The following is a 117,521-nucleotide window of genomic DNA, read 5'->3' on the forward strand; positions in this document are numbered from 1 at the left end:
AACTTATTGTTTGAAGTTCCTCAAGAAGCTATCTAGTATGAGAAATATGACCAAATCAATGTAAAAATCCTAAAATATGCGGCCATTTTGGATTTATGCAAATTAGGCATGTTTCCACCACTTGGATTTTTTTGGACTTTTAATTAGTATGTCATTTTAGGGACCTTATAGAAATGCACTGTGGTGAAAAAAAATCTGTTGCAATTTGTTTGAGGACAAACCTTATATTGCCTGGACTATTGCTCTTTGTGTTACTTTTACCTAGTTACATGTATGTAGAGAGACCTTTTTTTTTTTTAATAGCGAGAGCCAGTTCAGTGAAGATACTAGGGGCCAGTTTTTCGGAACAATTTCAATGTTGCGATCGAGCGTGTAAGTAATTGTGCTTTCGAGGGGAAGTTTTCAATCATCGAGAAGTTATCGCGAGAGGAGCACTATTGTTTTTGATGGCCAATTTTCCAGCTAGAGAGGGGTAGTTTTCCATCTCGAGTTAATGCGAGAGGGGTATGCCTACTTGTGTTTTTGAGGGGCAGTTTTGCATTGCAAGATCGCGAGAGACAATTTTATTTGTAGTGCGATCCTTATGCTTTCATGGGTACGTGTTTTCATCTCGGAGGGGCACATTCGATAAACGGGGGCACTTTTGTTGGCCTGGGAAAATCGGGGGGGGGGGGGGGGGGGCAGGTGCCCCTCTGCTCCCCGGTTCCGCCGCCTCGGCTGCGCTGCGGCCGGCTACGCCACTGTCCGAGCGGTTGCGGCCGCGGGGGCGGGTGGTGTAGCCGCGGCAAAGGAGCGGGCACCAGCACGTGCGGGCGTCGGGTTGGCCCCGGGCTTTGCCCCCCGTGCACACATCCCATCCAATTAGGCTACGTTAGTGTAACAGTCTTTAAAAAATATCGCGGCGCATGCATGATTATTAAAGTTTACAACTTTTTTTGTCAACGATAAACTCGGTAAGGCCGGCTTCCATAGCAACATTAACAGCAATTCAGCTCCGGCTAGTCTGGTTCAAATTCTGCGCACGTTAATATCGGTGATACGGCAGGATGCCATGCAAACAGCATTGACCGGCTGGCTGGGACTGGGGAACCTTCGCATGGTTGGTACAGTATCGCGATCGTTAATGAAAGGGAATATACAACATTTGCTTTTGCGGTAATTTTCAGAAATGGATGGGTTTGGGGGGTAAAGCATTTTATAGCAAATATTGTCACACTGACTTGTTTGAAATTTTGTGTTCGTAGATGCTGGAAAAACCAAGAAAAACAATCGTGTTCCTGTAGTCTGGTTTCCTGACCCCACATATTATGTGGGGTCAGGAAACCAGACTACAGGAACATGATTGTTTTACATACGATGAAACGGAGCAATTTATAGACGTCAGGGAATTGTAAGCAGTAAGGTCAGGAAACCAGTCTAGCTGGCTTGTAACATCCCCTTGTTGTAGTTGTACTTGTTCCCGTTCATCCTACTAGTACTAGTACTAGCCTGGTGTCAAGTTAGCTGGAGTTACCCAGCCCTAAATTTTATCATTGGGTTGTCATAAGGGCTGGAGGAAGTTGTTCACCAAAACCAGCAGCATTGGCAGGTCCAAAAAGTTATAGTACTAAACCGCCATGTTTAACGGTCTAACGTTACCTACTCCACGGCTCCAGCGACCTAGCTGTAGCTTGAGAAACTCTAGACCCGTGAACATGGCTTGTATACAACACCACGTTCACGGGTCTAGAGAAACTCTAGCTCCAAAACGACTTGTGAACACAAGAAACATGATCTGATGTGATTGGAACGCAGCATATGGCATTATGATTAGGCCAAAAAAAAATAATAGTTCTGCTTCCGGTTTCCCTACCTACCCTATTCTGACAGCCCCTACCCTAATTTTTTTATTGGAAAAATGAGGGGAAAAAACACCCAAAACCATCAATTTCTACCTTTTACCCTTGACTGCATATGATCCTACACAAAAAAGAAAAAAAGAAAAAAAGAAAGAAAAAAGCTGGCTTTCTTTTGGTAGGCCTTAATGTAGTTTGCCAGAGTAATCAAAGATGACCGCCGGCAAACTATATATATAGGTCTTTCCTTAAGCCAATCAAAGAAAGCTTCCTTGAAAACAATGTTTACTAAAAGAAAACTAGTGCTGGCCAAATGTCCACTGCCTGCCATAAATATGAAAGCCCCCTTTAAGTTCTAGAAGTATTGCTACATCCTAACGTTAGTTATAATTTGAAAGAAAAATTGCCAAATCTAGAACTTTTACTATTCAAAGGTTCTGGAAGCTCGCCTCCAGTGGAAATGGGATGAAGTGAATGACTTGCCCATTCTGCATTAACCCTTACCTTCCCAAATCCTCCAGAATCCGCTTTGCAAAATGGAGGATTTTCCAGGATTGAGGCTATATGGCAAAGATGTGTTGCATTTCGGAGGATACACTGTGTCGAGGTCTTGGGCCGGACCTTGTGTTGTTTATGCTCAGCCATGCATACATTTAGGTCTATACATGTATTATACTTGTAATCCTCCGCACTGCTCCAGGATGTCACTGGCTCTGCCTCACCATATTGGCAGTGATTACTGGAGGATTTTGCAGCTAGGATTGAGGCAGTATGCACTTTTTACATGGCGGCAGTAGGAGGATTTTGCAGGATTGAGGTTACATCCTACTCCTAGCAAATATGCCAAGGAAGTTAGACAAGACACTGGTTTTTTGTTTACTTGGCCTAATGTTGATTTGATTGTTCTGTAATTTTTTTTTGCAGGTAATCTGGTGACTTCACTATGGCAGGAGATAACTCATCAACGGCCACAGAAACTGCAACACATGAAGACGTTCTGAATGCAATAGCTGTAGCCAAAGCATTAGGAGCAATCACACTGGATATAAGCAGGAAAGGCTTGACACATATACCACATCAAGTCTTTCTTCTGGAACATTTGGAGGTACATTCAAGAAACCAAGTTAGATCAATCCAAACACCAACTATCATGTGTGCATGCAATGAAGCCAAATCATTTTTCTAATGAAATCTTACATGTGTGTATTTTGCTAACTGTATGAGTTATGTTGATTTTCTTTCTAATAGTATGTTTATTTGGAGGGTAATGCCATCAGCTATGTGCCCAGTGAGCTATTTGTCATGCTAGCTAACATGAAGTGGTTGGATTTGAGGAACAATCAAGTACAGGAATTACCTGCATCAATTGGGGAACACAGGTTAGTGTCCAATTGTGTTTGAATTCTTCAGTCAAAGCTCAAAGCCACGTGTATATTGAGCCTGGACAAGCACATGATCATGATGATGGTTGGTATCATTTTTTGGTCGATGCTTCACAGGAACACGAATGCCAAGTGAATTTTAAGTCACAAAATTATTTGCAAAAAATATCAAATATTGTAATATGCTAAATTTTGGTGAATTCATATTTTAAAGATTTTAATTTTTGTTGCCAACATAATGTGAAGAAACATAGGCTGATGACGTTTTGAAGAGTGACATAAGTTGAACTGTCTCAGGTATTTATGAATGAATGTTTAATGGGATCCGTTGTAATTATTGCTAGGTGTTTGAAGACACTTCTCCTTGAAGGAAATCAACTACGAGAGCTCCCTTGTGAACTTGGTAAGTATTTAACATGTTGAAGAACTACAGTGGATTTGGGGGTTGGTTGAGAGATCATCTTGGGTAATAGAGTAGTTCAGTGATACATGTTACATGGGGCAGGCATATTGTACGTGACTTATTAATCAACAAAGTGACTTATTAATACATCAAGCTGTTGCACTTATTGTTACACTGGGGTGGGAAGATTTAGAGGTACTACTGACTAACCAAGTAAAACCTGAGAAAAATCTGGCGCTTGAGTAAAACCCAGGGTGTTATGAATCCTCATAGGTGCAGATATCCTTGCTGATGTCCCTCATCACAATTTGTTAAGAGTAGTTAACAATTGTATCAGCTGTTCTTGGTGTTGATTTCTATGTGTAGGTTTTGTGAAGACGCTTTGTGGATTGAACCTTCAGAAGAATCCCCTTGAATTTCCCCCGCCCAAGGTTCTTGAGAGAGGAGTCAAGGAGATACAGCGTTATCTAAGAGATGCACACGGTGTCAGAGATCGCCGCCTCACTGCAGCTGGTAATGGCATCCTCTCATGAATATTCATTAGTTTCTATATGAATTACTCCACGTGTGTAACTGTGTTGTATCCTGTGTGTTTTGGACCAGCTTATTTCACCGAAAGGTGTTTTGTAACAATTTTGGTCACCAAAAAATACACCAAAAAAGGCATTTGATTAGACTGAAAGGACACCAAGACCAGATGCAAATTTGAGCTTTCTTAAGCTACAGTGCACTCTCTATGCTTGATTAAAGATGGCAATTCTTTGAAAATGAGAAGTCAATCTAGTGTGACCTTTTTTTGACCCTTTAAGTTTCATCAGCATTAGGTACTTGAAAATGCAAATCATTGAAGTGTTATTTGCTGAATAATATCCAATACACGATATGTAATCCAAGTTATTAAAAAAACGGCCTTAATACAGACAATAATTTCAGTATTGTTTGTTCTTCACTTTTAACCGTAACCCCCCCAACTCCATCAAAATCCATCCCCCCATTTTGGTGGATTTCGGGGGACTTGGTCCTGCAGGCCTGGTTTGACTAAATATTGATGGAGTACAATGGACTTGGGCCTAATGGCCTGAAGCAGTGCTAGGGGTATGCGATTGATTTTGCCTAGCTTCCTGTACTGCTTTTGTGATAAAAGCCATGTGTAGCAAGTCCATGAATGTCAACCAGTGCGTCAGTGGTAGATTCCATTATGTCATGTACAGTTTTGTATTAGACGCACAGTGATTGATGGATTTTGATGGATTTGGTCCAGTTCCTAGTAAAAGACGCTAGGGAGTTATGGTTAACTGACAAAAAAAAACAATCGTTTTTTTTTTTAAGTCAACAGATGGACGTATTTGACATTTTTGGATCCAGCACGGTGCTGGTATAGTAGGAGAGATAGTTAAAAATCAGTTGTATATATCAAAGCAAGGCCCAAAAAAATAATAGTTCTGCTTCCGGTTTCCTTTCCTACCCTATTCTGACAGCCCCTACCCTAATTTTGTTATTGGAAAAATGAGGAAAAAACACCCAAAACCATCAATTTCTACCTTTTACCCTTGACTACATGCAGACGCCTCCATATGATCGTACACAAAAAAAATTGGCATAATGTTTGTTTCCCCTACCTACCTACCCTATTTTCAAATGCCATGTAATTGGAAGCAGAAGTATTTTTTTGTTGGCCCAATCAGTCCATCGGAGTTCAATCATGTTTACTTTTTCACGACTTTGTATGACACAAGGAATCTAAATATAACTCGGACAAAGTTGGGATTAATATTAATTGAAGTCAATTGGCAAATAGGCGACAAGATGTGAAGACAGTACTGCAGTGAAACATGTCAACATCAGGTATAACAATACAAACCCACTGTTCAATACTCATCTTACAATATTCATGTATAAATATACTTGTAGATCTGCAGCTTGAGGATCTGCATCTGAGTGATTCGGTGAGGAACTCATCTGAGAGTGATGATGATTACCATGGCAACCTGAGTAATGAGGATGCAGTCAGCAGACAGAGTAGGAAGCTGAAGTCAGCCAGTCATCACTCTATGCAGTCAGCCGGTAGCAATGAGGACTTGGAATTCCCAAGACCAACGTCGGTGTCTTTACATCGTCACATGACATATGAGGAATACAGACAGCTTCAATATGAAAAGTTTAAAAGAGCAGGGGCACTTGGTGTGCTAGGCAGAGAGAAGTAAGTCAGCTCTATCTCTCTATTGATTTGCATGTTTCAGTATATTGTCTGGTGGACATTGCATCCTGCATTACAATTGTTACATTGCAACCCATAATGTAACATTTATTCTGACCAGAAATATAACAGAAATAGTCACATAACGTCGATAGGCCAGTTCGGTATTTCAATGACCCGAGGTCATTTGGGATAACATCGCTGACGTGATGTTACGCGATGTTACGCGCACGCCCATTCTGCTGGTAATTTACACGCAAGCGTCGTGTGCCGCATTCATATGCGCCTTCGAAACGTTTGATTATCCCGAATGACCCGTGACCCATATCATTGTGCACATATGCGCGGTTGAAATACCCAACTGGCTTATTGAAATGTAATAATGACAGCCGATTTAACTAATCAGACCTGAATATGATAATGTATGACCCATAATCAAATAATCCAAAACCAACCTGTATTGTAATAAAAAATCGGTCCATAAGGCCAAAAAAAAAAAGTCTCCGGTTTCTGGTATGCGCGCGCGTCGCCGTAGCCATGCGCGTTGGCAAAATGAAAAAGTTTTTTTTTCAATGAAAGATGATGTCTCAAAACCGCCAAACTCACTGGTTTGACTGGAATTCTGCTGCTGCGCAATTTCAACGTGTTTTTAGATGGGGTTATGATCGAGAATAAGCTTTATGTGGCCTCTCTGGACTCCCATATATTTGCACTAAGTTTAGTCGGGCACCATTTGCAGTCATCAGCCGACATTTGAAGCAAAAAAGTCGGGTAAAAAAAAAAAAAGTCGGGTAAAAAAAAAAAAAAGCCGCGTCGCCGCACCACTTTTTGGACAAGCTCCATACCAGAAACCAGAGACTTTTTTTTTTGGCCTAATGTAAGAACTATGAATTTGCCTGTATTTAAGAGTAGTTTTGAACAATTTGGGATTTTTAATTTGAAGAATCTTAAAAATTTCAACCATTGGGTGCTAGTTCTTTGCATTTGTTTGGAGTGTTTTTGCACAGTGAAAACATAATGCCCCAATGTCCCCAAAATTGACAGCTATGGTTGTATAAAAAGTAATTGGCAAAATTAGTCAAAGTAGACGAAATTTGTTTCATAGTCAGGTAACTGCCTAGCATGCATTGGTTCCTATGAACTAATCTGCATTGCACTAACCAGACTGATATATGTGCATTGAAGCCAGCTTGAGGTGTGTGCTTGTGGTCCACAGCGATGTGCATGAGTAGACCACTTGTGCAGTCATTGGTACTGAATTACAATAACAAAATAACCCCCCAAAAAACCTCCAAAATTGAAAACAATTTAATGAAAATGGCTGTAAGAATCTCCAATTCTCATTCCGCATTCCCGAGCGAGAAAGGGGGGGGGGGGTGTCACCCACCGAAGAGTAACTTTCATCTGCGGCTTAAAAATGTATGTTATTTCTTAAATGTAAGTACATTTTTTTGTACCATGCACTGTGTTATTGTGTGGACGCTTCATCTTGAACTAGAGAGTTGTTAGCATGCACATGCATATCTAACTGCAGTCTGTACATGTTCACCATGAGGACGCAGACCCAGACCAATACACTCCTGACTATATATCAGGTGTTCAGGTACAAATATATGTACTGAGCATCAATCAAGTGGTTACATAGGCTTAGTTCACATGAATTCAGAGGGCAGAAATAGAAGCTATGATACTGAAGGGTAATGTAATGGTAAAACATAATGATTGATTTAACATACATGTACTGATCATGAATGCATACGACAGCAGTGCAAAGGATATATCATTGAGGTTTGCTGATGTAGGCATGACAAGCAGGGTAGCTGCTGGTAGCAGAATGTGAGTATACATGCAGTGCATTCTACATTATTGCTCAGATTGTGCACAACACTCACTTGTTGCACCAATGCCATGAGCAAGGATCCTTTGCAGTCATACTAGAGCCTCATTGACATGTGTTACATACATCAGCTGCATTTTGTGTGACAGCTGCAATGAGTTTGTCATGTTATCACATGTACGTAGTTCACTAGTCATAGGTATGCACATAGAGGGCTTATACTGAGCTTCTGTCATTTGCTAGAGTCTTGGGTGCGTGTGTTCAGCTCAGCCGGGTCAACACGGGTCAGCCCCGTGGCGTTCGATTAGCTCTGACATCATACTCCAGGCTCACTCGGGTCAGCCACCACAGACCCTGCTCATGGAGCAGAGTCACTGGTGGAAATACCTCACACGCATGCTTTGTTCATTCCCTAGAAACGGACAAATATGGCAGCCAGACAGCGAAAATATGAAGTGGACTCAAAAATAAACTTCATTGCAGTCTAAAGGTTATTATTTATTGAGTTCATTGCGACCTTAAAGGGTATCCTTCCCGCCCATAGAGCTATATTAAATTACTTGAGCGCTAAGTCTTCATTCTTGCGCGCGGAGACGCTTTGAAGCAGCTCTGGGCGCGGAGACAGTTTGAATTTTATGTGCGTAGAACACAATCAAAATAGATTTATTGAATTTTAAAAGTGTTCTCTAAATGCAATGCGCAAGTAGATTATAAGCAAACAACTGAAGCGCGTCATGACGGTTCGAAAAACGTCACGGCGAAAAGTATCTGCAGCGGAGAGATGCGCATACGTTGCGCTGTTTGCGTAGAGCAAAATGAAATGCTCATTTGCTGATCGTGAGTTTCGGTTTTGGGCGTATCGGTTTCGATGACGCACCGGTATGGAATACAACGCAGATATGCAAATAGCCGTACAAAAGCCGTACAAAAATTTGAGTTTTCGATAGGTTTGTGCACAAACATGGATGCGCCCATCAGGCATTACTTTGTACATCGAGTTTGCGCTCTAGTAATTTAATTTAGCTCTATGTAATCCTTCCAGCCCAACTTTGTTATTTTTTTCAATTGACAGAGAAGCAGTAGATAGACCACAAACTAATTACCCAGTGTGAACCAGGTGTTTTGTCACTTTGTCAGTGCAGTGGCTACGGCTGTTGCTACGGGCGTCACGTGAGGATTGTGATGGCCCGCGGTTGAGCGTTCAATTAGCCCAGCTGTCGTGGCTAACCCATCTGCCTTTACCCGAGTCGTTCCGGGTGAGCTAAACGAACGCACCCATAGAGACATAGAAAATGACACAGCACACATTGTGGGCACAAAAGCATACTGACATATTGAAACTCTCGTTGTGCATGTAGATTGACTACATGTATTATTGGATTTCAAACCCAGGGGATTTTTAACATAATTGAAATTTGGTACATTGGTTTGAAATCATGGTAAGTAAAATTGAGATCATACCAATAGACTGGTCCACTCAGCCCCGCTCACTGGGCACGTGGGGAAACAACATGTGCTGCTCCCAATGCCACACTACGTGTTCCAGCAGTGCGCATCATATGCGCCCTCACGCATGTCAGACTTTTGTGCACACTTGTTGGATATTTCATCAAGGCTGTGATTGATCAAAGCATCGGGGGGGGGGGGGGGGGAGTTTGGTGGATCGGTCTTTTGTGGTCCAACAGTAACAATCAATGTGATATATTTAGTCTCCATTGTCTTGTGATGAGTTGATTGTCATATATGACAGAAAAAGTTTGAAACAGTTGCAGCAAGTTAATGACATGAGCTGTAGGTTTCTCCGATACGCACAATTGTCTGTGATATTTTGCTGAAATTAAAGCGTGCTGTAGCTTATTATAGTTGCACACAAGGCTTGGCTTTGTACAAATAAATTGTACCTAATATGCCTTTTCACATTTGATTGTAGAATGTACCTAAATCTTTATCAGCATACATATATGTTGGTGATTTGTTCATGGATGGTGGTGTGGAGTGCAGACAATTTGAATGATTACAATATTTAATAGCCACTTTATGATGTATCTGACACCTGCTGCAGTCACTTTTCACAAATTGCCGCAGTGCACACCATGATAAAATGACCACTGCACTCTTACACACTTAACTGTAAAGTACATGGAAAACTATTTATAACTTGATACATGTTGCTTACATCAAGGGAGATTTATTTAAGCAATACTAAATATAACCCTAGCACATTCACACACAATGAGGCCACAAACAAATGTCCAGAATATGAAATTCAAGAACATGTGAAGTGGCATGTGATCATAGCTGTAAAGATTGATCAAGCAATACGTTTTTAATGTGATGATTGAACTACCATTTTTCAGACGTAAGAAGAAGAAGAGAAAGAAGATCAGGACGCCACCATTGATAGACCCGATAGAGTCTCGTATGGCTGAAGAGAAGCGACTGGCTAAACTAAGAGAGCTTCAACAAAAACAAGCTCTCGTTGAACAACGACGAAAGTAAGAAAACTGGATCACTACATGTGTGTTACCAAGTATGTCAGAGCACAACACAGTTGGTTAGACAGATCATAAGGTTCCTTTTGAGTGATCTACAGACTAGAATGTGGGCAAATGGCTTCCATCTGTGTGTCTGTCAGTCTGTTTATCTAGCTTTTTGCTAGTGTTTTTCATTGACATGGTAACCCATCAAAGAATTTTAGAAGAGGTTGATATAAAAAAAGCCTTTAGGCCAAAAAAAAAAAATACTTGATCTCCAGTCAGACCAAAGTTCCAAAATTGATGTGGCAGTGTTATTTTTTTTTTTTGTTCATGCTTGGATTTTACAGCCGTCACACATGACACAATACCGAATGGTCTAAGAGTTGTCACTCCACAAACAACGGACACGGAAATAAGTGGCAGACTTCATGTATTTAGACACGCTTTAATTCACAATCACAATTTCTCAAATGGTATGTCATCGTGTTGATAGGTGTGTGTAGTTGACTGGCCGCCATTGTTGTTGATCAGCTGGTAGCAACTTCGTACCCATGGTGTACTATCATTCATTCAACATGAACCTCATACTGGTCTATCACTGGGTACGAGCTGCCCATGAATATTTGAGGCAGTGCGGCAATAGAAGACGCTGTTGTAGCTAGCGCAGAAATTTTGCGAATAAAAACCTATGTTGACGCGCACGATAAAAATTGACGCGCCTGCTAACCAGAGACAGACTATTTTTGGGGGGGGGGGCCTAAGTTTTGCAACAGTTATTTATTTGTGGAATAATCAAGACATGCAATGTTTGTTTGGAAATTCTTGCTGAAAACTTTTAATAGGTATTGTATTTTTATTTTAGTTTGAAATAATAAATTTGTTTGTTCTTTTGGCTTCTTAAACATTTCTCACGTACGTGTAATGGCTGAATTGGTTGTGTAATTGCCTGTGTATATTCATTGTAACATTATTGCAGAGATCAGCAATTACTAGAAGATTGGCGAAGTGAAACGAAAGAGATGCAGCGTAAACATTACATACGAGCCATTAAGAATGCCCAGCAAGGTGAGATATACATAATGTAGGATTATACATGATGTATCCCCAATTGGTCTGTTGTTTTCCTATAAATAAATGTAGCTTGGCAAATGCCTTGGCTAATGATAGATGCTTGAATGTGAGTTCCTCTATACAGGCCGTATTATCCAATAGTCACAGTAGGCCTAGGGCCTAGGCCCCATGTACGTACAAAAATGTGCGTGTAAAGTCTAAAGCACGGGGGGGGGGGGTATCAAATCGTTTGTTCCCTCCCCCCCCCACATCCCTGAATAACAAAATTGTAGACTACATTTGATTCTTTAGCTCAGAATAGCTGATTCAATGTCTCCAATTTCAAAAATGATTTTCAAATGATGATCTTTGCCAAAAAAACAAATAGTTCTGATCGAGGTAGACATGTAGGGCCCCCCCCCCCACTTATGAAAAGCGGTTGATGCCCTTGGTGCCAACAGGCTTTTAGAGCTAGGGCCTATAGATACCAGTTTGGCATGGCTTGATTTGTACAGTACTTGGTACATACTTTAATGGCATCTACAAGAAATGGGTGCCAGCAGGGTGGAGTAGGGCCTACAGGACATTTGATCCGACTCTACCTCTATATATGTGAACTGTTGGGTTCTGTTTACTTAAAACAACCAGTGAAGACTTTCAAATTTGTGAAGAACATTGTTAGTCCAGTCTTGCTGTATGCCCAATCATACATGTGACAAAGTTGTCATGTGCATGTGTGCTTATTGGGCCTATTGACACTAATGCCTGATTCCTATCTTATCTTGACAGGCATGCCGTGGAAGTACAAGGGTAAATACTAGGGACCATAGGAAACGATTCAATAGGAAACCATTCAAGAGTCAAATGTGGCTTGGAAATGTTGTAGAATACATCACTATAAAGTGTGATTATTTCATTGGCACACTATGCATCATGTGTGCCTGCTGAAATGATCACATCAAATGATGATGCAACATACTACGAGCCACATGTCTGCAGAACTCCTATTGATTTGTATTGTCCCTACTTCCTTGCGTTCTAGTACATGATGTATTTGTTGATGTGGACATGTTCTTATCTTGATTTTGTGTTTCAAAGGTTTACAGAAATAGGAAAAAGGAAAGTGCAACAAGGAATACACGAGAAATGATGATTTCAGAGTACATGTACATTGTGTTTCTGTAATTTTTCAAGACCGTGGACGAGGTAAAAAACCTGTCCCTGTGCCTTGCCCAGTCCAACCCTCCTGTCTCATTGTGACATCATTGGCAAATAGCTTGCCTGCAATCAACCATTTGTACTTTGTTTTCTATTTCTATTTCTGTAACCCTTCACGACTGAGTCAAGTTGTTTTGTTACATGTATTTCAAGTTTGATTTGAAATGACAATATGGACTCTATGCACAAGTGTGATCAAGTGTCTACCATTATCTCTGTCGGTGTCACCATTGAGGCCTTGATGTATACATGGTCTCATGCATTCCTGTCACTGGGAGATGCTATGGGTTTTCACATTTAGATACAAATTTGTCTTGTGCATACTCCATAAACCCAGGGTTCGACTTTAGAGGTGGGCTACTAGCGGGCTGCTAGCCAAATGCTAGTCAAAACAGCGGCGGGCTAGTCAAACTATTCCTTAAGTAGCCCGGCTGGCGAGTCAAAAATTATTGGGCTACAGCAAAGGTGAAAGGACAGGAAGAAGAAAAATAATTTTAATTCAGAAAACAAACCTGTATCAATATGTGTCTAATTTTAAAAACTGTTTAGGGTTAAATTATCAGATCTGTTTATTAAAGACACTGACAAGATTGCCTCAGGATACACGTTTTACATGTATGCACATTGTTGTTAATGAGACACTCCATAAATGAAAAAAACATGCGGGCTAGTGAAAAATGCCCACAGGCTAGTTAAGAGTCTGTTTCAGTAGCCTGGCTGGCTTGTGAAAAAATAAGTTAAGGTCGAATCCTGATAAACCATGCAAACACACTGTGTCTTGAGGCTACAGTGCCATGCACTTAATTCTGCACAGAGGCCATGGTTCTTATAATAATACATTTGTTCAGTCTCACTACATGTAAATTCATATTTTACTAACAAAGGGGTGCATGTGTTTGTATAAATTGTGACTTTTGAATCATTGTCGCTTATGGAAGCCATGTACTGCAAGTCATTGGCATTGTCCATTGATGTCCTGGTTCTGTTGCACTCATTGGAATCCACCTGTCTCACATATTTATAACAATGCCAAATGTCACCATTGTCTGTTGCACTGAGTTCAGACTTAGCTAACCTGTGTTTGTAGCTGACATTTATGGAGGTGTTCAATCAAGTTTGCATGCTGCCAGGGATTGTTGGTTGATTGCTTGTATTGGTTCTATAGTGCTAGTCGTTGGATTTTGTTTATCTTTGACTCGCTACTTGACCTTTTTCTTTGTGAGTCAAGCTCACTGTGGATGTGGATAGGATTTATTTAGCTTTAACCCTAACAGAACTGAACACATCAAACACCAACGGCATGTTTGGTTGGAATCTGTCAGGATGGGTACAGTACCCCTAAACTGACAGTCTTTTACATTGGGTTGGCACACCTCCAGAATCAAAGACAGAAGTATGTGTGCGCAGTTTCCCATATGGTGTTTGAATTTGCCAGGATGGGTATGGTTCCTAGTAAATCATGCTAGGGAGTTAGGGTTCATGGGGGATTGTGTCTTTGCTTGGAACAGCTGTCATACAGATCATTGTGGGCATTATTGAATGACATCTCACATCTGGTAAGCACTCACAGGCAGCAACCAAGAGCTATACATCAAGGCACATTGTAATGTAATAGAGTGGCAGATCCAGGATTTGCTTCAAAAGGGGAGAGGCCGGGATAAGGCAGTGCAGTCAATGCATACAAAGAACAAACGCCTGAAGCAGTGAATGAGGTCTGCAAATCAACTGATGACATTATTCAGAGAACTTGAAAAATGGAGGAATATTGAAAGATTTTGTATATTGTCAACATACATATAATTAACATTGGACACTAGGTTGGGGGATCCCCTTGGATCCACTATTGTGATACTGGTGAAAGATGTTTTCAAAACAGCTGCCAGTATTAAACTGTTGCGTTAGTAGTGTGGAGCATGTAGAGTTTTATATGACAATGGCAATTATAGTTTTAAATTGTGAGTAATTCATGTTGATTGATTTTCAGATTTTACTGACCCATTGAAGACGCCGTATGATACAGACCCTAACTACATGAAGATCCTAAACAAAGAAGAAAGGATCAAGGTATTGTCTTAACATGCATTAACAATCTGAAGGCTGATTCATACTGTGTGAACAAAATGCAATGATAAAGGTTGCTGATTAAGGTTGCTGTAAGAATCGCCAGAGTTGCGGAAATGGCAACTTTTGACTTGTGTCACTACGTCACAAATCCACATTCGCATTCACTTTCTCACGGAGTATAAAGCCTTCAGTCATTTTAAATAGAGAATTAGACAAGACAACCATAAGCAAATGACATCATTGTGTTAATAGTTCATTTGCTTATGTAAATTATTACCCGAGTTTTTCTGTTGTTGACTTACAGCAAGAGGTCAAGAATAAACACGAGGCCATGAAGCAGAGAAACGACCCTGAAGCTGCACAAAAACTAGACAAGGCCAGGTAAGGGAGTCAGTCTTAGCAATCAAACTGATCAGTTGTCATTGGCAGTCTTAGAAAGACCCACTATATGTAAACACTACTTACCAAATAGTCATCACATGGTAGAAAACAGCCTGGACACTGATATCAGTACTATAATCGATTTCCAGATGTGTTGAAATTACACTCTAAACCAAAGAGTGACACCATACATGTACATCCAAAAGTAGCTGGACATGTAAGATGTCTGATTCAATGTCATTCCAGAGCGGAGAGAGATCGGCAGCTAATGGATCGAATCAAACGTCATAATCTGAAGGTGCAAGAGAGGAAACAACAACCTCGTGGCAACCCCCGTGAGGCAATGGAAGCTGCCCAGAATGATCTTAAGATGGTAGGTCTTTGGGTTTACGTTCTATTGACTGAAACTCATCGCAACTTGTGAGCTATATGTCAGACCACATCTTGCTGTTTTGCAGTACTTGGGCTCATTTGGAATAATTCCATTTCATAAATTTAGCTTCTAATTATTTGAAGAGTGTCTATCTTGAAATGTATTATTTACCCAAATGTGTGGTCATCACTCTGTAAGGAATAAATGTGCCAAACAATTCAGATTGGAGATGAGTGTTGAGAGATGAGTGTTCATGTGTGTTGGATTCTGTCTCTACCTATGACAGGTTCAACCAAATTAAGTGAGCTTTAAGGGTTGCAAAGGCATTTTTAAACGGGACTTGCACAAGTTAACTCGATGAAACTTGGCAGATGACATAGTTTTATAGTTTGATTTATTCACTGATTTGTCTCAAGAAATATACACAAATTGATACAAATATCATTGAGTCATCTAAGCATTTTGTAATATCCGTATGTGTGTGTATTATGCTTTTATATGTTGTTGGTACGCAAATGATGAGGGCAGTTCATTCATTATTACCAACAGCACACATTGTGTGCTCTTGTGTGTGCATAATGTGGCTAGCTATCAGTGGCATACATTGTGTGTCAGATACATTGTTACATGATGTAGTATCCTCACTTGACCCTCTCAACAATTCTTTGGTCATTGTGACTAGGATATGAGAATGTTATTGAAGCTCAAGTCTTTCTTTTCTCATAGCTTCCCAAGCCTGCTCAATTTTCCCAACTGAAGCTCTTTTGAGCTTTCATCTTTTTGACATCATATTGTGTACATAGTAAGTTTTTTGCAATGCTCTGCTTCAGTGGCACAAGTCGATGCACTTTTTGAATAATAGTTTTATGTTGTGAATATATATAGGTGGCACTAACGGATTTGAGTGTGCAGTCATAACATGTATTAACCTTTCACATTGTGGTGTTGGTCTCAGATATGCTTATTACTATCACCAACATACAAAATCAATGCCAATCTTTTAATACCTCAATTTGTTTGTCTGCACTGCACTATGATACTGTGGCACTAGTATTTAATGTTGGAATGAGCGTACTGCTATTATGGTCAAGTTGCAGTGTCAAGTTGCAAAGTGTTTGGTATTTGGGAACTTGATTCTGTTCATATAGCAGTATGGTTTGAAAGGATGAATGCACAGCTTTCATGGCATATGTATGTGGATAATCCCGCAGCTTTGACAAGAAGTGTTTGTGCTGTGAAGGGGGTAAAACATAACCCACGAAGAGTCTTTATGCCCATTAGGTTCACCATGCAGTTTCGTGAATACAAGGCTACACTATCAGCCACTTCCCCATGCACGCATGTCTTACAGAGTAGAAATTGATTTTAAATTTTACAATGTGTGTACAGACTATCAGGGGTCCACATGCATTATTACTTTATTAAAGGCATCTCTTTTTTATTGCATCCACACACTAAAATTGGGACCAATTATTTATTCAGATTAGATAGAGATGTTCATTATCTAACTTCATGTCGTGGGTTGTAGGTCTATAACATGAACCTTTCTGAAATGTGTCATCATATACACTTGTCATGTTTGCTTTGATTTGTGTGTTTTGATGCATTGATTGTCGCTGGTTTGTTCCAGGCTAGTGACCTTCAGCGGGAGATCAACCATAGACGTTTGGAATTGGAGTATAGATTCCGTGCCTTCACTGGTGACGCTTCACCTATTCCTTGATTGCAGCTCACTGCATCAATCTATCAGAAGATTGTTCATATCAGTTTATGATTTTTAACCGTTAGTATTGTGAATTAGTATGTTTATTTATTGTGGATTTTACTGGAATATAGGTCTGTTTTATTGTGTGAACTGAAGCTGCTTGTTTAGTAGTTTGGTTGGTTACTGACAATAGTACATGTACTTCCTTTCAAATATACCCTATTGGATTGACTTTGACTTCAGCTGTGTTCCACTTGACTGTTTTGTTCTGTCATCTCACTGTCATCTCACTTTTCCCTGACATATTTTCCACTGACATGTTTTCCACTTGTATGTTTAACTTGTATGTTTTAAAAATACCACCCCCCCAATAAATTACCAAATTAAAAACAAAAATGGAAATTGCAGTGCTTGGAATGGTCTATATCAGGCCACTGGTGCATGCTTCAACATTTGAGCAATACCTTGATTTTCAACAAATATTGAATGAAACATTGAATGAAAAAACAATCATTTTAGCTGCCAAGGCTTCAACACTTGAAAAAAGAAATGCCTTGCTGAATGGTGACATGTTCATTTGCCTTGCTGGTGATGATGATGCAGTGTACTGCATAGGTTTTACAGTGTGGACATGCTCCTATTGGGAGTAAACAGAGCCCCTATCAAACTACTCTTGACAGTATGGAAGATCGTCTGTGACTGCTTAGCTTGTTATAGTTGTACAAGTACTAAGCTTAATCCTGTGCAGCACAGGGCGGTCATTAGCGACTGCTGAAGAAACATTAAATTGTTCATCTAATCCAAATAATCTGTGCACCAAAGGGTTGACAGGGATATTAATTCTCTGGCCATTCATTTTAAAGTGAATTTTGTCACGAACTTTCACCAAAGTCCCACCAGAAGAATCGCTTTCAATACAGTTTCAGAATTGATTATACTACTACTGTAAATAGTTGGTCAAATGTTGACCATGCAGGATTTGCATTTTGTTATCGTTAGAGTACATTTATTACTTTGCTAAAATGAGTTCATACGGTGTATTTGAAGGACGTGGAAAGTTTGTAACATGTTTATGGTGTAAATACAATACAAGAATGTGTGTTACTAGTCATGATGATTGGCAGTGTGTCGGTTCTGAATAGCAAAGCAGGCACAAGTGAATCTAACATTGTGAAATATTCCAATGATACATTTCTGTACATTGCAGTCTCAGAGATTTTAAATGCAGAAAAAATTAATAAATGAACAGCTAAAAAAACCTGATTATAGTTTCCAAGAAGTGTAAGTTTACTTAATGTGTGTTGCAGTGTGTGTACTGCTTTAGACTTATGCAGGAGCATAGTTGCTTGTCTAATCATTGGATGACATCTTAACAAGTTCGCGCCGGGATTATTTTGACAAGAACGGAACGAGGCACAGGATTACTTTGCACTGGACCTCATAAAAGGTGGGTTGAAGCCATCACCCTCAGCACACTCATATTTACGGCCTCACTCCTTGCATGTTCTTGTCATCCGTTCAGGTCTCAGAAAGCATTGAATATTCAGTATCGAAAAGCGATTAAAAGATGAAAGTTTATAAAAAATAATCTTTAAATATCAGTCATTTCAATGTTTTCAATCAGTATTGGGCTAGTGCTCAAGAATGTACCACAATCCTTTAATTCACTGCTGAATAACCTGATTACAGAGTGGAACTTTTTTTAGCCCCCCCCCCCAACCCCCAAAACCTGGGGGGGGGGGGGGGGGAGAAGACAATCCACATGCACATTGATTTGAAATGATTAGACTTTTCAACTGTTTATTTTGTGTAGATAAAGCTGTGGAAATAGACAACTCTTTTTTCTCTCATGTAACACTTCATTATAAAATCAAACGATCAACTTGAGTATTGCAGTTGCACCAGCAGCCATCTTGGAGGTTATGTTATGTCAATTCATTCACACTGAATGCAAAGAGGTCTAGTCATGTGTCTCCCTGTTGAACAAAAGCACACACCTCCAACATGGCTGCAGCGCAAATGGTCTATACAGGCAAAGGACCATGGGGCTGACTACTTCTACAGACCTTTCAGCAGAAACCATGCTGACATCCGATCCATTGAATTACATTTTCTAATTTGGACAGAAAGTAAAATCAAAAAAGATACACGTAAAATCCATTGAAGATGTATTGATACCCAAAACATTAGGAATACATTACAGAGGCCTTCTGGAAGTAAGTAAATGACATAAAAATATGTTGTTGAAGAGCAAAATCCAATATTAAATGACATTTCCTGATTCTCTGACCCTTGTAGAATGGTTAAAAGGAGAAATTGAATGGAAAAAAAGTACATGTACATGTAGCTAAAGGCTGGATCCAACTTGACATACAGTCAAGAGTTACCAAATTTATAGGAAGACTGCTAACTGCTGGCAGCATTGTAGTGAGCATTGCCTATGTACATGTATGAGCATCCTGCTCACACTGAAGTCTTACTATTAACAACTTGAATTCACAAATCAAATTGCTCATTAGGTTCAACAGCAGCCCCTGAACTACGGAGTTAAATCTAACAGTGCAATGAGTGTTTTACATTAATTCGCTAGGTATTTGAAATATACCTATCTGAATGCTACCTTATGTGGATACTGAAGCCAGTGGTAAGACCATGCACAGCACACATCACACATGTCATGAACGGTATCGGTTTAAACCATAAAGCAAACTCAAGACTGTATGTCTGATCTGCCAGGGATTATGTACCTCCACCTTGGTTCATGTACATCCTTGAAGATACCCTAACCAATCAAGACTTTTCAATTTAAAGGTACAGTACTGTACATTTCAATTGAAAACTCTTCAGTGATAAGGGTATATTCAAGGTGTTTCATGAATGATGAGAATTAGCCAAATACTGACATATCAAGCATTATAATACCCCAGATCATCCAAGTTTACTTCCAATCATTTTCAAATTGAAACAATATGAGTAAAGAGCCTGAAAGTTCACCCCTGGTGGTACGTTTCTGGAACCCTTGAATATATAGGAAAATTCTAAAAATTGCAATTATTTTTCTTACATTGATTTCTTAAGAAAATCACCCTCGAACAAGGCCTTTGTAAGATTTTTACTAGCACCTCAATTTATGAAAATTTAAAAAAATCAAATGACGTGAAAGAGAAATATCATGCCAAAAATTGACTTCTCACCTCCGAAATCTAAAATACATGTGGACTATGGAACTTGGTGAACTCGTACAAAGATAAAAATTTATGTAATAACTTTGTGGCGGTCATTGGGTGAAAACTGAAACCTAAATCGGAGACTAAAATGTCTTTTTAGAATATACAATTTTGTTTAATAATGTGAAAACGAACGTGAATGAACAAGGACACCTACAAACGAAAATGCCGGATGTGAAAGGTCGTATGCAAAATTTGTCGTTACCCATCTCCGCCTGCCTGAGCGAACAATGGAATAAATATGGCTAGTTGTACTTCCCCATGAAGTAGTCAGTATTTGTTAACATCTGCAACAGTTGTCAGAAATTTGGATTTATCACTCAAAACCAAGAATGCCTGAGACACATTTGTTTCTAACAAATGTCTGATGCACGAACATTAAGAGTTTACGTTTTAGACATGATTAAGAGAATGAGTCACTCATGTCCCAAACACACATGCCCATTGTTCGCAGACATTTTGCATGCAACAATTTGAAGCATTTCAGGCAGTCTTAATTTGATAGCGCATGAAATACAGCCACCCTGTCACTGCAGCACCATATGTGGGAAATTAAACATTACAATTAAACGTTTGATACCAACATCTTTTCAAACATCATGCAACCCAGTGATAACCTGGTTTTCTTGCCTAACAATAAGAATGCACACTAAAGGGTTTGTGCGATACAGGTATCTTGGGTCAATGAGCCAGTACTGCCAAGCACTAGCTGACTGTAGAGATGATTCTAGGAACAAGATCAGAGCCTTCCTCCAATCCTAGTTACATGTAGTGCCATGATTGACATCAATGTAATGTACTCAATCAACCAGCATCATGACACGTTCAGTTCACAGACCTTGATCATCATGTTTACAATGTCTACCCGTGACACTCTTACTATCAGCTACGTATCCTGGTAATATCTCTTCTTTAATGCCCGATACTTCCTGAGCATGTAAAGTGCTTCAAGTTCCTTGATGACATATTCTCCTCTTGCAATCAGTTCCTGTATTTTCTTTGGGTCTGTGACATCTTTGTTTCTCATGAAGGCAGCATGACACCTGTCTCTGAAGTATTGCTCTCCTTTAGGATAATCACGACCAAGGAAGATAAGCTGTTGGAATCAGAAATAAGCAGAGAATAAATGCAAGGTGAAACCCTGCATCAGATAGACACAAACATTGAATGACTCAAGATACTGGCAGGCACAATGTGCCCATCTGCTATATTTTAATAAATTCATGGCATTTATATATATGAATAACATGAGTTTTTACATGAAATTTGGTGACTTGTCTTGATGTTTATTGCAGGTCAGTTTGGTCCCATACCAAATTTTGTCCATGGTTCCCATAACAAACTCTAAAATGTTGACAACCATACATGTAAATAAATCATGAGCATGTTTTCTGTAGCCTAAATCTATCAAATATTCTCTTCATACAAATGAACATGGTCATCTAACTAATGTGATGCATTCTATGCATGGCCATCATTGACATAACAGCGATTTTTTTGCTTCTGACTTCTTGCATGATTTTCTTAAATTGGGGGTAAATCTAAAGTTTAGGAATAACAAGTATTCAACTTTAACCACTTCACGTTTGATGACAAGTATACATGCAAAGGTTTTGCGGTATTCCGAACGGATGACGGATAAACACCCAACGAGCGAGGCCGGAAATATCTGTCAGCGACCCGCTCCCAGCGAGCGAGGCCGGAAATATCAGGGTGTTCAACCTGCAGAAGACCGCCTGAACCCGTCTGGCATCGAGGTACGTGAAAACAATCCCGCACCTGGGTCTGGTCAATGTCGAAATAATCCGGGCGCAAACTGGTTAAGAGGCACCAAGACTCGCTCATGTCAAGTAATGGCTACATGTAAGTCTTCCACAGTCCTGCCAAACACTTACAAAACTGCAGCCTGGTGAATTTTGGAGGATGTGGAATGGTTAGGTTTGAGTAAACATATGTACTTACATTTTTATACAATGTTTTCACTATATGCCGTGTATTGTTGCACATGATGATTCACAGCCAACTTCCAATGAATGACTACAAGGAATTGCAGCTGCACAGGTAAAATGAAATAAAAACAGCACACATATACATCAGTGGGAAACATATTTAACTCTACAATTGTAAGAAGGAACAAGCTTTTAAGTTGGATAGCACTCTTTTGAGAAAACAGTGAAAACTCTGGATAACTATTCATAAGATGGAATTTGCGTCGGGGCGATGCATATTCAATATTAGGTTTTGCCCTTCACTGATGTATATAAACACTGTATACTCGATGTGTTACTGGATAAGTTTTCTGACAGCACGTTTTCCTAAAAAGGACAACAACAAATAATTCAAGTATTCTGCTTTATTATAACATTTCCAAGGGATTTTTGAGAATTTACGTCTCTAACTGTGATTATCGAGACTGATTTCTGCCCTGGTCCCTATATGATTGTCCCTTAGTAACAACAATAGCATGACCTCATTTTCTTTCCTCATGAATAAATGTAACTTTCCCATGAAAACCGCCAATCACAGCCCACTGACGGCAAAATAGGGTGAGGAGGTATATTGCCGGTGACGGCAAAATATCCACTATCTATTTTCTAACAAAATTGGAAAAGTTTCTCAGTCCCAGATTCAAGTCTTTTCAAGTTCGACATTTTTGCAAAGAATAATTAACTGACCTTCATTCAGATAAATATTATACATATTGGCTATCATTACGGCAGCCATAACGTGATTTTAATCTGCTATCATTGCAGCATTGCAAAAATGTTACGAATGTATACAATATTTATAACTACCAGAGCGCTTTGGTAGCTGGATTGGTTAAACGCTTGACTACCATGCTGAAGGTCCCGGGATCAAATCCACTCTATGCCAAACTTTGTTTTCTCTTTTAATAGGCTTATATTATTTATTTTTATGTTTTTAATTAAGTTCCACCTTTTATCGGTCATTGTAGGTGGGCGCAGACATCCAGGATTTTACATTGGCTTATCTTAGCCCGAGTAACTTGGGCCCAACTTATCGCCTTTTTAACATTTGGATATGGTCTGATGAAAGTAGGGCCCAAGTTGAATGCCAGACATGGCTTTTCAAATAATTAACGACCTAGACCTGTAAACGTGCATAGCAATGCCCTGTTCACATCTCTGAATTTTCAAAATTTCTGACGTTCGTGTTGATGTGGGCTCCCATTTTTCCCCATGAATTTCTTTGGAATGACAGATCCTATGCCACTTGACGTTCTTGGATAAACTCTTATGTAAGTACTGAACATATCTTGATGGACCATCTGGACCAAAAGCACCAAGCCCGTTGGATATAAATGGTTGAATTCATGGACTTTACCCACTCCAGCAGAAAGGCCTGGCACACAATAAACCGACTGACTGGCCGAGGAAAAGCACCGACACTAACCTATCATCCGACTTCACACCATCTGAAGTCCGACACGCCATCCGCCAGCAAAAAGGGGGTAAAGCTCCGGGTCCAGACCTCGTCGATCCTGATTTCATCATGCACTCTGGAAAAGCCACACTTGCATGGCTTCTTATGCATGCGGCGACATAGAGTCCCTAAGATCTGGTGAACAGCGATGGTAATTGCCATCCCGAAGCCGAACAAGCCAACCGATGGCGTCAAGAGTTACAGACTGTTATCCCTGCTGTGCGTTCCATATAAAATCTTGGAGCACATGATCGGCAACCGCCTGGAGCCTGTTATCAAGCCTCAATTACCACCAGAGCAGGCAGGTTTCAGGAGGGGTAGGTCAACAGTGGACCAAGTAACCCTTTTGACGCAAGACATCGAAAATGATTTCCAGACCAACTCGAAGTCGGGCGCAGTTTTCCTTGATCTCACAACCGCCTACGATACCGTGTGGCATCGAGGTCTGGCATACAAGCTGCTGAGGACTGTTCTTGACAAGCACATGGTCCCGTTCATCATGGAGCTGATTTCCAACAGGAGCTTCGTTCCGTGGACCAACAATGGACAACAAAGTCGCTTGTGGCATTTGAGGGACGATGTTCCAGAGGGCTCAGTGCTAGCGTCGATGCTATTCAACATCTACCTACATGACATACCCCAGACCATCTCGAGTAAACATGCCTATGCCAACGGCCTTGCCATCCGATCGTCCAGCAAGAGATGGGAGACTGCAGAGAGCAATATCAACTGGGATGTACATGTAGCTACACTGTCATCCTACCTGAAGAAGTGGAGACTTCTGCTCAGCAGCACAAAGACTGTTTCGGCAGCATTCCACCTCAACAACAAGGAAGCTTCCCGAGAGCTGAACATCCAGCTCAATGGAACCCGCCTGCCCTTCGACCCATGCCCCACCTACCCTGGGAGTAAAGTTTGACCGGTCCCTAAGTGTCATTCCGCACTGCCCTCCTACCACGGCTAGTTGGCACATCCTGGGGCGCAAACACCAAAGTCCTGCGAACTACAGCACTAGCACTGGTGTATGCACCAGCTGAATACTGTGCTGCCACATGGTGCCGCAGTGCACACACTCAACTTGTCGATATGCCTATCAACAACTGCCTCTGCACTATCACGAGATGTCTACGACCAACACCAGTAGAACAGCTTCCAGTCCTTGCCGGTATTCAGCCAGCTACGATCAGACGCGAGGGAGCGGCATATTCTCTGTGTCCCAAAGCAGCCCTCTGTCCCGATCATCTCCTCCATCATGTCCATTGTATTGTTAACAGCAGTGGATATATTGGACCACAGAGGCTGAAATCATGCCATCCACTCAAGGTGGCAGCGCATGATGCCCTCCTGGATGGAAAAACGGGAAAACTGCCAAGTCTGCAGATCCACGCTTTTGTCAAAAACAGTTTCAGTACGATCTCCCCGTGTGAAGACTTATGCGGGAGTGCCTATATGCCATTTATGCAGCCGGCTGCGTGCGGAGTGTGCATGCACGCGCACGTGTATACTTCACACGACATGTTCGTACTGAGGATGTTTTCGACAAAAGCAAGATCTGCGGTTTATTTTCGGTAAACACGTTGCCCATGGACTAAACCCAGCATCTGCATAATTCCGAACACAAAGAATATTTAAACAAAATTTCAGCTTCCTCCATCAGATAAAATGTGAAAAAAAGTGTTATAATTTTTCTCCGCTATGGCAGCAGTTGTTCATACCCTGGACTCTGTCACGGTACACAATGGAGGAGTCCATCCTGGGCTAACACAACGTGTACATTGAATAGAGATGACTGCAAAGAATGTTACAACCTGAAGCCACTTTTTTCTTTATACATCAGGTGGAGTGTCATGGCCTAGGGGTTAAGAGCACCGGACTCATGCTCTGGTGTTTCAGAGGCAACAGTGGCGTGGGTTCGAGCCCGCCGGGTGGACACTTGTGCCCTTAAGCAAGGCACTTAACCATTATTGCTTTTGTCCTTCGGATGGGACGTAAGGCTGTAGGTCCCGTGTGTTGTGTAATGCAATGTATGTAAAAATTGTGCCGTTGTGCCTGCCATCACTGTCATCATCAATGCAAGCTTCAAGTGTGGTGTTGTCCCTACCTCTCTGCAGGTAGCAGATGTACGTCCTGTACCCAAGAAACCTGGATTAGACCGCAACTCTTTACAAAACTACAGGCCCATATCAAATGTACCTTTCCTCTCAAAGGTCGTGAAACGTGCCACGTTCTCTCAACTCACCAACCATCTTGATGACAACCAGTTACTCGATAACCACCAATCAGCCTATCGGAGTAACCACAGTGTAGAGACTGTTTTAGTGAGTCTGACAGATCACATCTTGCGAGAGATGGACCATGGTAGGGTGACTGCACTGTAGGGTGTCTTACTTGATGTGTCAGCTGCCTTCGACACCGTTAAGCATTCTGTCCTGATTCAGCGACTGGAGTCTTTTGGCGTCACATCACAGGCGCTTAACTGGTTCCTTTTTCATCTGCTTTTTGTGTGTGTGCCAAATAATATAAACCAAATTAAATCACACCCAATGAAGGATTTTAATACGTCACAGAAAGGTAATCATCAAGTTAAGGAAATTAGGAATGCAGTTCGAAAATGTCAAACACAATGCATGCAGTAACATTGATCTGTCAATCATTCTCCCCCATTCATAGCGCTGCGCACCAGCACCAAGAGATAAATTTTCGTTGTTGAACCAACGTGCGGTCCCCGGTTCACATGCTGGCCTTGAAGTTTGTGGGTTTTATATACGACATTGTTTAATTTTTCATACTTTTTTATAACTTTTTAATAATAAATATTAAATAAATATATTATGGAACCCGACATGTATTTCCAAGCTCTATCGATTAACCGAAAAAAATCAGAATGTGACTTTTTATACTTCATTTATTATGGAACCTTCATTTTCCTTGAAGTGTATGCCAAGATGTTTATTAATTATTTTTTTTAATAGAACGCTTTTTAATTTTTAATTATTTTTGGGTACTTGGAAATGGCACGTTTTGTTTATACTCCTGTCATTTAATAATAATATTTTTTACCCATTTAGGCAGTTAATTTCATTTAATTATATATTTAAATTCACTTACTTTGTTTTTTGGTAAAGCATATTACACATTTTGTTCAGTGAGGAAGTTATTTATTTGAAATAGGCCTTTCATTTCATGTAATTGTTTTTTTTAATTGCTTTTTATTACGAATCTGTTTAACTTTTATACTTTTTTGATTAACTTTCCCCCCCGTGGAACATCATTGTCGAACATACAGGCAGCTACCTGTAAGGCCTTGAAGGATAATCTTCCCAGAGCTCCAATACTCCTTTTTGATGATTGACATTTTATCTTTTTTTGTAGGGTATTTAATAAGTTTATCTTTTTTTAGTTCACATGCTGGTTTTTTTTACGAATCTGTGTAACTTTTCATACTTTTTTTATTAACCTTTTTTGTTTAATATGGAACCTTCGTTTTTTTTGCAGTGTATGCAATGGTGTTTATGTGTTTTTTTAAATTAAATACATGTACATGTAGAGATTAGAATAGACTTCGTTTTTATACCTTATTTATTTTATTTAATGACTTATAATGTTTACTCATACTTTCCAACTTTATTTTTCTATTTAGATCTGTTCTGAATTTATGTGGTTTGAATTAAAAATGAAATAAATTGCTGTTAAATTGAGCAAGATGGCGTGAACGATTTCAAATATGAAAATGAATAATTGGTTAAACTTTAATTTTAATTACTTTTGGTTAAAGTGCAATATGTTTCAATGGAAACATATAATAAAAATAAATAGTTAATTACACTTAAAAAAGCGCATTTCAAAATAGCATTTCAATGCGCTTTACAACGACAAACTGCTGCAATACAGATATTTTACCTGACAACTACAATGAAAATTTATACTTAACAGCATCACTGTATTACAGATGATAAGTGGACAAACTTTATAAAATTGTCGAATGACTGAAAACGCTGTCGAATGATTGTAAACGATGGGTCCGAGTTGGTCATGCATGGGTCCGAGTTGGTAGTGGGTCCGAGTTGGTTGTGGGTCCGAGTTGGTAGTGGGTCCGAGTTGGTAGTGGGTCCGAGTTGGGGTAATCCTTAGGACACCTCTATTTTTTACAAGTTCTGTTCAAAACTGACTTTTGCAGATGACTGTCCAGTACCAAAGTGACTTTTGCAGGCTAAAGCAGTCTTTTTTCTTCATATAAACTCATGTTAGTTGTAGTTTTGAAAGCACTTTCGAAGAAAATGTGACTTTCCTACCTTTTTTCGCAGTCAGACGTGCATGTTGTAGCTCTCACACGCGTGAAAGCCCTACATAATGAAAGCCCGATGCTGATTGGCTGCTAACAAAATTAATGGTAACAGGTCATCTCGTACCTTGGGCAACTCGTACCTTGGACAACTCGTACCTTCAACTTGACGTCATTATACCGAGTCGTACCTTGGACAACTCGTACCTTCGGCAAGTCGTACCTTCAGTTAAGACGACTCGTACCATCACGCGTAAGTCAAGTCGTATTGCAGTCAGGATAATGATCCGAGGCTGAATAAAGTGGACCGTAACTCATTGAAAGTGGACTGCTTATTAAAATAAAGGCGAATCTCTTATTGGTATGGGCTCTCTTTCCCCCCAAAAGAGGAATTTATTTAGCGCGAAGCCGGCCGCACTGTGTGCGTGGCATGCACAGGCCCACGCGGTCGTTTGCGGTCAACCTACGGTAGCCATCCGTGCAAAGTTACACGGTTCTTGCGCCGCGCTGAACGGTTAATATGGACGTCTGTGCACGGTGACATTTTTGATGCAGTCTGCCGTTACATTTAGAGACTTAGGCTACGTGCAAATATTATGGAACTGATGTTTTTATCCAAGATTCACGTCTTACCATCATTTTTGCGATGAATGACCATCATTGAGATGATATATATGAAGAAAAAAAGTGGCGTCAGGTTGCAACATTTTTCCTATTATTGATCCCTATAATCGCATGAACTACTTTTTCTTCATATATATTATCACCGCAAAAATGATAAGACGTGAATCTTGGACTGGCAAATATTTCCAATTTTGTTAGGAAATACTAATTTTCATCCCAAACTATGTGTTTACCGCAATTTTTTTTTTTTTACAGATGAACCTGCGGTTTTTTGATGAACCACTGCACTGCTCGAAAGACAATTGCTGCTAGTCCACCATTATTAATTGATTTCATTTTAACATTGTTGCAGTTTGCTGTTTTTCAACAGCATTTAGAGACTTAGGCCTACTTAAAAAATTTCAAAAAATTGTATTACGGAATCGATATACTTTCATCCCAAAACTATGTTTACTGCAATTTTTTTTTTCCCGATGATCTTGCGGATTTCTGATGAACCATTGCGCTGCTCAAGAGACGATTGCTTGACTGCAGTTCATCGTGAATCGATTTCATTTCAACAAGTCGGACTATGACGAAACATCTGGCCAAATCCCCGCCCCCAATTTGTAAATGTTTCGAATAAACTAGTTGATGAATAAACCAACTGTGATTTTTTTTTTTACATTTTCGTCTTTCAGACTTATAGCTAGGAAAGGACTGAATCATTTAAAAGTACTGACTGCTCTTGTATACTTTGGTTATTAGACTTAGCAAGAAAACGCAGAAATTACTTTATTTAGACAAATTAAATGTTTATATTTGCTTTCTAATATTTTGTCGGTTGGTTTTAATAGAGTTTAATAAAGCTCGCTCTGGAAACAGGAAGTTAAGGTGGTTAGGCTGTATTGCATAATTAAAGCACACCAAATCCGCATCTGAAGTTTCTCCACTGTAAAATTCAATAGATGAGCGACACTTCTATAGATGAGAAAGAAAAGAAAGAAAATGTAATGATTTAAATTTAGATAACAATTTAAATTCATACACTAAAAGAATAAACTAAAAGAATAAACTGTCGATGTCATCTGGTCCTTGCCAAATCCAGAACCTAAAAAGAAAAAAAAGGAAAGTATATTAAAATTTATTTCACAAGTTACCTTAGCTACCGAATCAAACGTTGAAAATGCACAAGGAATGTACAAGTACATGTACATTTTGTAATTCCATTAAAAACAGAATGGCAATGCCGCGCGCGACGCGCAGGCCGGCAGCTTCCGAGTCACCGGCATCGGTACCGCGCACGACCGACCGCTGCTCGCGCCCTCGGAGGCCGGCCCAGCAGTCAATTTCGTTGCCCTGCCATGTCTGCGGCAGGCCCAACGCGGAAAATCACGCTGCCTGGCAAAGCCATTAGATATTGAATGTGGTTCTGTGGGATAAAAATTAACTTTGACTTGAAAAGAATCGTATCGTTTCGGAGTCATGTCACGCACGTACTCTACTTTTTATTCTGATGGTACGAGTCGTTTTAATTGAAGGTACGAGTCGTCCAAGGTACGAATTGTCCAAGGTACAAGATGTCCAAGGTACGAGTTGTCCAAGGTACGAGTTGTCCAAGGTACGAGTTGCCCAAGGTACGAGTTGACTCGAAAGCAAATTAATTAGTCTGGTTCTCAGACCAAAAGATTCTGACTACTCCTGAATCTTTTGGTCTGGGAACCAGACTAAAAATAAATAAATTAGTCTGGTTCTCAGACCAAAAGATTCTGACTATTTCTGAATCTTTTGGTCTGAGAACCAGACTAAAAATAAATAAGATGTTTATTTTTTATCAGCCAATCAGCATCGAGCTTTCATCGCATGGAGCTTTCACGTTTGCCATCTTGGTTTTTGAGTCTGTTTTCTGGTTGTCATCGTCGTCTTTTAGTACCCCTGAATTTCCCTCATAAATCAAAGCCCTGCCCTCTTTCCACAAAATTAAACCTGCTGATATTCAAGAAGGTGTCATTGCCAGTTGTTCAGATGTGCCAAGAAGTATCAGAATGTCAATTTTGAGTGTCATTTAGTCAACTGTTTTGGTGAGTCTTTCCCTTCCTAATATAGGAACGGGGTCCTAAAAGTAAGGATTACCCGAGTTAGTAGTGGGTCCGAGTTGGCGTGGGTCCGAGTTGGTAGTGGGTCCGAGTTGACATGGGTCCGAGTTGGATTGGGTCCGACTTGGTTTGGGTCCGAGTTGGATCGAAACCAGTACAGGCAGTAGTAGCATGATCATTAGTCCGAGTAACTTGGACCCAACTTATCGCTTTTTTTAACATTTGGACATGGTCTGGCGCGATGGCGACCATGTCCAAATGTTAAAAAAGGCGATAAGCAGATAAGTTGGGTCCAAGTTACTCGGACTACATGATCATGTAGTCCGAGTAACTTGGACCCAACTTATCGCCTTTTTGCCAGACCATGTCCAAACGTTACAAAAGGCGATAAGTTGGGTCCAAGTAGGATGCAACATTCTTTCCCTACAATCTTTCTCGTAATCATTTTCAAATGTACTGCATGCAGTAGAGAATTTTTACCTTGATTTTTTTGGCCGATTTTCCATCAGGATAGACAGAAGTTACAAAGTTCATGGACTCCGTGTTTATCAATACAGCGCCACAGTACATCACATGTATGTCACGTGTAATGTTTACAGGGTGACCGTAAGGTCATGCCCAAATTCTGCTAAATGCACCTCAAAAAATCTGTCAGATTTATCAAAAATCTGCCAAATTCCCCAGAATTACTCGAAATACACTATAAACACTTGAAATCACATGCAGCTGTTGTAATATTGCCATAATTAAGGTTCAAATTAATTATAAACAATCTATATTCATATAAAGGTGTTGTGAAATTGCGTAAATTTCAGTCAAAACGAGGTTGTGTCCCGACGAAATCTGATTCCCAGTGAACGTCAGAGGTGGCAGCAAGTCATTTTTTGCAAGTCCAAGTCAAGTCACAAGTCATTGTTTGCAAGTCCAAGTCAAGTCACAAGTCATTAGGTCCAGTCACAAGTCAAGTCACAAGTCATTTGGTCTAAAAACAAGTCAAGTCACAAGTCATTTGGTCTAAAAACAAGTCAAGTCACAAGTATCTTTGTCCAAGAACACGTCAAGTTGCACATTATTAATAAGCTAAAAGAATTAACCTGGCGTCAACTTACGAGTTATTTTGAACATGCCTCCTTAATCCCCCTTTTTCAATGTATTGCAATTACTATTCTTGTAGTTTATCACATATCTGTCGGATATTAGCCCTTTGTATACTTTAATAAATTTACTTTACATTGTAGAAATAAATGTTGAGATGACCGTGAAAAAAAGACTTCCTCACTCGATTACATGTAGTATACTAACAATTTATTGTTCAATTTTCATGTATACTAAACGCCTACCAATGGGTTAGGCTATCCGGTATTTTACATGAAATTGACAAAGGCCTGCTTTCTTTTCATGAAAGGTTCCTTTCAAAGTTTGTTCAACCAATACATTAAGCAAGAGACAATTGGTCATTGAAAACTGTAGTTTGTTGTGACAGTCTTATTGAAAACTTTTGAAACTAGTGGGAACTATTCATTTTACTGGATTCAGTGGTCTATTTTCTGGAATGAAAAAGCTAATTAAAAGTATAATAGCTTAATTAAAGTGTATTGGGTCGCTCGAGTAGCGTCTGACTTGGGTTGGTAACAAGTCATTTTTTGCAATCCCATGTCAAGTCACAAGTCATTGTTTGCAAGTCCAAGTCAAGTCACAAGTCAAAGCTGGTATTTACAAGTCAAGTCACAAGTCACAAAAATAGCGACTCGAGTCCGACTCGAGTCCAAGTCACATGACTCGAGTCAGCAACTCTGGTGAACGTCAGCATATAGACAAGGCAACCTGTTCTATTTTTGCAAGGGTTTGTTTGAAAAGATTGAAGTTTTTTAAACAAATCTTCCCTTTTTTCAAATTTGCTATGTTTTTCTGTTAAATAACCATTTTTGCAGAATTCTGCCAGAAATCTGCCAGAAAAATCCATTCTGTCAAATTTTCTGTCAAACTCATTTTTGAACAAAAAATCTGTCAAAGTTAGCCGAAAATCGGCTAAAACGGTCATCGTGAATGTTTATTTGGTGCCGATTTTGCTTTGTGGAAACTGCTGAGGGCGCTATGTATGAAATATACACTGTCGTTTCGATTCACTGGTGAACACTCTCGTATGCTCGTAGTCGCCTGTGATATATCAACGCTCGTTTTGGTTGTGCAGTAAACCAGTGATGGATGTGTTGCTAATATACGGGAAGTTCTTATATCACAACCCGCAGTGCCTTAATTTGCATGGAGCCGTCAGATTTTGCTTCATAAGCCAAATTCAGATTTTTTGTGTGTGTGCGTGAATCTTGTGAATCGTAAATTCATTTGATTTGCTCACATTACAATTTTCCATTTAAAGTTAAATCCTGTAATTTCATTTTTTTTTTAATTAAGGAATTCCATAATATGAACATGATCAAGGCTCATGATGCATGGTTTCACAAAATAGCATTTTGATAAATGTTTTATTTATAACTGAATTATTAGTATTTATTTTCAAAACAAATAAAGCAGAACATAAGATAAAGGTTCAGCAGGTAATTAACATTTATACAAAAACCTTTTTTTTAATTCTTACTAGCTCTGCAGCCAGCTCTAGGCCGCGCATAGGGCCTATACTTTGTTGCTGGCCCTCAATTTATGCAAATGTAACCCAGGGCATGGCAGGGGTTGTTATTTACAAATGTGCAAAGCTATATATAGCGCGCAGTACACCAAAGACACACACAACCCGAAAGTATGGTAGGTCTTTTTGAACATAAATTTCATCCCCCATCTGATGTCCCCTCGCAAATGTTCGTTAATTATTGAAATATATGTCTTATATGCCATCTTATATAGGCATTAGTGGGCGGAAAGTAAATCAATTAGGTTTAAAGTTTAGTAGTTTTCTTCGCTAGTAAATCGTCGTTAGGGAGATGAAAAATCATGCGTAGCGTTAGCCGGGCCCCATAAATGTGGCCTATTTACTGGACTACCTCCGTAAACATAGGCCACACATCCACATGTACAATACGTGTCGCACTTTGCCAAATTTTGATTTTCACATTTAGGCTTAGTTTGTAGGTTATTTTGCTTTAGAAGCATACTCGACCTCTTCATACTAGGCTAATCAAAAAGTGCTGCCTTTTTCAGATGTCTTTTTTTCGTGAAATTTCCAGATTCATTTGCACACGTTTGCGTATCAAAATTTCAACATGAAATTTCACAAAAATTAGACATCTGAAAAAGGCAGCACTTTCTGATTAGCCTATAACTAGGCGAAGTAAAAAAACAACAAGTTTCTTTTCCCGGCCCGCTTCCTTTTTGGAGGCTGCCTGGATTTTTTTATTATTTTTTATTTTTGAAAAATGTAGTAAAAAAACACCGAAAAAGTCCACAAATTCATCGGAAAATAAATACCAATACCAATACAACTCTAAATGACACTGTGGGAAAAATTCCATACTGGGCCACGACTTTACCTGCCGCTAAACACATCAATTTTCACCTCACCTTGTGATTTCACCCAATGGGGAATCCAGGAAGCTGTGTTAATGCGAAAAAAAATTAGGCAAAATGTGTTTTTAGAGCCCATTTTGGATGCACACGTCGTACGGAATTAAGTTGAAGCGGCCTGTCAAAACTGATTGAACTGTGGCTGACAGACAGCGGTACGCATGACGCATGACATCGACAACCATGACGTCGCATGAGCCGGCCAATGATAGTGCAATACATCATTATGAATATTTATTTCTCATGAATATTTAGTTTATTTCAATGGCTACTTCAAATACGTCCAAAGATTGATTATTGCAACAGTGATCGTGCGCGGCCTAGCGGTTAATAGTCTCGTGTTTCAAGTAAGTAAGAGTCCGAGGTTCGAATCTCGATGAAGTAAGTCAAAGGATACAACTTTTGGCGCTTGAAAATTAATTGAAAAAGAGTTGCAGCCCAGTACCGAATTTTTTCCGACACTGTAAATATGTTCAGTTCTCTTGTCCTACTTGTCTTTCATTTTAAAAGTCTCTTTGAACAGTTGTCACAACCAACGGTTGCAGCAAATTTTAAAATGGCGGCCATCTTGAAAAAAAATAAAAAATAAAAGGCCCTGCTTCCTCCCTTTTTTCAAAAACCCTGGACGAGAAACTTTTTTTTTTTTTACTTCGCCTAAAGAGGGTGAGTATGCTTCTAAAGCAAAAAAAACCTACAAACTAAGCCTAAATGTGAAAATCAAAATTTGGCAAAGTGCGACACGTTTTTGTACATGTGGAGTGTGGCCTATGTTTACGGAGGTGGTCTAGTATTAGGCCACATTTATGGGGCTAGCGTGGCATTAGACCCGTGAACGTGGCTTGTAAACTACGCCACGCTCTTGTACATGTTCGAACCAAGCGAAATCGTCTTTCCGTGACAAAGACTGAACATTGCCTTACCGTGTGATAAGTACTCACATATCACAAGCTTTCTTGAACATGTTGAAATCTGCTTTTAGTTTTACGCCAAATCTAGCATTTAAACGATATTCGAGGTAAAATCTGGCAAGATCTCGACGTCCTGCAACCTCCTGCTGATGCATGTGATTTACCACGTGATAAATGCTGCAGATAATTTGGTACCGCACTGACGCTCCGGGCACTCCTGATGTCCGGATCATTTATCACGTGGTCTCGTTATTGGCCAATCAGACGCCACCTATCATATGCACCACATGAAGTAGACGGGTAGCTCGGGGGGCTCCGACAATTTTGCACGCTATCGCTAATGACCCTGGGTACTCGTCCAGGGTCATTTGTCAGGGTCACTTGTCAGGTTCAAATCTAATTTCTACACGTTCGTATGGGTCTTCATTGATGGCAGATTTTGTCGAAATGACACATCCTGAACACGCGTACAGGCAAATTTAGATTTCTAGGTGAGTACTCAACATCCATATGGAATTATGTATGGCGGATCGATTTCGTTAGGTTCGAAAATACACATCAGCGTGGCGTTGTATACAACGCCACGTTCACGGGTCTAGCGTGGCGTGACATGAAACGTGGTAGCCCCATAAATGTGGCCAATTTACTGGACTACCTCCGTAAATAAAGGCCACACTTCCACCATGTACAAAAACTTGTCGAACTTTGTCAAATTTTGATTTTCACATTAAGGCTTAGACCCGTGAACGTGGCGTTGTAACTTGTATACAACGCCACGCTGTTGTGTCATTTCGAACCTGGCGAAATCGATCCGCCAATGCGCCATACATAATTTCGTATGCATGTTGAGTACTCGCCTAGAAATCTAAATTTGCCTTCCCGCGTGTTCAGGATGTGTCATTTCGACGAAATTTGCCGTCAATGAAGACCCGTACGAACGTGTAGAAATTAGATTTTAACGTTAACTGGACAAGTACTTGAAGTACCCAGGGTCACTTGCGTGCCAAATTATTGGAGCCCTCCGAGCTACCTGTCTGCTTCATGTGGTGCATATGATAGGCGGCGTCTGATTGGCCAATCACGAGACCACGTGATAAACGCAGCTAATAATTTGGAATCGCACTTATGATCTGGACATAAATAATGCCCGGAGCGTCAGTGCGATACCAAATTATCCGCAGCATTTATCACGTAGTAAATCACATGCATCAGGAGGAGGTTGCAGGACGTCGAGATCTTGCCAGATTTTACCTCAAATTTCGTTTAAATGCTAGATTTGGCGTAAAAGCAGATTTCAACATGTTCAAGAAAGCTTGTGATATGTGAGTACTTATCACACGGTAAGGCAATGTTCAGTTTTTGTCACGGAAGGACGATTTCGCTTGGTTCGAAATGGTACAAGAGCGTGGCGTACGGTAGTTTACAAGCCACGTTCACGGGTCTAATTAAGTCTTAGTTTGCAGGGGTTTTTTGCTTTACAAGCATAGGCCTACTCACCCTCTTTATAGGCTAATCAGAAAGTGCTGCCTTTTTCAGATGTCTAATTTTCGTGAAATTTCATGTTGAAATTTTGGATGATACTCAAACATGTGCAAACGAATCTGGAAATTTCACGAAAAATAGACATCTGAAAAAGGCAGCACTTTCTGATTAGCCTATAAAGAGGGCGAGTATGCTTCTAAAGCAAAAAAAACCTACAAACTAAGCCTAAATGTGAAAATCAAAATTTGACAAAGTTCGACATGTTTTTGTACATGGTGGAAGTGTGGCCTTTATTTACGGAGGTAGTCCAGTAAATGGGCCACATTTATGGGGCTAGGCGTGTGGAGGTTCACTTCGGCTTCTTGCCAACTCGGCACCTACCAACTCGGTACCAGTACACTAAAACCAATAACGCTAGTCGCTAGCCCTTTTAGTGGGGTTTGTGTACATGGTGTAGTTGAGGACACCTCCGTTTTTATTATTCTTAACAAGATGTTGTCGCTCCCCCAAAGTCTGCAACCTCGGGAAACGTTCTCCTTATTATACTGACCCTAATTTGTTTTTATTTTAGAACAGTAAAATTGAAAGAAAAATGACTTTTAGACTGTTTTTCATGAAATGTATGTTATTACATGTACTATTATTAGGGCCTACTGAAAGTTGGCCCCACTAGTGTGGCAATGATATTGCTGCGCTGTACCTTATGCCATGTATGCCACCCAACCTACTGAGGAGAGTGTCATTTGCTGGCGCAGGAAGCTGCACTTATGGTTGCATTCTATGATGTCTCAGCTTTTGTCCTTCGGGTTGATTAGGTTATCTTATATCCAATTTTTTGAGAAATTTAGGCATCTTTCTGGAGCTGAGACATCATAGAATGCAACCGTATGGCTGTGTGGCATAAGGTACAGCGCAGCAATACCGTTGCTACACTAGTGGGCTAACTGATAGTTTGAGCACGGACCATGGTTTGGGGAGATCAAGTGTGGAGTTGGTCAGGTGCTGAGTTGGTCAGGTGCCGAGTTGGTCAGGTGCAGAGTTGGAAGTCACGAGCAGGAGACAAAAAAGTATATTTTCTTGTATTGCATGTTTTTACTTAGCCCCATAAATGTGGCCAATTAACTGAACTACTTCCATAAACGCTATGATAATCTGGAGTGACAAGGAAAACGTTGCTTTTTGCGATTTTCGCATTCCGACTTTGCTTCAAATTCCAACATGGCAAAGGTCACGTGCAGTGCATGCTGGTAGCGTGACCTCCAGGTCAGCATGTTGGCTGTCAGTCACGTGGCCTGCGGCCGACTCGGCTGTTGCTTGACTTTAGTAATCCTCGGTGTATAGTGCGCCCTCCTCTCATGCGTATTTTCAGACTTCATACATGTACCAGCATATGTACAAGTAACCATCATTTTTTGGATGGTTGTAACACTGTGGGCTTGGCATTGGAGCTTTGATAGACCAATTACTTGCATCTAGAATTCTACATTCTCAAACAAAAATCTCCCTAAAAAGTTGATCTGGTCGATCCATTACTATTTAAAATTTTGGAACAATGGTTTGGGACCATTGGACTGACAATTTTGTGAGAAATTACACACTTTTTACATTCTATCGTCAGTTTTTCGACATCACGAATGTTGCACACACACTAAATGCAAACCTTTGCAGTAGGCCTAACATTATTTCGTGGATCAGTTCCAGCATTTTTTACAGGAGGAGGGAATGATTTTTTTCAGCGCGCGCCATATTCGATGTCACCCGTTGTGCGCGCTGAAAAAGATAATCTGTCCTGTTTAGAAAATGCTGGAACCGACTGTGATATATAGGTTACTGCATGCAGGGGTCAGCAACGGATGGTGCTAAAGGCACACTGGTGTCTGTCAGTAGAAGTAGACCTAGACCTACGTGGTGACCAAAAAGAGAGAGAAGATTCTCCATTGCAATTTGCATGTACCTGTCACTAGTTCCATCAACGGGGCCCAGACAACCTTTGTATCCTGGACCCAATGCCACATGGCATACCTGTGGAAGAAGTTTTTTGTGCACTTGCAATGGGAAACACACGATTTTTGGTAGGCCTACCATGTATCGAAAAATTTCACACTTTACACGAAAACAAACCAGATTTTCATGAGAGTGTGGTGTCAAAGTGTTGTGTCAAATGTCTGCAAGACATCTGTGTATTTAGGTGCAGTAATGATAGTAAAAGATATATAGTCAGATTGCACCCTGCGATCCTTTTTAGGGTTCAATCAATACATGTGTGGTTCAATACATGTGTGGTTCATCTTATTTGACGATACAATTATTTACTCCTAGTTCTAGAAGTAAATTTAGTGTCTATTGACTGAGTGTGTCTGGTTGGTGTGTAAACTGAAGTATTACTGTTGTCAAACAATTCTATGTAGGCCTACCCGATAGTTTCTCAAACCTTTATCAGTGGAATGCTGTCTGTACTATTATGCTGTATTCTGTATTGACAAAGCTTAAAGAGGTTGTGGAATGCTCGAAGACATTTCCGTCATTTTTCGGGTATATGTAGCCTAAGGTGTGATGAAATAAAAACGACTATTGTGTCCGTCATGAAATGAGTACAAAAGGTACTTTTGAGAGCTGTTTTTCAGGTCCTATTTCGACCTGAACGTGCAATTTGTGTAAAAAGTCGTCGTTGGGGGCAGCAAACAAAACATAATAAATTGTGACGTAATAAACAGGACTCGTTTATACTACGCTGCATCGGGAGTCCTGTTTATTACGCGTCACGATTTACTATGTTTTGTTTGCTGCCCCCAACGACGACTTTTACACAAATTGCACGTTCAGGTCGAAACAGGACCTGAAAAACAGCTCTCAAAAGTACCTTTTGTACTCATTTCATGACGGACACAATAGTCGTTTTTATTTCATCACACCTTAGGCTACATATATACCCAAAAAATGACGGAAATGTCTATGAGCATTCCACAACCTCTTTAAAGTTGCTCTAGCCGTGCTCTTCTGCATATTCAATTTCTTTCTGCTAAAAAATGTTAATTTGTATGTTCTAACAAATGAAGAAAAAAAATCTTCTACATGTATTTTCCACCCTCTAAAAATACCTGTATATTGGGTTGCTATTGGGTTCTTTTGTGCCCATAACACACACTTGTTGGGCATTAGGTAATTTGAAATCTGTCAAGTAAATTCTTCCATTCAATAAACGTGCGCAGATTGCTTTGCTTGATGTCTCATTTTAAAAGTGAAACACATTTTTGTTTGCTAGAAAAATAGCAGTTTAAAAACCTAATCCATGTTTGGGGTGGTGAAACTCAAAATCAGCATGGGGGAGGGCATCTTGAGTACACAGAACTATTGTTCATGTACATGGAGCACAGAACGACTAGACTGGATAGATCATGCAAGCATCCCAGTTTGCAAAGAAAGGAAGTTTATGTGAGAGTTAGTTGTAAAGCCTAATGGCCACCTACTTTGGAAAACCATGCTGGACAGTAAAGGACATATGAATATTATGTGTACATTATTGTAAATAATGTCTACATTGAAATAATTAATATGGACATTAATATGGATAGCAACTGCATTTAGAAAATAAATACGATAATGGAGGGTTTGATTTTGTAGACAGTGTTCACATGAATTCATAAAAAGACACTTTGGTGGTTGTGTTGTCTTGATTGTCCACATTCCACAGTGATATGATATATGATGCCATGCCTGTTGGTTGTCAATAGGTGTTTCTTGCGTTTTTGTTTTTATATTGAACTGTACACAGTGACGTGAACATTTTTCAGTTGACTAATACTTCAAGTGATAAAGTGTCATGTTTTTTTCTCTCCAAAGTTTGCATACCCGTGACTACAACATTCTTTTTAATCAAAATATAACGTTCCATGTATCACAGTTAATGTCTTCCATGCATACATGTAAAGCGTTACATTTAGTGCTGTAGGCGTATCACTGTGGGCCAATGACTTTAAAAATTGAAGGCTTTTAAAAGCAAAATGGAGATATATTGACATAGATGAAATGGAACGTGATATTAAAGAGATTTCATATGTAGGGAATTGTACCAACAGTGTGCTTGTGTAATTATTATTATGAGCACAATTATTTAAACCTAACTCCCTAAGCTTTCTTGTCCAGAAGCAGCCTTATTTCTTCAAATCCTCCAATTGCAAATCGTTAAAAACTCTAAGCACCTGAATCCTTCGAAATCCTCCACTGGTTTTGCTGGCATATTATCACACAAGCTGATTTACCCGATCATAGATCGGGTAGGGCGTAGTGTTGGGGATGAAAATGTGGGGAATTAAATGTAAATGGGGATATAGTTAGGGAGACATGCAGTTATAGAAAAGCAATGTCTGTGGTGTGATCTGAGGCAATTTCTGACCACTAAAACCAAAGATCATCTTTTAAAGTTTTGCGTTTGGAGTAATTGAATCAGCTACATGTATTCTGAGCAATAGAATCATTATTGTAGGCTACAACATTTTTATTCGGGGAAGAAAAAGTGGGGGGGGGGGGGGAACACCCAAAAATGCCCCCCGCCTCAAAATGTGTGTGCGTGTGTGTGTGGGGGGGGGGGGGGGGGGGGGATGGGGGTGGGGGGGATGGGGGTGGGGGGGATGGGGGGGGGTCCCCCTGTCCCCCGTCGATTTACGCACATGATAATTATGTACCGTGGCAACTGTCTGTAAATGTTGCCGTTGGTCTGTTAAATTGGCTTTTTAGTGTGAGGCAGTCGAATTTGGAAAAAGTAGTGAAAAGGTTACTGTAGTACACAGGCGAAGGCTGGTTTAAATCATAATGCAATAAAACGTGAAGGTGTCATTTGAAATGAAAATGTTGAGTGTTACCATAAAATTACAAACGGTCTGAATCATGGAGGAAGGTCATAATTAAGTTTCAGTATTGGACTCTTCAACAAACGTGAACTTGAACTTCTAACAATTTGTGAGACCGTCTGCGAGGAAAAAGTCGGTAACTTTTATTGACGTTGGTACAACCATCTATATAAGAGCAGGTTTTACTCGGCCTCGGAGAAATGTTTGCTCCTGAAAGGATCCGAGACCGCGGCTTCACGTCCGTGGAAAAATGTGGGTGTCTTCCGCCGGGTCGGACACTTTTTCGTCGATTTTTTTTGTGACTGCGTTTAAGATCGCGAGTTTGAAGCAATGCATCGATCCTTCGTTGACCCCAAACAGGCCCCCGAAATTATAACACGACACTGAATTATACGTGGCGGGCAGCGAACTCACAACGCTCAGCCTCAGGGGTGGAAGCATGGAGCTGTAAACACATTATGGAAGCAACAGCACTCTATCACGCGACGTCACATGCTTGCGCTTCAAATAGCGAGCACCGTAGACCCAACCTCGTTTGCAGGGTGTGGAGCAGGCTGCAGTACGCGTTGCCATCGACAGTTTTGCATAGCCCGGAAATACTACGCAGTGTAGACTTTCGATTGGTTAGACCGCGCAAGGCATACTTAATGTGTAGTCCTTCTGAGTATTCGTTGCACTCGGCGCAGGGGCGGCAAGCGAAGCATATGAAAGAATAGGGGCACTTGGTGGCCACGCACCATGGAGAAAAAATATTTTACCAAGGTCACCCCATACCACAATTTGGTGAACGCTTTTGCAGAACGGCCGAGTAGAACACGTAAACGGAACCCCTACTTCGAAGCCGCTGACCTCGCACAGTCTTGACACGCAGAAAAGCCAGGACTGGGGGCGGCCAGGCAGTCAACGTGAAAGCACACACGACGGCAAATTCCTGCGCAAAATGCAGTCACGAAAAATAGACGAAAAGGATCGCCGGTCCGTACGGGAAAATCAGGACGACCCGAAGTGTCCGACCCGCCGGAAGACACCCTCCGCATTTTTCCACGGACGTGGAGCGATTTTGGCGTCGCGGGAGCCCGCAGTCTCGGATCCTTTCATGAGCAAACATCGTCTCGGAGGCCGAGTTTAACTCTCTCTTATATATATAGATAATCGGACTTTAATACTCTTTTTTATTACTCTGTGTAAAAATTTATTGAAATCCTCCATTGTTATTACCTGTATTGTGAATTGGCAATGCCAGTTAGGCCCTATATATGTACAGTCGACTCTCATTATAAAGAGCACTTTTATAAAGAGGTTCTGCTTATAAAGAGCAAATTCTGAGGTCCCATATCTCAGGTTCTCTTTGTGTTTCTTTGTTTCGCTGTCCTTTTACAACAACATTCCTGTTATGAAGAGGTAATTTGGCTAGTCCCATCGACCTTGTTATAACGAGAGTCGACTGTACATGTAATTGGAGTAAAGAGCTGTACAATAAACAGTAGTTATGTGCTGAATGCCTATAGTTGCAATTTATACATGCATAAAGCTTATAGTTCCATGCATAAAGCAAGTAACAGCCTGAATCCTCCAGAATCATGTTTTTGGCAAAACCAGCCAGAGACTCAATCCTCCCATTTCATCCGGCATCAGTTGGGGCCTGCTATGGATCCTCTATTATCCTCCAAAGACAAAATCCTATCATGTCCTCAATCCTGCAAAATCTTCTGATGCTTCAATTTTATCAAAGGCCCCCAATCCTTCAAAATCCTCCATTTAAATGCAAAGAGGATTTGGGAGGATATTGGATAAATGTTTTGTTTTATGACCAAATTGTTCAAAAGTCCTTGTCAACGGTTAGCAGGGCAAGAATTAGTAGGGGAAGGGATTGAATGGATGGGGGATAGGTTTGGTGTGGATACAGATAAGATAATTGCACAGACAGGGGAGAGTGAAACTACATGTAAGTAGGAGTGCCTAGAACTTAGAAGACATTGTAAACAGTCTGGAATTATATAGCCAGCTAAAAGATAATTTCATAGTGATGCGTGATACAGGTATTGTGTACCGGTAGTATCGAAAACGAAGACCGAAGACCCACTCGAAAACAAAGACTCACTCGAAAACGAAGAACATTTTCGAGTGGGTCTTTGGTCTTCGGTTTTCGTTTTAGGGGTCTTAATGTTTTCGATACTACAATTGTGTACCACCACTAGTGGTCAGTACAGCACCAGTATGCACATTGGAATAATACTGTGCATCATGTAATGTGCATACATACAGTACATGCACACTTTCACTGCCTATACCTTCATGGTAATGTGCAAGTACATACTGAACCATTAACATAGCATTAAGAGTAAGTGAAAGTGGTGTGGATATTCAGATCTCTAGTGTTAATACTGTTATGTAATTGTATTGTTAGTATTATGAAGCGTAAACTCTGCATTAGTGAGCAGGCAGTGTGGTAGCTTAGGAATGTTGGACAAGAACCCCTGCACTCATTTGCAAGGCTTGATATAATTGTGTACTAGAGCTGGGAAGGGGTGTTTGTGTAGGAATGGTCGAGCCATACATGTATGTAGGAATGGTCAATATTGCCAGGATAATGGGTCAGGTTTTAAGTTATTTCTGAAGATTACACCATGGAGAAATTTCTCCATGATTACACCTATCGTTGTTACCAGCATGGAGGTACTTTAGGTTTTATGTTTGGATGTGTTCACATGATTGTGATGATAATGAGTCATGTCTTGTGTCATTCTGTCAGCCTCCCAAGTCACCTGCAAAGAGTGCCAAGGGGAAGAAGGGCAAGTTAAGCAAAGCAGAGAAGGAACGACTCAAGAAAGAAGAGTTGGAGCTTAAAGCTAAAGAAGAAGGTGAGTCTTATCGGCCATGGATCTGGCCCTGCATCATGGGTTGATCCATACATGACATGAGTTTGTTAATAGCAATACTTCATTTCTACACATTTACACATGTACATTTATATGGTTACATTCCATGTTTTTTTTTTGGGGGGGGGGGGGTGGGGGTGGGGGAGGGTTGGCCTCTTTACGTGGTATTTTGTTATAATCACATTTCTTCAGTGATTATATCTTTTAAATTTGATGCCTGTATTTTATCCCAGTGTATACATACACATATATAAGGCAGTGGCTACTGAACAGGTACGGGTTCCTGATTGCGTGAGGCTAGGTAACCGGGAGACCTTGACGTCACGTGAGATCTCACAGGATCAACCACCCCGCGCTGAGTGCAGTGGCGTGCAGACAGACACAGAAATATGTCTGCTAGCCCTTAAAAAAACAACCTCCAAAGCCCACAAATCACAAAAAAAGTTAAATTTCATTTCATTTCCCTGACTTGCGTTTTTGGGGAGGGAAAAAAATTAACGTTTTGATCCCACAAGGAATCGAACCCATGACCTGATGATCCACTAGACCACAGAGGTGCTTCGATAGCTATTGAAAAATTAAACCTCATGGTTATTGTATGCGCATTATTGCTGCCTGTTACGTAGCCTCACGAAATCAGGGACCGGCAGCGGTTCAGTAGCCACTGCCTACATTGTAGGTAGAATGCACTCATGTCTTGAGATTGTGTATTGATGTTGCTTTAGTCATGACCTGCCATTTACATGCAGACCCATCAGTGTATCTGAATTCACACGGCTCTCACAATAACCATGAACAATTATCACATCCTGTCTTACTTCCATTGAGCAGTTGAAGAAGTCTAATAAGGAAATGCTGCCAATTTAGATTGCAGACTCCCAATTGTTTAACCTTGTCAATTACAGGTCACAGTTTGCCACACCAATTAATACAACATACAGTACATAATTCCTTGCATATTTTGCTGCTGTGATGGAGTATGTATATTAAAACGCTGCGCATGGGTATTTTGTTATCAGGTACCAATCCTACCACACTGCAGGAGTAATGTACAAAACACATGTGCTGATGTACACTTACAAGCAGTCTTGCACACGCACATAATAAAAGCTTGAGCCATTTTTTTCACCATGTAAATGTACAGTGTACATGTACATGTATGGTGCAAGTGTAGTGTACGGTGCAAGTGTAGTGTACGGTGCAAGTGTAGTGTATGTACATGTACATGTGTAAGTTTACATGTAGGCCTATGCATGCATGCTGGCATAACACAGTGTACAAGCATCCCGACAACAGACTTTAGTAAAGATGTTGACTGTAAAGTTGACACTTCCTCCAAAAAAAACAATGGAATTAATGGAATTTACCATTTTCAAAGGGAAATCAAGGTTTTTGAGAAATCCTATGGTGTGTGTACTACAGAGATCTATGAAACACTTGAAACTAAATTGTTTGTGTGAACAATTTTCAGCATACTGTACAGTTTTGGGCAGTTCTGTTAACTTCAATTCTGTAGCAAAATTGTTTGACATAAAACTAAGTTCTTTTGTTGTCAGTGAACATCCACAATTTAGAACACTCTTGATTTTAAAGAATTCCCTGCCTTTCAAATGTGAATGCTAAAAGTTACCAAGTGTGGATCTTGTTGCAAGACTCTTTGACTTGTCATTGGCAGACCACATGTTAGCTGTTAGTGTGAATCAGCATGATTGGCGATGTGATTCAGCTTTTTGCTCCTAGGCAAACTGGACTATGTGTTGTCACCCAGGAGAGTAGTACACTTTAGCAACTGCTGATACAAATCAGTCTTATTGTCATCAACTCACAATGCAATGAACACCTCGTGTGTATTTTATAACTCCATGGTGCAACCCGTGCCATGATTCAGCTGTTTAAGCAAACAATGAAAATCTGACTGTACCTGCTGGAATATTTCTCAGATTTTGTGACTTTTAAATTTTTGTTTTTTATTATGCTTTATTTTGTTTAATTCTGGGTGTCATGATAATGGGTTTATTGGCAATGTCATTGACAATGGATTTAAAGCTACATTCCATCATTTGCACCCATCTCAAAAGTAAGTGACGATATTACTGTTGAAAAGCATGTTTGGTTTAAAGATAGAAATGGGACTGAACTCCCTGTGAAATTATTTTTTTCTGGCAAGCTGTTGATTTGAAGAAAACAATGAAAGAAGGCAATTTCTAACGATGCGTCTGAAGACGCATTCTTGGAAATTTTTTTTTTAATTCAGCGAAGCACGTGCAAGCTTTGACACGACGCACATGCGCGCGTGGTTGTTATAATTTGTCAATTAAGTGCGCGACATCAATCGGCTGAATGAGAATGTGTCCCGGACGCTGAATACGGGCCCCATTAAAAAAACATGACTCAACAACTTTTGTTCTGAAATCAAGATCCTAGAATATTGTTTTCTCAGAATACACAGCATTCACTTTGCTTAAACTTCATCAGGTTAGTTGTCAAGCACTCTTCTTTAGATTTTGAGCACTTTTGTTGCTTCAAACGAACATAATGCACAAATTACAAATGATGGACTAGACCTTAAAATGAAATGAGACCACACAAACATCTGGTATTGCACATTGTAGATGAATTCTCTTCATGTTAACAACTTGATGAGTTGACTGAACCAATCAAGCAATAATGATGCAATCATCTTGAATGTTTAATTGTTTATAGAGGATGCTCGCCTTAAAGCTGAACAAGAAGAGAAGGAACGTTTGGAGAGGGAAAAACTTGAGAGAGAAGAACGTCTACGAATAGAAGCTGCTGTGAGTAGTTTCAATGACATTACAAAGTAATTACCACCATGGAATCAAACTAGCATCACATTCTCAGAGAGGATGTACATGTAGTGTGTTTCATCAAGCTCTACCATGTCAACATTCCTATCTCCTGAACATGGACATGTCTGATATCAGTCCAATTAATGGGAATTTTTTTTATCAGCTGAGCAAGGATGCTTCAATTTCCTGTGAAACTCTTTGATCTAACAGAATTATAGGTGCACCCATTACGCACTACAAAGAAACCCATGGCTTGACTTTAAGATGCCATAAATTTCTTCCTTCCTTGTACATGGTAAAAATTGCATGTTAATTCCCCCAAGACAAAGAGCCTGTGAGTTGCTGAGTAAACTGATGGGACAGGAAGACAGCATTAAGGCTTGCAGTAAGTGTATCCCATGCGACATACAAGTTAATTTGTGGAGGAAGGAAGCTATCTTAGATGGTTAGTAAGGAGTCGTATTGTGTATATAGATGCCTGCTTGCTGACTTATTGTGTCATTCGGTCCCTGAGTACACTGCAAGCAGGACCAAGTCAGTTGCATGGGTGAGTACTACATTGCATACTTACTGTACCAGTCCAAAGAGACAATACACTATGTGCAATAGTGAATGTGTCTATATACTGAAGGCATTTTGTTCAGATCAACAGTTGCTTGATAGCCTACATGTATGCCTCCTACCTGCGTTGTGTGTAGTTTGATGTAATAGTCCAGACTCTAATATCTGCCGTGTCATATTGTGATTCAGGAGAGCCAGCGTCATGCAACTGAAGTCAGTGAGTTGTTCTCCATCTTGGAAGGCAATGAGATTGCGCTTGCAAACATTCATGATGAAAGACGAGCTAAAGCTAAGGTAACATTCTGCAATTCATTTTTTCCATTTTTTGACTGCCATCAATTCATTTTTGCAAAGTTCTTTTAAGCTCTTTAATTTCTTTCAAAGAATGCAGAACACAACACCTTCAACTTCTTATGTTACCTCCACCTCGTTCCCTCATTCTCCTTCCTTTCAACCTTGTTCTTACAAGTATATTCACTTGTATTTGGATTGGATCCTGCAAGGACAAATAATTCATTTGTATTATTAGTACCTATTTAAATGTTGAATGATAAATCCCAATCCTGCTTACAATCAGCTTCTCTTTTTCCATTGTGTTTGTAATCATTTTCATTTTTAATGTAGTTGTGGTAAGTTTTAATGAAGGGTGTGATTATCATAACTGAAGAATATCAGCTCTAAAGCATATCAGACTGTTACAAGTCATGTTTCTGGAAGCTGCTTGAAGTTTCCATAGCTAGTGCCAACAGGTATTACATAGCTGTTAGGAACACCGTATTGGTTTCAGTGCGTACAACTTGTAGCTTGTCATGCTAACAGTCAAACTCAAGTTGGATAAAATGTTCTTAAGGCCAAAAAAAGAAATAAGTCGGTCTCTGGTCAGCGTGCGCGTTGATTTTAATCATGCGCGTCGATCTTTTTTTCCCCAAAATGTTCCACGGTAGCTCCAACAGCGCCCTCTATTTCCACACCTCCATTTTTTTTACCAAAGAGCACCAAGGAATGGGAAATTGCACCAAGGCAAATGATCGAATGCACCAAGGCAAATTATGGAGGGGACCAATGTACATGAGGACACCAAAAAAGCAAAATAGTACCCCACCTTGTCTGTACAATCCAAGCTTGAAAAATAAAAAAAAATCCAAAAAAAAAAAAAAAAAATCCGCGTGGCCGCGTCAATTCCGGAAATTTGGTCTGACCAGAGACCGAAACAAATCTCATTTCTTTTTTTAAGGTTTATTGTTTAGGAAGGCCAAATATGGTGGCAGACATGAATATAGTATACTGGAATTTGAACAAAATCATTTTTTTACGGTGGTACCACACTCACGCGCATGCTGCATGTGTTCTTAAAGCATGGTGCGCGCATTTGATAACCCTATTGGTGGAAGGTGCTCGAAGTGCGTGCCTACTACCTGAGCGCGACTCATGCAAGTCTGGTGCCATCGCAGAAAATGGCCGACGCCGAATTAGTCTATAGAGAAATGTTTTTGTCAAATATTCTGCAAAGCAGTGCAGGATGTAATAAGGCATTGTAATCAAGACTGTGTTGAGGGATGTGGGGGGGATTCAATGAGTAGCCATTCATCAGTGAGTGCACGGGTGACCATCTACATACAGCTATGTCATCTGGAATGTATTGTTACAATCTCATTTTCACTATGATGCAGTTTGTATGGTAGCTAGATTTAGGTTTTTTACTCAGGCAGTTTGTTTCTGTAACGCCAAACACATGAAAAACAACATGATGATGAGTTCATGTACATGATGTCAAGACCTTTTGGCATCATTCAACTTTCTATGAACAGTTTTTGTCCTTCATGTAGATCAACAGTTCCCATACTGTATTCACACCTTGTATCCTACATGTGTGCACCCATTTTTTGAAAGAAAAAATGTATAAAGTTCCATTGGTCCATTAATGTGACATTAAAACAGATCATATCCTGTGGACCAGTGCTACAACAATGCTATGGAAAGCCATTTGGCAAAACATCAAGTAAACTAGAAGGAAATGAACATAATGTGATTAGTGCTGTTGGATCATTGTTAACAAGTTTTTTTTATGGAAACAGTGGCGGATCTAACCTCCCTTTACCACACACAAAATGGATCCGCCCCTAGCAAATGAGCATTTATTCAATACAAACATTAAATAATCTCAGTGCTCTCTAATGCTGATGTATCCAGGTCGTTCAAGTTATTTTCCATAAAGACAAATAAAAGTGATGAAAACAAAAGTTAAAGCAGTGCTCACCGGGAATTATTCAGGCTGAATTTTTGGCCCCGCTGGGCCTTCATCCAGAATAATTCCCGGTGAGCACTGCTTAAACTTTTGAAGCAGTTCCGCTTCAATTTGTACGATTCCATAAAGACAATGTATGACCATATCCACACAGGGAATTTTTAGAGAACTATTTTTTTTTGGGGGGGGGGGGCCGGCTAGTCCATTAACTCTTAGCCCCAATGCCCTTTTGGCTAGGATGCATCCTCCATCTTTCAATATCCAACTGCCTCTGTGTAAAAATGGATGTAGCCTCACTGTCAAAGTCTCCCTTTTATTGCTTGGATTGATTCAGTGGAGGGGTGACCGCTGCCTTAATCCTTCTAAATCCTCTGACTCACTTTTAAGATGTAGCAGTGCGGATGATATCCAGAAGCAGTGCAGAGGATATCCTGTAAAATGTAGGCCTCAACTATGCACGGCTGAACATAAACAATGTAAGGCACAACTTAAGACATTGACACAAAGCATCATAAAAATCAATCCTCCTCAATCGTCCAAAATCACCAAGTAGATTTTGGAGGATTGAGGAGGATTAGGGGTAATGTCATTTCTCTGCCTAAATGTGTCTATGATTTGGATTTGTTACAGTGGGAGCGTTACATGCTGTGTGATGGCACACCAGACCCCACTATTGCTGCTGAAGTGAATACATACATCAATTTATCCTATGAAGCTACTGACACCAATGCCATTGAGTCAGTGATAGCTGACAGTAAGCAGACATTGGCTGTGAGTATCACAAACTAGTCAACATGTTGATTGTCTAGTCAAAAGTTCATAATATGTACTCATCAAGGTTTTTTTACGATGAACATTTCTAAATTCAAGAAGTTTGAATCTTTGTAGTCAGTGTCTGTTGATCCAAGGATTCTTATACAGAATACCTCAACTCACTGTTATTACAGTGAAGCAACAATCAGTCATGAGGTCCAAAGCGGTAGAAAGCTGATCTATGTATAAAACTGTAATTTACAATTTAAAAATGTATGCACTGAAACAAGTAAAGAGAAATAAATACAAAGATAGTTATTTCCCCTCCCCTTCCCTTTCCCTGAAAAAAAAATTGTTTCAGCTTTATAGATTAACATCTAAGTGCTCATAGACCAAAATGTGTAGATCAGTAGAATAGTCTGTGGGTACAAGTTCATAGTTCAAAATAGTTCAGTTGGCTGCTGAAGTCCTTGTTGTTCATGTACATGTTTTTTTTTTTTTGCTGGTAGTCAAAAGCTTTGGCTTACTTCCCATTGCTTTGTTTTCATTTGGATAGGACTGACTTGTTTTACACTTTTTAATTTGTTACACACCCTTTAGTTTGCCATTTTATTTTCTGTGATATATTTGTGGTTATTAAATTGACCAGCATTTTAAGTGAACAATGTTGGAGTTGCACAATTACATGTAGATAAGGCCAATAATAAAGTCTCCGGTTTCTGGTATGCGCACGCTTCACCGTAGCCGTGCGCGTCGGCAAAACTAAAAAGTTTTTTTTTCAATGTAAGATGATGTCTCAAAACCGCCAAACTCACTGGTTTGACTGGAATCCTGCTGCTGCACAATTTTAACATGTTTTTAGATGGGGTTACTATCGAGTATAAGCTTTGTGTGGCCTCTCTGGCCTCCCATATATTTTGCACTGCATTTAGTCGGGCACCATTTGCAGACGGTGTTGTAATTTTATAATTGTGCGTCTGGAAGCCAGACTGAGGGAGCGATGGTCGTGTACCTGGAACCTGTAAACCCTTTTTAATTAGCGCAATATGTAAGGGAGCAGCCTAATGACCAGCCTGGCAGCACATTCACGATGTCGCTGTATGGTCTGACATTACCATTTTCTCTGATTTTGTCTTGACTATCCAAATTTCCCGAAGAATGTTCTTGTCGGTCGAGATCGTAAGTGGGTGCAGAATTTTCAAGCCTTATGGCCTTACTGAGGTCACCTCATGCTCCAGGATATTGTTGAGAGTTTTAAGGAAATCGAAGCGTCATCTGCAACAACAAAAAATAAAGAGGGGAAAAAAAACCACACCATTTTTGGGGCCAGCTCCATACCAGAAACCGGAGTCACTTTTTTGGGGGGGAGGGCCTAACCTCAGGAAGTAATAATAATCGTTGGTTGCAACTTGGTGATATCTATGTGACCTTATGATTCATACCTTTTAGTTCTAAATCACCGTAAGCTTACTGCAAGCTTTTAACACAGGTGGCATCAATTGTGGCTTTATAATTGGCTGCCTGTTATTGGACATTGAGTAGAGATCCAAGCCACTTAAACCAAGGCATATGATTGGCTGAGGTCTTCAACTTGATGAATATGCAATAAGCATTCCCATCACGTATGTATAAGAAGCCACGTATCATACTACACATGTGTAGTTCACTTTCAATCAGTACTGTAGGCTGGTTCATTTCTTGTTTCCATTGCCAGCAGCTTTGATTTTGAACTTTCTAATCTGCTTTAGGTTAGATAGCAGTACATGATAGAGATGAATAATGATTTCCGTTAATCTAATATTGTGGCTACTCAGTTGACAAGTGAGTTGGAGTTTCTACTGGATGACACTCCTGAGAAGGAACTGAGTGAGTCTCAAGCTGCCAGATATAGGGAGACTATCAATGAGCTGCAGAATCTACTGAGCAGCAAGATAGATGCGGCTACTGTGCTGCTTCTCAAGGTCAGTTGCAAATGTACTAATTATAAGCAGCATTCGCAAGCTGAATAAAGCAAACACTAGACAACAGTATGCAATCATTGGTGTGAGGGACAAGGTCATTGCAGTCACGCACTTGCCTCCTTTTCAAAACTGCAGTTTATATTACCATGTTGGGTCTGTCGACACTTTGCATTGAACTGAGTGTTTTTAAACATTTTACCAAGACGATGGTAAAAACGAAATGGGTAAAATCTTACCACTGTCCGTACTTGGACTTTTGACTTGGGAAACCGCATTTGGCATAAACTTGTGTCTGCTCGATCAACCGTCCTACCGGTCTTTTCTTGATTGTCGTAATGTATGACATAATAGAATATTGCTAGCAAATTTTATCAGTGAATAACACCATGTTACGGAGAACACTAAAATGTTTAAATGTGTCATTAATGCATGTATCTACGGTGACTTTCATAAAAAAAATTAACACAAAATTGAGTGCAGTATGTGAAGATAATGATAAGCCTAAAAAATCATGCACAGTGCGTGCACAGTGCGTCTGTAAGGGAACGTCTCAAAAGTCGAAACATTTCCGTTCCGTATGGAACGTTCCTTTTAGCAATACTGTTTGTTCCCAGCGTGTTCCCAACTGGAACAGGCCGTTCCCAAGTAAGTGTGCACGCTCATGGACCAAGGTTCCCACGCTGGAACACCTGGTGTTCTTGGGCTGTTCCCAGTGGGAACAACGCATGTTTCCATATGGAACAGGCAAAGTTCCCCGGTGGAACGTTCCAAGTGTTCCGACTTTTGAGACGTTCCCTATGTGTGACCTGCACGCACTGTTGGGAGTACAGCTTTCCCTTGCCGTTTACTGATGCGCACTGTCTGCACTGGACTTTGCATCTCGGGAAAAGTAACCAGGTCACTTTTGCTGGGCAAAACTTAACCGATGAAAGTAACCGCTGGACTTGGGAAAAGTAACCAAGAGAGACTTTCTGGGCTCTTTGCACTGAGCTTAAATGGCAAAAGTACCCATTGTCTCAGTGAGCTTTACAAGAAAAGTCCAATGCAGACGCGGCTTGTTCATACAATGTACTTCAAACAAATTTAAGTGCAAAGCAAATTTGTTTGGGCAACGACAAACATCACAATTGTTGACATCATGAAATTCGCTTCTGCTTTCACTTGAAGTGTGATCAGTCTTTACCATGTTTACATTGAAAGTGCCAAAAAGCTCCAATATGTGCGTTGGTCATTAAAGGGTTGTATACAGCCACTTTGCTTTATTCCTAAGCTGTTAGTGTTTCTGCTCTACCAAACAAAAAGACAACTGTCTAGAAATGCAGTAGATCAAGAGTCGTCCTAGAGAAAAGAATGACAAACTTATAATGATGGTTACTTGCAAGGACAATCTAGAGACCTATGCTGCAATTGATGATTTGTTAACTTGAACTGCACACTCTCTAGAACAAATATTGAACAAGTACATCGTAGATTAGCCTCAAACAAAGACTGTAAGAAATGAATCAGGGAAGTATGCAGATTTCTCTGATGGTTCAGAAGTGAAACTGCATCGGGACACATTCAGCCATGGGAACTTTCCAATATCCGGCCATACGTTTTCTTCTGACAGGACCGGACATTGGTGATTTAACAATTTGGGTATTTTCTCACGCAGTAACCTTTAGAAAGTCAAAGTACTTTGGAAAAATCTGTCTTCACTTGAAACAAGTTGCTTAGTTTTGTTAAGGAAATTAGTGAATTATGTTGCATAGAGCCCAGCCCTATCTGTACCCGGAAGGGTGTCCCTATGGAGCCCACTAAAAGAGGTCACAAAGTACAGCAAGATGCGTAATCATGCATTAGGACATCAGGGCTCGTAGGATGGACAGATCACTGATGCTTGCTGTAGCACTAAGCCATCCATGTACATGTCATGATGGAACACTGTATGGGTACACGCAGTCATGCTGAGAGGATCTCAGCCCTTGCACTTCATCAAGTTAGTTCCATATTGGAATCAGTCAATAAGTATTCATAACTTAGACCACTACATCCATGCCTTTGGCTTCGTTGAGCTTCACCACTTTGCATTAGAATCTGTATACATGATCAGGCAAATTAGAGCTGTCTTGTTGGTCAGGCGGCCAATATTGCTCCTTCTTCCTTCCCTTCCCTAGTTAGTACTGGCATATGGACATTCGTGTGACATGGAACCAATGTTCAGATGCCCGTACTGTCTGGTGTTGGGTATGCTCACACTGCTAAGCTTTGCTTCACTTCTCTCAGTTCAAGCTCATCTGCTGGTCACTCTGTGCTGCTTGGGATTCACTGGTCTACACATCTTCTCTCCGGTGTTTGGGATCTTTTTAATGTATTGGAAGTGGCTTTGTATCTGCTCCTCATGCAATGTGTAGTGTTTTTGTACAGGGTTAAAAATAATTTTTGGGGTCTGATGTGTTATATTGAGCTTTTGTAATAGTTTAAGCAGAGGTTTATGGAATGCTCATTAAAACTGTGGATGGAGAAACCATTCAAACGCAATGGCTTGCTTTCATTGATTTATTGAAAAGCGCCATGAAAAAAACTTTTCAAAAAGGGTGGGAGGCAGTGAAGTAGTTTAAGATTTTAAAATTTTCACTGGTGTTTTAAAACATTATTGAATAATGATTTATGTAAAAAAAAACACAACGAGAATATAAATATTTGTAAATGAATAAAATGTGATATGACATAATATGCAAATGATTTTGTTGCAGGCTGCATCTAGTTTGGCTGATACTGAGTCAGGAAACCTTCAATTGGTGAAGGGCAGTCCTGACTTCACGGTCATGCTATGGGGAAATCTCACCAAGAATCCACGGTAGGATATCACAGGGCTTACAATTGCATTTATTTGTGTTTCAAATGGTTAAATGAAGAACGACTTTATGACACTTTACCAACAAACAGTTGTGATTTGAAAGTTTCCAAAGTCCCTGACCAAGTAATTAGATCTTGTGCTACATGTATTCAAGCTAATGTATCACCTAACTTATTCCTGTTTCTCGCACAAAGAAACGACTGCCCACATATTCACAATTTGTCTGTGTTTTTTGTCCCTATAGCTTTAAATCTTTTGAGTTTGAAGAAGAAAAGTTCATCTTTGAGTTGCCCAAGCAGTTAGCTCTGTCAGACATTGCTATCCGTGTCGTCCGCACACAATATGACCACTACTCACATCTGTGTAGAACCTTCCATGCAAAGAAAAAGAAGAAACCAGTCACTGTCATGGAGACAGTTGCCCAGGAGATGGAAGACAAAGAAGACAAACCAGAAGAAGCTGACAAGACTGAGGAGGAACAAGGGCAGATAAACTCGGAAGAAAAACAGGTCAGAATAATGGACAAGATGAGCTTTGTTTAGACATTGATACATTGTATCAGCTCAACTGCATCTCCTGATGTAAGCCTTTCATGCTGTACTGACACCTGGACTACATGTTTTGTCATTGATATCAGTAAATCGTTTGATTTTGATAGCTGTTGATATTTTGGTATGACAAGTGCCATGCGTAGTGCTTAATGGCCAATTTGCTGGCAATGTCAATGATAAAAATTGTTTACCTCAGCACAAATCTCTATGTCTGAAGGCAAACTTGTTTGAATAGAAGTGTACACTGTGTGATTGCATTGTACAGGAAGGAGATGTTGAGAAGGCAGAGGATGAAGATGGAGGCAATGTTGAAACAGATGAACAGAAACCACCAACACCATCCAAGACACCACAACAAACACAACCTGTACAAGCAGGTAGGTGCTTGAATTGACACTACTCTTGAAGTCTTGTCACAACCACGTGTGTAGACACGGTCCTACACTGGATGTGCGTGCATTTTGTTCCCTTAATGCAGCTGCTTGTGATCCCCGTCAAGCGCCGTCAAGCGCCGTCAAGCGCTAGTAAGCGCTGTCAAGCGCTGTCAAGGGCTGTCAAGCGCCGTTCAGCGCTGTCAAGCCCCGTCAAGCCCCGTCAAGCGCTATCAAGCCCTGTCAAGCGCTGTCAAGCTGCAGTGGCGATTATGGGCACTATAAAGAAGATGAATCAAATCTAGTCTTGGAAACTTTGGTGCTGTAATATCTCAAGCGCACACATTAGCTTGAATGCAGCGCATGTGAGATGTGCTTGGATTTCTTTGGTCTGAGTGCCAAAGTTCCCAAGGTGGCTTGATGGTGCTTGCCCGGGGATTGGGACCAGCTGCGTCAAGTGAACAAAGACCAAGATGTGTGAGACTATTGTCATGCCTGTGTTTTGCTATCAGATGCTGAGGAGGTGGAGGACGAAGATGAGGTAGAGGAAGAGTATGATCAAGAAGATGAGGATACCGTGGATCTACGAGCGTATCAAGTCCTAGGAGGAGTCATTCATCTAGATCTCTTGTCTTTGCCTCCACAACCCAAGCAAGTCAAGTCATGGGTTATGACTCAAGGTCAGAATTGGTATTTTTTTGCTAATGCGTGTCAATAAGCACATGTTGATGTGAGAACAATTATTTAGAATCCAAAATATGTTTCTTATGCTTTGTAGCACAAGGATGACATAATTATTTACATTACTCCTGAGATAGATGTTGAAGTGACTGACTTATGTGGGCATTGTTACATCTGAATTAGTGATGTTGACATATCTGTTAGATATAGCATGTCAGTGCAGTAATATTACTCCCACAGGGTCCACCATAAGGGTAGGGAGTAGCGGGTTCTCCTGGTATCACATCTACAACTTTTACAGCATAGATAGCTAACAAAAAGTGGGCATTGTTTGATAAAGTATCAACAAACTTGTGTGTTTTTCCAGTACCTGAAAGAACAAGTTATTGGTACTGTGTGAGGTATTAGTAATACTTTGGCAAATTGTTGCAGTGCAAGGCCATGACCGTGGGTTGCACTCATCAGCCTTGCGTTGTCACAATGCACAGGAAATCAAGATGCACTTTTAATCTCTCTCATGTCCAACAGGTGTCAGGATGACAAGTTGTAATCAAGTTGAACACTTTCCAACACGCACTAATTTAAGAACAATTGTGTCAATTTGTCAGTTTGCTGTTTTTTTTATTATTATGTATTGCACGCTTGAGGCCGGTGCTTTGGCATGATATACATGCACCTTCAGCAAAAGATCTTTGCTGAAATTCAAATCCTGGCCAAATACTTTGTATTTGTCTTTTTCAAGTCTCTTGTTGTAAGACTGTTGTTTTAACAAGAACATTGACAAAATTGGGAACCGCTAATATAGGGCTGGATAGTTCAGTTGGTAGAGCGCTGCTATGACAAATTGGGAGGTCACTGGTTCAAATCTCGCTCCAGTCAATTCCTTTGTTCAACTTTGTAATGATTGCTTTTGTTTTAGTGGTCAGAACGGTATTGAACAGTTCCACCTTTGTGACAGAAGGAAATGTCTAATGTAGTAAGCTACGCTTCATTGTTCCTGGATTTCTGCTGGAAATGAACTTAATGAATTGTGCACTGTGAGATGAATGCTGTGACTGATTGTAGAGTTGATATTTACGGAGTGTTAATCCCAAATAGAGTAGTTCCTGTGTGACATGATGCAATCTGACTGCAAAGGTCTCAGCATGACTTGGCAGGATCCTGCTTGATGGATGCTTGAGTGAGACTGTAACTGCAGTCCAGATAGTGCTAGCATCCCATGGGTGTTTATTGCGTGATATGGCATTGTGACAAACTCTCCTTGGTGGATGACAGTGTCATGAGAGTAATGTGGAGTCATTGTTGCAGCTGTTCTTGCCAATAGCTGCTCAATTATCAGGCCACTTAGCCACTTCCTCTGCAGTTGACTCATCTGCAGCCTTACTCTCTGAACGCTCATATTCCAAGGTTGTCTTGGCGTCCAATCAAGTGGCCTACAATTTAATACCTGGATCCTTTCATTTGACGGACAGGAAAAGTGAAATTTCATGGCCTTGGGTATTACTGGCATGTGATTGGCTAATTTGAATTCAATATCATGTGTAGCCAATTGTATTGGATGTTATTAAGGGCAACAATTCCTGTACATTATATGTTGATTTCTGTTCAGTGACTGTCATGCTGGTCTATCATGCTACATGTAGTCAAATGATTGGACATTTTGTGCGACCAATACGTCTGATTTGTGCGACTTGATTCAAGACGTCAATCTACAACTGATCAAATCTTGGCATGGGGAAAACACACACACAGCAATGATATTTGCAGTAGTGGGAGTGGGTGGATTCCACCCTAGCCTTTTTAGGTTAGCTTTGAAAAGCCTTACATTGTACCCTGGTATGTAGCATTTTCATTAACCCTAACCGAACTCAACCCATCAAAGTTCAACAGCAGGTTTTGCTTAAATCTGTTGGCATAGGTACAGTTCCCCTAAACTGATGGTCTTTTACACTGCGGTTGGCATACCTCCAGAAACTAAGTCCAACAGTGTGTGTACGATTTCCCATGTGGGTGTTGGAATTTGCCAGAATGGGTATGGTTCCTAGTAAATTAGGCTGGGGAGTTAGGGTTTAGTTTGTAATTGGTCAACATTGTTTATTTACTACTGTGAGTTTAATCGACGTAAAATCCATAGGTAATTGTGTTTCCAGAACCCTCCACAATTCACAACTGTGCAGGAAGTAAATGCTGAATTATTTGCGAGTAACTTTCAAGAGCCATGAAGTGTCCACCTTCCTCAATCCTAAAAACTATTGAGGTGGAGGATATTTTGTTGATATATTCTGGGCACAATATCATGAAGGTACTAAGCACATTTGCTAAGCGTGGAGTATATTTGTAGGTTGATGCTTACTTTGTGTTGCTGATTGACATTGACAGTATCTGGTAATGAGCTGAAGAGAGTAGCCTACCCAGCAGGAGATAACCGTCTGGGTCAGACTCTATCAGGTACCATGACTATGGGACAGACGTTGGATCCTAAGGCATTAGCTAGTGCTGCGGCAGCTACGGAAGCATTAGGTGCTCCACCTGTAGGCATCAGCTTCAGGTAAGTCTACAGTGCTATCATGTCACACTCACAGTCCTGTGAAGAGAATGAATAGATAGCAAGTGCATGCATGACTCTCTTTGCTTTGTGTCATGAGCCCTTCTGGTGTTTAGAATTCAGTTTTGTATTGAATACTGTAATTTCATTTGTCATGTGTCAAATTTATAAAAGCATATATGTTGACCTAGCACTAATACTTCATATGCTACTACTTTGTCAAAGAAGTGTATTACATGGATGAATCATCATGGAGGTTTAGCCTGTTTGATTTGAATATCCCCTTTGTGACAATACATTTTAACTCAACGTTTGCGTGCCATAATGATCATAAGTGTTCCTTGATTACGGTACTTTTCCCAATCCATCAAAATCCATTCCCCCATTTTGGGGATTTTGGTAGGCAAGCCATGAGTACCAAGTCCATCAAAATCCACCTATAGTAGTGCTGGTCTTGTGGTGGATTTCAGCGGATTTGGTTCTAAAGCATTATGTGAAGCAGGGTCAGTGATGGATTTTGGCAGACTTGGTCCAGTAGGGAGTTAGTTTTCAAGTTAGGAATTGTCGAGTGATGCAATGTTTGAGATGTTCTTTCCTTTTAGCTCATTCAGGTTGCGTGGCACCCTGGGCAAAACCTTGGCTGTGTCTAGATGTGGTGGTGTTGGTTTACGCATTCAAAGTATCAAGCAAAAATTACTACTTGTTTGAGTGAATATTGAGTATATTTGTTCAATCCTATCAGGTTACGTGATGATGTATTGTACAGTGAGGAGCCTCAGATGGCCTACTGGTGCCCTGACAGGAAGCAGTGGCGATTAGATGGATTCATTGATATCAAGTTCAATGAGGGTAAGATGTCCCAACCTATACTGGGTTCTTTCTTTGTATATATTCTGCAACTTCGTCCGACTGGATGAAATGGATTAAAACCTTACAAATGTGGAACTGCTGAAATGAAACATGACAAGTCAGTCACCCCAAACTTGTTTGACTTTTACTTTTGTTTGTTGACCTTTTGTTTTGTCCTTCATCTTGAGAGTGTTTTACGCTGTGAAGTCACAATCCAACAAAGCTGTAGAAAGTGCCAGATCTCATGAGTCGGCAGGATACTTGATTTTGGTTTGGGAAGAAAATTTTGCTTCCAGAGATTCAAATGTTACACATTTTCAGAAAGGCGCTGTGTGTCGATAAGTTGACATTTATTGAACTGTTACAAAATCAAATACTTATTCAGTGTTGGCCTTAAATTACACATGTTAGATTTTAAAAATCTGTTTACATTATTTTGGATGCATAAGAGAAAAGATAACTATCAGCAAGGTAGCACATTGACATGTTTCAATGCATTATCTCTGAGTTAACGCATGTAGCACTGTCAGTAGTTCTGACTTGGATTCAAGTCTGAATTGCATCATCACGTTTCATGACTCACACTCAACTGAAATCATAAGTATTGATGACTTGGGACGCATTCTTCTGTGAAAAGGATGATGTCATGGTGACTCACAAGTCACAATGGTATTTAAGCTAATAATGTCTGTTCCTACATACTTAAAGAAATTGAGATTTGCTAGATTTTGTTTCCAAGATTTGCTTGGTCTTAATTGCTATGCATATGATGCACCCTAATGTAAACATAATGAATCTCCTGTCCATAAAACCTTTGCACTCCCCAATTTCTTGCAAAACATTGTTCAACGATGAAAAATATGAAACGAGTATACAAGCAGTTATATCTATACATTTTATAAAACTTCTAAAGTTAAACATTTGTTAGTTTTGTTTATCATGTGATAACATGTGACAGTGATCCTCTTCACACTGAATCTTTTCTTGATCCTTTTGTGTGGATATTCCATGTGAATTGATTGGATTAGTTTGTGTTGTTTATGTGTGGTCATCACGTTTCTGTGATTCTGATTAGAAACACGGATTCTGTCCTTCAAGACCATCAACTTTGGGCCTCTAGCCTGTCTGCAGGATAAGCACATCAATATGCCATTCCAATCCTGGGAGCTACGTCCTGTAGCTGAGAACCATGCTAGATTTACTGTCATGGCAGCTATTATTGAAGCAGAGATTGAGATCAAGGTAGGATTCAATAGTACACACATCTTCAACAAATTAAACAAGAAGGATGTAAGGCCAAAAAAAAAAAATATTCGGTCTCTGGTCAGACCAAAGTTCTGAAATTGAAGCGGCCACGCGGCTTTTTTTTTTTTTTCTTCAAGCTTGGATTGTACAGACAAGGTGGGTACTATTTTGCTTTTTTGGTGTCCTCATGTACATTGGTGTCCTCCATAATTTGCCTTGGTGCTTTCGATCATTTGCCTTGGTGCAATTTCCCATTCCTGGGTGCTCTTTGGTAAAAAAAAATTGAGGAGGTGCGGAAATAGAGGGCGCTGTTGGAGCTACCGCGGAACATTTTGGGAAAAAAAAAGATTGACGCACATGATTAAAATCAACGCGCGCGCTTACCAGAGACCGACTTTTTTTTTTTTTTGGCCTAATATAGAGGATTTATGGCTGTCAGTAGGCTGGGAACATCATGTAGTTCTATATTGGAATGAAGTCACTGTGTCTGTACATTTCTAAGTTCTATTTAAAGTCAAAGAACTGTCATGCAGTATGCAGATCTACTTTTGGGGGTTTGAATTGTTAACACTTGTTTTCAAATTTTGTGACGCCTATTGCTGTGATTTCATGTGATGTACAGGGTGTATGCAAAAAAAGGAAACCTAGATATAAATGTAAATTATAAATAATACTGTATTATAATAAATATATTCAAATAAGTTAAGATCATGTGAAACACTGATGTGTCCTCTTTCCAATGATGCCTTGATTGTTCATCTGTGGCCATGGATGACTGAGCAATCATTATTCTGTCAATGGTTTTGACCCTTGACAGAATAACAATGAATGCTCAGTCATCCATGGCCACAGACGAACAATCAAGGCATCATCGGAAAGAGGACACGTTAGCGTTTCACATGATCTCTAACTTATTTGAAAATATTTATGAGATTATTTATAACTTACATTTACATCTTGGTTTTCTTTTTTTGATACACCCGGTATAGATGATCATGATTGCGTTAAGATAATGACATAAGTTATGAGATTGTGATGAGTAGTTGATGATGTGTCCATGCTGATTGTCCATGTGATTGCAGGGATCGCTGTGTTGCTTCCGACAGACACCTGACAGTGAGACCAAGCCAGAACTCAGTGACCTGAAGGAGAAATGGATGACACCGAAACAACTCATCCAGGTAATGTACAGCAATTCAATAGGCAACCGCTGTCATCAAAGATAAACTCACTCAACCTCATCACAATGTGGTTTTGATGGTTCATTGTTCACTTGTGTTATTTTGTTGATTACCAGTATTGTACCAAAAGCCAACATATCTGCTCCATCCTGAAATACCCTCTACCTTCTGAGGATATTGGAGTCATATTTTGGACAAAACTATTGTTGGCACTATTGATTGTCTTTATCAATAGATATAAATTGCCATCATGTGTCAGACTATAAATAAGACATCAACCATTTAGGTAAAGTTGCAACAGATTTGTGCACTTCGTGAGTTGAGTAATAACAAAGAAACATTTACCATATGGCCACAATCCTGCTAAACCCTCCGTTATTTCTTGAATGTGGTCCTTGGAGGGGTGACCACTGCCTCAATCCTGCAAAATTCTCCGGCAGACACTGTCAATATGTTGAGGCAGAGCCAGTGACATCCTGGAGCAATGGAGGATTTCAAGTGTAATCACGGCCTAAATTATGCACGGCTGAGCATAAACAACACAAGGTCCAGCATAACACTTTTGCCATATAGCCTTAATCCTGCAAAATCCTCCATTTTGCAAAGAGGATTTTGGAAGATTTGGGAATGTTAAGGTTCATTCCTGCACCAAGATGGTCGCAATTGCGTGATGCTTGTTACCTATAGTTCATACACTGTATATGTTTGTATTGTAGGCCATGAAGACTGCTGGTGTGAATCTGTTTCCTGAGAACGATTCTAAGAAGTATGTCAGCATTGTTGAGAAGGTAATAGTCACACAGTAGCAACTAGGCAAACAGCAAGTGACAAAGTGCTGTTCTATGCAGATAGTCTTTGTACAAATTTCTCTCTGTACTATGTTTCTGTTAGAGAGTTCTACTTTGATAAGAAAATGAGCAAGGAACCGTGAAGACATTCCACATGAAAGGAATTCAGAGGGGGAATGTACTTTGGTTTATTCTGTCAAAAAATAACTAGAATGTTGGCTTTCTGTCTGAATTTGCATGCGAGTGGGCAGGTGAAGGCTGTGTGATTTGATACTGAGTCAGCTATTCTTGATGGTTGTATGTTATAGAATACAGTGATTGAAGACGCTATCTACCAGCAGATGGCACTAGCTGCTTCTCATTTTGCATTTGCTTGGAGTAAGTGGAATTCAGATGCTGGAGCAGAGAAAGTCATCCTTCAAGGAACTCAGAAATTGCTGGATGAGGCTCCTCATGATGTAAGTGCTTATCTTTGACAACAACTTACAAACTCACATTCAAGGCGCAATGTTTTTGACCCTTTACTTCGTATAAATAGTGATCATTGAGCTAAGTACATCATTTGTATTGTCTAATCATACATGTGTATACCAATCATACTAAGGTCATGTTCCCATTTGATTATGCTAGTGCTGGGTCAGGTCCGACAATAATGCTCAGATGATCAAAGACCATACAGGGTATAAAAATGTCATGTCATATTAATACTATTTTTTTTGAGGGGGCTGTGATCCTACAATGGCTGGCTGATCAAATGGGAACATGCCCAAAGGTTGTAACTAGGAGCAAGTTGGGGTGAGAACTATAGTTCACCATAGTTCAGCTAAATTCGCTGCAATGAAGGATGGTTGGACTACTTTAGTCAACTATTTGGAACTTGAGCCTGGGGCACGGTTGCATTGCTGGTTACCAATAGCCGCAGGCATCGTAAAGCACAACGGGAAGCCAGGACTTTTGACCATCGTTTGACAATATGTATTCGCATGTTGCTATTATATTAGTGCGCAGACGTAAGTTAGGTCATAAATCAAGCACTAGTCAACTAATGGTCCTTGCCTCAACTTGCTCTATGATGCAAAAATAAATTATGGCTTATGCATAGCAAATGCTGATGACCTACTAATCAACCTTGTCTGACCACTAACCGCTAATTTCATGTTGCTTAATGTTGGTTAACCCTTGTGCTGAGGTAGAGTGGACATCCGTGTCATAGTGACTGTATCCTTGTACCAACAAACAGTATGCATACCTTCATGTAAGGTAGCCGCTAGATGTAGACTAAACAGCTCAATGTGCTGCCTGTTTCTCAATCTGCAGAATGTCACAGTAGGAAGAGTAACTGTGATTGGTAGCTGTGATCATTGTATCTAATGTTGTTGCTTGGACGTTGCTTTAATCCTTTAATGCTTGCTTTTTGTTACTGCAATAAAGAACGTTGAGGATGAAGAAAAGGTATAGAGCATGCTACATGTTACTTCAGGACAACTGCAAACCATCAAACACAAAAACATGAAAAAGTACACATGATTGTACACATGATTGATTTTTTACAGATTAATCATCCTATTTTTTGTTATGGTTTCAATTGATCAAACAACTGATTTGTTTTGTGCATATAGTGCTGATAGCAGAAGTCTCTAAAACCGAAACATTCTCTGACCTTTGATAGCATTGGTCATGGCATTCTTTTCATGTACATCTGTCTTTGTGTAGGTCCAGCTTCATTTTCAAAGAGTTTTGTGCATAAAACTTATGGTTTTTTTTTCTTAAATTATTTTTGGGTTCATGCTCTTGTGTTTGCATTTTTCAACAAGTGTGTTTTATTTTAACTGAAAGATGTACCCACTGACCAAAATAGGATCAATGAATGAAATAACCATATAATCTTCATGAAAATCAGTTGAGATGGCCAACTTGTGGTGTACATGTAGTTGATGGTTTGCAGTATCCTGATCTAGACACTACTGAATGTGATTGCACCTATCACCTTGTGAGCACAGTGTGGTATATATCAGCACATAGCATCTACATCTAGATACAGTCATACATCCAGGTTATCTCCGGGTTAAGTTCATCTTGGAGAAACATACGATAGTAGACTTCTCATTAGGGCTGACACTTTGACTCAATTTGTGTGCTTCATATAATTGGAGCATTGGGTAGTACCTGCAGTAGTGAGTGGTGACATGTCTTCCATGTTTAACCCTTTGCCTAAGCTAAGGCATATGGGTTGGCATAGGACTCATTGGAGACATCAGCCAATGTATTTGCTTGATTAGTGTTTTTTGTTGGTTAAATTGATTCTGTCTTCCAAAGTCTAATGAAAACATTGACTAAGAGATAGGAGAAATGTGGCATCAGTTGTCCACAGTTCTGAGTGTACTGAAGATCTGTGGTTGTCGGCCTTCTTGAATGAACTCAAACAGTACCCTCTAGTGCCCCAAGATAATTGCTACACTTGGATGTCATGTACAATAAATCCATGTTCCCTGAAAAATATTGTTATAATATTGATACCAAAGAAATGCATGACCGTGATTGTTCAATATGTATAAGCACATGCTGAATCTTTAGATGTGGAAAGTGTTGCAAATTTCCTATCATTTCAAGCATTGAAGGCTTGCAGTAAAGGCATCTGACTGTGACTGCTATACCAATCCTTCAAGCATTAACATTAGTACATGTCTGTCAGTCCTGCACACACCTGCAGATATCAGTGTAGCATTTGTCTATGACTCTCTTTGAGAACAGGAATCAGCCTAATTGCCAATAGTGTCATGAATTGATTTATCACCTTCAACACCTCAAAGCTTGATCGTGCGTGATAATCATATCCGAACACAGGCTCTGCTGGAATGCTAGGATTTCACTGTTTTTATAGTAAACATGAGTCAGATGTCTCTTAACTATCTTTTTAGAATTTGAAAAGAGAAGATGTCATTTCATTGACCTTGGTGGGCATATGTGAATGGTTAACATTGTTGCAGTTTCATCAGGTCTGGACAATCTCATTGCTGAAAATGCATAGAAAATGTGCACAGCTGAAGAAATTCACTGTCTAACTTACATCGTACATGCAGTTTATATTGGGCATAGATCTTACAAAGATTCATTGGACAAATATGATATGTCTTACTAAATTTTATAAGGAAAATTCATTGAAAAAAGTTACTGATTAGATCACATGATGTGTGGCTGTTACCTTTTCAGGGAGTAGTAGTGTTAGAATTTAGCCAGTTTGTGAGTGTCATTATGTACATGTATGTCATTGAAGTGACTGCAGCTGTGATTGTTGCTGGCCATGCTTTGCTGTGTCTGTATATATTAATGCTTTGCTTGTTATGTCTGCAATCTGCTAACTGTTCCTTTTTTACTTGTTGCTTTACATGGTTGTACCTGCAAATAGAAAAAGGTAGGATCACAGTAATCTGCTTAATGTCATACTAACACATTGTCCACTATCACATTCATCTGCTAGTCTCAGCCAGTCCGTGTTACATACTGGTATGTGTATTGGCTCATACACTCACAAAGACTCATGAACCACTCTGAGCACGCAGGCATTGCACATTCACGGAGGCCCCCTTCAATGGAGTCCAATTGTGTAAAGCAACACTAGCTGGCATAATACCTTCATCATTGAAGGGGGCCTCTATGCTGGGAAGGTCTATGTAGCTTGTAGAGTATTGGGTTGTGGTGTGTATGCACTGCCCTGCACCATTGATACGTGTACCTGTAGTCCTTAGGCTTGACTGATACTAGGTGCAACCCGTCATTGATTGCTTGATGCTGTATGTGATCTGAACCAACAAGCTGACCTTGCAACAGCTTGCTTGTAAAACGTGTGCATTTTTCGCTCATGAGCTCCTGGTCAATACTGAGTATGCAGCAGATGAAGGGCAAAACCTAATAAGAGTTCCACCTCCCTCACACAACTTCATCCAAATTCACTTCATTGTATTTCGTCTATGCACCTGTTCATATCATGTGTGCAATCTATAGCCAGTGGCAGCGTGTTTGCAGTGTTACATTATAAAGTAACAGCAATAGCAAAACAACGGTGTTTTTTTAAAAATAAGAAAACTGTTAATCATCCCAACATTTGGCAAACTGTTTTTGCAGGTCTTCCTTTCAAACTGTTAATGGCCACCAGTTTTTTTGTATGCTAACCTGTCAAGAGTTCTGTACGGTTCATGAAGCAGTGTTGTCATCTTGCTCCTCATGTGGGAGTGTACATGTACTATTAGTTATCCCAGGAGTGCGAGTGCAACACGGAATATTGTAGTGTGTCTGAGTCCCACAGCCTTCGGCCTCGTGGCATGTGGGACGCAGATGCACTACATTTTCCGTGTTCCACGAGCGCACGAGTGGGACAACAAAGTTATCTTCAAGCAAACTTGACGCACAGTACAGATTGAACACGCACGCTGTACACAAACTTTTCATTGGTTATCCTAGTACACGTGCGTGTTTTACGGAATGGCGCATGCATCTTAGGATAGCGCAATATGCAGAGTGCGGTATGGATTGTGGCCATGCGACATGGTTATATGTAGCACGGCTTGTTGCCATGGATCGACCAATCAGGATCGAGGATTCAAGGGTTCAGTTATTACATTCATTCAGTACATCTTATCTGGTTGCTGTGGGTCATCTCTCTAATATCTGTTCAAACAAACACGTGTGTGCATGGTTTCATGAGTGCATTACATTACTTTGACTACTTGTGAATATGAATTGAAAGGTAGAACTCAATAATTGGTAATGAGGTAGCAGTCAGGAAGCATCATGTCAGTGTGGCCTTGTGGTATACTCATTGCACTGCGTGCTGTCAATCTATCGTTGTCTACATGACCCGGAAAACAGACCAAAACGTGTGCTCATAGTCCTATGAATGTATGTCTGTCATTGTATTATTACTAAAAGGACTTTCGGTTCTCATACCCAAACCTTTATATGTTTAAATCTTGGGGTGAGTTGGCAAAGAATCTCATCTCCTTAAAAAACAAAAATTACACCACTCTGTAAATAATAAAAGTGTGTATTCATAAAGGGTACGTACATGTATCCACCAATATTGGTGCTCAAGGTGCTACATCATTATTACTTGGGGGATCCGTATTAAGCTCCATGCTGCCATTTTGGCGCAAAGCAGACAAAATAAAAAAAAATTCACTTGGAGAAGCTATTCCAGCATGTAGTCTAACCACGACACATGTACCTTTGTAGTCATGGTATGGAATCATTGATTGTAATGAATGCTGGTTATTGGTTTGTTTGATTCTAGGATGAATGGTCTTTACTGATGGTTAGTAAACAACGAACCATGAAGCTACGAATCACTGAATATGATGAGGAGTTCTCCGAGGACTATGCAGATGGAGCACAGGTAAAAATAACAATAAAGTCATGTGGTTTGTCTGTATTGTTTGTTTGTTAACATCTACGAGTAAATGAATGGATCTTTTTTGTAATTGGTTCAGGTGTCATTATGCACTATTTGAAACATGAGAAAGCAGAGTAATCATCAATCACCTGATAAAGCCCAGACACTCTGACTGGGTAGAAAGTGGGCCTTAGTGTTGTAGATTCTATTGCGACTTAACTACAGAGGGACAATTCCATGGTAACTCATGTTACTTTTAGATAGGGTCTTCAGTCGACTCAGTGCTGTTATTCCACAAAGTCAAAGCATTGAGGTTGGATTTTACTCACAGAAGACCTTTGATACTTAGTGACTAAACAACCAAAACATTGGGCTAACAAAATAAACTTCTTCTGTTTGTAAACTCAAGTTACAAGAAAGGACATGGCAGAAATTTAGATTTGAAAGTTTCCCTAAACTGTGGACTCATCAAAAATTTTTTTAGTGCCCTTACATCAGTTGAGTTTAAGTCATTTGCTACCATAACAATTATTAAAAACAATCATAAAATCTGTAGAGGGATATATTTGGGTAACTCGCGTTACGGTAACTCACGTTACAATTTGACCACCCATCTTTGGTACAAGTAAAAACATATAGGAAACTATTTAACAAAAAAGTCTTTTGGCATCATATCTGAACCTTTCTCTCTGTCTTAAAAATAAATAAACATTTTACAGCTTTCATTGTCTTCATACATTTCTTTTGTCCCCTCATTTGATGATAGTCCATGACTTGCCAAGTATGTCATGTGAAGGCTGATACTATGGATCATAATGTATTGTGGAAGCAAACAAACCTTGCCCCACTGATGGTGCGATCACAAATATTTACTTTGCAGAATATAATCAGGGTATTGAATGGCACTAAAGTTCAGATAGGATGATCGCTGTTTCTAAGTTAAAGGTAAAAAGTTATCAGGATTTGAATGCCATCACATTGCATAAACCGTGTTATCATGTGTTTGTCTTACAGTTCCATGCGGATCTGTATCACATGGTGTGTGAGTTATCTACAGAGGAGGGAATGGAGCGAATGCGCAGTACTGACTTCCGCTTTGTGGATGCTGTACATCAGTTACTCTCAGCTACCAGATTGTTAACTTACTCTTAATTTCTATTCATCATACCGACCTGACAAGATGTTAAAAAAGAACAAGAAAAATGACAGTTGGTGTTCTGAATCTGTGCATTTCTAAGTGAATTGACTTGAATTGCTTGGATATGTTACGTAGAACAGAAGGTTAACAGGAACATCTTTGTGTCATTTGCAAGTGATTCAGTTGTCTTTGACAGTTGATGATTACTGGGAGGCAGTTGTAGAGGTGATGGCAACATGTAACAGATCACTCAGTATTTTGTCCTCAAGCCATTTAACACTGTATTCATGACATTAAATGAGTGGTGCATATCCCTGGATGATTCAACAGGATGTTAGTCTCACCAAAAACAAGTTTTCCGAAATGTACTACTAGAATATAGTCTAGCATATGGAACAACTTGTTAGACATCTTAAAAAAAGCTAGACTGGCAATTTATATATACTTCTACGTTGTGTGATCCTGTTGCAAGATACTGCATCTGTGTCTTGTAAATATCGCATGTTCGGCGTGCGACCATCTCCTTACAATTTCATGTCTTTGATGAGTGTTCACATAAAATGGCGGTTACAAGACACAGTATTTTGCTAACAGAAATTCCAGGCAAAATGCATGTCTAGGTTTTTTTTGTAAAAGATATCTGTGGTATTATTATAACATGCCGTTGGGCATACCCATTGTGTATGTTGTCAGTATATACAGTCCAAACAGATTTGGATGTATATTTTGATATTCTTGAAGCAGGCATAATGCTTGACTAGCTATACTTAACACTGGTTGATCTTTTGTACCTTTTTTTGTTTGTTTTAACCATTTAATAAGAGTAATATACTAAGAGTAGTATCTTATTCGGTTGGATAACGTGGATGTGTTTGGAGTGACTTAAGTACAAACATTGGTTTGGGAAATGAGCAGCTTTGCAGTGTCACAAAAGTTGCACACTTTAATCGTCAAAAAAATCAGATTAACACTTGAAATTAGTTGAAACGAGTCGTCAAAGTGTGGAATAAATCTTTTTGCAAGAAAAAAAAGTAAAGAGAAGAGGTGGAACCAAGACTACCCTAGGTTGTTTTTCAATGTCTGAAGTATGGATTGTCCATAACGCCTTCAAGGCTTGTTACATCTTTGTTAGCACACTTGGACAAATGACCTATTTATAAAGACTGCACATGCACATAGTGGACTTCCAGATCATATTCCTTGTGTTAATACCAGGCTGATCAGGATATCACAGGAGCCAGTGGTCCGTGCCATAATTGACCTATTGCGGTAGAATCGCGTCAACGCTGGTGAAATATTGTCCAATTACACGATATACAAATGGACGCGGAATGCGAATCATCCGAGACAAACAAAACTTAGCGTACAAAAATTCCATAGGGTTGTCTAAGGGGCGTGGTTAACTTGCAAACGACGATAGGTCAGTACAGGTACCTGGGTATATGACTAAACATTAGTAAGTGGGTAAATAGTGGGCACATAGCAGACGTATTCTAAGCTCTGTTGTAAATTTGTAAGATTGTTTGTTATCAAATTGAATGATTTTGAAGGAATTTACATGTAATATCAAGGATAATTCAATTGGGTGTTGCCTTTCCAAGTAATTTAACTGTAAAGGGATCTGTAATTGTTTTTAAAAGGTGTCGTAGGTCGAGTCCTACCCAAGCCACAATCCCGGCCAAAATGGTTGGGACACTTCCTGAGCCTGCCACGGTCACCCGCTCCCCCGGTCAATGTTGTTCTCTCCAGCTGATGGAGCACACACCGCGCAATGAGAGACTAACATTGAACGGGGGTCGGGGGATTGGGGGCCCAGCGAGATTTGGCCAGGATTGCAGCTTCTGATGTCTTCATGCTGTTGAGTTTGGGTCATCTCTGAGCATGCAGAGTACACAAAACTTGCCGTGAAGGGTAAACTCCATATTAAAATTGAATCAGGTTTAAATCCAATAAATGTTTTTTTATTAAATGTTGAATACATTTGCAGTTCTCATTGCGTAATGAAGATTAAAGGGGTTTAAGATATAGATGTATGGAGTTTGTGATAAGATGATTGACTGGCCCCAGTGCCTTGGACTGCTTTGCACACATGTTGCATTTATCTCTGGCCCCAGTGCCTTGGACTGCTTTGCACACATGTTGCATTTATCTCTGGCCCCAGTGCCTTGGACTGCTTTGCACACATGTTGCATTTATCTCTGGCCCCAGTGCCTTGGACTGCTTTGCACACATGTTGCTTACATGATGTTTTGTCCAGTTTGATTGGGACATCCAGTACATTCCCATATGCCGTTGTGACAAGTAATTGCTTGCATGGATACAGTGCAGTGCAGTGCCGTGCAATCCTGAGGCATGCTCTGGTATAATTGTAACATTTGCAAAGTTTCAGAATTGAATAACATGCCGTTTTTATATTCTGCCATTTCAATAACCTTATGTTTAAACTGTGTGAAATGATGACATTTTAAATGTAGTTGCTTGTAAGATATTTATTTTTCTGAATGCTTTATAAGTCTATTGATGGGTACTTTTTAATCATTTGAGAGAATGTATTTACCTAGAAGCTAATGTGACTGTATATATAGATATATTGACTTGTGTTTGTTTGATACCTTGATTGATTTGCCGTCCAATTTTCATATCTATCACCTTGAATACAGAGTTCGAGTTATTTATATTTTGTTACAGCTGTGCATTTTTAATAAAGTTTGTTGAACTTTACATTTGCTTCCAGGGTTGGACTTTGTCTTTGACGTGGTATATACAAATACTGCCTAGCAGTGAGTTCAATAGTGCACGTGTAGGCACTCTGAGGGACTTTGACTGACTACAATAAGGTCCAACAAGAGATTGGCCTCAGGAAAATAATGGCCTCTCAGAGGTCTGAGAGGGCATGGATGTGCACAAGTGACCAAAAGTGCTGGTCAGTGTTTTATAACACAATTCATGTAGCGGCCTTTTTTCCTGTCATTGAGGATGACCTCTACAGGGCACTGTTCAAACATTATTCATCTTGGCATTTTACACAACACACAATAATTGATAGAGCTAGGCTTTCGATGCAAATTCATGTACGGTAGTAGCCTATATTAGTGAACCCCATGTGAAGGTCTTTACCAATCGGGACCGAGTCGGCAAGATTGTGTCCTTCCTGTGGTCAATGCCCTGCACGGTGGTCAATGCCCTGCACTGTGGTCAATGCATGCTTTTAAATATTCAATAGTCAACAATGATCAAATGCAAGATATTCATTCAGAGGTCCTTTTATTTATTTGTAATCACCTTGGTAGATAAAATACCCAAATTCTGGAATTATTGCAGTACTTCACAGTGTTACTGGGAGATGTCCTAGGACATTTAAGGAACAGGTTATACATGTGTTTATGGTTGCATGTTTCAAAATGATATATGTCCCCGTCAATGTTGATGTCTCATTACGTTGATGTATAAAATAAACCCAAGGTACGCAGCCTTGCTTTATAATCCATACATACAATGTAACAATTGTAACTTATCAGAAGCATTATCAGAAGCATTAGTAAAGTTCATGTGATTAGCACACTCTGAGCACAAGCGTTACTAGGTACATGTCTTCCCTAACTTTTTTGGCCATCAGTTAATGTAACTAAATACAAGACTCTAATTAGTCAATTGTACACCCAGGTGGAGCCACCAAACTCCCACAAGAAAGCCCACATGTAAACAAAGCATGACCTCACTATATTACGGGTCTATTATAGATCTCATTCCGTTTTTGCAAAGTTTCATTGTTTTTTTTTGCATTTACTGCACTCGCACTTCTTCAGTAAATAAATTACATGTAACTGAAAGTCTCATTAAATTGTTTGCAGGACCACATGAACACATGAAACAAGTTTTTACCCGTTATAATTGTGACCTGTCAGCAGCACGATAATGAGCTTCATGTCACATTGTTGAAGAACCAAGATATTTGTATTTCTGGCTTTTCATACTGAAAAAGGATGAATGTTTTGTACAAATTCTCACGACCTTTGCTTTACATTTGTTTGCAATCAAACGATAAAACACTTAAAGTACCATAACTGCATAATATAAATATAACAGTGTACTTGAGTGTGTAAACATACAAGATAAAGATTGAATCCTTATGCAATAAATGAAACTATGGACCGTTACAGGTCAAGGTAGATGACAAATAAATAGCTTAACAGCAGCATTGAGTAGGACCTGAAATATAACAACAAACCTCCACATTCACACTGAAGATACATTAAATCACAATATAAAAATATCACTTTCTTACAGTTATATACAATTGTTCATTTTCATAACAATCCTTATACCGAGTCCATACAGTATAATGATTAAGTTTGTTTTATACAATAATTACATCTGCTAATTGATCACATGATAAAGGTGATTTAAAAGGACTGGCCTGTGAAACTAACTTGATGAAAACGTAATACTGAAGATGAGATGAAGTTACTTTCAGACTGGACACTTAGAGTGATTAATGTTAGCATACATGTACCATCTTCTCCTTCGGTTAATCCAATTATCAAGTAGTAATATGATTAAAGGAAAGTGATGGTACATGTCAAAATAAGTTGAGTACAGTCTTGTCAAATGAACTAGTGTTTTGAACACACATTGTTAATGCTGAATAGTCCAACTCATCAATCATCCCTCATTAAACTGGTCATGGTCCAGGCATGCAACTGGGAATTTAGAAAAAACGAGACAACTCCAAACCACACAAGACTTTGTACAGTTTTTTTTCAATTTTTAATGGCATTCATGAGAAGTAAAAAACGAAGAAATCAGCTGATCCGAGGAAAAGTTGCATGCCTGGTCACCGACACCCTCTCAATTTCTAACAGTAAACAAGGTGGCTGAAGCAAAACTGAAAATCGATTTTACCATCATTCATGTCGTACATAAATAGGTCATCTTCATACATATTTAAATAGCTTCCAGATTGCAGAGAATAAAATCAGTTCATGTTTGCCTGATTAACAATATCCAAGAGTAATGTAAATCAGTTACTTTGTTCATTTCCCTGGGCCAACAAATTAAAGGAGTGATACTAGTGTTTCTATAAGATTGAATGTGGAGTATCAGCCTCATGTAATGTGCAGGGAATGACACGACACCCTGTGCAGCTCATGTTATGTATCAATCAACCTGAGTTCCTCATTCTTGGAACTAGTCAGATCAATCAGGCAGGATTCCTTGAGATAATGGAACACTATCACATCTTCCATCTCAACACTTATCTGCACAGTATGATCAAAGCTATCGTACAAGTTGCTACAATACTTGTCCCTTTCATACAGCAGTGATTCACTCCTTGACCTAGATTCAGGGAAAGCATCTTCACATAAATCGAATGTATCTAAGACACAGTCTGGTAGTGATTGCCAGCTGTGTGGATGATGCTTATGGTGCCCCTGCTGACTGTGCTTCTTCAGCATTGTGTCTCCATGTAGTTCTTGATACAGCATGTCATCGGCAATCGAAGCTAGGAACTGTTTCCTGTCCCCGACTGAAAGCCTGCAGCAATAGGATCCAAATGACAACAGTCATGAGCATCAATAAACCTTTTAAATAATCTAAACATTTTGGGCGAGGATTATTAAAGCATTTTCGACGACTGTTTGTGGAAGAGTTTATTCAGTTGCGAAACAGTCTTGAATCACCTCCATCTGCCATTTTGAAAAAAAAAATAATTGCCCGACTTTCTTCAGAATCGTGCCCCAACTCTAAAATCTCTGTCAAGAGTAAAATAGCAATTCAGTTACCTCAAACACCGATACATGCATGAATGTCTTGTATCAACCTTGATAAGTTGTGCAATAGGCTCCACAAAGATCACGATTTGCTAGTAAAATAGTTCATTTTCAGTCTTTGCACCAATTACACCATCTAAAAATGATCACAACTTATACCATAATTTGTTGCACAAGTCCTAGACTTACGCACTTTATATGAAACTTTGGTGAAGTCTGTCATAACTGAAATGTTGCACAGTGTAAAGTGTTGAGCAACTTATGCACTTTATTATGGTGCAAGCCAAGGGAAGCTGTGCCATTGCGTAAAGGGTCGTGAAATCGGCTGCTACTGGTTTGGCAACTAACCTATTGAGTAGACTAGCTGCTGAAGTACGCCTGAGCATGTGTCTGATTAAGCCCATCAGTTGTTTCCATATATGATGCACATCATGATGAACTCGGGGCAGGATTTTGGCAAACCTACATGTAAACACAGGCATTGGAATTCATATCAAATGCTGATGCAAACATTTCAGTCATTTATTCAAGTCAAGTTTCTACACTTTAACGCAAATCACACATCATTTCAAGGAAGTTCAAGTCAAGCCAAATTTTTTTTTTCATGCAGCATGTGGCATTATAATTTTTGGTTGGTAATGGTTATATTATATGCATAGTTGCATTGTTTTATTGTTTGTCGAAGGCAGCAACTTTACACAGATACATGACATAATCTGAGAACTTCCATGAGAAATATTTGCTCAAATTCGTTCTTTAAATCTGCCAAATATCAGCCATTCACCTACCTCGAAAAAATATATCAATACATACATGATGTTCTTTGCATTGTTTTAAATAATAAGCTCCTTGTCAATTTATGACTAGTGCAGGTGCACGCAAATTCTGATCAACTAGCAGTTTAGGCTGATGCATGTAAAACTTGATCAGCACAATATCCAAACAGTCAATTAAGTCCTGAGTTAGAATAATCAAATACTAAATTGTTGAATAATTGACAGCAGTAGCTCCATATTGGAGGACAGACAGAGTACACTGTCATAATTGTAGGTCCTCATTAGGTTCTTTTCAGAATTGCACTTCCTCAAAGACGAGATATTCCATGGTGTACCATATTGTAACTTTCTTTCATGCAAAGCTTGAATCACTTGTAACAGTCATGCGACATCAGCAAGATATTCAATTCAGCATACATAATACTTGAAACAGCACACATCGGATAAACTAGTGATTTATTGCAATATTATCTTTTGTCTGATAAGCTCAATGTGCATGCAATTGCAGCTTTTACCTGTAATAAAACGACTCATTAAGCTTGATTGCATCTTTTTCTGATCATCAAAAGCAACTTTTTTTTCAGAGGCAATTCAAATCCCCTGCTAAAAAAAAATGAAATAAAAATGTCCCCCAATTTTGGTGGCAGATGCATAATCCAAGTAATTACAACAAAATGTTAAGTCTTAGAGTATGTGTGAAGGTTTTCAGATAGCACTGACCTGACTGTGAAGAGCACCACTGTCTCAAATGTGATGACATATGGAAGAGCCATGAATGAGACTGCCTTGAACATCTTGAACTTGAATAAGTAATTCAGCAGAGTGTTGTCCAGCATCACTGCTTCTCGGATAGCTGTAAATAAAAATAAAAAACACTTCATACTTACAACTGTATCAAATTGTTTGATATTCATATTCTAAGAAATTAAAAGGTTGACGGACCATCCACCAGTCAGACACAGTTTATCAAACCACCTTTACAGAAAAAAATTACACAGTAACACACAAAACAAGCCCTAAAAGTAAAACCAATCAATTGGAAAATAACACGACAAGTGGTGTAATCTGTAACACGAGGCATTTTAGTGATTAATAAACAAACTAAATCTGACATGTTCCATATAATATGACACACTTCATGAAATCAGATACTGATGGTCTCATCATAGTTTTTAATTCACAAGATCAGTTACCAATGTATCTAGAGTATAGAGAGAAAGAGCAACAAACACAAGGTCAGGATCTCATCCAACAATCCTGCACCACATTTTGTAGATCTGGCAGGAGCTTCTACATGTTACTTGGTTGCCGGTCGGTCTGTCTGTCCCGAAAATTGACCCAAAGTATGGTGTTCCATATGTGCCATCAGTGTCGCATTTTTTCATTGATTTCATGCAAGACTTTCAAGCAAGACTTCTTGCAACACGGCCAGAGCTTATTGTGCACTCACACTTGTTACTCGGATAAAGCTTCTAATCAGTGGATTATGATCAAAACTCTAAGGTACCAAAGTGCTCCAAATATATGGCCTCCACAGGCCATGCATACATGAATGGCCTCCACAGGCCATTCATAGATGCACAGCTTGTGTAGCAATGATGACGCTATGCCTCCAAATGCGATTTGTTGAGTTGGTCTGTACATGTGTAATGACTTACCATTAGTAACCTGAGGAGGTAGACTTCCTTTCAACATGGTTTGTTCAGCTCGTATTTTACAATCTTCACATTCTTCCTCATCTTCAAAGAAGTCATCATCATTCCAATCTTCCCAGGTCTCGTTATCGTTTGCTTCCAGGATGTCTTGCAGAAGTTGTAAGTCACTACTGAGTGACTGTAGAGAGGAGCGAGATAGTAGAGTACTACGAAGTGACAACTGAGCTTCGGATAACCGCCGACGCTCACTGCTTAGACCACTGCAGGACGGAGATCTGCTTAAACTCAGATGCCGATTGCAAGGAATCACAGCTGTAAACAACACAAGAAAAGAAACAATACATTCCATTCTAGTAACATTAATATGCACAGTACACTCAATGCTGTTTAAGCAATTGCAAAAAAATCCATAAACTTACTTAATGAAGGCCACATTCTTCCTGACGCAAGTTCCATCGTACAACGCACAATTTTTGAACCATTTTTCATACATCTATTTACTATGATCAAAATAAAAAGAGTTTGCAGTGATGAGGGTTTTCATATAATTTTCTGATGTTGAGTTTGCTACATGTTTTCTGTAATGAGTGTTAACCCTAACCCCCCAGGCCCTTTTTGCTTGGAACCATCCTCAATCCTCCAAAATCCTCCAAAATGTTGCACTTATGTTCAAATGAAGGACACCTATATAGTCACCATGTTGAAAGGAAGTCTACCTCCTCAGTGCCTCAATCCTTCAAAATCGTCAGACAGTCCTGCCTCAAAAAATGCATTCATCCTCAATTCTCCAAAATCCTCCTCATCTTCAAACGCCATTCATCCTCAATCCTCCAAAAGAAAACCGCATGTTCATCCTCAATCCTCCAAAATCCTCGCGTTTCTCAAACACCATTCATCCTCAATCCTCCGAAATTGTCCAAAACCGAAATGAGGATTTTGGGAATTGAGGTGGGTTTAATGATAGTAATGACTTACCATGCGACTGTAGATAACGTAACGTATCATCATATCCCTGCTGACATAGTTTCCTTAGCTTCTCTGGTTCTGGGGGATACAGGGCTCTTGACAAACGCCAGAAATTGGTGGATGTGACATGAACGTTAAGGTTTGCTGAGGTACATCTGAGGTAGTCACCAAACTCCTGGGAGGATGGACAGATGTCAAATTCTCCTGAGAAGGGACAGATTGTCACGGTATCTGGGCTCAAGACAGGACAGTTATTACTCAGACCACCATCCCAGTATCTCTGCAGGACAGGGAAGAAACAGAACAGATGTGATGTGCAATCACTGCTTTACTATAAAATGCAAATGATGTGTGTTTGTGTGCGTTTACCTGCGTGCGATTGCCTACGTAGTGGGACGACTCACCCCACAAATTGGGTAATCATGCGTGAAGCTAGCTACACATGTACGTGTACTCGTGGACAAAGCCGCCTTCCATGAAGAAGGCGTGGCAAAGTCAAAGGCAAAGACTGACTGTAGTCCAGATGATCTTGACAATGATTTGTCAACTTGAAGAAATTTAATTTCGTAATACTAAAGGCATGAACTACTAAAGGCATGAACTACTAAAGGCATGAACTACTAAAGGCATGAACTACTAAAGGCATGAACTACTAAAGGCATGAACTACTAAAGGCATGAACTACTAAAGGCATGAACTACTAAAGGCATGAACTACTAAAGGCATGAACTACTAAAGGCATGAACTACTAAAGGCATGAACTACTTGTTTCTTTCTTTAAAAACATAAGATGCAGAAATTATACACGTGTACATCTAATTCTTCAATGAGTTATGCTAAGTCTAATGGATTTGCTAAGTAGGCAAGTAAATGAGTACACTGTGTACTTACTGTTCCTCTAAATGTAGGTGGGATCATTCCTGAGTAGAATGGCACAAACGCACTGCATAATACTGCCTGTAAAGCACATGAAAAACACAGAAAAGGAACTATATAATTGTATTGAAGTTCATCATAAAATCCTAAAAGGCCAAAAAAAATAATACTTCTGCTTCCGGTTAGCCGACTGACCCCATTTTTAGGCTGCGACCCCTAAACATTTTATCGGCAATTCCAAAAAAATAAAAATAAAAAAAATCATGATTGAATAAATAAAAATAAAAGCTTGTTGTCTTTTCTGTCTTCACAAAATACCTCTCAACAACCCATTTGCGTCAAAAAATGCTTGTTTTTATTTGTTTTCTTACTTACATTCGCTATTTTTTTCAAAAGAAAGCAAATTCGCTCCGCAATCTGTCATCATACCTCGCAATTCGATGTCACATTGACTATAATCACGTGCGTAAACCTTGCTCAATGCAGTGACGACTGGTTCCCGCCGCGCCGCCCAGGGGCCAATTTAGAAGACATGATGAAAATGCGGTAACCAGTCTGTCATGGCTATGCAATCGCTTGCGCTAGCATACATTAGGCACGTGCACTGTCAGTGTCAACTGGTCGGATTCGACATCGTAAAAATGCCAAGAAAACACGGATGGAGAAAGAACATTTTTGCAAGTTAATTCACAGAATTGATCTATCTTGTCCGTGTATGTATTTTCCGAGTTCAAGAGTTCATTTTGAGATCGCACTACTCGTATTTGGAGTGATACATGCAGCGTGTTTCCCGAAATTTTCGACTGAAAACGAGGTCTGTCGGCCGCAGGCCACACTTGCACAGTGCATCACACACTTCAGAGTTTTGGCCAGCTTCCCGTCTTGACTAGCGTTGTGCATATGGTGCGAACGACCTGAATTTTCCATTATTTTTTTAAGAATTATCGAATGTAAATATGTTGACAATAATTAAGGTAGGTTTTATTCACTTTTTGTGGCCATTTTGTGTATAGCTTTCGTAGTGCAATGGAAATAGTTCAGGCTAAAACTTCGCATATAGTTGAATACCCCATTCAATCTGCATAAAAAAAATTGGCCAAAAAAAAAAATTCCGACCGACCGACCCTATTTTTGAAAGGCATGTAATCGGAAGCAGAACATTTTTTTTCCGGCCTAATTAAGGAGCCTCGGAAAATACAAAACTTTTTATTCCAGGGTCTTCATACTTGTTACATGTCATCATTTGCTGCATGATTGGGTCCAATGTCTCTCCTATTGACCTTATTCATGGCTAGGTTAGGGAAAGACTAATTATCTGAAATTACTCATGCCCTTGAACCACTAATGACCATGAACGTTGAATCACATGGCTACAGCAACAACTGCTTTATTGTAACATTACCTTAGACTAGTTAACATGCATAAATTGCATCTTTAAAAATCATATAAAAGAAAGTCTTTCAGTTTTGTTTGCACAGCTGTGCATACCATATCCTGTACCATGTACACTGTCCACAACAAACTCAATTTATATGACTGGTTATAATTTGGTCACAATTAAATGCACCTGTTTACTAGCGATGTTGTGGAGATACATGTATTTCAAGTACTAATACTGCCAAATGTTCTGTTCGTTGCCATTAGGTGTACAACAAAGTATTTGGTGTGACATGGGTAGTGGCATTCAATTTTGCAGGCGCTGTGTAAGAATTAAACTTAAGGTATGGCACTAGAAGTTACCGAATTCAAGATTAAGAATGTGAATCCATACTAAGTTTGGTAACATTCAGCAAATCTTTCATGCACCATTGAAATGTTTAGCAAACACCACAGGCTTTGTCTGTCACCTGTCCCAATCAGAGATCCCTAATAATGGAAGGCAATCAACATACAACTCCACCACTGGACCGCATTCACCAGAAACCCATTGTTCCCTGAATACATTGTGAACAGTTGAATGGGATGGTGCCAGACTATTTATGCATTCTAGCCTCACTTTCAAATTTTTTAATGTGGCATAAAACATTAGGATATATGTTTAATCACAAATTTTTAATTATTCATTAGAGCAGACTGGTATTTGTAATTAACTTTATGTGATTGCTGTCATTTCTCTCCACAAATTCCAAAAATGAAGATTTGACCTCGCTTTCAATTTAATATGACCGACTCGTGAATAAAGCCCATAGTCGTATTGAACACATCAAATTTATGTTTGAAACAATAATAACTACATGTACATTCTAAAAACTTTAACATAAACTTCCGGGGATATGTGCTACTAAATGCGCTTTGTGATGTTTAATTAACGTTGCTCTCCTGTGCTATTTTCGAGATTCACCATGAAATTTTTTCCCATGTTATTTCCTAGCAATACCATTTCGCCTTGGAATGAGGTACTGCACAATTTTGTTAAAAATTGTATTTTTCAATTTTCACATGTACATGGAAAAAGTTACAAATTTTGCGTCTATGTGTACTTGTTTATACATTCAAATTGTGGATGTTGAACAATAGAGGACAATAGGGTCCACAATTGACGAAGGTCCCTAATTTACGATCGTGTGCAAAACATATGGGAGGTCTTCCTAAAAAGAGTACAAACAAAAGAGGGACAATAGGGGGTCCCCGATTGCAGGCAAATACACGCGTGTGGGTAGGCCTACACTGAGTTATGGGGAAGTTTATCATTGTTAGGGTAATTAGGACCGAGTTATGGGGACTTTCTGCTGTCCCCACAGCATTTTTGGTCCCCACAAATACCTCATAGCGACAAGTGTATGTCCCCACAACTTAACTACAGAACAAGAAAATGGTAGTTTAAACTTTCAAACATGTATGTCACATCTACATGTACATTGCTTTATTCTCAATCTGATGGTTTCATGGATAAATTAAAATACAGAAATGTGATGGGGCAGCAGACAGGCTGGAATGCCTTTCACTCCGATGGCATGACCAGACTATTATAAGATGGAATGTTGTAATGACCAGACTACACAACACCTGCTGCTAAAGCAAACACAAAATGCACACACAGTGTTAGAATATAGAGAGCAAGGACAATGAGATTATACTGCCACATAATACCACTGGACCCTTTTATTAGAAATGTAATAGGTTTGGCCCTGAATTATATATCACATCCAGGTTTGATTACACAGGATGCCCTGTTGACAAGAAATTATGTAACATTATGTAACTTGCATTGTACTACTGGAGCTCTGCATATAACTGTTTGCAGGGTAGCATCTGTTCAGACACATGTTCAGACATGTGACATGGCCCAAGCATTACACAGGATATTCATGTACACGTATACTATGTACAGTTGCATGTACATGTACATGTACATGTATGCCATAAAGATGCCGTTTCATATTTGAGCAATCCCATATGATGGTATGATGATTTAGCCAAATTTTGTGCACTAAGTAGGGTTGGGAAATTTACAATAATTCCATTATTTCAATGATTAGTATGCAACTAAAGACTGTCCCAAATTCACTCTGCAATGACGTGGTGTAAGAATTGGCTTTAAAGAGGTTGTGGAATGCTCGAAGACATTTCCGTCATTTTTCAGGTATATGTAGCCTAAGGTGTGATTAAATAAAAATGACTATTGTGTCTGTCATGAAATGAGTACAAAAGGTACTTTTGAGAGCTGTTTTTCAGGTCCAGTTTCGACCCGAACGTGCAATTGGGGGAGTCCTGTTTATTACGTCACGATTTACTATGTTTTGTTTGCTGCCCCCAACGACGACTTTTACACAAATTGCACGTTCGGGTCGAATATCTATCTATCAAGTCGGCTCGAGACGTTGCCGTGAGGCCGTCTTGAGGCGGGAACGATGCCTGACGCGCCACACCTCCCTTGACTCCATGCAACTTGCCAACTCCTCCTTCGTCTCGACTCCTGCATCCTGCATCAACGTCATCAACATAGTTGTCCTTGGGCGTCCAGGCTCTCGTCTGCCATGCGTTGGTTCCCAAGCCACGAGCTTACTAGCAGGCAGCTCAGGGTGTCTGTGGCAGTGACCAGCAAGCTGCAACCTACGCGCCTTGATCTTCTCCGTGAGCGCAGGGAGTTTTCCATAGAGCTGGACATTGGTAACGTGGTCCTGCCAGCTAATGTTCTGAACCTTCCTCAACATGCGGGTGTATGTGCCATCCAGTTTCTTAACCATGGTTTTTGTCAGAGTCCATGCCTCACAGCCATATAGGAGGATTGTCTCCACTGTTGCTTGAAAGAATTTGAGCTTTAAGGGCTTGGGCATTGAAGATGCCCATATCTTTCCCATGTCGTTTAGTGCTCTCCACGCCAGAGCCTTTCTTACTTTGATGTCCTTCTCAGAGCTTTCCATCCTTGATCCCAAGTATTTAAAGTCCGTTACTAGCTTTAGTGTGGTACCGTTGATGGTCTTTAAGAGGCTCATGATCTCCGATCGAGAACGCCATGTATTCCGTCTTCTTGGCATTGAGATGAAGCCCCACTTTCTGGCATTCTGACTCCACTCGGCTGAGAAGCTCTTGCGCTGCCTCAATCTCATCCGACAGAAGAGCTATGTCATCAGCAAAGTCGAGGTCTGAGAGTGTCACCGGTCCAATTCTCCGTGACTTCCTAGGAGTGATAGTGAAGCCCAGGTGTTCGTTATCCTTGAGCGCCCTCCTCATTGCAAAGTCAAGGACAATGATGAAAAGGAAGGGAGCTAAGGTGTCTCCCTGCAACACCCCTGCGAGCAGCTCAAACTCTTCGCTGATACCATCCGGTGTGACAACTCTGGCAGTGGTTTTTGAGTAGACAGCTTCAATGGCAGCCAACAGCCTTGGTGGAACTCCATATGCCTTCAAGATGTTGATCATTTTGCCCCTGTGAATAGAGTCAAAAGCCTTCTTAAAATCGATGAAGGTCAGGACAGCACCGAGGTTGAAGTTCTTCACCTCCTCAATGATTCTTCGGAGAGCGAAGACTTGAGCCACTGTCGACCTTTTTGGTCTGAAGCCGTTCTGGTTGTATCTTTGTCTTGGATCAATGGCCCCTCTTATCCGGTTGAGTATGAGCCGATTGTAGATTTTGGCAATGGTACATGTAAGACTTATGCCACGATAGTTGTCAGGAGAGTTTAAACTGCCGGACTTCGGTACAGGAATTATGTGCAACAACGCCCATTGCTCCGGTTTTCCACGACCCATCAGCGCATCATTGCAAAACCCCATATTGTTTCCCGGAGGTCACAACACTTCAGCACCTCAGGTGGGATTTCGTCGGGACCAGCACTCTTGCCAAGTTTAAGCGGTGCAATCGCCTCCTCAAGATCCTTCATAGTGAACTCCTCATCATCGGGTCGAAACAGGACCTGAAAAACAGCTCTCAAAAGTACCTTTTGTACTCATCTCATGACAGACACAATAGTCGTTTTTATTTCATCACACCTTAGGCTACATATACCCGAAAAATGACGGAAATGTCTTCGAGCATTCCGCAACCTCTTTAAATGCAAAAGCTAAACCAATAAATGTCCAGTTTGAATACAAACCTCAATGACTTCCTCTTTGGATTTGAAGTCAGATACGATGACGTTGGTCTTGTCCCAGACTCGTGTAAGTGATATATGTAATCGTCCAGCTGCCAGTTCATGGATGTTGTCTGGTAATACTTTGTGCATGCGTTCATTCATGTAGCCATGCAGATCAAAGAATGGATGGAACGGTCCAAGCAGACGGGATCTGGCTTTTTGAACCAGCCGTAGAACATTATCTGTAGCCTTACCTACAGAAATAAGAAAGAAATTCACACTTCAGTTACTAACCTTTGCCAAACTTACACAAAGTAACATCTACTTAATCGATTTTGGATTTAAGTTGTTACTATAAAGGGAACGTGCATTTGCTTTTGCTGCAATTTTCAGAAATGGATTGATTTGGGGGTTTAGTATTTTATAGCAAATATTGTTGCACTGACTTGTTTGAAGTTCTGTGTTTGTAGATGATGGAATAACCAAGAAAAACAATACTGTTCCTGTAGTCTGGTTCCCTGACCCACGTAAGATGAAACGGAGCAATTTATAGATGTCAGGGAATTGTTAGGTCAGGGAACCAGTCTAGCTGGCTGATACCTGTTCATAGGTGTGTGAATCGATTGCAAACAAAATGCGGACTACATGTAACTAAATATGGTAAATTGGGGGCAGCATGAAAAAAACCATTTTTTTCAATTTGGAAATTGATACAAATATACTACTTTTCTTGAAAATGTCAGCACACCAGGTGCCCTGATTTTACAGGATGCTTTAGACTGTCATTCACTCACAGTCCAGCAAGGTATTAATAATAAGTTGGTAGTTTTGTTTTTTGATGTTTGCAAATGTTGTATATTTCCTTTTAACGCAGAAAATACTTTCGAAAGAGAGTAGAAAATGCAGTTTGTCATATGAAATGATCTGTGGTGTGGTACCCCCATACATCGCCTGCACAGAGTTTTTGATTGTCATCACGTGATGCATTGCATAAATTTTGCATAATTAACCACACAACATGGACGACAGCCGTTGGAACTGGACATTTCTTATGGACAAGCCACTGAAATCATCAACATTTTTCATTGTTAAGTTTTTTGTTCCGTTTCAAGTCAATCATTAGTTTTGTGAATAACTGCTGCATAGTTATGAGGTATGTAAATGGAATCTTGGGTGGGATTTAAGAGGGAAAAAGGGCCATTTCGTGGAGGCCATTTTTTTAGGGTCTTTTACGATCTCACTTTTACAACGTACACTCCAGCGCTACATGTGAATTCCTGATGAGCATGTCAGCTGGAGTTACTCAAGCTAGCTAAAGAGTGAGCAAAGTTGGCCTGATTAATTTTTGCACCTTTCAGAGCACTCCAGGTCCCAGTCTGGGATGGTGCCAGACTATTTATGCAGTAGACTGCATAAATAGTCTGGCCTCACTTTCATTTTTTTTTTAAATGTGACTTATGGCCTGTATTTTATCACACATTTTAAATTATTCATCAGAACAGACTGGTATTAATTTGTATAATAATTACCTTTATGTTATTGCTTTCATGTTGCTTTCATTTCTCTTCGCAAGTTCCAAAAATGAAGATGTTACCTTGCTTTCAAATTATAAATATGGCCAACTTGTGAATAAAACCGATTTGGAAAACATGCAATACAACTAAGAAAATAGACTAGCACCCTAAAACAACCAACAGTCCAACAATCCGTTGGCACTGCATCAATCAACTGTGTCGAAAGAAACATCTTGCATTCTGGTCTCTAATTCTACATTTAGACCAATGAACAAATTAAATAATGAAAACAGTTGGACATGTAGGCCTGCCAGAAATTTGGCCTCAAATTGATATCACTTGCAGGTGTAAAATATCAAACAAAAGTCTCCGTTAAAAATGGAATCGAGTCTTTAAACTTGGTTGATGAAATACTGAGGACCTTGTCTTTGCCTCAGGAATAGGAAAGTACACATTTAATGGAGCATTTTTTCCTGCCTAGGACAAGTAAATTTTGTTTATCCTGCAAGTTTATTGTACATTTTTTGGTTTTATTATTAATGAGATTCAAGGGGCGGGGAAGAATTCTCGACAGCGATTGGTCAACAACTGACGCGCCTTTCCGACTCACGCTGAAGGACCAATAGGAGACCTTGTTCTATAGGCCGTTACAAAGGCTATGATGACGTTGCAATGTCACGCGATGCATGGCACGGTTCCAAGTCCCACTACGTCAATGTTTACATTTTGAACACTCTTTTCTCACGGTGGAATTAGCGCCTACAAATCCATATTTCATCGACAATTCGGCATCACAACATGAACATTTCCCCCTTAACTACATGCTTATGATGTGATAAAACAAAATCGGGGAAACTGACCCATAATTCGGCAGAAAGATAGCATTAAATGATTTTGTAGCAAGGGCGTCAGTAAACATCAACAGCGGCGGCCTGGGCCGATCCGATCCCCGACCCGAAAAAGCCTGGTGGTCAGTCAATGGCTCACAGACAAGGCATCTGATATTTATTGAAGAACCTCTTACAGTTTACAAAATGTACATTTTAAAAGCATCGTTAGGGCCTACAAATTATTTGATGATGACTTACCAAAGTCTATATCTGCAACAATACAACAGGCTACCAACGCCCCAGCCGAAGCGCCGTTGATATTTCGAATCAGATTTGGTGCGTGTTCTTTAAAACAACTGGCAACACCGATGTGATAGATGCCTAAAAAACCACATCCAGAAAACGCTAAATCCATGCTCATATTAAGCTCGAGGTTTAATGTATAAACTGTATTTCTTGGTGACTGTCATAAGAACGTGCGAAAAAGGACTGCATTATTTTGTGAAAAAATCTACAGTCACCACGATCACACTGATCATGCAGTTCCGTGTGTACTGTACAATATAATGACGTAGCTAGCAGAAACGAAATGGCCGGCCGGTACGCGTACGCGGTACGGTCGGCGCGGCGCGGCCGCGCCGACTCGTACGTCACGCGATCACTGTACTAGGTACGGGTGTGCATAATTTATGTATACTGTCGTCTGATTGGTCACACCTCCAAATCGTCACACTCATTCATAATACGGTGTGTAGCGCATCATTTACGTGCACTTCCTCCATGCGTGCACATACATTGAGAAATTATGGGAAAGAGAAGTTAATTTGAGTCGTGGATCATTTTTTTTTAATCGACACATTTGTTTTTCCTTCGATTCTAAATTCCATGAATTGAACCTGGGTGCTGATTCACTGAACAGTTGTTCATAATGTGAGATTTAGGCCTATGGTGGCGCTAGCTGGCAGTGGACCCGTTAATTGTAGCGATTGGGACGGGGGTTTTCAATTTCGAGAATCGAGACCCATCGAACTTATTTTTTTGTATACTGTATGTAAAGGTGTCTAAAGATGGGGCGTCGTTTTAATACTTGATTGTGGTGTTGAAATTAAGCCTTGAAGTGAATATATCTTGGGAAACATTCATGTGTAGCTTCCTACTCCTCTTAAATGTATGAAAAATATTTGATGTCCCTTTTTTATCATCCTTTTTTTGTTAATTTTATTGATAAGTGCACGCCAAAAAACAATTAAAACATTTTCTTGCTTTCCCTGGCAAATGAGGGCGCTGTGTCTGTGATGTCATTAATTTTCAGGAAGACACTCGGTTCACTTTTCTGGTAAAATGTTCGACCCAAACTTTGCCCATCGAAAAGATTTTGAGAAAACTTTACTCAATGGCTTACTGTTATGTACTTAACCAACAACAACATATCAACAGAGAAAAGAAAATGTATTTGAAAGCAAATTAAAACAAAGTTCCCGCGAATGTCTGTGCTGAAATAGCTGTTACATTACACTTTTGTTCATGAATATGGAAATATTCATTAGCATAACAACCAAACAGGCACCAAAACACCCTTAAAAATTACAAAATGAAAATTGAAAATAAGGTTAAATGGGAAACAAAGGTGCATTTTCAAGTATTGCATTAAAATTACATTACATGGGCCCACTGGCCATTCCTTTTACCTGATTAATCAAAATTATTCCTCAGCAAATTTAAAGTCTAGTTGAGAAATACGAAGGGACGGACATGTATCTTTACTAATTAATTTTGGCTATTAATCACTGTGTTAATTACAATTACTGGGTTCACATAAAAGCTTACGTTTCAAAAAATCATGTGAAGGTTTCCTTACTGTATACTGTTGTTGCAAAGTAGAAGGTTTTGCAGCTGCATGTTTTATAATTTATAGGAGGAAACGTCTCTTGCGATGATATCGAAAACGTCGACGGTTTGTCCCGTTTTGCTACCGTCCCGGGTGTTGATATCTAACGTACGTTTGAAAATATGTAATTGGCTAACTCACAACAACTTGAAAAGAAATGAAAAAATAAAGAACCAGACAATAATTAGATTTTTGTCTGAGAAACGCCAGCGATGTCGGCTTGCATGTTATTTGGCCCTGAACTTTGTTGATTTTACACTGTTTTCAATGGGGCTTCAATTGGGGCAGTTCACCCTTTAGTGCTTCGAAGAATTGCACTCTAACGAAGACTGTCAAATCAGGCATGCGAGGGCGCACTATATACGGAATCAGTGTGGCCACTACTTGAAAAAAATTTCAAGATCTTGAAAAATTGAGACCCAACTTGAAAACTTGAAAAAAACAATGAAAAAGCAAGAAATCTTGAAAATTTTCAACTAAAAGTACAAAACCATATGCTTTGTAGAAACTTTGACAACTTTTTCCACTGAACACCAAAGCTTTTTAGCGACTTTTATTTTAACTTTGTAATTCTTTTAGCATTGGCGCGCTATACTTACTGTCAGACCCTGCAGTGTACAATGTATGTAAGCTTAGGCTAGGCACTGCATGACACGCGCTTCATTTAGATGCCCTCTCCGGGAGAGTTTGACAGAACATTTGACAGAATGGATTTTTTTTGGCAGATTTCTGGCAGGATTCTGCAAAAATAGTATTTTGACAGAAAATTAACAGCAAATTTGAAAAAAATGGCACATTTGTTGAAAGGAGCTTCAATCCTTTCAAAAAAAAAACTTCGCATAATGGGACAGGTTGGCTGGTCTAGTAATTTTCATAGGCTTGAAAAATCTGGAAAAAATTTAGATGGCGATCTTGAAAAAACAACAACACAAAGTGGCCACACTGTACGGAATTAGGCAGCATGGGCTGTGAACATCAACTGAACGGGGGCTATGGGTGCAACTCTGCAATAAAATTCCCATAGACACTGGTTCTAAATGCCCATATTTCAAAATTCTTTTAGAAATACTCAGAACTCTCACAGGTATTTAAGCTGCACAGAAAAATCTTGATCAACATGTCATCTTTCATTTTCTTTTTTATTTTTTGGTGGGTTGACCATTGACTTTTCTAGGAATTCTCACTCAAAGAAGATGACCCCTATTTTTTCCCAAATCGGAAAAGTAGCCATCTTGCAAAACGATCCCTCCACAACATGGCAAAATAGTGCCACTTTCGAGCCCAATTGCATCCAAAATGCTCAGAATTGGAAGCGCCAAGTCTGGGCCCGAGGTTCATTGCCATATCTCTTCCATTCTCCATTGTTATGCATCTCAGAACTCTCTAAATATAGAATATTTTGAGGGTATAATTTTCATTCATGAGCTCGGCGGATGGGTTTAAGCCTATTTACCGGTGTGCACCCCTATAGACCATTATCATGTTGCAGCCATTTGTTTTTTTCCATTCAAATCAATGTAACCAAAGCGAGGCTGAAAGGAAAAATAGTCTGGTTCCTTTTTGGATAAAAACATTTTCATTCAGTACTGTTACTGGATACAGGGAGCATGACTGAAATGGCAGCATGATAAACGTCTATACAAACTATATATGACCATAATATTTGCACAAATGGGTTAAGTTTTGCCCAATGTTGCCAGGGGCGGAATATTCACAGTGGGTGCGGGGGGGGGGGGTTCATTGCCAATAAATCTGAAACGTTTGACAGGGTTTTTCTCCGGACACTTTGGCCTCCGAAAATCAATAGGTGGGGTTGGGTCAGGTGGGGGGGGGGGGGGGGGCTCGGCTCGTACCATAATTTCAATTGGGGCGGTGTTTAAATCCGCCGATTAATTAATACTATATCACAGAATAGTGTACATATACTCCCTAACCAAGCCGGCTCTGTCCGTGTTTTGTGCAAAGGCGGACATTACTACCAGTAAACATTTTTTTGGGTATCACAGCTGGGGGAGGGGGGGGGGAGTTCGTATTTTTAAAAATATATTTCTATGGATTTTTTTTTGGACAGAGCTGGGGTGTTATTAGACCCCCCCCCCCCGCCCGGATCCGCGCCTGGTTGCTCAGCATATACTAAATGCCGACACTCGACTGCTCTTGTGGTTTTTTGCCCCGAAATATGGCTTTTCTCTTCCTTTCGAGTTTACCAACAAAAATAAACAATTAAGGACTTTCATATAGATCGGGGCGGAGTGACGTTCATTTTCATGGATTGTTACGTGTTACCATTGGGGCCATATTCAAGAAACTTTACTAAGCCTAGTTGGTTACTAAAAAGGCATGTACAGTAGTTGCTTACTAAGCTTAATTGATATAACTTATTGGTATTCATGAAACATTACGAGTGTTAGTTACATTCCAAGTTTCTTACTAAAGTTAGTGTTGATCCAGGGCAACTCTAAGTCACTAGTTATATAGCAACTGTATCATTTTTTGTTGTGCCAGACTTGGCTCTTAAGGTGGCTTTCCCCCTCCGGTTGCCTCCTTGGACTTTCTCATAAGCGATGCACGCAACAATAAAGTTGTAATTTTAAAGAATTGGAACATTTGTATTTTTAATTTCCATTTTTGTATTACAATCAATCATTATTATCTGGCCTAAATATGTGTTCTTTCATTCAACCTTCGGCCGCCATTTCATATTTTGGAAACAAAACTCAAGAAAACAGCTCCCCAAACGGCATGTCATGCATGTTTTGAAAAATGAAAAATTCAGCCAATCCTGGCCAAATCTCGCTGGGCCCGCAACCCCCTAGCCCCCGCTCAATGTTGTCTCTCATTGCGCGGTGTGTGCTCCATCCGTTGGAGAGAACAACATTGACCGGGGGAGCGGGGGAGTTGGTGACCGTTGGAGGCTAAGGTTATTTCCAAGTGTCCCAATCATTTTGGCCGGGATTGTAGCTTTATATGCAATTGCTAGAGGATTTGATGCTGATTCATCTACATGCAGTACGCTACACAACATAATTATAGGCCTTGGTATTCTTTTTGCTACTCCACGCAAGTGCTCCACATGTATTAGCCTAATACACCTCACACTATTGTATCTGTTGTCATCACATTCCACACATGCCCAGCCCACCCAAAAGCACCCATTTCCAGTTACTCACGTAAGCAACTAAAAAATTCTCCTATATGTAACTAGTTAGCAAGGTTCTTATTATAGTTTCATGAATTGCAATTTAGTTGTCAACTCCATAGTAGACTACTAGGCATTTTAGTATCCTACTAAGGCCTTGTTGGCTGCTAAGCAGGGTGACCGTAAGGTCATGACAAAATTCTGCTAAATGCGCTTCAAAAATCTGTCAGCTTCATCAAAAATCTGCCAAAATTCCCCAGATTTCCGCGAAATACACTAAAAACACTTAAAATCACATGCAGATTTGTTGTTGTTGGCATCCGTCTGTCTCGGAAGACAATGGAGTATCTGCGCCTTGGTCAGTCCGTTGTACTTGCACAGCGCCTGATGTGGCTGTAGAGCCCAATGCGGGAGCTACAGGTCCTTTGGCATTTGCTGCAGGTGTAGTTGATGGTGGTGGCGACGGGAGTTGCCTGGAGCCTCTGCCGCCTGCGGGTCCTCCTTTCTTCCCACTGACTCTTCCTCCTCTCCTCGGCTTGCAGGACCCCCGCCGTGACAGTAGATCGCCAGGTGGCGCGATCTGATGTCGCTGATTCTAGGTCCGCTGGAGTGACGCTGCAAACCTTCAGATCACGTTTGCAGATTTGTAGTACTGCCTTAATTAAGGTTCAAATTAACAATCTATAGCCACATAAAGATGTTATGAAATTATTGGGTAAATTTCAGGCAAAATGCGGTTGCGGCCCAAAGTCCGGTTCCCAGTGAACCTCAGCGCCTAGACCAGCCAACCTGTCCCATTTATGCAAGGATTTGTTTGAAAAGATTGAAGATTTTTTAAACAAATGTACCATTTTCTTTCAAATTTGCTATGGTTTTCTGTTTAATAATAACCATTTTTGCAGAATTCTGCCAGAAATCTGCCTAAAATATCCATTCTGTCAAATTTTCTGTCAAACTCGTTTTTTTAACAAAAAATCAGTCAAAGTTACCCGAAAATCGGCTAAAACGGTCACCCTGCTGCTAAGTTAGTAAGGTTTCATGAACATGGCCCCTGTATACCGCATATTCCGAACCTTGTAATCGAGGGTATCGATGAATGTTATCTTGCACGTTCTTGCGCATTATAGGGGAGATGCATATTTGGTTTTGCCATTCATCTACGTATAAATTGAATTCGGTTTGTCATACTGCATGCAGTATATGTTTTATTCTTACACTAGACAAATGCATCCTTTGAGATGACACACCACCGTGATATGACATGTAATTTGCAAATACATGTAGTCGACAATGTTGGGAAAGGTGTATTTCCACGAGAATGTACTTCGCGATAAGACGTATGGCTATATCCTGTTTAAAATCTGAGGGAGGATCTTTTATGAACCAGTTCAAAAAAGCACACAGTGAAACAAGCAAAATACCTAGGGCTGAATAAAAATAAGCTTTACAAGACAACTTCTAACAATTTAATTCGAGAAATAGCATAAACGTTGTGATTATTCAAATGCTATTAACTTGATGAGGACTGTATATACAGCAGCGTATCCAGCTTTGTATGTCACGGGGGGCAACCGCACATCCGCGCCGAAATGTAGACATGTTTTTTTCTCCGGACACTTGCCATCCGTAAAATCAAAAAGCGGGGAGGGGGGGGGGGGGGGGTACCCATCTTCCAAATAGGGGCGCTCTTCAAAACTTACCATTATTATGTATACTATATTATTATATGGACAATTTCACGGCGCATTGTAATGGTTGTTGAGCGGGTTTTCTTTGTCGGGATTGATGTCAGAAGAACTCTATAAAAACTTCAAATCATTGCTGACAAAAAAAATGTCAAAAAAAAATCCGCAAAGTGCTGCCCCCCCTCCCCCACTGGATACGCCACTGGACTGTAACCAGGGTGACCGTAAGGTCATGGACAAATTCTGCTAAATGCAATTCAAAAATCTGTCAGATTCATCAAAAATCTGCCAAATTCCCCATAATTACTCGAAATACACTAAAAACAATTAAAATCACATGTAGATGTTGTAATATGGCCTTAATTAAGGTTCAAATTACTTTATAAACAATCTATAGTAACATAAAGATGTTATGAAATTGCGTAAATTTCAGGCTAAACGCGGTTCTGTCAAAACAAAGTCCGGTTCCCAGTGAACCTCAGCACCTAGACCAGCCAACCTTTCCTATTATGCAAGGGTTTGCTTGAAAAGATTGAAGCTTTTTAAAACAAATATAGGGCCTACCTTTTTTTCAAATTTGTTATGTTTTTTGTCAAATATCCATGTTTTCAGAATTTTACCAGAAATCTGCCAAAAAAATCCATTCTGTCAAATTTTCTGTCAAACGCGTTTTTTAACAAAAAATCTGTCAAAGTTAGCCGAAAATCCGTCGGCTAAAACGGTCACCCTGACTATAACAATATTTCTCATCTGGGGGTGTCCCCCGATGATGCAATAATTTTCCAGTATCCACTGGGCGTGTGCTACTCGCGTACAGGTCGTTCGCATGCGTGTTAACTCGGAGCCTGGGTCACTGATTTACAACCTCATCCCCATCGCGTCCATATGCAAAACGCTCCCACTACATCGCCCTGGTACTGCGTCATTTGCATATCCAAAGATTTTTTTGACATTATAAATATTACCCTGCCACGATCTACCATTGTCTCGACGTTGAAAGTAGACCCTGGGAACGAGGCTGCTGGTTTAAGGCAATTCTATCCAATTGGAGCTCAAAGGGGCGTGGTTACCAGCGTTCATGGATGGGGCAATATCTACGAGCGATCTCCTATAAACTGCATGAATCCCACTCGTAATTTCAGTCCGTAATTTTGACGTCTGAATCATTGGAGTGGTTCTATACTTTCAACCTTAATACATTGATCAATTCAGCCTGAAACGAAGGTAAGATCACTTCATTTCTTAAAAAGGGCTTTCGACAAATTTTGAATATTACTTTACACCTGTCGCCTGGCACGTATACTCTTAGAGAGTCGCCACAAAATTCTTGTCGATTGAAAATCGTGACGGTAAATTTGATAACAATTAAATTTTCAACGAATGCGTTGTTACCATAGTGGCTTATGTAGCGACATGTTGGGATGCTGTGCAAATGTAAATTTATCGAAATGTGTTTGGTGAATCCACCGAAACTCATCATATAAAAAGTCAAAATGCCTCCGCCGCCAGTGAAATGCGAGTTGACTGTGTGCCTCTTTTAGACATTCACATTGTGTTTGCATGTTCAATTCATCTGCATTCATACTATTATTTGCATAGTATTCTATTTATTTTCTGTGTAGACATTTCGAGCTTGGGTAGGCAGGCCTTAGGGCTACAGTGTTTAAGTACACTTTTGTTTACCCTGGCCGGTTTGAAATGTTATTTTGTTCTTGTTTTCCGTCCCTCTATCTCCTCTCCCCTGTCAAACTGTCCACCCTCCCTTCCCTCCCTCTCCCCCCCCCTTCCAACCCATTCCTACTCGCATCAGTCCTTAGTCTTGTCTTGTCATACTTTTCAATTTCTATTTTTTGATTACTTTCTGATTTATATTTGCTTTGTCATTGTACTTTTGTTCATTTGTTGGCCGAATAAATAATAATAATAATAATAATAATAATCTGTTTATAGATGACCACGAAATCAGAGCAAGAGGGCTTGGGATTTAAGAAAGAGGGCGTGGAGGCGGGATCGCCTGGTACAGCTGCGATGTCTCACGAGGGGAACGTCAAAGCAGACAGTCCGGTCTCCAAGATGCAGGCGCAAGAACCCATCAAGCCTGGCGAGTTGGGCTTCGGAAGTGGAGGGGTGGAGAAGAATTCCCCTGCATCAAAAATGATGTCACATGAGGGAGACGTGAGCGCCGACTCGCCCGTGGCAAAGATGCAAAGCAAGGGTGCAACCGACAAGTAAACAACGCTGAAAGAGTAACCGGCATCTTGCAGTCCATTGGACATTAATGTGATCTACTCAAATTCAACAGCATATATTTGAATAATTAAAGCATTCTCATGTAACTGCTTTTAGATGCGCAATAGAACTTCACACAATTTTCATATAGCTTTCCTCTTTTTTTGTGCACCCTTTAAGCTATGATAATGTATTCATGTTTTGCAAGTTCGCTTTGGCAAGTATTCTGCAACATTTAGTCAGCATACTCCCATTAATACAGGTGGGGCTATATCAAAAAGTGAAAAACAAGCATGTTTTTATAGGTGTTTAATAAAACCAATATTTGACCTCAAATCACTTTAAACCTGCATCAAAACCTGAACCAAGTATACATGTATAATTCAAGTGCGGATCGGGGGGGGGGGGGGGCAAAGGGGGCCATGCCCCCCCCCCCAAAAAAAAAATCCAATTTTTTTTAGTGACATCGCAATAAAGGCATGGCAATGAGTACACCACCATCTTTTCCTAAAAAAACATCGGTTAAAGTGGTCAGAAATTACCTCAGATCGCACCACAGAGCATCTAGAATCCAAAAAAAATTCGGGGCATTTTAATAAGCGGGCCCCGAACCCCACTCCGTAATTTTTTGGAACACACTTTTTGGGACTTTTTTTTTTTTGGGCCCCCCAAAAATTGTGTTCTGGATCCACCCTTGGTATAATTTAATAGATACATAGTAAGAGCGTGCAAATACAAATCATGTGTTCTTGGCTAAAATTGATGACATGTCAAGGGTTTGCCTCATGTTTAAGAGCTACACTACTTGCAACTATGGGAGGGGATTACAACGAAGTAGGCTGATTTTGCGGGAGAACAGTATCGTTCATTTATGCACCCTTTTATTTCTTTCAATTGATTTTTCAACTCTCAGCCTGCAAACACGAATGTGACGTACGGATCTTTTACATCCATACATCCAATATGAATGGTTGTATAGTGGCCCCAAAGCGACATTCAAGATCATTCGACAGGAATTGATGGTTCCAATAAAAACATGCGTTTCCCATAATGCGTCACATTCGCAACTGTTGATGTGCATTTAGGTTCATGCCTTTTAGGCGCTGATAAAAAGGTCAACTCTGGAACAGAACAATCCGTTAAAGCATGATAATGAGGGTGTATTCATTATACTACATTGTATACATTATAGGCCTACATGACTTGTATTTTAAACGCAGAACGATCATATGAAGAACACGTTTTTGCTGGAAAATGTGAATAAAAAACTAATCATTTGGAATCGACGTTTACTAGAGTGAACTCCTATTCTTTCAAACTAGAGAAAGAAAAAGGGGAAATACTTCAATCCTCTCGAAAATAGATACAAAAAATTCAAATGTTAAAAAACAAAATACAACATGAAAACCATGCTTTTGTGAACGCGGTTAGCTTCAGTGAACGGGGTTAGTCTATAAAGGAATGGGCAGAAACAGATTTTGCACAAGTGCATTATTTAACACCATCATTATTTTGGTGGTTATTTAGTATTTTCAACAGTTATTAAGGGAATAACAGTGTGAGGAGCCGGTCTTCACTGCGTGTGGGTGAAGTGTTCAAAGAAAATAAATCGTAGATCTACGCTTTCGTCGTAAACATCCTCAGTATGTTCTGCACTGCTGTACGATGTCGTTTCAAAACTTCCTTACGCGTGCGCACGCACGCATCCCTAGCAACTGTGTTGCGTACGCGCGCGTCAGTCTCACGCGATGGGGGTTGAGTGCATGTGCAGTACTCTATTGTTACAAGCTACCGCAGGACTGTTACTATATTTTGACCAATCACTGGCTTGCATGGGGCTGAACGGGGCTTGATCAATGCTGGTTCAGGGGCCATTTATTCGCTTGATCTTTGAAGCCGGTGTAGCGTGAATATCCGACTCCATGAAATGTGGACTCATTGGTAGTACTGCGCACGCGTGAGTACGATACTATGCTATTTTTAGGATCGTTTCGGGAGAGTGACCTGTCACGTGCGAGGGATCAACCAATAATAGGCCCCCCCAAAAAAGTTTCCGGTTTCTGGTATGGAGCTTGTCCAAAAAGTGGTGCGGCGACGCGGCTTTTTTTTTTTTTTACCTGACTTTTTTGCTTCAAATGTCGGCTGATGACTGCAAATGGTGCCCGACTAAACTTAGTGAAAATATATGGGAGTCCAGAGAGGCCACATAAAGCTTATTCTCGATCATAACCCCATCTAAAAACACGTTAAAATTGTGCAGCAGCAGGATTCCAGTCAAACCAGTGAGTTTGGCGGTTTTGAGACATCATCTTTCTTTGAAAAAAAAACTTTTTCATTTTGCCGACGCGCATGTCTACGGCGACGCGCGCGCATACCAGAAACCGGAGACTTTTTTTTTGGCCATAGGGAAATAGGGGTCCAATTTTCATAGGAGTCGGATTTTCATGTGACACCGGTCCATTATCACCGTTATATGCCCGGCCACGTGATCGAGTCTCGACCAATCAGAAACCATCAACTCTCCAAGGTATTCAAGTATTAATAACTTTTGAAAACATTAATTTTTTTTATATTTGCTTAGAAGTTGACAAAGAAAGATTTATAGACATGCATTATACTTGAGAACTAGGCCAATCAACAGGGAAGGTGGTGTCATGGTGGACACAGCAAGCAATAGATACAAAAAATTGGAGGGATTTAGTTGCCTCACATACATGTTCATGTATGAGGTCAGGTCTCCACCTGTCTAACCAAGACTGCACATGCGCAGATAAAGATATTTGTCTGCATGACTCATCCAATTTCTCATCCGGGGATCAGACCGGGAATCCCCTGTGCGTGCAATGTTGTTGTCTAGTGTTATAATAATTGGAATAGACTATTTATGCTTCGCTTTCAAAGTTGTGTCGACTGAATATTCACGACAATAATTATAACATTGCTTGTACAAATTAAATTTAAATTTTCGGAGACTTCATCGCCTGCCGACTTACCCGGGTAAGCCCATTTGTACCATTTCAAAGATTTTCGTTTTGTTTTGTTTCTTGCTTTCAAAGGTACACGTTAACTGTTACGTGGTGTCTTTAAAAAAAAAAGTTCATTGTCCAATAATTATCATTAATTGTATATTAATGATGATTATAATTATAAAGTTGTTTCTGCCAACACTTTAAATTTTGTTTTTGCTCAGGAAAATATTTGAAGGCAGCACGGACGTGTCTGCCTAATTAGTAAAGCCAAGTCACTACGAGATTTTTTTGGCGGCCAACTCAAGGACAATCTTTGATATTGCTTTTGCTCCAATTATGTACCAAAACATATGCCTGAATTATCGTACAGCCGCAAATAACTCTAAATTTGTAAAGCAATTCCTTCAATGATTTTTGTAGTGCTAACGTTAGATAAAGCAATTAAAATAATTACAGAGTAAAATTGAACTTGAATTCATAAATACCTAAGACAGTTACGCATTCCTATTGGTCGAGAGCCCGTCACGTGGCCGGTCTTAAACGGATGATAAAGACATGGCTAGCTGCAAATGATTGACTATAGCTTTTAAACACTTTTCAAGTGTCACAATAAAATGTGGACTCCTAAAAATCAAGTGCTTCTTATCGTTTCATTGGTTGAACGTTCACAATCCTCACGTAGGCATGCGCAACACGACCAGGGAGTCAGAATTTTATAGATCTAAATTCAAAACGCAACGTGTGATTCAGGTAATTAGAGCCAATCAGTGATCGACATGTTCAGTATATTTACAAACACCTGTTATGCCTGGACTTTTTCTTGCAGTCTCGTGAATATGCCTTCCAAGGGTGGTGGTGGTGCGAGGTCCCGTGGCTCAGGCGGCGGTTCACAATGCGTCAAGCCTGGCGCACTAGGCTTCAAGTCCGGCGGAGTAGCAAAGGGATCCGTCACAGCAAATATGATGTCCTGTCAAGGATCGGTGAAATCCGGTTCGAAGGTGGCACAGCTACAGAGTCAAGGAGCCAAAGGTCTTTCAGATAGGCTTATTTAACCTCTATAGCCAGAAACGAGTGCCCTCTTCCCCAGATCTAGGTCCTGCATTAATTACCCCCCTTCTCCTTATCTCTGTACGTGGTGCTGTATACATGTACAGTACATGTATATGCCTACAGTTCACTCTACGGTTAATGAATGATCGCTTTTCAAATGTCAGTGGCAATCTTTTCATTTCAGGCGACGTGCTTCTAACTTCTAAAGTTTCATGGAATTAGCCATACAAGGCTATGGACCAAATTTTCCTTGGCAATATTATTGTCAAAGTATTACTTGGGGGGGGGGGGGGGGGGGGTGGGGGGGGGTCTAATTTTTTTCTGGCCCTTGGCCTTTATTTTATTGGTGGGAGGGGGGCTTAGCGCCATCTGACTGTAAGCCACGCCCCTGGCTAGACTAGAAAATTCACGGTTTAGTAAGGAACTTCGGCTTGAGAGCATTCGTACATCCCGAAAATAAGGACTTAGTGCTTTGCAGGGTAAATCACATAATTTCTGCACTAGTCTTGCTTCACAGGACTTGCACTAAACAACCTCACCAATATGTCTTTAATTGGAAAGGTGGTGCACAGTCCGGTCGTTCAGGCGAAGTATCGAGGAGCGTGCAGCCCAGTGCTCTGGGCTTCAAGCCAGGCGGGGTGGAGAAGGGTTCCGTGGGTGCCAGGATGATGTCACCCAAGGGCCTGTGGCGTCAAGCTCGGTGATTGCCAAGATGCAGAGCAGCGGGGCGAAGGGGACTTCAGACGGGGTAGCCTGCATGACTCGCCCGGGAAAGAGCGGCGAGTCCCAGTCCGTCATGTGTAATATGAAGAAGTAGGCTTAGACGGATGGGAGTTACGTGACGAACAACAGTTGCATGTACCAGACAGTTTCAAAATAGTGAAGACTATATAAAAATATATATTCCCCGCCGTAAAATGAATGTTTATGGAATACTGTACTCCATTTAACTCTTGCGAAGGAGACTGGATAAAAGCAGAGTTGCTATTTTCGATTTTTTCCCCAAAAATGATTTTTTTCTTTAAAGTGCTATTTTTCTTGCAGCACAGAAGTTATTCACTTTTGAATGAGACATCGACTGAAAAATAACCAGCCCATGTTTAGTTATTGAATTATTACTATACAATTTCTAATTATCGGCTGTCAGACAATAGTTCCAAATTTCCGCAAACAATTTCTTGGTAATACGTGAATGTGGGTATGAAAATTTGTTATAATAACATACAAATCGAAATTTCTATTTTCAATTGAGGTTATTAAAACATTCAACAGCATGAATGTTGCTTTATTGTTTACTCAGAAGATAAAATATATATTCTTTATTGTCCTTATATATATTGCTATTCTATTTGACATCTTATTCATTTATTCTAGAGTCTTATTTGATAGCTATTAATTCGTTATGACGATTAATTTTTTGGTATATGGAGTAATTCAAATGTTTTGTTATATTTGTGCTTATTGCAAATCATTCACAATTTAGCCTTTGGGCTGCGACGAATCGATAATAAAACCCTTGAATTGAATTGAATTGAATTGAATTTCATTTTCGCAGGGAAGGCTGGTTCCCGCCTCACAATCAGTATCGATAATTTACGGAAAGGGAGCCAGTCTGCTCCCAAAGCGGGCCTTTTTTTCTTTTTTTTGGAATGAAAAATACAAGTTGAAAATGTATTAGTAGAAAAAAAAAGGAATTTGTTGAAGAGCACCGAGAGCACAACTTGAAGTCTAATCGGATTGGATAGCGGCATACAGATAGCATACCGCCTCTCGGTTTGCCATGTCTCACGATGCCATGTTTGCCATGTTTTTCTGTACCCTCTCCTTACAAGACAGATTATCACACAATATCTAGTCCTTATGTTTCCTTTCAAGATTTCAACACTCATATTGACAAGTTCACTGATCCTATTATTTTTATGCACCTTAATATTGTTAGCCTCCCAAGCAAGTGGGATGATTTTAAGACCCACTTGCATTTTTTGAGTCAGAAGAAAAAAAATAATTTTATTGCTTTATCAGAAACATATCTTAATGATGTTAATTGCAATGATTTTGATGATCTCCCTGGTTATTATCCTTTAAGTTTATGCGAGAAGCATTGTAGTGACAGAAAGGGAGGTGGTGTTGCATTATTTATTGATAATAAATTTAATTTTATTGTTCGAGAAGATTTGTCGTACTTCTCTACTCAAGTCGAACTTATTGTTGCAGAAATTAATCCAGCCACTAAGGATAGTTTTTGTATGCTCATTGTATAGGCCTCCAGGAGTATCCCTGGCTGAATTGGACGCGTTTAGAAATTTTCTTAAAAATTTTGTTCTTCAAGTGAAACATTCTAAGGTTAAAACCTGTTATATTTTAGGAGACATTAATATTAACCTGTTACAATATGGTTGTCAGTCCTCCTATGGGCATTTTGTGAGTGAATTTATAGACAGCCTTTTTGCTGATAATTATGTTCCTCTGATTCTCAGGCCTACTCGGATTGACACAAATTCGAATTCTCACACCCTGATCGATAATATTTTCACGAATAGGGTAGATACAGCTGCAGCCTCTTTTATTTTAAAAAGTGACCTCTCAGATCATTTTATTTCCTTATATTCCTTTGAAAAGGGTACTGGCCAGCGAACTGCTCCGGTTACGAAACGTACCATAAGAAAATTTAATTCATCTAATTGCCAAGCTTTTCGTGGGCTTCTCTCAACAGCTAATTGGTCACAAGTTTTTGAGTCCGAGGGTCCTGACCAGAAGTTATCTACTTTTAATGATATTTGGAGCTCGGCATTTGATTTTTCATTTCCCCCAGTTCAACTAAAAACTACCAGTCGCCACACCTTCAGATCTCCTTGGATGACTTCTGGTCTCTTGAACTCTTGCTATAACAAACAAAAGTATTATGTTAATAGGAACAAAAGCTCGACTAAGCTTGCCTTTTATAAAAAATATAATAATTTATTTAATAAGCTGAAGCGTATTGCCAAAACAACTTATTATCATAATAAACTGAATGATTTAAAAGGCAATGCTAGAGAAACATGGAGAGTTCTTAATTCTATGATTAAACACAGTTCCTCCAAATCCTCTTTAGGTTGTATAAGTAGTATTATTATGGATAATAAGTTAATTACTGATGCTAAAGACATTGCAGAAGCACTTAATAATCATTTTTGTTCTGTAGGAAAATCAACTTGCCAAGCAGTGCCAAAATCCAACAAGGAGTCGAGTCACTATGTTAATTCTGCTACCTCTCCCAGCAACACATTATTTTTAAATCCTACAGATTGTGTTGAAATTATTGGGGTTGTACAGAAATTTAAAAATAAGAGTAGTTCTGGGCCAGATGAAATTAGTAATCGTATTTTAAAGGAATTTATTGATTTAATTTCTTCCCCTTTAGCCGATATATTTTATGCTTCATTTATACAAGGAGTTTTTCCTGATTTGTATAAAATTGCTAAAGTTGTACCTGTGTTTTAAAAAGGTGACGTTCAAGACCCGGGTAATTATCGGCCTATTTCTTTCTTGAATGTCTGCTCTAAGGTCCTTGAAAAATTAATGTATAAAAGAGTATTGTCATTTCTTGAATCTAGTAATGTATTTTCGCCTTATCAATATGGATTTCGTTCTGGTAGAAGCACTGTTCATGCCATGCTTGATTTCTGTAATAATTTATCTGATGCTCTTAATAAAGACCCCTCAGACTTTTCTTTAGGTATCTTCTTAGACTTGAAGAAAGCTTTCGACACAGTGAGTCATGATTTATTAATTAATAAATTGTATTATTATGGTATAAGGGGTGTTTCACTTGGCTGGTTTTCTAGCTACCTTGAGAAGCGTAGGCAGTATGTAGTTATAGATGGAGTTGAATCTACTCCTCAAGAAATTAATTGTGGAGTTCCACAAGGGTCAAATCTTGGACCTTTATTATTCTTGATTTATATAAATGATTTGCCCCTTTGTTGCACGCTGCTAAAACCTGTATTATTTGCTGACGATACTACTCTTTTTGCCTCTGGTACAGATTTATTAACTTTAGCCACTGATGTTAATACAGACTTATTGGTTATTCAAGATTGGTTTAGAGCCAATAGGTTAATGGTTCATCCCGATAAAACTTTTTTATATTTGCTACTCTTCTAAGCAAAAGGAAATATTTTTGCCTAACGTGACTTTACGTTTAGAAAATAGTATTCTTAATAAGGTTTCTTGTACCAGGTTCTTAGGACTGGAAACGGACAAAAACATGCTTTGGAAGGAACAAATCTCCTCAATATGTAATAAGATTTCCAAAGTTAACTACATCCTTAATAGAACTAAGAATTTGTTGAGGATTAAAGACAGTTTGTCTATTTATAATACATTGGTTAATTCTTATTTAAATTATGGAGTCTTGGCTTGGGGTGGTATGTATAAGGTTTATCCTTCTTTTTTTAGCAGACTTGTAACACTACAAAAGAAATGTATAAGAAATGCCTGTCATGCTAAATACAATGCGCATACCACTCCACTTTGTAATAAATTTAGAATTCTTAAGTTTGGTGATGTATTTAATGTACACATTGTTACTCATTATTACGATTACTTTCATAAACTACTTCCTGAGAATTTAAGCCATCAGTCTTTTTTCCCACTAAACCAGGACTTGTACCATTATTCTACAAGACAAAGTAATTGTATTCATTGTAGTAGTACATTTAGACTGGACATAACATCAGCTAATTACCGTAATATTTTGCCTCGAATTGTTAATGGTCTTCCTGATCAACTTAGACTTCTTCTGGTCAGTTCATCCAAAAAGCTTTTTGTTGAACACCTCAAGGAATTCTATTTAAATAAGTACAATGATTTTGTTTGTACAAATCTTAACTGCTACTCGTGCCTACATTCAGCAAGACGTTAATTCCTTTTTTCCCTATTTTTTTCTCCTTGATGTATACGACTTTTATGTTTTTGTATGTGCTCACTTTATGTTCGAACTTACTACATTTATAAACTCTACCTGGGATCTCATTGTTTGCATTATTCCAAATACATGTAGTTTACTTTGACCGCTGTCTCGGGTGCTCCACTACAGAAGGCCAGTCCTTCTCTGGATGCCACCCCCATTCATGCTGTATTGTTCTGCTTTTTCTATTTTGATACACTTTGTTTCGATCATTAATCTTTATTCATTGTATGTTTGAAGTATGAATGGAAATAAAACAAACAAACAAACAAACGATGGGGCTGTCCCTGATAATGAATAATGAGAAATCCTTTGTCCGTTAAATGTAATGACAAATACATGTAGTTAAATATTACTAGAGCTATGGGCGTTGTTGTATTTCGCAACAGCTCACTAAGTATGTTACACCGTACTGCTCTCTCCGTGCATGTGTCTGTATGAAAACAGAAAAGGAGTTATTGTTATAAATAAATATAGTAAAAATGTACAGTAAATACTGATATCAATTTGGCCTTGGCGCTGTGCCTCAAATACGCACTCAATGTGACGGTCCAACCTGACGAAGCAGTGGCGCACCCGATTTTTTTTTTTTTGGGGGGGGCCCAAAATTTTTGGCCGCAGAAAAAAAATTGGCGTTTTTTTCGGGGGCGGACTATTTTGACGTTGGTGACGCCACTTACACCCCCATTGTACTACTCGAAAATAGGTCACATACATATCACCAAGGTAAAATCGTGGGACTAAAAAAAAAAAATGTCAGACATGCAGAGATGCGGGGCAAAAGGCGATGAGTCCTCGGTCTCCTGCACTACTGGTCCCGGTGAAAGCGACGACACGCAGTCCATCAAGTGTTCCAAGAAGTAGCAGGCATCACCACTGATGGAACGGGTGGACCAAGATGCACCTGTGAATTCATGACGACGTTATTGCTCAAAAGCTGCAGTGAGGGAGTTCGAATTCTTATAATGTCGGTCTATTCAAGTTTCAGTCAGGGAAAGCTCCTTTATTCGATGCTTATTCATTTTAAGCTTTAATTTAATTCTTACTGTTAATTGTAATTCAACATTCTCATCGCCTTCAATCTTGAAAATCAAGGGTGGTATTCATTTTAGCGCCAAATAAGGAGAATTAGTCAGCAGAATGTGGTGAATCGAAATAATGATTAGAAATGTTAAATAAATTTATTAGTATAGTTAACAGCTGAAAGATTTAGGGACAAACCTTATTTCTAATTTACAGGGTGCCATTTTTTGGTTTTATGCTAATGAAAATTGCATATTCATGAGCAAATGTGTGATGTCATTTCAGGCAGAAACCTCAATACAATTTCAGCACAAATATTTGCCAGAATGGATATTATGGCGTTCATTTCTTTGCTTTGTTGATTTGATTTTGTTTCAGTACATGACATGCCAATGAACAAATTTTTTAGGACATGTTTTTAGTGACCAAATTTTGGGTTCACAATTTGAACAGAAAATCCCTAGACTGGCAGTGTCTCCCTGAAATGACATCACAGCAACAGTGCCCTCAATTGTCGAAAAAACATGGAATTGTTAAAAATGTTTTAAAGAAATGCCCTTTTCAATAAGATTAACGAAAAAAATGATGTGAAGTTGTTTTCAAACATTTTAAGAGGAGTAGAAAATTGCACAGAATATGTTCCCATGGAAACATTATTACATGGGCCCTTTAAATAAAATTCGAGTAATTTGATTGCAGATACCTTTTAGACAGCATTAGGCGTTCTGGCAAAATGAGACGGAATTGGCACAGGCTGTATATTTTTCATGTACATAAAATGTGGAGGAAAAAACCCAAAATAAAAAGTGATATTTTTTTCTCGCGATTTCAGATTTATTGATATATAAATAGTCTTTAACATGTCCAGTACACATAATCTTAAGAAATACTATAAAAATCCTGGAATAAACTATTTTAAAGGAAAAACAGGCATATTTCATATTCACTACTACAAAACAATCGAAACTTTAATTTTCCCAGTATTTATCTGTTTAATGTGTCGATAAATGCGAACTTTAAATAGCAATAACTTGTCAACGAAATGTCCAATTAAAGTGCAACAAACAGCATTGCAAGGATAATATCGTGAAAAAAACCCAGATAGCTTTGATAACAAATTTATTTGCTCATAGCTAAATTATTTATTGAGGAAGGGGGGGGGGGGGACCTTTGTGCCCCCGGGTCGTCGCCCATGATTCAAAAGTATATGTATTCAACATTCAAATGTAACGCTGTTTCTTTAAATGAATAAATTCGGTGTTAGTTGAGATAAAGATATCTTGCATGAATGTGAATGCTATTCGCTGACGTTGCCACGAAAAAAAAATCTAATTTCTTAACGATTATTATATTTATGTCGAATTGAAATAAAATGGTTTTCTTATTAAGACCCACCGAGCAGTGTGAAATCAGGGATTTTGCAAAAGGAGGTGACTGGGGTGTTGAAGGCCAAGATTATTCTCGAGGGGAGGGCCGTTGGATAAGGCCATGCAGTCAATACGTGGAACAACCAAAGGCCATTCAAGACTTGCAATACTGAGTGATGACGTCATTCAGGGAATTTTGAGATACGTCCCATTTTGTAAATAATTACCATTGGCCAGTCGGGGTGTGCCCCTACAAATTAGACCTATTCACGTCACGGCCCCTCCTACGCACTTGATGTCTCTCGATCCTCCCTCCAGGTATTGATGATTGCAGATACAAGCAACCGCAGTGCGTACAGAGCTCAGATCAAAGAGCGCCCTCAGTCTCAAGCCGTTGAAAGCCTTGGACATTGGTAGTCTGGTTCCCAGACCAAAAGATTCTGACTTTTCTGGTTCACAAACTAAAAGATTCTGACAATTCCTGATGAATCTTAGGTCAGGTAGCCTCCGGTAATACATTGTATTATAATTTACGTCAAGTGACTAAAAAGAGAGGAATTCCTCCTTTTTCCGAAAATTTCCGAAGTTTGCCGAATTCGTTTTGTCGACAATCGGATAGCGCCCGAGTATTTCCGAGTATAATATAGGTTTAATTAACTGCTAATTGCTTATCAAAAACTTTAATAATTAATATTTGCTTTCATTTAGAAAACTTGAAATTCATTTAGAAAACTTGAAATTCAACGATGATTTTGTACGTCAAATATACTGGGATCGTATGAGCGAACTTTTTGCTGCGTCATGTACAATTTTGAATTTGACGACCGTTACCGAGATTTTCCAAAACTCGGTCTTCATTCGGCTACGCCTGCTAACAGTGCTATTTGGGTGCATAATTTTGAAGATTCCAGATAAACATTAGTCAATGTTATCTTACATAAACATCAAACTGTATTTTCATAACTGTATGATATTACGAAGCAAGTGATTTATTTAAAAAAATTGATCAAAACATTAAAAGCTAAAAGTGATAAAGCGAAATCGGAAACGAAGCCGAGCTTTGAAAAAGGGCCATCAATGTCGTCATGTTTAATTTTAGCCACGGAGGCAACCTCGTGCCCCGTGGGTACGATCTTGCAGCGCTGTGTTTTTTTCCATCATGCCTTGCGCGATCGTTAGTGTAAGGAACGAGCACGCGCCCCTGGAGTCGAGGCTGCCACGGAGGCTGCCTAACCTACAATTTGAGCGTCGGGAATAATTGTTAGGTCTGGGAACCAGACTAGGACATTGGGCGATTGTTGACGCGAGGGTGGAATTGGTAGCGAAACTAAAAATAACCTCATGGAAATTCCCTACAAAAAAACCCCACGTAACAACGCAAAAGCTCAGTGTCAAATGCATGGTGGGCCAAATGCATGATGTGATGCTGATGTTCATCCGTTGAGGAAATATACCCGAGGGCCCACACCATGGCCAAACAAGGTAAAGTGTAACTATTCTGTCCTTAATGTATATCATGCTTGTGCTTCTCTGCTACCGTGAAGGTATTATTATATCGCCCATTGGGACTGTGTGCTTTTGCTTGTGTTTAAGTCTAAATCGCAGAAGATTTTCATTGTAAATGTTGCCATCACATAAGTGTGTTAACAAGAGTTTGGACAAAAGTCCCCCACCCCTAGCCCCCCGTAGAACCGCACCTGATTATCCCAATCAGTGGCGTAGCCAAGGGGGGGGGGGGGGGGGCCGTGGGGGCGCCATCCCCCTATGAAACCTTGTCGCCCCCCAGTCGCCCCCCACTGAGATTTTCTAAAAAATATATAATTGATCTACATGACGCCCCCCTTGAAATGTTCCAGCCCCCCCAGCGGCCCCCCCAGCGGCCCCCCCAGCGGCCCCCCCACCCCCCCCCCCACAGAAAAATTCCTTGCTACGCCACTGATCCCAACCAACACAAACATTGGTTTGAAAATAGACATAGGGACCTAGGTGGTTTTCGAACCTCAGATCTTGCGATCCATAGTTCACTCCACTTTACCCTAGGCCACTGTCAAGGGCGGATCCAGAACACAATTTTTGCTTTCTTGGGGGAGGGGCAAAACATTTTTGGTCCCCCATAAAGTGGGTCCAAAAAATTAGGGCGTGAGGTTCGGGGCGAGCTTAATGGCCCCTGAATTTCTCTTTTTAATTTGGATTCTAGATGCTCTGTGGTGCGATCTGAGGCAATTTCTGACCACTTTTACCATTTTTTTTGGAGGAAAAGATGGCGTTGAACGCAGAGCCTGCCTTTATTGCGACATCATTAAAAATGATGGGTTCTTTTTTTGGTTGGGGGGGGGGGGGGGGGAAGGGCATAAACCCCGTTGGTGCCCCCCCCGGATCCGTCCTTGGCCACTGTGGCAGCTCAACGAAAGCCGTTATTTGAAATAAAGGAGCCAGGTTATTTTGACACCTCAGCAGCCGGATTCCGCCCCCCCCCCCTCAGATCTCGGCCATTGAATGACGAAAATTATTATGAAACTCAGTGCCTGCATAAAACAACTTAATATGAACATACCCAATACATTTTATGACAATTTGTTAAAGGATTTTGGAATTATCGGCTAATTAATTATTCATGTGCACAATGGTTATTCTGCTTTGTGTACACTACATTATGGGGAAATTACATTTTCACGGCTCGCCGCGCCGAAATTTTTTCGCTGTGCGACAACCTATGATCGGAATTTTATGTTTTGCTATCAGAAGATGCGCAAGACTCGAGGCTAAAAGGGAAAAAAGCTCGATTCGGGAATTCTTTTTTTTGCAAGGGTATTGCTTTTTCAGGGTTATTGTACATGCAAAACTGAGTGATATCAATGGTGTGACGTCATTGTTTTTTATGAATAAATATCGAACAGCTGAATATTCACGATCCATTGACGATGTGTGCTGCAAATAAAAACACCGCCTCTCGCGTGTCACGTTACATTTTGTTGGTCATCAGTTCAGATGAACAGTTGAGAAGAAATATTTTTGGGTACCAATCACAGGACTGGATTGAGTTAGTGAAATCGAAGAACGGATTTGTTTGCATGATCTTCATTCAAAATTTGGCCAATAAAGATTTGCCGATAATGCTAGACAGCACTAATTTAAGGACAAAATGGAAAACGTTGACTGGTTCACTGTATCACAGTTTTGTTCGCAAATTCCCATTCAGCCGGGAAAAGTATTGATATCTTACGGAGATTATCAACAAAACGACGAAGACGACGACAACAACGACAACAAAACTCGTGCAAAACTCAGTTCGACATTTCCTCTTCCACCCAACCGGTTTTGTTGGCCTGCAGCTTCGGACGAGTTTGATGACGAGATGCTTGAGAACGTTGCCAACTCGCTCGACCAAGCCTGGCCAACAGTCGCGACTTATCTGAGTTTTGATGACGGTGATTGCCAGGCTATCATTGAGGCTCACCCAGGCCACATCAACCAGCAGGCCCTTCAGATGCTCACTGCATGGAGGGCGGGCTACGCTGGAGCAGACATCTTGGCTGAACTTAAAGGGGCACTCAGGGAAGTGGGACTACACACACTGCTTCATGAGCTTGGTAGGTTTACTTTAACACTCGTTTATAGGCCTAACTTATTAAATCATTTGATTCATCTTTGGAACCAATGCTCATGCCCACAATCAACTGGCGGTGCAGGCTTATTCAGTTGCACAGAATGTCGTACGGAAACGCAGAAATGTGTATCGGAGAGTCGATCTACTCAATCAACTGATCGCGAAATATTTTCAGGATGGGCTTGGGAAGTGGCACAACTCGTTCAACGAAATAAAAAAAAAATCTTACTGACATATCATCAAAAAAAATGTGCGCCATCATACACCGCCAGTCTACAAACAACTCATTTGGAGAATTCCCGGTAAAAAAATGCCAAATTGCATGATGCACAAACCCACCTCGTCAGTCGCACTTGTTCACTGAGCATGTATTTTTTTATAATTTTGATTAATCAGGTGAGGAAATTCTGGAAACTCCAACACTCCAGAAAGTAGCGAAGAGTGTGGACGAAGAGTGGCCACAGTTAGCGCTGTATCTTTCGTTTGACGTCGAGCAGTGTCAACATATCCAAGCAGCATTCCCTACGACCAAGGAGCAAGCAGGTCAGATGATTGCGGCATGGAGGCAGAGCTTTACCGGTGATAACCCGGTAGAGTACTTGGCTACAGCACTCATCGCTATAGGGCGTGACGATCTTGCTAGAGAGCTTGGTAAGACACAGATTACCTCCAAAAAGGATTGGAAAATGTTCATTTGTTTGGCAAGACTGCGCCGGGCTTCGAAACCAATAGGCGAATCCTAGGTGAGGTGCCCACTAAGTAGCCAATCCAATTAAACATCACATTAGCTTTCCCAAACGGTTTACGTCTTATTTAGAAATTTATTTTTTTAGGGGGAAAAAACGCCAATTTGTTACAACTTGCAGAGGGAGACAGATTTTTTTTTTATTTTTTTTTTATCAGGAACACGTTTTTATTAGGCTGTATAATCTTAAATACAACATACATTCAGAAGCATTGTTTGATTTTTTCAACACGCACAGCACCTCATCAGAAACATCCTAAATGCCACTGTGACAATAACAAACCTCTGAAGTACCGGCCTTACTACAGCAAGGGGGAAGACGGAGGTTCTCGACTTCTCGGCATCTGTTGTACTAACTGCGGTCAAGAGTGGCTGGAAGGGCGATTCTTGTTTCATCCAGACGAAGATAACACCCGCCCCTCGGTGAAACTGCGTGGTGTCCTCCTCAAGAAACAACTTGAAGTACCCACTGAGAGCAACCCTGCATTCCAGGTAAAAGGTAGTCGCACCAAAATCGAAAATTTTAAGTTCGTGTGCGATTACCTGAAGGTGGGAGATCACATCACTTGGCGTCGCCATTGGGGCTACTGGCATCATGCCATCGTGTCAGAAATTGATGGAGTGGGAGGGCGCGTTAAGGTCATTCAGTGGTGCAAGTCGGGTTGTGGTGTGATAAAGATCATAGAAAAATGGCTTGAGCTAAGCCAAGAAGAGGGGGAATTGTATCGCATTGACTACGAAAAGAAGATAACTGAGGTTAACACGCCTGAGTTGGTCATTGCTCGGGCTAGATCTAGGTTAGATGACACTGGTTACGGAGTGTTCAGTGATAATTGTGAAGCATTTGCGTCATATTGTAAGACCGGGCTTGCAGAAAGTTGGCAGGTTGTCTGGCTGTATCAAAAGATCAAATCGGTCGTGAAGGGAGCCCTGGCGAGCGTTTTTGGTAAAGCCGGATTCATCGTGGCTAGAGAGTACGCCAAAGATGGCGCAAAAGCATTTCTTGAGCAAGGAACGGAGGCGGCTGCGAAGAAAGTAGTTGTTGCTGAGACATTTGAGAGGCTTTCACATGGCACCAATGCCGTTGGCGCTGGTATCATTCTTGTCTTTGATGGCTGCGCTTGCGTGTATGATCTCGACCAGATTTATAAAAACCGGAACAGGGGCGACTTATCACGGCAAGACTTCATATCCAGTGCTTTCAGTCGTGTTTCTGAGGCGGTGCTTGGCGCTGGGCTAGCAGTTGGGGGAGGCATTGCAGGGGAATCGGTTGGATTTTCGGCAGGTGCAGCGGCCGGAACATTCATTATGCCGGGTCTAGGAACGGCTGTCGGGGCTTTCATTGGGAGTATTGTCGGAGGTGTGATCGGGTCAACGCTCGGTAGGTACATTGGGGTTTCCGTGGGATCCCCGATTGGTCGTGCACTAGCTATAACCATCGGGACTAATGACAGAGCGGTGAAGAACATTCGCGACCTGAATCCAGGCGATCAGGTTGTCTTCTTTGGCAATCTTCTCCATCCCAGACACCATGCCATAGTTGTGGATTGTGACCCACTTAAGGGTAAGGTCAGGGTGGTACATAACACCTACCAAAATGGTGTAGTGGAAGAGCTAGTTGATTTTTCACAACCCGTGTACAGGCTTGAGTATGATAAGGAATGCTACCCACCTGACGAAGTCATTAAGAGGGCTAGATCTAAGATCGGTGATGAAACCTACAAATACTCACTGGCTTTTAACAACTGTAAGAGCTTTGGTCGGTGGTGCAAGGTGAAATAATTGATTTGACATGTGAATGGAGGAAGACCGAGTACTCGGGCAACGTTAACTGACTTTTAAGATTGAGTTTTACTTGTTATAAAACTTTCCATTTTCCTGGTTTCACTGTAGAGATGAAAATGTATCCGTTTAGCAGTGCTGATGTATGAACGATAAATTCATTTGCCGATAAAGAAAGGTGTAACAAGACTAATGAATGTGTGATTTTCATGGTGACAAAGAGCAGAAGTAGATGTATTTGTTTATTCACGAAGATAGTTATTATTGGACGTGGGAATTTAATTGAAAGTCTGCTTTCCGAGTCGAGACAAAAGTTTGATAGTTCCGTGTGATTTCATTAAGGGCCAAGACTGTAATGACGTAATTAAATACTTTATTTTGAAATTATTGTGTGCCTACTGAACGTATGCCATTACATTTTTAATACACGAAGTAATAACTTTGAGATTGGTAAAAGTTGAACAAAGAAATTGACTGGAGCGGAGTTCGAACCTGCGACCTCCAGATTGCCGTTTCAGTGCTCTACCAACTGAGGTTTCCAGCCCTTTGTTAGCAGTTCCTCAATTTGTCAATATTCCCCATGTTGTTCAAGGGGCGCTAGTCAGAAGTCATAAACCCGTATATGCTCTGTGGAGATCACGCTCAAGGTCTTGATGCAAACCTTGGAAATATCACCGGAATAGCAATCCGGAGGTCTATAGTCAATTTCTTTGTTGAACTTTTAAACATTATTATAATGCACCTAGCTATTTTCCTTTTGTAGTTTATTTGAAACTTTTAAATGTATAAGATTTGTTTGCTGTGTTGTAGCTAAACCAGTGATGTAGTGCCCTGATGCTGGGCCTTGGCCTTAAGGCTGCCTTAAGGCTGGACTTTAGGGCCTTGGCCTTGGCCTCAAGGCTTGAGGGCAAAAGCCTTGGCCATGGGCGTCGCCAGGATTTTTTCTAGAGGGGGGCAAAAAATATTTTTGCCAAAAAATGCTTGTATTTCTCAACATATTCTCGATTTATCAGTTTTAGAGGGGGGCAGGGACATTTTGCCCCCCCCCCCAACTCGTTAAATTTACACCACTTTGTCTTCGCGCCTCTTTTTTTTTTTTCTTCTTTTTTTTCTTTTTTTTTTTTTTTTTTTTGCTTTTCCGGGGGGGGGGGGGCAAGTGCCCCCTTGCCCCCCCCCCTCGCGACGCCCATTGCCTTGGCCCTGGCCTTGGCCTTGATGGATCATTGCCTTGCAATTTTGAGTCAAGGCTCTTCAAGGCCCATAGATTTTTGCATTTTCCAGATAAATCTGTTTGAAATTTTGCTGTTACCATTTTAATCGTGTTACCATGGAGGACTGTCTGCAGCTATGCTTTACACCATTATGTTTCTCAAATGTAATGAACACAATATTACATCTTTAATTTCACAAACAAAACAAAAAAACAAAACCCAAGACAACAAAGAAAAGAAAAGCAGGAGTGTGTACTTCGTGGTCTTTATTCAGTCATTTGACTTTTTGTAAGTGAATGATGGGACTTTTAAGTAAAGCCACACAAAGTTTTAGTGAGCTACTTTTTTTTGCTAACTGACGATCAATCTGATTGGTTGTATGTCTCCCTGATAAGTGCTAAAGATTTGCATGTATCTGTTTTAGGTAATGCTAATATTTCTGATATAATTCTCTGACCAACCAAGTTGTATATTTTTTACGTGTTCCGATTTTTTTTAAGAGATGCAACTTTAACATAACAGTCTCCTTAAGTTCAGTTTAATGAAATTTAATTTGCTGTTGGACATGTGATATCATGTAATTTCTCAATATTTTTGTCAAAAGATGTTCTTTTTATTTTTTTTATTTTAAGGAATAAAATTGTTTTTTTAATTTCAAAGGTTTTCGATATTTTGGGGGTTTCCATTCTTTCTATAATGAGCGATATGAGCTGGTATACTCTTTCAATGGCCTGGATTATGATATAACTTCCAAATAACGCACAATAGATGTAATTAATGACAGACGGCATTGCACTCTTAATGAAGACCGTACTTGTGTGTGATTATTTCCACATGCAGCGTACAGAGGACGACCAATAATGAGATGTACACTACACGGAGCTATTTGCATCATAACAGCGGGGCGATCTATTTACGGACACATGGGGAATCCCCGTCCCCCTTGCGTAAGGTCGGATTTCCCCACAGCAGTTGTAGTAGCTACACTGGCGCCGGCCCTTTGCTTGAAGTTCATTTATCATGCACAACCTGTGCTTCCACAATATTATCAGTCGGTCACATTTATTTTCAGGCGTTGACAAAAAATATATACATATATCGAGGTCAAACACATAGTGTTCGACATAAAAGACTCTGACAGTATTTTTTTTACATGAACTATACCGTTAGGGACCATCCAAAATTTGCGATGTTTTTAAATTTTGTCTTGTTTTCGAATTTTTTGATCCACCCACCCATCTCGATTTTCGATCGAAAAATTTTGATTTTCAATTCAATAAAAACACATAACAAATGTCCAGTTCAGTGAAGGCCGAATTCAGCTGCAGTCCGTATACGGTACCCAACAACACGGCCCACTAGTATTCCCGTAGGTAGGCCGGAATCCACCTGGAAACACATAAAACTAGTCCATTATAGAGCTATAAAAATGAGCTCCATGGTGATAATAAGTATCAGCTCGCTCTTAACAAATTAACAATTGTCTCGGCGTAAAGAGGTGTTATTCATGAAGTTTATTAAGAAATTTCAGTCGTTTTGGATAGAAAAAAAATTGAACTCTCAACTCACGGTTTCCAGACTGTGCGCGCTGCCATGTTCATTGCACGCAGATAAAAATACCATGCGGGAGCAGTGAACTAATTCAAGCGAGAATTTCTACGCCAGCTGATTAGCATAAAGGGACCCCACAATTTCTTTTAAAAAAAGGAGACTGTTTGGCTTTAAAAAAGGTGGAATTGTGTAAATATAGCTGAGGATCAACTCCCTGGTTTTGGGGCTTCCATCTGAGAGCAGATTTGATTCGCATTAGCATAAAAAACCCCCAAAGCAACAAAATACTCTTAAAAACGGCAAAATAAAA

General features: G+C 40.0%; 5 protein-coding genes across 21 annotated transcripts; 4 read left to right on the forward strand and 1 right to left on the reverse strand.

Moving 5' to 3' along the window:
• The first annotated feature begins 934 nt into the window (after positions 1-934).
• On the forward strand, positions 935-18,185 carry LOC119723147 (leucine-rich repeat-containing protein 27-like). Of its 12 annotated transcripts, none has more exons than XM_038193736.1 (14): positions 935-953; positions 2,760-2,940; positions 3,084-3,214; positions 3,562-3,620; positions 3,987-4,133; positions 5,532-5,820; positions 7,582-7,653; positions 10,012-10,149; positions 11,108-11,196; positions 11,971-11,991; positions 14,384-14,463; positions 14,768-14,844; positions 15,091-15,217; positions 16,848-18,185. In XM_038193736.1, the coding sequence occupies exons 2-14, from the start codon at positions 2,779-2,781 to the stop codon at positions 16,938-16,940; spliced, it is 1,485 nt and encodes a 494-aa protein (XP_038049664.1). In that variant the 5' UTR covers positions 935-953; positions 2,760-2,778; the 3' UTR covers positions 16,941-18,185. The 12 variants fall into 12 exon arrangements, with proteins under 12 accessions (XP_038049664.1, XP_038049638.1, XP_038049628.1 ...); XM_038193710.1 differs by lacking the exon at positions 935-953 and adding an exon at positions 960-1,099; XM_038193700.1 differs by lacking the exon at positions 935-953 and adding an exon at positions 968-1,099 and having other exon boundaries at positions 2,747-2,940.
• Positions 18,186-33,229: 15,044 nt separating this feature from the next.
• Positions 33,230-72,831, forward strand: LOC119723222 (axonemal 84 kDa protein-like). Of its 4 annotated transcripts, XM_038193788.1 has the most exons (20): positions 33,230-33,334; positions 44,080-44,188; positions 46,910-47,001; positions 47,767-47,871; positions 50,453-50,593; positions 52,390-52,536; positions 55,272-55,375; positions 55,620-55,884; positions 56,192-56,303; positions 56,810-56,977; positions 59,358-59,526; positions 60,266-60,372; positions 61,448-61,614; positions 62,700-62,798; positions 63,515-63,586; positions 63,895-64,044; positions 65,018-65,038; positions 66,993-66,998; positions 68,874-68,975; positions 69,987-72,831. In XM_038193788.1, the coding sequence occupies exons 1-20, from the start codon at positions 33,332-33,334 to the stop codon at positions 70,122-70,124; spliced, it is 2,277 nt and encodes a 758-aa protein (XP_038049716.1). In that variant the 5' UTR covers positions 33,230-33,331; the 3' UTR covers positions 70,125-72,831. The 4 variants fall into 4 exon arrangements, with proteins under 4 accessions (XP_038049716.1, XP_038049724.1, XP_038049731.1 ...); XM_038193796.1 differs by lacking the exon at positions 65,018-65,038; XM_038193803.1 differs by lacking the exons at positions 65,018-65,038; positions 66,993-66,998.
• A 526-nt stretch (positions 72,832-73,357) lies between these two features.
• LOC119723250 (patatin-like phospholipase domain-containing protein 2) lies at positions 73,358-88,612 on the reverse strand. Of its 3 annotated transcripts, none has more exons than XM_038193818.1 (8): positions 88,273-88,612; positions 85,692-85,924; positions 80,170-80,235; positions 79,288-79,558; positions 78,316-78,624; positions 77,378-77,510; positions 76,230-76,343; positions 73,358-75,645 (listed from the first exon to the last, which is right to left on the reverse strand). In XM_038193818.1, the coding sequence occupies exons 1-8, from the start codon at positions 88,433-88,435 to the stop codon at positions 75,261-75,263; spliced, it is 1,674 nt and encodes a 557-aa protein (XP_038049746.1). In that variant the 5' UTR covers positions 88,436-88,612; the 3' UTR covers positions 73,358-75,260. The 3 variants fall into 3 exon arrangements, with proteins under 3 accessions (XP_038049746.1, XP_038049753.1, XP_038049759.1); XM_038193825.1 differs by lacking the exon at positions 88,273-88,612 and adding an exon at positions 88,045-88,063; XM_038193831.1 differs by lacking the exon at positions 88,273-88,612 and adding an exon at positions 87,200-87,218.
• Positions 88,613-100,759: 12,147 nt separating this feature from the next.
• LOC119732711 (dachshund homolog 1-like) lies at positions 100,760-102,242 on the forward strand. Its single transcript, XM_038206615.1, has 2 exons — positions 100,760-100,953; positions 101,536-102,242. Exons 1-2 carry the CDS (start codon positions 100,761-100,763, stop codon positions 101,676-101,678), a joined length of 336 nt encoding a protein of 111 aa, XP_038062543.1. The 5' UTR covers position 100,760; the 3' UTR covers positions 101,679-102,242.
• Positions 102,243-109,628: 7,386 nt separating this feature from the next.
• LOC119723274 lies at positions 109,629-115,329 on the forward strand. The gene is made up of 4 exons (XM_038193837.1): positions 109,629-109,797; positions 111,648-111,905; positions 112,319-112,573; positions 112,906-115,329. Exons 1-4 carry the CDS (start codon positions 109,785-109,787, stop codon positions 114,447-114,449), a joined length of 2,070 nt encoding a protein of 689 aa, XP_038049765.1. The 5' UTR covers positions 109,629-109,784; the 3' UTR covers positions 114,450-115,329.
• The last annotated feature ends 2,192 nt before the right edge of the window (positions 115,330-117,521 follow it).

The sequence above is a fragment of the Patiria miniata genome, unplaced genomic scaffold, assembly GCF_015706575.1.
Source record: "Patiria miniata isolate m_02_andy unplaced genomic scaffold, ASM1570657v1 HiC_scaffold_1, whole genome shotgun sequence".
Classification (NCBI taxonomy): Eukaryota; Metazoa; Echinodermata; class Asteroidea; order Valvatida; family Asterinidae; genus Patiria; species Patiria miniata.

Excerpts from the sequence above, each read along its gene's own strand:
- LOC119723250 (XM_038193818.1), bottom strand. The coding sequence starts at position 88,435 with ATGAGCATGGATTTAGCGTTTTCTGGATGTGGTTTTTTAGGCATCTAT. Across the intron at positions 85,925-88,272 it reads TGTTGCAGATATAGACTTTG|GTAAGGCTACAGATAATGTT; the intron begins GTAAGTCATCAT and ends TTATTTCTGTAG. Across the intron at positions 75,646-76,229 it reads GCAGCTAGTCTACTCAATAG|GCTTTCAGTCGGGGACAGGA; the intron begins GTTAGTTGCCAA and ends CTATTGCTGCAG.
- LOC119732711 (XM_038206615.1), top strand. The coding sequence starts at position 100,761 with ATGCCTTCCAAGGGTGGTGGTGGTGCGAGGTCCCGTGGCTCAGGCGGC. Across the intron at positions 100,954-101,535 it reads ACAGAGTCAAGGAGCCAAAG|GTGGTGCACAGTCCGGTCGT; the intron begins GTCTTTCAGATA and ends TTAATTGGAAAG.
- LOC119723274 (XM_038193837.1), top strand. Across the intron at positions 111,906-112,318 it reads CACACTGCTTCATGAGCTTG|GTGAGGAAATTCTGGAAACT; the intron begins GTAGGTTTACTT and ends TTGATTAATCAG. Across the intron at positions 112,574-112,905 it reads CGATCTTGCTAGAGAGCTTG|CACCTCATCAGAAACATCCT; the intron begins GTAAGACACAGA and ends CAACACGCACAG.
- LOC119723222 (XM_038193788.1), top strand. Across the intron at positions 59,527-60,265 it reads CCTGTAGGCATCAGCTTCAG|GTTACGTGATGATGTATTGT; the intron begins GTAAGTCTACAG and ends CAATCCTATCAG. Across the intron at positions 60,373-61,447 it reads TGATATCAAGTTCAATGAGG|AAACACGGATTCTGTCCTTC; the intron begins GTAAGATGTCCC and ends GATTCTGATTAG.
- LOC119723147 (XM_038193736.1), top strand. The coding sequence starts at position 2,779 with ATGGCAGGAGATAACTCATCAACGGCCACAGAAACTGCAACACATGAA. Across the intron at positions 5,821-7,581 it reads GGTGTGCTAGGCAGAGAGAA|CAGTGCAAAGGATATATCAT; the intron begins GTAAGTCAGCTC and ends TGCATACGACAG. Across the intron at positions 14,845-15,090 it reads CAAAAACTAGACAAGGCCAG|AGCGGAGAGAGATCGGCAGC; the intron begins GTAAGGGAGTCA and ends ATGTCATTCCAG.